Source organism: Acanthochromis polyacanthus, chromosome 18 (assembly GCF_021347895.1).
Source record: "Acanthochromis polyacanthus isolate Apoly-LR-REF ecotype Palm Island chromosome 18, KAUST_Apoly_ChrSc, whole genome shotgun sequence".
In the NCBI taxonomy this organism is placed as follows: Eukaryota; Metazoa; Chordata; class Actinopteri; family Pomacentridae; genus Acanthochromis; species Acanthochromis polyacanthus.
This window is the reverse complement of record NC_067130.1, coordinates 17,477,579-17,621,757: the sequence shown is the minus strand read 5'-3', so window position 1 is coordinate 17,621,757 and position 144,179 is coordinate 17,477,579. Positions and strand designations below refer to the sequence as shown.

Sequence of the window (144,179 nt, the reverse complement as noted above, 5' to 3'; positions counted from 1 at the left end):
GACAGGCTGTTTTAGGGGAATGTAAATGTTGTACTGACTGAAATAGCAAAGTGACACAGTTGATAGTTTTGATTTTGAAGGCAGCTCAAATAAATGTGTTTGCCTGAAAGAAACACTCTCCTTTCTTTACAGTCTGAGTTTGTTCCAAACAGTGTAGTGACTAAATGATCACATAAGTTTTAAATTAAGCCCCACTTAAACTACAGTGCTTTATTGCAACCACAAATTTGGTGGTTAACAGTGCAAATGAAGGCGAGCATAAAAATGATTACCGAAAGTTCCTGGTTGAAATTTAACCTACCGTACTTTTACTAAATTGACTGAATCTCAATTCTCGTATTTCTGCAACGTTTGAAGAAATATGCCACTTTAGGATTTTATGTTTCAGTAAATTGACTGTAAACAGCCTGTGCAGATGTGTCAGTCTAATTCACCAGGAGTAATTATCAGCATGCTCGATTTCCTACCTTAGATGGTGAAACTGATGCTAGCATTTAGCTCAAAGCACTACCGTGCCTATTTACAGCCTCACAGAGCTGCTGTTTAACATTAGCATACTATTAAGGCACGTAAAGCTCATCTTTGTAGTTTAGCTTGGTAGCATGCTAATATTTCAGTTGACTGTCAGCAGGCAGTGTTCACTTGCCATAGTTTTTTTTTTTTTTAATGTTTTTTTTATTTTTTGAAGAACAAAAAACAAAGCTCAGGCAAAACATACACAGGTCCATGTGGGTATACAATAACAATCAAGAATACAGCATTTAGCACATTACAGCAGAAATGAATAAAAATAGAAGTTAAACAAAAGTATACAAGTATTTACTTTTTATGAGTGAGGTAGCATACCTAGTTACTACTAGGGAAGCCAAGTAAAATGGAAGATGAGAGCTGAGGACCAATGTGTTTTAAGTATGGCTCCCAGAGCTGATAGAAACTTCCCAAAGAAGAATGCAACAAACAAGTAATGTATTCATTAGGGATACTGTCCATGATCAGGTTATGCCAGGACTTTTTGGAGGGAGCAGAGTCTTTAATCCAGAAAAGCAAAATGTTCTTTCTGGCAGCAAAAGTCAATAGATTAAAGAGTCTTTTATGATTTACATTCACAATATGATGATCGGGAAAACCAAGGAGAAGGCACATTGGGTCCAGGTCTATTGATACTCCGAAAATAGCACATAGTTCTGTTACAATGCCTGACCAGTAGTTTTGCAGCTTTGCACATGTCCAGAAGCAGTGAATGAAATTACCAACATCAGTGTTCACTTGTCATAGTTGCAGTGACGTTATCTCCCAGTGATAAATAAATCTTTAACAAATCCATGGATCCAGACTATAAGCAGCATCATTGCCAAAATCTAATCACTTGGTCCTTGTGTCATTTCTGATCTTCCCTGAAAATTTCATCCAAATCTTTTGTCTGTTTTTGAGTAATGTTGCACACAGACAGACAGACAAATGTACACTGATGGTCACATAACTCAGCCATTCCTTGGCAGACTAATGACCATTAAATTCCCAACAGTATTTGAGCTTGTCATCTCTGATATGCGCTCCCTTCAGAAAAATTAACCAACTTGACGTTTAAAATTGTGATTTTTCAGCCAAATAAAAACTGAAGATTTGCCAAAAATATATATATACTGCACAAGATTCTGCAATAAAACAAAAACAGATTTTTCCAACTGGTGCAGCTGTGACGCCATTAGTGACATAAACGGGACCAACACAGAGCAAATAGGAGGCAAATATGGACACAAATTTAAAATGTAATTGATAAAATGTCTATAGTATGTAGAAGCAAGATGTGTTTCCAATTTTGGGATCACCCAGGGGCACTTGGAAAAAAGCTCTACGTGATTTTTGGAAAATTACTAATCAAAAAAATTCAACTTTTTACAGTATTTTGGCATAACTTTGTTATACTGAAAGCATTTCTGAGTTCTCTCTACTTTTAGTCAAGGTTGTCTTGTTTGTATAGAATCTAAAGGCTTCTACTGCAGTGAAAAATGAGCCCACAGTGAGTGGAAATGTGACAAAATAAAAATGCACAGACACTTTTTGGAGGGTTAAAGAACACGTGCATGTGAACAGGGTCTTGGATACAAATGATAGCTCCTCTAGGTAATGCTGTTCTATACTGAGTTAAATGCTGACAAGCTCACAATGACAGTGCTAACATGCTCTTTCACCTCTTTTCCTCGTAGTTTAGCATGTTAGCTACCAATATTTGCTAAATAGCTAAATAGCACTACAGGAAGTAATGTTTCAATGTGGACCAAAGTGTTGGAGCAGGCAAATGACTGACACTGTCTCCCCTGAAGTCATGCTGCTAGCATGGCAAAAAGTGGGACTTTCCCTGTAAGTGATTGTCACATCCTTCATTTTTCTCGCTCATCAGTCACAGTTGTCTGGTCTCATGTCAGCATTACTGATCTTTAATGTTAATCTTTGCTTTAAATAAAAGACAAATGACAATTTTCAGCCTCCTCTGCTTTTTGCAGTGTTCCTCTTTTTTTTTTTTTTTTAACTGGGAGGGTATTGAGTAAGTCAGCGGTGAGGGGAGAGAAAAGGAGGTGATGGGTAAACCTCTTCCAGGCAGATCCACCTTAAAAAAAGCCAGAAGGCCCCTCTGACATGCTGACAGCTTGCCATGACTGACGTGTGATCTGTACAAATTTCAGGACTAATAAATCTACCTGTCAGAGGAAGGAGACTTGAAAGGGCCACTGCCCCGCGGCACAGCTTAAATGCAACTGCTGTTGATGAAATTCTGTAGGCTGGAGAATTACAGCTGTCAGGAAAAAACGCCTACATCAGATCTGACGGCTCGCCTGGCTCCTTTTTCGAACCTGTTCTCTGTCTCACGAAGCCCGTGTGCTTTTCTTTCCGCTCGTTTCCTCTAATCCAAAATATGCGAGACATGAACTTTTAAAACTGGCGTGGGAAATATTATCTGTCCAACGTGCAGCAGGACATTTTCTCTACAGTTTTCTGTTTGTTCTTTCTCACAACAAAACACTCTGGAAGGAACAAAACTAAATCATATCACACACAGCTGTTTTGCTTTTCTATTACAGAGCGGCTCTATTTTCTTATTGCTTTGAAGTTGGGCTGGACTACAGCCAGTAGGAGACATATTCACTGCTGGTCCATGACAGCTATAAACATCAGCTCACCCATTCCATCATCTGAAGAGAGAGGCATAAACCAGCTGAGCGTGTTGCTGTATTTATGGGTAAACGAGTGGAAAAGCCATTGCTCTCTCTAATCTGTCATAAAGGGGATTTATGGGTGTGTGATGTGGAGACCTTGTTCAGACTGTGTATTGACTCATCTCATGCAGACAGACTCCATGAGGCTAGCAGCTAGCCAGACTCCACATCACTGGACATCCAGTCCAATACAGACGTACGACAAAAACTTATGTCAACGCCAGCATCTTTGTGAGACAAAGCATAATAAACAACATGCTGATGTGCTAGTGTTTAGCAAGTATTACTGTTTACTGCGTCCTCCATCTTTAGTTAGTCTGCTAGCATCCTACCACTTGCTAAAAAATACACACAAATACAAATTACTGCTGAGATTTGGAAATTAAAATGGTGACCTGCTGACGGTATGAAATTAAGGCACCACATATTTTACAGTTTATCTTGAAGGGAGCCTGAATATTAGTAATATTCATGATGCTTCATCCAGTAGTTGTCCATGTATTTCACTTAGAGCCACATATGTCTTTTAACATCAAAAAGTCTTGGGATTTTCAAAGGCTGTAGAATGAGTCATCTGGGAACCATAAACTTCTGCTCCAAATTCTGTGCCCATTTATGTCATGGATGTTCACTTGTTCAACTGGACAATGTAAAACTTTGACCTCCGAGTGATGCTAAATTAGGAGGGGCTGCACAGTGGAATAGTGGTTAGCACTTTCGCCTTGCAGTGAGAAGATCCCTGGTTTGCAGTCCAGCTTTCCTGGGATCTTCCCGCATGGAGTTTGCATGTTCTCCCTGTGCATGCGTGGGTTTTCTCCGGGTACTCCGGCTTCCTCCCACAGTCCAAAAACATGCTGAGGTTAACTGATTACTCTAAATTGCCAGTAGATGTGAATGCGAGAGTGATTATTTGTCTGTATATGTAGCCCTGCGACAGACTGGCGACCTGTCCAGGGTGTCCCCTGCCTTTGCCCGAGTCAGCTGGGATAGGCTCCAGCACCCCCCCGCGACCCTAGTGAGGATAAAGCGGTGTATAGAGGATGGATGGATGGAGAAGATCTGTGGTTCCCGGCCTTCCCCAGATCTTTCTGCATGGAGGTTGCATATTGTCCCGGTGAATGTGTGGGTTTTCTCCATGTTCTCCGGCTTCTTACCACAGTCCAAAAAACATGCTCAGGTTAATTGGTAACTCTAAATGGGTAACTCTAAGATGCCTCAATGTCTCTATATGCAGCCCTGTGATATACTGGTGACCTGTGCAGTGTTTCCCCTATCTTCGCCCTAGGTCGACTGGGATAGACTCCAGCCCCCCGACAACCCTAATGAGGATTAAGCAGTGTATAGATAATGGATGGATGGATGATCAAAGTCATGAGGATTCATCCTCCATGTACCATGAATGTCTGTCTTACATTTTGTGACAATCTGTTGAGACATGCCCCAAATATTGTACAAACAAAACAAGTTAAGGTTAGGATGGCAGTGCAAGAACCAAAGGAATGTCAAAGTCAGCAGGGTTTTTACCTTGAAGACTATGAATGAAACAAATTACATAACAATCCGTCCAGTAGCTGTTGAGATGTTTCATTTATAACCACTTTCAGTATGTCACTTAACATCATGATGGCATCAGGACAAAGGTCATCTGGAAACCATGAATTTCTGCATAGAATTTTTAACAAGTAGATGTTTAGATGGCCCAATGAGTATCTGAAAACTATGACTAGGGAGAACTCATGAGAGTATGAAAGATTTGAGGATATATCCTTTGTGCACCATGAATATCCATGCCAAATGGCAATCTATGAACACATTTCTGCAAAAAAAGGTTAACCTCATAGTGGCAATGGAAAAATCAGATGGTTATAAAAGCCAGTGGCACTTTCCCCCTGGAGACCATAAATGTCTGAACCCACTTCCATAGCAATCTGTCCACTAGCATTAGATATTTCTGATATGACCACTTATGTCATTTAACATCATAATGGCACTACAAAAAAAAGACCAGGATGCGTCATCCAGAAACCATGACTTTTGTCAACAAATATGCAGTTCAGTGGTGCTTTGACCTCCAAGTGATGGAAAATTAGGAGTCAACGGATCATCAAAATCATGAGGATTCATCCTCTCTGCACCATGAATGTCTGTTCTATATTTCGAGGCAGTCCGTTGAGACATGCCCCAAATATTGTACAAACGAAACAAGTAAAGGTTATGATGGAACTACAAGAACCAAAGCAATGTCAAAGTCAGCAGGGTTTTTACCTTGGAGACTAGAAATGTCTGAACCTAATTCCATACCATTTCATCCAGTAGCTGTTAAGTGGATCAAAGTGTTGGACCAACTGGTTGCCATTCTATTAAAAGACTAACAACTCCTAATGAGTTCTAATGAAAACAACAGTCATGTCACAGTGGAAATAAAAGAGCTGTGCCTCATTATTAGCCCTCTTTAACCCCTCCGTCACCTCACTGTCCTCCTGCTCCCAGTCTCAGCAACCTATAACCTTTGGTTTAACTCCCAGCATGCCTTGAGGCTTGAAGTTCACACTAACAAACCCAGTCAAAGGTCACACTTTCTTCACTCTGCTCTTAAGGTGCGTGTGTGGCGAATCATGTTTTCACCTCTTCAACTCCCCACACATTCTGCTGGGAGAAGAGAGGATGGAAACTCCTGCTTCCAGCTGGATTTCATTTTCTACTGTGTGTGCATGTGTGTTTGTACTCTTCGGTACTGACGGTGCTGCTGTGTGTAAGCATGTATGTTTGTGTTTGCATAGGTGTGTGTTTAACCAGTTTTCCAAATAGTAACATATATTGGAATGTATGTTGTAGCGCACTTTTTTGGCTAAATGAGGAGAGTTATATTAAGCTATTTCATACTTCTACTCCATTACGATTCAGAGGTAAATATTGTACTTTGAAGATCACAGCTTTACATACATGTCATTCCTGTAGACATCGCCTGTCCAAAAAAAAAAAAAAAGTTGCCACTTGGATTTAACTAAGCAAATAGGTACGAGCCTTCCGTTGGAAAATTACTGCAGTGATGAATATACTTCAGCTACAACAACTTGTCTGGTGCCTACAAGCCTGTGGGGGTTAGGGTTATGATCTGGGGTTGCTGTAGTTGATAAGATCCATGTTCAGCAACGTTATGTTCCCAAAGAATGAGGTCAGCTGACTACCTGAATATATTGAATGACCAGGTCTTTCCATCAATGGAGTTTTTCTTCCCTGATGAGATGGGCATGTTCCAAGATGACAATGCCAGGATTCATGGGGCTCATATTGTGAATGACTGGATCAGGAAGCATGAGACATCATTTTCACACATGGATTGACCTCCACAGAATCCAGACCTCAGCCCCATTCAGAGTTTTTGGGATGTGTTGGAAAGAGTTTGCGCAGCGATCCGACTCTCCCATCATCTGTATAAGATCTTGGTAGAAAATTAATGCATCTCTGAACAGAAATAAATGCTGTGACTTTGCAGGAGAACAATGTCATGGCAAATGTGTGCCATTCTCAAAGCTAAAGGTGGTCCAGTGAAATATTAGCTTGTGAGACTTTTTTTTTTTTGGACGGGAAGCGTATATTGTCTCTGTCTCCACCAGCTTTGCTAAAATGCACCTTAAAGATATTATTTGTAACATTTCTGCATATGCATCTTAAAAACAAAACAGTATTACATAATTTGTTGACTTGTGTACTTCAGTTATCCCAAATGTTTTCAACAACAATGAAATGCAGAAAAATTCATAATTTTATTCGGTATAACAGTGTGAATATTTTGTGTGCCTATAGACCCTTTATTTGTTTACAAACATTGTGACGTTTTTTGTGGGCGGGGCTTATGCTGGAGGCAAAAGCGGAGCGAGAAGTCAAGCAGGGCTGGGAGTATTTAGTTTGCGCTGGGAGTTTGCGCTGCAAACTCGAGCATTTTTAACCCGTTAAACTTAAGTGTACCGCCGGCGGTACACTTACTAATTTGCATAGGAATTTAAAGAATGTCCGAAGGTTGCAAACGCGATTATACAAACACTATACGCCGATGGAAAGCTTAGATTCTCATGAATCCGCCGGTATAAACCACTTTCAGATGTGATTACCACAGCGGGTAATATAAACACATTTGTCCGACAAACAACGAATATCCATCCATCCTTTCTCTGTACACGGCTTCAACGTACACAGCGCGACTCACATTTCCGGGTTCATTATTACACACAGATGAAAATATTCCACAAAAACGGCCGTAAGCTAACCTTGGTCATCCAGACAACACAAGCCAGTAAACTATTTTGTCCAAAACATGTCTTGAAGTCGGTATATAATCCACGAATCGGTCGTTTTCAGGGAAATGCACCTCGCGATGCGCGTCCAATATTCCCTGTATTTCTCGTCATATTTAACGGGTTATTGTTTTTGATTGTATTTTTTTCTGTGTCTTGTTGTGTCCTTGTTCTTATGGTGTGTGTATTTGGACCCAGTGTCTGGAATAAAGCTGAATTGAATTGAATTGAATATTTTTATTTACAAATAGAATATTAGCAATTTTTTTGTACTGAAAATGGCTGGAATTGACTGCAGCTGATCGTCTCTGTCCAGTCTTTTCGCCTCAGTGCATTTAACCACAACTGTCTTCATTCCCTCTGAGCACGAGTGTTAGGTGGAATCCTATAAAACTTTAATTTGTGTTCGCCAATGTCATTCCTCCTATTCTGGCATCCAAAAACACAGCAGGACGACATTTTAGAAAAGTTGATAGAGCCTAGTCCCTCAGTCTTTCGCCTTTCGGTCCGGCCGCGGGCTTCCTCTTTTGCCTCCAGCTAAAGCTGTGACATCATTCGTGACGTGGGTCATTAAAGGGTCTATAAATGGGTTTGTTTTTACCACCACTGGGTTTTTTCATACACTTGTTTAGCTCATTTGAGATGGATAACTATGATTGTATTGACCATAAATAAAAGTGCTGGGATGCCTCACGGCCAAATTCACCATCTAGCATTAGCTGACAACTAACAATATGCTAGCTAATGTTTCTTGTGGCTATTTTATTTACAATAAGAAAAGTATTCAGAGAACGCCGTACTCTGCCAAGGCTGCTCAGTCTTTTATCATTTCCAGCGAAGAAGTCCAGATAAGTCCACAGTGGTGGATTTGTAGCACATTCGCTATCATGTTATCGTCAGCAGGCAGCTGACGTAGTGTTCACTTGTTGTCATAGTTGCAGTGACGCTGTGCCGCTATCTCACAATGATACAGAAATCTTGAAAAAATCCATGGATCCAGACTAAGCTGCATCACTGCCAAAATCTAATCACGTGATCCTTGTGTCATTTCTGATGTTCCCTGAAAATTTAATCCAAATCTGTTATTCCGTTTTTGAGCAATGTTGTGCACAGAGAATCACAAACGTACACTGATCGTCACATAGCATTACTTGGCGGAGTAATTAAACTGTCTTCTCTTATTGTTTTGATTGAGATACCACGAACAGCAGAAATAGCATACCTTGCATGTATGTATATAGAATTTTAAATTTAAAGTGTTTTTATTTGTGTGTTTGTTTTTACGCAAGTTAACTTGAAAACTGACATTTTGCTGCTACTTTCACTTGTGTAATAAATCTCAGCGCTTCTTTCAACTAGCTGGGCTACACATAAGTGTTAGACTGTAAATCTCTTTTATGATATGACAACAGTGGTGCTGTAGTGTCCAAGTCGAGTGGTTTGCCAATATTCTCTCATCCAAACACATTCTCATTGGTCGGACAATGGCCAGTGCTACTTTCTTAAATACAAAATCGCCACATACAAAACCTTCAATAATTCATTATTTTTGGCGCAGGGGGAACAGACTTTTAACAGCTTTGAACTGCTTCGACCAAGTGGAGACTGCAATGTCTAACTGACTTCATGTTTCTTCGGAGTCGTCGCCAAACTAATAAATATCGTGACAAAGAAGCCGTCGGCGTGGTTAGATTTTGTTTCAACATATATCACAGCTCATCGACCAACATAGCAGATCATCTAGAAACAGCAGCTAGCTTGTCTTTGTTATATTCCTCAGTAGTTCTTGTGCTGGATCACTAGCTAATATAGTTGTTTTTTCAGAAATCACATGAATATGGCAGCTGGTCTGCTCCCAGTCTGTTATTGTTTCAGTTTAAAATAACAAGGTTCAAATGATATGATGTGCTCCAAACACTAGCTTTTTATCTTTATTTGTAATTCATTTAGGCTAACTGGATTAGCTAGCAGAGCACTCAGTGCACTGTGGAACATTTAAGTAATCTAGAGATAATGTGCAATTTTTTTAACCTCTGTGGTCAATTGATTGGTTGAAGAGTAAAATAGACCAAGATTTTCTTCTATTGACTACAGTGCTGTTTGAGGTTTAGTTAAATTTAGGCACAAAAACAACTTGTTTCTGACTAAAGAAAGATGAATATTAAAGCACCATACATGGTGTTGGTTCCTAGAAGTTGTCCTGATGACCTACAATTTTAATTCAGTTTTAAAACTTTGAAGTTTGAAGTAGAACACAAACAAAACAGAGGCCACAACACATGATGTGAGATCAGAAATACTGACACTGGACTAAAGAGAGTTGCAAAAGGAGCATTTGTACATCTGCTCAACCACTTACCGGACGATGGAGGCAGTGCTGTGTATTTTTTGCAAACTTCCATTAAACCCAAGGAAGACGTCTGTCTCTTCAGCTGTAATCTAATTGCAAAGTGTGAAAGAAAAACTTTTAGGGCGTAAACAGCGAGTTAATCTGTATCTCTGAACTTTACCGCCTGCCTGTCAATTCAAGGGAGGGGCTGCAAAAAAACAACATAGGTATAATTAAGCATGACAGCCTTCTGGTGGCAGCTGGGGTGAAGAGTTCACAGAGACGAACAGACGCTGTGTGTGTGGAAGAGACAAAGACTGAAACGTACAGCGCTAAGTAGATTTACTGTACATGTGGCATATTTATGTATAGTGGTACAACTCTAACTATAGCAAAGGAACCATCTGAGACAATTTGCAAAACACAAGAGCAGTTGTTCGCAGACTTGTGCACAAAAAGGTCAAGCAACTGTAGCACAAGCACATCTATTCAAAGCCTTCAAAAATCAAGTGTGGCTACTCAACAAAACTTCTTTTATTTGGATCCAGAGCCATTACATTGAACCTACTGTCTTCGTCGTCTGTGTACTGACAGTGCTAGAATGTCTTTTGACAAGGGTGAACCGGACTAAAGCTGAGGATGACCCAAGGCTGAGAATAGACAGGGTTCTGGGGGCCCCGGAGGCAAACGCTGTGGCCACATGACAGTAGATGGGGTAAAAGAAAGAGACGAGAGAAGCCGCAAAGAGTACGGGTGTGATAATGGATTCCCACATTAGGTCCATCATGGTCTGATGAGAAATGGGATATGGCAGCAGCTTGGCACGAGAAGTAGAAAATCTGGTTTGAAGCGAGGCGTTGAGCGGGCTGCTGACTCTATGCTTGGTGGCAGGCGCTTGGGGCTTGTGCAGGGGATTTTAGGAGACTCCTCCAGGTCACAGCAGAGAGTGGAAACACATGCTTTCAATACATCTGTCGTCTCCAACGCTCAGGGTGCAGCGCAGGCCACAGTTTCAGATTTGTATCGGTAATTACTTAAGGTCAGTGAGGACAAGGAAACAAAAAAGTTTGTGTGTGTGTTTGAGAAGGAAATCCAAAGACTTCCCTGTTTACTCCGTTTCACGAACAGCTTGCAGGTTGGGACCACATTAATTTAGTATTAGGTCAATGAAGTGGAAATTTTGAAGAAATAGCTCCATATATGCTCCATAGTAACATTTAACCCCTTCCACTTCAAGCAGTTTCTGGGCGTTTGTTTGGTCCTGTCACATTTTTTTGTCACTGTGGGATCATTTTTCTCCACAATATAAAGTCCTGGTCCTCTACAGAAACAACACAAGTATGACTTCAAGACATAGAGAGCATGCAAAAATGTCTTCTGTGATGTCTAAAAATGCTATAATGCTATAAATCATTTTAAAAAGATGAATTTCTTTAGGGCTGCACGGTGATGTGGTGGTTAGCACTTTCACCTTGCAGCTAGAAGATCCCAGGTTTGTGTCCCGGCTTTCCTGGGATCTTTCTGCATGGAGTTTGCATGTTCTCCCTGTGCATGCGTGGGTTTTCTCCGGGTTCTTCGGCTTCCTCCCACAGTCCAAAAATATGCTGAAGTTAATTGATTATTCTAAGTTGCCCATAGGTGTGAATGTGAGTGTGATTGTTTGTCTGTATATGTAGCCCTGCGACAGACCAGCAACCTGTCCAGGGTGTCCCCTGCCTTCGCCTGAGTCAGCTGGGATAGGCTCCAACCTCCCTACAACCTTAATGAGGATCGAGCAGTGTATACAGATGATGGATGGATGAATTTCTTCAGTTATTTATTTTTTTACAATAAATAAAACACCTGGGATTAACACTTGAAAAACTCAGTGGCTCTACATCCTACAGATATTTTACTAATTAGAGTTATAATTGGTTTCTATACTTGTCTCTTACGGCCAAGGAGGCGGAGCCTCAGTGAAGTTATGTGATTATCGGCTTTGGTTTGTCTGTCTGTGTGTAACATTACTCAAAAACAGGCAAATGGATTTGGATGAAATTTTCAGGGAAGGTTGGAAGTGACTCAAGGACCAAGTGATTAAATTTTGACAGAGATGCAGCTTATTGTCTGGATCCACAAATTTGTCAAACATTTCTGTATCATTGTGAGATAGGGGCATGGCGTCACTGTAACTGTGACAACAAGTGAACTCTACGTCAGCTGCCTGCTGACGAGCGCATGATTGTGATTCTACTACAAATCCACCGCTGTGAACTTATTGGGATTAATCCATCGAAAATGATACAGGGAACAATTGAGTAAACTGTGGGGGTGTTTCTGAGTCCCATCAATTCCTACCACCTGCTACATATGTAGGTCACGCAGTTCAGTATCCGTACATAATGTACACATACATAACGGATACCTGTGCTCAGTGCAAGGTCATTTTGTATGTGGGTACATCTGTGTTTAATGACCACATTCTATGGTGCCGTGATTTCTGCCAAAAATTAATGGGGGTGGCATGGCTCAGTGGGTAGAGTGGCCGTCTTGCAACCAGAGGGTTGCCGGTTCAATCCTTGGCCTGTCGCACTCATGTCAAGGCATCCCTGAGCAAGACTCCGAACCCCTAATTGCTCCTGGTCATAGTTAGTGCCTTGAATGGCAGCTTCGGCCATCAGTAGGTGAATGGGATGTATCATGTGCTTTGGGTACCTTTTAAGTATAGTAAAGCGCTATATAAATACAGACCATTTACCACAAATTTCTTCAAGATTTCAGCTGTCGGAAACAAAACAACGACTGAGCAGCCTTGGTGGAGTGCTTTTCTAGTTTGCTCTGTGTTGGTCTCAGCTGTGCCACTAATGGCTTCAAAATTGCACTCAATTACACATTTTTTTTGTTTGTTTTTTGCAGAATCTTATGCAGTTAATGTTTGGCATATATTTAAGTGCTTCTGTCGAAATATCACTAATTTATACTTCCATAGGAGTAATTTTTGGAAGGACCTGCATGTCGTGGATGAGTAGTTCAATGACTGTTGGAAATGTGCAAATCCAACAGTAGTAGTAGTGCAAGTTTGGCGATTTCTTAAAGAAAGCATGTGTCTTAATCAACTTACAGGTTTACTAGACATGTCTTCTGTGCAGAATAGTAAAGAAAAAACAAAGGTTGAATTTCTTTGAATAATTATTTTTTTCAGAAAATTAAAAAAACCTAGAATCAGCGTGTACAGCATTTTTCCAGGTATCCACAGATGAAAGCAGTGCAGGGAAAAAATGGTAACTGCATGGTATGCATATTTTGCTGCTCACATTTTTAACTTGTTGCCTCGCTCTGTCCCCTTTTTACTCTGTGTAAACATAGCCTGCAGTTCAATCCAGTTCAGCTGACAAGTCCCAGCATTTTTTCCATGTGACTGCTTTTCACAGCTAGGTCACTATTGTATTGAAGAGTGTAAAATATATATATATATATTTTAGAGCATGAGGTTAGTGCAAACAGCTTGTTTTCAGAGAAAGAGCATGTGAAATACAGTAATTGGGATGAAATATCATGATTTTAAGCATAGATTTGATAAAGTTTTCTGACAGGAGCAAGTCACAGATGACTAGTTCATGGACTGGGAAGCTGAAAATTCAACTATTTTTTTATGTTTTTATAGTTTTACAGATTCTGATGTATATAAATAGCTTAATTTTGGCAGGTTTTTTTTTCAAAGTAACACGTCTTTTGAAAACATGAGTGGTTTTGGGGTTCAGCGGGTTAAACACCATTCAGCTCCCAGCACCTTCCTCATAAGTGCACTGAATTCCTGTAGAGTTCATGGGCAACGTCGGCTGAGAGTCTGAAGGGTTTGAAACCATAAATTACCTTAGAGGGATGGAAGACACCAGCAGCTACAGAAACTTTACTGCAGCTGAGCAGGGAGCAGCTTTACAGAGGGTCACTGTTCAGCCATGTAGACTAGATGGGTTAACACACACATAAACAAACAAAAAACATTCTTTAAACCATATTTGCTTTAATATTGGATCATCTGATTTTCGGAAAATCTGGTCTTTTTGGAACGAGATACTTTTACACTTGTCCTGCTGGGCAAGTTTCCGTTAAACAGTTAATCTGAGCAGAAGAGAGTCCTGGATCTGTATTAGGATGGACGTAGTGAAAAATAAAGGTCCCACATCTGCTTCTCTAAGGCAACACCTGCCGGCTGGCTGTGAGGTCTGTTGGATTTGGTCCCACCTTTGACCAGCTGAAAGAAGCGTGATAAAGTGTGTTAACCAGCCCTTTGTAAAAGAGTCCCATGCAGTAGTGAGTGATTTACAACCAACGCATAGCTTTTATAAACTGTAATTTATTGCGATCTGCCCTGAAAAGCATAAGCTGATTAAAGTGGAGCAGCACAATAGCGCTTCTGCTCGATCAAGATCAATGCTTCGTTTGATTGTGATGCCAAGGCAGCCCCGAATGAGAAGACCTACTGAATTTTGAAAACCCCCTTATTCTAGAATTATTTAACGTGATACTTCTCAGCCCTTTGAGCGTGTGCTCACTGGCTTCTATCGAGGAGCGGCTTTTGTATTTTCCTGTCAGGATTTGATTTCCAACTGGTGAAAAAAAATGGAGGAGATGTAAAATACGACAAAAGGAGAGGTTTTCAAACCTGCTTTTCCAGCTGAATTGGACCCTGGTTTATTTTCTGTCTTGGTGCAATTCCAGCCCCAAAACAAAACAACTTCAGTGAGACTCTTTGCAAGGAGTGCTCTCTGTCTGGTCACAAACAAATTCTCCACTGTTTTGTTTTTGGTGGGAAGGTGATCTGACCGAGAGCTGACCCAACCACAAGACACACTTTGCATGTTTGAGCTCAATGGCTCCTGTAACCAGGTGTGCTTTGCATACTGGGATGCTAATGAGTGAAATCCAGAGTTGACAGCAGCTAGTCAGAGAGGAAACCATGTCTGACATGAGGCAGATACTCCACAAACAATGAAAACACTGAAGGGTTCAAATGTTTCGCTGATGGAAAGGAGATTTGATTTATCTGCCGAACAGAGCTGTGTTAAAGAGAGAAAAACTGAGGCAACAGTACAGAAGGTTGACACATAAATTGACCCAAAACACTGACCTCCCTCATATGTTTACCTTCCTGTACCCACAGAGGCATCTAATAAATGAGAGGAGCAAATGTGTTGTTTATTTCAGTTCATTTTTTTCAATTTAGCACTAAAACACAAGGTAAGTAAAGGCACTTCCCATAGTAAGATGGGGACCTCACATTATTACGCTGCCTTTTGAAACCAAGTAAATCAAACAATTTCATTTGAACAATCATTTGGCAACACTGGAAAAAAAAGTCTTTCTTTTATCAGGAAAAACCTCTGGCAGAACCAGGTTCAGGGAGGGTGGCTGTCTGCCTAGGGGAGGGTAGAGTAAAACTGGAAACTCCAACATGATTAAAAGCAAAAAGAGAATAGTGGTGCAACCCCAGAAGGAATGCAATTTTTTATTAATCCCCTCATCAAGGTACAAAAGTTCGATCTGTTCATTAAACAAAGTGCAACATTGAAAGAGTGGATATTTTACAAGCACAGAGCAGGTAAAACAACTCCTTTTCTCCTTATTGTGTAATTATACTCTGACTTTGGTCGTAGCTTTGAATTTTAGGCAAACATACCTCAATATACAGCACAACCATCGTCTTTAACTCATGAGTTTGATGAGTATGGTGAGTTTGTCAGATGACATCATGGTCATAAAATCAAGATTTTAGGGGTGCAGAGCAGCAGCTTGCAGTGACATGTCATCTTAATGAGCTGTGTTTCAGACACTATTTCATAATCATTCCATTGTCTAACAAAAGAGACTTTTTTTTTCTGGGAAATCAGCTGTGTTGAAATTCAGTATTTGTGAGCACAGGGAGAAAGAGAGAAGCAAACAGATCTCTTTAGGAGTTCCTGTATTGTCCTGTGGACTGTCATCAAAACTCTGCACAGTTTATAGCAACCTTTTTGTTCTGTTTGATCATTTGAAGTACTTATGTACTTTCAAAACCACTGGTCTTTGGACATTTTTACCCTGAACTGAGTTGGGCTTTGAGGCCACTATTATTGTTTGAGGCCCCACGACAATGGTTTTAGGATGAAATGCAAAGGTTTTGTTGCATTTCAGCCTCCCGTTTAGATGACCTAAAACGGAAACTTTTGAGTGTAATTTTTCTCAAACGCAACAGCCACCACCGTGTTAACGAGTAGTTGGAATTTTCAGTGAGAACGCTGACGTCACGCTCCGCTTTGTGCATGCATATTACACTTTTATTTTAATTGCATGTGCGAACCGGACAACAACAGTAACAATGGTGGACTACCATGTTAGGTTTGCGCTGCTGAGTCTACTGTGGGTAGTAATTCATCTACCTGTAGCATTGACTACATTTTGACAAATGTTCCCGAGCACTGTTCAAAATCGAAATCCTTAACTGTAGGTTGTAGTGACCACAATCTGGTTTCTATTACAAGGCAAATTAAAATTCCCAGGGCTGGAAATAAGGTCAGATTCAGGAGGTCCTTTAAGAGGTTTGATCCAGATTTATGTGTGGCAGATGTTGGTAATGTGCAGTGCTCAGATGTATGTTTAGAAAACGACCCTGAAATTGCCTTAAAAAAATTCATGTTTAAATTAAATACAGTGGTTGACAAGCATGCCCCTTTGAGGAAGCATAGTGTAAAGCATAACAGTGCTCCATGGTTGAATGACGAGCTAAAGGCTTTAATGATGCAGCGTGATAATGCCAAGAAGGCTTTTAATCAGTCAGGATGTTTACATGATAGGGTTCAATATTGTAAATTGAGAAATAAGGCTACTAAATTGAATAAGAACACAAAAAAGTATATTATCAACAGAAAATCAGTAATGCTAAGAATGATAGCAAGAAAATGTGGAAAACATTAAATGAAATTATGGGTAGGAAATTTAAGTTAAGTTCCAATTATGTTGACTGTGATGGTATTTATATTACAAAACCTCCTGAAATTGTTGATTAATTTAATGATTTTTTCACCAACAAAATAGTAAAATTAAAAGAGAACATGCCTTCATCAACTAGTCTTATGTCAGTGAATATAATAAAAAAAAAGAAATTATGAAAGAGAAAGATTGCACTTTTGAGTTTAGGCTGATTGATGTCTTTATGGTTGAGAAAATGTTTCAATTTTCTGATGATACATCTCCAGGTATTGACAATTTGGACAGTAAACTTCTTAAGGTGTCAGCTAAAGATTTAGCTATTCCTATATGTCATATCTTTAACAGATGTCTGGCCAGTTCCTTATGTCCTTCATTGTGGAAAGAAGCAAAACTAATACCACTGCTCAAAGACAAAAAAGCGTCATTTTGTGGGGCTAACAGTAGGCCTATAAGTCTACTACCAGTACTCAGCAAAATATTGGAGAGGATAGTTTTTAATAAAAATTCAGCAGTATTTTTTAAGTAATCAGTTAATTACACAATTTCAACATGCATACAGGGCTGGTCACTCAACTAACTCTGCTATTGTTCATATGACTGACAAATGGCTGGAGGAATTGGACAACAAGAAAATGGTTGGAACAGTCATGCTTGATTTTAGTGCGGCGTTTAATGTCATTGATCATGAACTGCTAAGGTCCAAACTGAAGGCATATGGATTTTTATCCTCGGCTCTCTTTTGGATGGACAGTTATCTTTCTGGGAGGAGGCAAAGAGTGTTTTTAATGGTAGTCTATCCACAAGTAAGAATGTTATATGTGGTGTCCCTCAGGGAAGCTGTTTAGGCCCTCTTTTATTTTCCATTTTTATTAATGATTTGCCTTATGTTCTGGAGAAAGCCAATATGATAATGTATGCTGATGACTCAACCATGTTCTATGCTGCTACTACGTGTAACACACTAAATGAAGTACTATCTAGTGAATTACAATTAGTGTCGAATTGGGTTAAAGAAAATAAATTAATCTTGAATGTGTTCAAGTCAAAGTGCATTGTCTTGGGTACTAGAGATTAGGGATGTGCGCGACTAGTTGTTTAATCGTTTAACCCCCTACTCATTTATTAAACGTTTAGTATTTTACTAGTCGGTTAAATGCTAGTGCCCCCCCCCCAAAAAAAGTGCCTTAGCTAGGTATATCCTCCATGAAAAAACACAGATTGAGACTTTTATGGTTTCATACATAACAAATCTAAGGTACCAATCCTGTCTAGTTGCAGATCAAACATGTATTGCAGAGTTGTTTCAATATTACAACTTGCCATTTTGTAGCACAGAGCAGGTTTATAGTGTTTAAACGGCATCAAAGGTGAGCTGATGTGCTCAAAGCCGGAGGGGATTATAGTCCTGGAAAAAACTTTTCAATATGTAACTTTGAAACAGAGGGATACGTTTTTAGGGGTTTAGTCAACCACCATAGAGGGACTTCAGTAGAAATTCATTCGAGACAAGTTGTCAACACATACCCAAAAAAATTGGTGATTTTAGAGAAAATGTCAGGTCAGGAGACTTCACCATCAAGAAAACATGAATATCTGTGCAGAATTCAAATGCTGTTGAGCTGATAATTGTTGAGATGTTTCCATTGTTTGTCATCTGGAAAGCTACATTACTGCCATAGCTAATAAAGAATAAGGGAAATCAGTCATTTTGATATTTAGATGACTAAGTCGGGTGTTTTATTACAGAAATGCCTTATAGTAATTAATCATAATTCTTCACTGTAAGTGCATTCTTGTCATGGATCATCCCTCTTTGACATTTTCCTCTCCCATCACCATCATGTGAAGCCTTCCTTCAGTTTAGAGACAGGCCACAGTCTTTAAATTGCTGCTTCACCCCCGGGCCGTCTTCATGTGAGGATTCAGTTTAGGGTGTGACAATGAGGATCATCTGGCTCAAATCAGCCGAACAATCACGGTTCAGTGCCTTCAGACAGACAGATAGACGAGCCGGCGCAGACATGTTGCAGAGAGATGCTGACAGCGCCATCCAGGACGGTCCCTGTCTGCGTTATCCGTCTTTATATTCCAGCAGATAAGCAGACTCTGAATTAATTACACAACAGGAATCTCTGAAATGCCGGAAAAGCTTAGTGCCTTTCACGTCATGCTGGTGCTGACAGGGAGATGTTCCTCCTTGTTGTCCTCACCATGGAGCTCCTCTTCAAAGGTTATCAATCGAAATTCCAAGGCAGGAATCAGAGAGACGAGGAGGATGAAATAGATCTGAAGAGCTTTGATGAGAGAGGTTTGGCATGAAAGAAGCTTTCAAAGCACAAAAGGCTTCTCCACTGCTGTTCTTTTGCTTTCTGCCCCCCTTGTCATTCTCAAAGATTAGTCAAACACTCATGCTGCCACTGTCATACTTTAGCTCTGAGCTATGAACCCAAACTGGTGTCGTGGCAGATTTAATGTACAACGCTGCATGCTTGTCTCTTCCTGTTTCACTTGTTTTTCTGGAAACGTCTGCCATTAGTGTTGTGTGCAGACTGTGGACCAGCCTCAGCAACAGATACCCCGCCAACATCTTAATATGTAGTGATGTGGGAAGTGATAAGAGGAGAAAGAAAATAAGTAAGACGTCATCTGCAATGTCAAACACTAAATGTGTGCTTTCATTCTTTTCACGGCCGCCCCTTTCCTGGCTCCTAAGCACTGCTGTAACATTAGCCGTGTTGCTTGGAGCGACACCCTGTCAGGTAGAGTTTAGAGACTCTGACACAGTATCCAGTAACCCCTCGTCAGGGTGAGTGTGAGCCACAGAAAAACAGCAAGAGAGACAGACAGAAACAGTGAGAAAGACAAGTTGAAAGAGGAGAGGAGACTGATCGTGACAATCCGGAGCGGCTGTTGCTGTCTCATGTGACCTGCTGCTGCCATGGAGGCCAGATTTGAAATGTTTGAAAGTTTTCACAACACAATAATCTGGGTTTGTGTTTGATGTTATCCTCTGTAACAGTACGTCACCCTGCTCTTAAATGTCTTGAGGTTGGCCAAGTCTCTTTAATCAATGGTCTGCCTTCAAATTTTCAGAGTGAAAGTCAGGTGAATTTTACTGGCTGTATGTTTAAACACAATTACACAAAATAGCAGCCATAATTCACTGTCTATCCAAAAAGAAGTCTCCACTTGGATTTAACTAAGCAAATAGGTATGAGTCTTCCATTGGATAATTACTGCAGTGATGAATAAGTTTCAGCTGCAACAACTTATTTAATCATAGCTGATGCAGTGAGGAGCTTCTCATTTTTTAAACAAGCATGTTGGAAGGCAAATCCTGTAGAAAGGATGTTAATCTCTTTCAGAAGGATCAAATTACTGGCCAGCTTCAAGCAAAGAAAACAACTAAGGAGATTTCTTAAACTACTGAAGTCAGGTAAAGAACTGTCCAATGCGTTATTAAAATCTGAAGGGTAGTGGTGAACCATCATCTTTGAGGAAGAAATGCGGTCGGAACAAACTCTTAGATGGTCATAGGAAATTAATAGTAGAACTCACAGTTATGTTTAATAGTGAAAGAACATTTCCACATGCACAGTGTGAAGGGAACTCCAAGGATTGGGACTGAACAGCTGTGTAACTCTTAAGAAAACCACTGATCAGTGAGGCTAATCAGAAAATAAAGGCGTCAGTTTGCTAGATAGCAATAAAGATTGGACTCTGGGGAAATGAAAGAAGGTCATGTGGTCTGATGAGTCCAGATTTACCCTGTTCCAAAGTGATGGGGGCATCAGGGTAAGCAGAGGTGGATGAAGTGATGCACTCATGCCTAGTGCCTACAAGTCTGTGGGTTAGGGTTATGATCTGGAGTTGGTCAGAATGAGGTCAGCTGACTACCTGAATGTACTGTGTGCCTTCTACGTGATCGAAAAGTTCCAAGACTGGAGAATACTATAATCAAATTTAAAATTGGCCCTCATCCCTGTTGAAGCAGTCTCCTTGTACAGTGGTACGCTGCTCCCAGTGCTCTTGTAATGCATTTAACACTTCCCTGAAAGTCCTGTTCTGTAAACATGTCTGGCACCACCTGCAGTGAACTCTGAATCTCCTAAACTGTGTCAACATGGCTACTCTTCAACTAGAATTTCATTTATGGGAAAAAGAAGAAGCTGCAGGGAGCCAAATCTAGTGAGTAGAATGATGATTGGGTTGTTGTTGCCAAAAACTCTTCCATAATCACTGTGCTGTGACCGGTACATAGTGTATTAGAACACTCACATGCCACCATGCCACAGTTTCAGTTGTAGGTACTGAATGTTCTCCCTCATATTTTTAGGTATGTTACGGTAGAACCAGTACTGACACTCCAGCTCTGATGGATGAATTAATAGCGCACGATTAAAGACAACAAACGGCATGGTCCAGACAGTCCTTGTATGAAAACAGCTGTTTCTTCTCTTAATGGTAGCTGCAGACCCACCTCATATGGCCAGTGATGATCCTCCACATCAACGTTGGATCATCCGTCCTGAACACTGGATGTGATGCTGTTACTAACCGTTACTGCTGTGACTGCTACCACACACCGGGCTGAGACATGCTCTGCACACACATTCCACACACAAATTTTGTGTTAAGACTTCTGGTGGTTGAAGCCAGTTCAAGTTAAACCACAGTGTTTCAGCTGACATAGCTGCTGAAATAAAAGAAAATCTGGTTTTAGATTTAGAATAACTAACATTGATGGTAGTAAACCCACAAACTCAGACTGACTGACAAGTGCTACCTTGTGCTTTAACAGTATTTCGCGAAGCAGTGGTGCTTCAGTGCACAGTGCTGGTGATCTGTTGGGTTGTGTAACATTTATTTTTCAGCAATGATTTGAATGTCCTAAGTTTGCTTTTTTGGGGGGCAAAAAGAAAAATCTATTTTTTTCTGCTTGTATCGGCCTTTTACAACAAACACTATTTCCCAGAAACTGCTGCAGTCACAGTCCTGGTTCAGCAGAGGACGTGTTTAATGTGGATATGTTTGTAACGAGAGCAGGCCAGAGAGGACTGTTTTTGTGTGTCTGTCAAATCATGACCCCAAAAAAGAGCTTTATTTGATTTGTGGACAAAATGCAGTCAAAATGATAAATAAGAGGCCATGCAGTGGGAATTTTTCATTAGAGCTCTAGTTGTTTGTAAATCCCAAAGTTTTTAATAGCAGCTGCTGTTTATATCTTCAGAAAGATGAAAGAAAGGCTGAATGATAAATGGCACTGAGTTACAGAAGCTGGTGGAACAGAAGACTTTTATTGTTTATTTAAAAAAAAAAGCTATAGTCAGCTTTGGTTGGTTTTTCCATTAATAATTACTGGAACTTAACTTTACCGAAGATGAAAATGGGGCATCTGGATAAAAGTCAACAAGCCTTAAGGAAAAATGTTGGCACAGACTGACCTCCGCCTGACAGATTCCTAAAGAGAAAATACTCTCATCTCTTAATGGTGTTCATCTGTGAATGCTAACCCTCCCTCTGCATATACTGCTGTGTAGTTTTTCCTGTCTCAGTTTAGATATTGCCCGTCTGTGTTCGCCCTCCATTTCTTTGTTTTCTGTTCATTTTGCTGCCTGTGCACAAACATGTCTGCTGTCTGCCTGCCTGGCAGCCAGCAGGTTTGAGGCCTATATTTAATCACCACAAGGCTTAACTCCCTCCGTCAGTGACGGCTCATTTGACGTGGCGGCCCTGGGCTCCCTCTTCCCGATCCTGTGCCAAATACAATAACTCCTCTCTTTCGTTACCCTGCTGTATTTTATAATTTCGCTATTTTTCAATGTCAAGGCCGGGCCTTTTGAAGAGTTTTTATTGAATTTCCTGCTGGACCTTGCTGCTGGGGCCATTTTTTTCTTCCAGCCTTCACCGTCACCACGTTTTCTCTTTGAAACCTTTTGCATTTTCTTTCCTGCTTTTGTTGTTTTTGTCCCTCCTAAAACACAAAAACATTTTCGGCACAGAGTTTCATTGTTACCACCACGTCTGTAATAAACTGCAGCCCGGTGCACAGCTTGCAGAAAATCCCCTGCATATTTACTATTAAAGGTTCTTGTTACCCATCTATCTCCTCCTCTGGGTAATATTATCTAACCCTCCTGAGTTACATGTGTTCACAATTCTTAAGCATTATAAATCTTGTGCCGAGCTGTCATGAGTGTCTTGAAAGCATTAAAATGCCTGTTGTTTGACCAAATGGAAAGAGAGTAGATTCAAACAATACTTCACTCTTCCTGTCTCCGAGTTCACAGGAGTTAATGCGTTTGGCAGTAGCAGATGTCGTTCTCCGCTCTGAGTTGTGTGAAAGAATGTCACCCAAGTCTAATCAAATTACGCCTGTTATAGTGAACGTCAAACCTTCGCTTTGCATTTCAGCCCCTCGCCGCTGACGGTTCGTGCACTTTCTTGCTCCCTTTTTGTTGTGATAAAGCACCGATAAGATCTCAATGAGAGCATGTATGGGAGGCTGCGTTCTTTGATAATGTGGCTATGGATCATATGGTCAAAATCAGTGTGTGGAAAGAGAAGGTTTGCCTTCGTGTGTGTGTGTGTGTGTGTGTGTGTGTGTGTGTGTGTGTGTGTGTGTGTGTGTGTGTGTGTGTGTGTGTGTGTGTGTGTGTGTGTGTGTGTGTGTGTGTGTGCGCGTGCCAGCTCTTGTGACCTCTTAATATCGCATCACATGTCTGATCTTATTCTTGTCTGCCATCTGAACTCCTGTCATGTGCTCCTTTTGCCAATCTGTCACACTTAATCTGAGCGGAAAGAAAAACTTAAGAGGAGAGCCTCCAGTGCCCCAGGAACGCTTGGGGTGGGGAGAAAAAAGCAAGCAGAGAAACAAAGGCGAAGAAGGAGAGGAAAATCACAACGGCATAGCATTTCAGGGGCATGAATGGCATCAATGATTCGCTGAGGGGGATAAATAGGGTGAGAGAAAAGAGGCAGAAAGATGAGAGAACAATGTGTCTGTTGTTCTTTAATCTGAAGTAAATCATCCGTCTCTCTCGCTGTCAGGTGTCGAGATCTGCTCTCGTCACACAATGCTTCAAGGGTTTGTCCGGTACAGTGCTGTCCTGATGATTTAGCCAGGTCTCTTCCTTCATCTCATCTTCCTTTTCAGGCTCTGCTTTGGTTCATTTAATGAGATCTGAAGCTGGATACTTCTCTGTTTGAATTCTTGTTTGTTAATTTTGGCCATTTTCAGTTGGGGAGGGCAAAGCGTTCAGACTTTTTACTGAAGTAGAAGCGGTAAAACTGCATCATAACAATAATACTTTCACTGTTTAATTGTAAGCATGACTCCACTTTATCTTAACCTGTTGTATTTCCCATAAAAATGGATATTGTGGGTGTCATGGAAATGCTAACTTTCCACTTCCTGTTGTGGGAATTTTGGGAAGCAAGGAGCTCAATGTGAAATGTTTGATTTTTACATGCAATTTTTTTTTGGAAAGCTGCAACTACCTCAGTATTTAGCATTTTAGGGGAATCTCAACAATCAAAGTACATGAACAGACCCGCTAATAGTATAGAATTGTTTTTGCTATCATCAAAAAAACAAGTCCTTAAAAGTGGAGTTTTTGACTTGGAGCCCTGTTTTGTTTGCCAGCTTCGCTCCCAACTCGATACCAGAGTTATTTTGGTGCCTTATTTAGATTTAGTTTTTGCCAATTTTTTGAACAATGTTTGTGCTTTTATTTAATATAAACTGAGCATTTTAAACCGTGCCTGTCACCATCCTTGTGTAGGACTACAATGGTCACACGTGTTACTGTGGTCATAGTAAGAATAATGGTAATGTGTCCATGTCCTTCTGCTCTGTAGTGATCCAACAGAAGGACTCTCCTCAGTAAATCCAGTTATCATTTCCAAACTGTTCTCTCTCTTCAGTGAACTTAGAGGAAGATTTAGATGGAGCTCCGTCATTAATCTTGCAAGAATGCGTTCCTTCTGACAGCAACATGAAAAGTATCCGGCTGAAAGTAACATTAGCATTATGTTCACATCATCTGTGTTACATCAGCAGTGTTAAACAAATGTTCGCTTACCTGCTTATTGATGCCAGTTGCTGGTTGCATGTTGACTGTTTCTCCCAGCTGATTTGTTGCTGGTTGTCATCTAATGCTGGTTCTTTGTAGAGGAGTTTGGTTCATTAGTCAGTGAACTTTTGGGCCGAGGGGGAAGCTTTGATCAGGAGCAGCGGAGTGTGATTCCAGGAAGTGTTCGTTTGTCCATTCAGGAACACTGTAGTTTAGAATAAAAAAAAAAAAAGAACTTTGTTAGTCTTCATTGGTGCATATTTGAACAGCATAATTAGTACAATTATTACTTAGCATAATTTCTCAATGCACAGGATGGTCCAACAGGCCTATAATCATTGGGAAATATCAGAAAATAAACACCATGAGACTTTGACTAAGCTGATGTCATCATGAGGCAATGAGAAGTTTGGCTTGTCATGTTTCTTTTAACCTGTGAAAGGATGTGTTTTAAACCCAACTATGATCTCTTTCTAAATTTAACCAAGCAGAGAGTGAACAAAAAGCAAAATTAAACAAAACTAAGTGGGGAAAAAAGGTCCTAAACACGACTTGAACCCCAAGTCTCCTGGGTGAAAGTTCCACCCCTCTAACTTCCTTATGAAGCTCTTTTAAACTCAAAATACTCTTCTCAGCATTCAGTACTGTCAAGAGTGGCACTGACTTCAAAGGCCACCTTATGTGATTTTCACAAACACCAAAGGCATTGACGAAACAGCACCCAGTAAATGAAAGCAGCGTGTCCTACCCGCAGTACCACGCTGTCATTGATCAACAAGATATGGTAATTTTCTAAGAAATGCAGCAACGTGGCATCAAAGGCAGGATAGAAGAGCTAGTAAACATTTCAGGATTCAGACTTTAAAGAGAAAAATGCTTTTTAGGTCTTTTGTAAGAAAGAAAGTTCATTTATCATGTTTGTTGCTCCATCAAGGAACGGCAGAGTTGTGTGACTATCAGCATACGTTTCTCTGCCTGTTTATCTGTCTGTCTGTTAGCACCATTACTCAAAAACGGACTAACGTAAGCTGCCTGCTGACAATCACATGATTGCGGTCCTGCTACTAAAAATGTGGACTTATCAGGACTTATCTGTTGGAAATGATACAAAGAACAATCGATTAAATTGTGGGAGTGCTATCAATTCCTGCTGCTCGCTACATATTTAGGTCACAATTTGGCATGCGTACATAACGTGCACATGCATACCACCCGCCTGTGCTCAGCACAAGGTCATTTTGTTTGTGGGTACATTGTGGGTCTATGTTAAATTGCCACATTCTATGGTGTCGTAATTTCTGCCTACAATGTTTTCAAGATTTCAGCTGTTGGAAATGATGCGACGACTGAGCAGCCTTGGCGGAGTACTGCACTCTCTGAGTGTTTTTATTGTTAAACTTGTTGTAGGTAGCTTCAATGTGATATACTGAGTGGTTTCTTATTTACATTACAAAGCTATGCATGTATATCTTTATCTCTTACCTCTTTGGATATGCACGGTGAGAGTACAGAGATGCTTTTTGAACATAATTTTTTGGTCCAGGTGTCACTTGCTGCTCACGGCATTTGCAACCTAATCCCTCAGCTATCAGGTCAGCTGGTAGAAAGATGCTTCTATAGTTGAGTCAAATTAATTCTGAACAAATCTGAATTATAATTAAACAGATATAAATCTAGTTAATGACTAAAATTTCTGTTGTCATGTGGATAAACTGAACTTGACTTTTTGATGTGTGCATTTTTAGTATGTATTATTTTGCATGTGTTTATCCTATGACACATGCTCTCCATAACATGGAAATAAACCAACCTGGAAGGAAAAGAAAACCTTCACAGAGTTTCTCTGTTAATTGATGCACTGATATCTGATTTCACTACTACTGCAAACCAGGAAGTAAGATGCAAAAGACCAAATATTTGAAAATGAACATCATTAATATTATATTATTTATTTCAAATGTCAGCCAACCCAACTCGCATATGCATAGCTAACATAGTTACTGAATGAGGTAATGCCATCGTGAATGGGCATCTTTAACCCTTAGAGCTTGACTGATGCTCTTCAAGTCCAAATTCACATCCCTTCTTCTCAGTTAACATGCTCTCAGACTATTTATTGCAGCAAGGTGCATATATAATATTAAATGCCACAAATGGACTTTTCCAAAAATAAAGTGCAGAAGTAATCTTAAATTTACATTAAATGTATTTGTAGGTACAGCCTGCATACAGCTTAGCATCCATGTATGTCCAGATCTGTTACTCTCGTTTGAATTACTCATGACCTCATCATCGCATAGATATGTCAACATCTAACTTTTTACAGATATTGCCGTGCCTCTGTATTCTATTAGATGTGAACACATTGGTGAATAAGATAATAACAGTCTCTAGTTACAGACTCATACAGTAGCCCACCATCACAGTTTGGATATTTCCAGATTCCAGGAAATCTCCTCTATTCAGTGATGGAAAGAAAACTCCATTGCCAGTAGTACTGTATGTAACTATACTGTCACATGACTAAAGATATAGACACCCAAGAATGTTGTGTAAAAAAACAAGATGCAGCATGTATAGCATCTATAATTCTCAAGATACAAGAAATAACCTTGAAAATACTCCAGGGTCCACAAAACTATTAACTGTAAATGTTAGTTAAATGTAGAGCTTGGAAATGTAGAAGAGTAGAACTATGAAGCAGCATGACATGGAATTACTCAAGTACGTCTAGTGTGTATTTAAGTACAATACTTTACATCTGAAGTTTAGTCACCCTCAGTGTTTCCCATGAGAACATGGGATGTTCAGTGAAGTTCTTTAACAGTTAGTAGAAACAACGTCTTAACTCACAGATTTCTCGCTGGTTTAAATTTATATTCTTGGAAGCTCATGAGAGCAGCGAAAGTCAAATGTGTTCAGTTTTAAGTCATTTCAGACATCAGTCGCTTAATACAAACCATGAGCTGGCTTTGTGCTCGTCTGCCAGATGGGACAGCTATACAGGGTGCAGCTGAGCTCTTCTCTGGGTGAAAAGTTCATTTCCAAAGTGTCATAAATCCACGTGGGAAAGCAGCGATACCTGAAATTCATTACCCTGCATATCTGAAACATGTAGTGTGTGCAGGTGTTTCACCAGCTTTGATACTGATGCATCATTCTCTTAGTATGATAGGATTATAGCACTTCATCTAAACAAGTGATTCTTCTTCAACACCTGAAACCTATTATGTAGTCAGAGGGCAGATTTCATCAGATCTTTGCAGACAGGTAGTTGGATCTGAAATTATGAGCTCAGAAAGCTTTTTCAGTTTAAGAGTCAAATATACTTTTTAGATTAAATCCACTAGAGTTTGATTGACTGCACAAATAGTTATAAATATGCTCACATGGTTTCAGTTGAACTGTATTGTAAGTGCCAGCTTTTGACAAGACAGACAAATATAAAATTATTAAAATAATCCACTGTCAACGTTGTACAAGTGCAAGGCTGAATTGAGCTTTAAAGATGCTGCTGTTGTTTCATGTTGATGCCGCTGATCACAACTGAACTAGGTGGTTCCTGTAGATATATCCAGGTTGTAGACAGAAATAGGTACTGTTGCCAATACTGTGTTAGCATCTTACTAGTCATGCCATACATGATTGCATGGAATGCTTTACCTAGATTTCTTATTGCAGAGAACAACAAAATTTGTTTTCAAAAGAAATTAAAACTTTTTCTGTTTATACAATAATGGACACAAAAGGAATACTAAAGTGAACTTACAATGAATGTAGTATGACTTGTTATCATTGTAGTAATTAATCAGTTGATTAGAGTTGCCTTTGAAAATTCCACTCACTAAAACAGTGTGTGTAATTTGTTAAGTCAAGTTAACAATAATGAAAATAAAATCTAACTACTTAAACAATAATAATAGATAAATTAAGGTAGAAAATAAGTGTGAGTAACTAAGTAAATTAAAATATCAACTGATCAATTGTTAACATGGTAATATGCAGCTATGTATTTGTATTTTTGTTTCTCTTGTCTTCAGATTTTCTCACTGAGCTCTCGGTAGTTTTTGTTAAATTGTATGATAGGTGTGTAGAAGGATGTAGGGGTGTGTGTGTGTGTGTGTGTGTGTATGTATATATATAATACAAAGTGCATCGTTTGTAATGAATATGAGAAAGACCCCAGGAATAATAGTCTCTGAGCTGTGTCAGAGGCTAATGGGGTTCTTAATAAACAAACAAACAAACTAGTGACCACATCTATAAAACACTGTAATGTACGTACAAGGAGTTCATTGTTTGAGCATTTTTACCAAGAAGTCTGTCTGGTACATCCAAGAAGCAGTTATAATGAACTTAAACTGGTCAGCCACAACATTAAAGGTCCTTACACACCGGGTGCGTTTTTTTCGGACGTCAATATTTTTTTTCGAACCCGTATCCTGTCAATACACGCGTTCACATCGGCAACGTTTTCTCGCTCAGCGATTTTGCGGCATTTATTTTTTCGGATCATGGTCGATTTTTCTAAAGTTTCGCATTCTTTGTGACCACTTCTGACCAATCAGATTGCGTGTTGTTGCGACGTCCCATTCACCGGCATACAACATACTTTTCACTGTCAATTGCGTTGATGTCACGGTCATCAATTAGGTCTCGGTTGTTACCTTACGTTTATGGATTATAGTTTAATGTTTTGCTTACCCGGTACTGGCCCCGACTCACATTACAGTACATGATATCAAGACAGAAAGACATCGCAACGCATCTAATCAGAACTGAAAATAATCCGTCCGGTGTTGTGTTTTCTGCTTTTAGTATCTGTGGCATATGGTAGATATTATTATTATTCATACTTTATAGTTGAAGAAGTGAAGAAGATGTGGAGGAATTTGAGGGACACGTACGTGAGAAAGAAGAGAGAGGAGGGAGAAATGACGAGGAGTGGCCAGGCAGGTGGAAAACAGAAGAAGAGGTGGAAATACATTACGGCAACGTCTTCCTCCCCTTCGGAAAGTCGCAAAAAAGCATCGTGCTTGATATGTATGGACAGGTGCGTCAAAACTCGCATCCGAATATTTCGCAATTTCGCATTGTTTATTCGCATCGCTCCCGGTGTGTAAGGACCTTAAAACCACCTGCCAGATATTGTAGAGCGCATTCTGGATATCAAAACTCTCCGAACTTCTGGGGACATGGGTCACTGACGTGGCACCTCTGGAGGTGTTCTGTGGTGTCTATACCAGGATGTTAGCAGTAGCTCCTTTGAACCCCATCAGTTGTTCCCATTGTGGCCTGCATTGCTGAATATTGACCAGCTTGCATCGATTATGGCCTCTTCCTGTTCATAGTTTAATGATTTAATAGTTCACATTACTTCTCCTGGGGAACTGGATTCTCTGGGACGTTTTATAAATCCTGAGAGCTCATCCAGTTTTTATATGATGATGATATTTCGTTGCCTCTTCCTTTCAGCTTGACAAATCTGACCAACAGATATTTCATCTTCTCCTCAGAGCTTGAGTGATTTCTTGCCAGGGGGTTATAGTCATTTGAGTGTCTTGGTGCTCGTTTTAAGAGAAATAGTGTCGATAGCTTTCTGTCTTTTTCCTGGTGCATGTGCAACCACTATGCTTGCAGTTGCAGAAGTCTGCACAGTCACAAATGTTGGGCCTTGGCGCAATATATTTTACTTGCATTTTCTTGACAAGCAAAAAATAAAGATGGAGTGATCTACCAAGAGATGGTGACCCGCCTTTCCATATCTCCCTAGCTAACCTGGTTCAAAGTTTATTGGTGCAAATTTCACTTCTATACAATCACATGTCTAATGTTTAGTAGATTATTATGGTGCAAGACATGGTTGACGTAGATAAAAGTGTTTTTTTCAACTACTTCGCACTATCAACCTCTTGGAGGGGAAACAGCTGACCACGATTAAGCCAAACCTCTGTGCTGTCACTGTCAATGTTAATGTGTTCAGTTCCAGCCTGCCACAGCAGTAATGACGACAGTGCTGTTTAGTGCAACACAAAAATCTACATTAAGCTCACCTAACTAGCTGCTCGATACTGCTTGTAGCTCCGTAGCATGAAAATGTTATCCCTCCTGTCATCTCGTGTCAAAAAATCCTATAATTCAGAGGCGTCACACCTACACACGAGGAAACATTTATCTAAGAACTGAGCTGACAGCATTTCAAAAGTCACATCAGTGCAGATGTAGTACGCCTCCTCCCGCCGTCTTTCACAACTTTACAAGGAGATGAAAAATACTGGACGGTGCTCTCATTTATAAACAGACTCAGTGTTGCTCCAGTTAAATGTTTTATGAGGGGAGCTGAAGTTATGGACTCTTTCAAAACCGAGAACATATGGCGACATGTGGAGCTGCTCCGCGTTTGACCTGAGCTATTGGCACCAGCAGCCTGCATTAATATGTCAAATTAAACCAACAGTGCTGTTGACAGAACAGTATTGACCTCTGTCGGAAGAAGGATTCCTCTTTGTGCCCTCGACAGCTGCTTCACAAATTGTCCCTTTTCAGCAAACCTTCACTGCAACATAATTTGTCTTTGTGACACTTTTCCTTTAACTTGCCCTTGAAAGCGTCCACAATTTTAAAACCTTCAGACCAGATAATAGGAGGTTTATGAGGAGAAGTCACTCAGCTCAGATGATAATCAGATTCTTGTCTGTAGCACTTGATGTCGTCAGCAGTTTGTCACTGAGCGCTGTTACTGCTCTGCTCTGCATTTATTTTAATGGTGGCTGACAGGTGCCATTCATCATGTGAATTTTAATAGTCTGTCGTAAATGACCTAAATCCTACACAAGCCTACACTCTTTGTTCTTAAATATTACAAAGCTGTTTGTTTGCTTTACCCTGAATTTGTCAACTCTGTCTAATTTTTGAATCGGTCTGAACTTGTGCCCAGTGCTTTGTCACTGGAGATGCAGTGTGAGAGCCACTACAGCTGATCAATAATTTTTGGCAGGTGAGACATTTTGGTGGGTTGTCTGCAGTTTCAGCACCACAGAGATCAGATTGTTGACATGGCTGCTGTCAAAACATCTGCTGCCAAAATTTTGTATTACTGGAGTTATGACTTACAGGCTGTGTCTAGACCCTAGCGCTAGACAATCTTGACTGGACATAACTGATTGGAGGGGATCAGTGTAAGCTACACATCAAGGAGATTGAATGAATCTGTACATTTTCCACATAAAAGTTCTGATCTTGTAGGAGATTTATTTTGGTTCTTAAATAGCAGTTGATGGTGTATTCTGTCTTTTGAATGTTAGTTGGCAATCTGACAGCTAGGAAGGTCAAAGAATCAGAGACACACTTGTAATTCCTAGGTTATTAGCATTGCACCATCCACTTATATTTGGCTCAGTGCTGACAAAGTACGTATCATTTTTAGGCAATTTTTAGTCAGTAATAGATAGTATACCTGTGTATTTTGAATATTTAAACATCCTGCCTCTTGAGTAATTGAAATAAAGAACTAATATGACAAATAGCTAGCTAGTTAGCTCAGATATTGACCAGCAGTAACAATTCCTAACTTATTAATTGTATTGCACCATTTATTCAGCTCTGCTCTACAAAAGTATATATCAGTGTGTAAGGTTCGTGGTCGCCCGAAGCGACCAGAACGATGCCCGGGCGATAAACAGATACAATTTATACATTTCTCATCGCCTGGCCGGGCGACAAGCATTTTATAAATAAATAAATAAATAAATTGAAAGATTTCTAACCTTTCGCTTTGTTCTGCGCAGGCAGTGTTGCCAACTTAGCGACTTTTCAAAGCGTCCTAGCAACTTTTTTTGTCAAAAGCAACTAGCGACAAATCTAGCGACTTTTTCTGCCGTTTTGGAGACTCTGGTAGGAAAACTCTGATCATTTTGCAGTTACTGTTTTGAACAAGCAGCAGGTGCTGCTGTGAGCTTCTCCCCCTCCCAAAGCACAGGCTGTCAGTCCAGTAACCCCACAGCAGTGGTCTGATTAGAGCAGCGGTTCCCAACCTTTCTTGCGCCACAGACCGGTTTAATGTCAGACAATATATTCATGGACCGGCTTTTAAGGTGTGGCGGATAAATACAACAATATAAAATGATACCACCGGCTAGGGTGACCATACGTCCTCTTTTGCCCAGACATGTCCTCTTTTGAGACGCTGTCCGGCCTGTCCGGTCGGCGTTTATAAAGTCCTTCAAATGTCCATATTTTTGATCTTGCCTAGCTTGAGCGCGTCACAGACCAGTGTATTCATCATTCATGTTGAATGGTTCCTTTGGAAACACGCTCCGAGAGGTGGAGTTTGAGCCGAACCCCGGAACGTGTATTCATTCATTCACAAATCAGTACAGAGGTGCTCCACGCTCCACACTCACTCACTCGGACTGACAAGGCAGGTAGGCACACTGCGAGAGAACACTCGAACAGAAAGAAAATGCTGAAACGCAAATGTCATTTCACTGATCTTCTTCTTCTTCGTTTCCTTTCGGCTTTTCCCTTCAGGGGTCGCCACAGCAAATCAATTGCCTCCATCTAACCCTGTCTTCTGCATCCTCTTCTCTCACACCAACCACCTTCATGTCCTCTTTAACCACATCCATAAACCTCCTCTTTAGTTTTCCTCTAGGCCTCCTGCCTGACAGTGGGAAACTCAGCATCCTTCTACCAATATATTTACTCTCTCTCCTCTGGACATGTCTGAACCATCTCAGTCTGGCCTCTCTGACTTTATCTCCAAAGCCCCTAACATGTGCTGTCCCTCTGATGTACTCATTCCTGATTCTATCCATATTTGATTCGCATGTTTGATTTGGCCAAAGTTTTACGTCAGATGCCCTTCCTGACACAACCCTCTGTATTTATCCGGGCTTGGGACCGGCACTATAAGACACTGGCTTGTGTGGCTTGTTTCTTCTGTCATACTAAAATAAACCACAGCATTTAGCCTCTAGTACAAAAACATATTTGGGGTGTTTTATACTCACTTTTTGGTCTCTTCCAGAACGTTATTCCTCTCTCCTACAACGTTGATTACAATTACATGCAAACTGGGAAATATGCAGATTAGGCGATGACGTCATTTAGCGACTTCTAGTGACTTTCTTTACTGAGGAGTTGGCAACACTGTCATTGCTGGGCTCAAGAGACTGGCACAATTTGAAGATGTTGATGAGTCGATGTAGGTGGACATCTAGTTCAACTAAGTTGTGATTGTAAAGATGAATAGAGACTGATTTTTTTTTTTAAATGAGAGGCGGATTAATTTGATTCTAATGGTAAGCAGGTTGTAAGAGAAGAGCTCAATAAAAGAAATTGACTTCCTGAGAAGTTATATTTATTTTTTTATTTTATGTAAACAACGCAAAGTACGATCCACTAGTTTTTTGTACGGGCTACCAGAAATTTAGATTTGGCAGGAGTTGGTGGCCCGTATTTTCCTGTACGGGCCACCAGAGATTTTGACGAAGATTACACACTGATATAGGGTGTCTAAACAAGTTTTAGATATTCACAGTTGGCATAAATACCTCTCTTTGATGTGTTTAAGCTTATTACCCTTTGAGCAACCGACTAAGGAACCTGTTGCCTGACAGCTAGCAAGGTGACCGACTGTGAGTCAGACTAGCACAAGCAATTTGTAGTAGCTGTATTGCACCTTCAGTTTTAATTCAGTTCTGCCCTGCCAAAAAGTATATCCTGTATGGATGTATGTTGATAGTAGTAGGCGGTATGAATTATTTTGAATGTTTAAAATTATAACCTCCTATGCAGTTGGCCTAAGGTGGTTGTTAACAGACAGCAAGCTAGCAAGCAGAGAATGACTAGCATGTTGTAACAATACCAATCTTCCAAGTTTGAGACAAAACCTGCCTACATATATTGATGCTCATACTGAAATTATATCACAGCAAAACCTAAAAACCCAAGAAAAGAAATGGAATTTCAAGGTTTGGTCTATATTCATTAAACAGAAAAGCAGGAAATATTTGACAATATCAGTGCTAGGAAGTGGAGGGTGTGTAAAACAATCTTAAAACTGTGGCAGTTAATCATTGTACCAGATCATTAAGATCAGGTTTTTACACTTTCTCGTCTTTCTACCTTCACATGACACACTTCCACTTGTAGGTTACAGGGCTCCAGACTAACTTTTTTTCCTAGGAGCACAGTGGGCCCCTAACTTAAAATTTTAGGAGCGCAAGCAGAAAATTTAGGGGCACACACCAAAATCAACTTGCAAAGTAAATATTCGCATTTCCTCTCATTTTAACTGTATTACCGATAAATACTTGCACAGTAAATGCAGAAACTATGTTTTCAATTCACATTTTATAGTGCAGCAGTTGACACAACATAACAAGAAAAGCACTCAGAGAGCGCAGTACTCCACCAAAGCTGCTCAGTTGATGTATAATTTCCGACAGATAAAAACTTTAATAAAAACGATCTTGTGCTGAGCACAGGCATGTGCACGTTATGTATTTATGCCAAATCACATGTAAGTTACTCTTATAAAGGTATGCTGATCAATTCATCACTATTTGCAAGCCTTTGTTTTGCTAGTGTTAAAATAACCGTTCTCTCCAGGCTTTTATTTTGAAGGCGTATTTTTAATGCTACGGGCTTTTATTTTGTAACCATTCCAACGGCACGGGAAGTGATTCTCTAAGAAGAGGTTTCTTGACATGACGAAGACGCTGCCGAAAAGTCCGAAAATTCACGTAAAGATGAAAGAAAACGGTTACATGCTGTTGCTGTCTAGCAAAGGATGTATCTAAACTTAGAAGCAGCTGGAATGGGGACAAGAAAGGAGTGAAGGACAGAAAGGTGAATTTTTGTTCAAAATAAGGCTGAATGTAAATAAAGGCTTTGTGAACATCAGGAGCTTCACTGTCATTCGCCCCCTGCTCTCACACACATTGGCCCGCGGGGCCCGCCTGCCGCCTTCTTCTTATTTGGTGTTCGACTCCTGTCTTCTTCTTTTGGAGTTAATGTTGGTTGGCAAACAGCTCATTTGCACATGACTGTCTACTGGGCGGAAGTGTGGAGCAGAAGTTTGTCAGTAACAAAAAATATTCAATAATAATTTAAAAAGAAATTGTCAAATTTACTGGTCGCACATGCGCAAGTAGATGAAAAATTTACTCGCACTCACTCAAATTTTGGTCGCAAAATGCGACCATTTAGTCGCAGTCTGAAGCCCTGGGTTACATTTTTGCTGAGATAACTTGGAGCACTACTGTAGTGCACATTTTTATCACCCACTTCCACTCTTTCTGTAGGTTCAGTTGATTGATCATTTTTAAGTTTTAATGTTGATCTGTAAACTTGCTAACATCTGACCTGTAGTAGCTTTCAGTAACATGAGTTATTATTTCTGGTGTGATGTCGGCCATGTTTGTAAGTTAGCCAAAAAGATAAAGCCAAAATAAACACAGCCCATTGACCCAACTTACACAAAGCATGGCTTTTAAACAAACACTGTCATTCTCTGTGTACTGATACTAATAAAATGTGAAATAGTATTGTGATACTGTGCAACACCATGAATAGGAGGATACTAGTAATTATCATCCAGCACAAGCTTGTTAGCTGCATTGCACCTTCATATTTGTCTAGCTCTGCCCTGCCAAACAGGTCTGTTTTAGGCAGTTTTTAGCCAGTGGCAAAAGGTACAAGAACATCTTTTAAATGTTCAGCCTTATTGGGCCATAGGCATTTCAGCTAAAGAACTAGCTAGCTAACAGATTGTGAGAGAAGCCCCAAGCTGAGTTGTACAGGTGTGTCCTGAAATGTGTGTGGCAGGTTTCAGACTGTACAGCCTGTGTGTGTTCGTCCCTCCTCCTCCTCTGCTGTGTGGGTGTCGATATGTCGGCCTCCTGTCGCTGACAAACACTTCACAGAGCTCCATCAAAGAGAAAACAGAAGAACAGAGAGGGAGAAGCGAGTGGAGGAGGCATCAAAGGCCGATTCTCCCCACTGTTTCCACATGCTGCAACATCCCAGTGGTAACAGCTGACAAGCCCCTCCATAAACAGCCTGCTCAGATCCTGCCAGCAGGATGCACCCATTCAAAAGACTTTTTGCTGCCTGGGCTTTGTTTATTGAAGTGCTGCCTGGACAGCAGGGCAGCAGGGCAGAGTGAAGGGGGAAAGAGGCGAGGAGAGTCAAAATAGAGCGAGAGCAAAGGAATTGGGAAGGTAAAAGCACAAACGGCAGGAAGGATGAGATCGATGCAGTCTTATCATTTGGCATATTTTTGTGATAACAATATTTGATATTGCAAAGCAATGTGTCTTGTAATGACTCTGCACTGTTACTGTTTTAGTTGACACTCTCATAGTGTTGTTTCCAGCTGCATTTGGCAGCTGTTTTCGGGGGAAAAAAATTTGAATAAATTCTAAAAGCTATAAACTAACTACTCAGCGCCAAATGGCAGCTGTCGATGATGGAGCTTCCAGCAGCTGCAGAGCCAGATATTTCCTTGAGGAGTTGGTGGAACCAAAAAAACAGAGCAAAAAGAGACTGAATATTGGACTTAGAGTTGCTAGGTGGCCATAACTATGGCTCGACGGTCAAATGCCTACCTGTGTCATCCTGTAAAAATCAGTAAAATTGATAGGACCTATAAAAAGCAGCAAAATGTATTAGACATTAACACTTTGTTTAGAAAATCAACATGTTCAACTGTGCCACTGTACTAAGAGCAGTCACACTGGAGAGCCTTTGTGAGAGATTTTAATCTGCTTCCACTTATGCAAAAGAACATATTAAATCAAAACAGGAACATACATCAGATGTTTGCATGTTCCACATCTGAGCCACCCATCCATCAGTGTTCTTCCATTTATCTGGGGTCGGGTGATGGAAGCAGCAGACTAATCAGGTTATTCCAGACTTCCCTCTTTCCAGCAACACCCAGTTGTTCCTTGGGGATCACAGTTTTTCCCCTGGCCAGATGAGGTATAGTCTCCCTCCAGCAAGTTATAGGTTCTACCCTGAGGTCTTCTACCATTTGCATGTGCCTGTGGTCGACCCACAACTCGCTGGAGGGTTTACATATCTCATCTGGGTCAGAAGAAGAAGAAGACTACCTTGAAGTGTTACATATGACTGCAATAAAGAGACGAGAAGAATCTGAAAAAATAAGTCAAAAAAGAAGAAACAAATCTGTCAACCATCTACAAGGAACATTTTTTGATAAGTCTTAAGGAATTCTTTTCAATCAGCAAAGTTGTAATTATTGTTTCTAAGGCAAAGGTTCTTGCCATCCAAAGGTGAAGACAATGAAACGAGCACATGAATGAACAGGCGCTGATGACGTTAATGATGTCAGAACTTATTCAGAAAAGCTGTTTTTTCCTCCCATTATGCACAAAAACTACCTCATGCATGTGTTAAGATTTTTTTTTAAAAATTTGTATGTCTTCACCTAATTTTGTAGTTTCCATTAAATTTTCTTTAAATGATGCTTCAAAATACACACAAAAATGCTTTAGGGAAACATGGCTACTGGTGGCAGTGTCATTCTGGCAACTTGTTTCTGCTGCCCCAAGTGGTAGAAAAGTTATTCAAAATTTAAATAGTCATTTCAGTTTATGATTTGCACAGTTTCTTTGTGTGCTTCCTCCTTCCTCCTGATTAATTTCCTCTGCAATCTAAACCCGTCAGTCCTTCTGTCGACACCTCCCCTCATCATGCTCCTTGATGCTGAAAGACCTGAGCGAGTTTTGAGTAAATATTTGCTGTCAGCCGACCAAATGATCTCCAGTGAAACAGAAAATGTTTTGCTGTCAGAAAGACCAAAGAGAGTGGAGACGTCTTTTCCAGATGTCTTGTCGATGAGTGTAAACAGAACCAAAAAGTGTGCGCTTGGTTTCACGGCGGTGAGTGAAAGGTGTGACTTAACACACACGTCTTACTCTCATCCACATCAAAGGCAAAGATGGGCTTTCCAGTTTTGAGAAATACCTCCACTCGGTGTGTCAGCAGGTTCCTCTCTCAGCTTTATTTTCATTTCCTTTATAACCTCTTCCTCTTGCCGCCTTCTGCCCGGACTTGCCCTGTGGCTTTCTGTTGCCTCGGGATGGATGGTTGAGTCAGAGAGAAGACACAGTAAGAAACAGAACAACAAACAAATGGGTGTGCTCCTACAAATTCCACTTCTTATTCCACTTAATCTCAAAAGATCCAAAATCAAGGCTTTAACCAGTCCGGTGCTGCTGCTGCTGCCATGCGTATGTGTGTGTTTGTGTGTGTGTGTGTGTGTGGCTGCCACACTTCAAAGATCAAAACAGCAGACATGACAGAATGAGTTGCATTCCTCTCAGGTGATGACAGTGATAATCCACAGGCAGTCTGGATTCAGCCGTGCATAGATGACAAGGTTGGAGTGACACACTGACACACTCTGGCACACATTACCTGGAACCCTCCCATTCGCCTCGGGCCTCGCATTGAAGGAAATGTCGGTCATGGGCGATGACTACAAAGTCTATCTCGCCGCCGCTGCACACACTCGCACAGAAATGTGCACAAATCTGTACGTCTGCGGCTCTAATCCTCGCTGTCAGACTCGGTGACAACGTGATGGACAGACGAGGGAGGGGGAAGCAGCGTTCAATGTTAAGTGGCAGGGTGACAGCAAAATGACAGTCCTGAGGCAACACAAACAATAATCACACAATCCCTCTAACACCCTTTGCTGGGAGCATCTCATCTCAGTGCTCTGACTCAGAATTAAAAAAATCTTGACATACTCAAGATAAATTTGTAGTTTGTTCCTGTGTACATCCAATAAGATCTAAATGTTACCCTGAGAAAGTTGAATGTTCTCATACAGGAAGAAGTATACAGAACCATTATAAGTAAAAGTAAAAGGGCTGCATGAAAAACCCAAACAAGGACTTTTTGGAACAACAAATTTATAATGCCAAATTTAAAAAAAAAAAAGCAACAGTTGAATTTCTTTAATAATATGTTTTTAGGACTTTAATGCATTAATTTCGATTAATTAGAGAAAAAATAATGTGTTAAAAAAAGAACGCATTTAATCATATCTTTCTCAGTTCCCTAATTTCTGGCACACCGGTAACACTGATGAACACTCCAGCCCAGTAGGAGGCAGTAATGAACCTGAAGTCTGTTTACCAGCTATGAAGAAGATACACAGGACACATTGAGTGATGTCAGCCCACAAGAAAGAAAGTTTGGTGAACAATAAAAGAAGACGAGACCACACTGAGGTTGTTGGGTGGAAAGTTTTCTTTTAAAATTCATCCCGATGGCAGCTTGGATAAAAGTGTGGTTGTGTGCAAATTTTGCAACAAAGAGTTTTGTGATCACCGCAGCACTTCAATGCGACGGTATCACCTTAATGGAAAACATGTTGCTGTTAGCACCAGAGCTAACATTAGCAACAACAGTCCTTTTACAGGCAAACAGTGTAGCCATCCCATAACAGATCACTTTTCAAGACACTGAAAGTGCTTCAGTTTACAAAATGAGTTTAAAATGTTGAATGCAGTCACTATAGTTGCACACTGAGTTTGCAGTAATTTGTGAATGTAGTAGACGATGAAAAATACAGATAGATAAAAATGAAACAAACATTCTTGTTGTTTAAGTTCACACATATGTCTATTCATCGATTCAGTCGTCAACAAAAATTTGTTTGAATTGAAAACTTTGCTTATTGTGTCAAATATTGCTATTTGACAAACAATCTGATTAATCGTGATTAATTCATGACAAAGCCTCTGATTAATTCTAAAAATCTTTTAAGTCGCATCCCACAATTATCTTTTTTTTTTTTTAACGAAAATTTTAAAAAAAAACAACTTGGAACCCACATGTCCATAGCAATCACCTATACTGGAAAAAACTGTGTCTCTACAAGTTAGAGATATTTTCTGTTTTTATTTAGTCTCCATACTTTTCTCCTTTCTGCTCTGCTTCAACACAACATGCAGTTCAACAGAGTTCATCTGAAAACTCTTTGGATTTGTCTGACTTCTTAGTTGCTCTAAGGAGTGCATGACTATTATTTTCAATAGAATCTAGTTAGTGGAAGCTGTTTATTTTCTTTCTTTTATTTAATCAGATGTGTTGGATAAAGTAATTTCTGTCAATATTATTTTCAGCTCCAATGGTTCATTTTTCTAATGGAAAGGTGTGTCACAGACGATAGACTTTTGATAGACTTTTGGAAACTTGACAATCTGGGGATTCTTCCTGTGTGTACAGTTATTTATTTGATAAAATGTGTCAGTTTGCCACTTTTTGTAAAGATATCATACTTTTCAAACCCTCAGTGACTTTTAAGGTTGATAAGTGTAAAAATGAAAGGTACATAGCAGCTAAATGTAGGTAAATCTTTATTAGTTGAAGTCTTGGTTTGGTCCCTCTGACTGATATGATTTTATCTGCCATGATTAGATTAGCATTAGTGAAGCATCAGTATGTCAGCAGCATGTTAGTGTTGTAGCTGCTGCAGGTTTGAACTGGTTTATATCCAGCTTTTTATCCAGGGACAGGGACTGAAGGCTCCAAAGAGGATTAATGAAGAAAATGCAAAGGTCTGATACACTAATCTGTTTTTTAGTTTTTCTCTGATCTTTGACTGTAGCTGAGATATTGGATCATGTGTGTATTTACTGAATTGAAACCATGTGAGAGTTATAGAGAAAAAAACTAAATCACTGTTTTGTGGAGCTGTTAACCACACAGATATCCTAAATGTGAGTCCAACCATGCTCTGTGTTTTGTAAACCTGCCGAACTTGTTAATATTTTACAATATGCTCTATTTTACAAGTTTGTTATGGTGACCACTGTGCAAAATCCCTATCTTAGAAGAAACTAAAGCTTCCAAATAGTAGAGTAGAAAGTACAATATTTTCCTTTGAAATGTAGTGGAGTGGAAGTCAAAAGTAGCAGAAAATGAAAAAATAGTACAGTACAAGTACCTCGAAACTGTACTTAAATACAGTACTGGGGTAGATGTGCTTAGCTACTTTCCAACACTGTGAGGGAGTTAGTCAGTGTTTTCACTTTAAATGAAAGTTATGAGATATTGTAAGTCAAAATGTTGGCATTGTGACTCATAATTCTAAGATACAAATGAGGATGCAGTGAGCCAACGTTGACCCATTAGGTCTAAATTATGAGAAAAAGTCAAAATTATGACTCAGTATCTCATATTTCCTACTTAGTAAGTCAAAGTTCTGATTTAGTGTCTTTCGGTTGAGTCTTAGTGAGTAATACTTTTTATTTAGTATCTCATAATCATGACTTAGCATCCTGTAAATCTTAACTTTAGAAGACAGAAACCGTTTTGCCTGCTCTCTTCTCGTCACGCTTGGATTTCTGCAGCAGCCTTTTCCCTGACTTGAACCAAACATCTATTGATCAACTCCAGACTGTGCGGAATTTAGCTATCAGGCTTTTATCCAGAACAAACAAATGTGATCACATCACTCCTGTTTTAGCCGCTTCACTCTGGCTCCCAGTCTGTTTTAGGATAGATCTGAACATCTGATCTCTCACAATCATGTCTCTGACTTCACACTGGTACAGACTTTGAGATGCTCGACCACAGGGCTCTTGTCAGTGTCAGGGGGCATCTGAAATCCAAAAGGGACAAAACGTGTACAGTCAAGGCCTTGAGTTTCTGGAACAACATGCTGGAGGAAATCATGTTGGCTGAGTCAGTGACCTTTGCACGTCTTCTTATGAATCACATTTTTCACTCAATATATTGTACTTTTGTATAATTACCTCATGGTTATGATTTAGTATATCAGAATTTTGACTTCGTATCACAGTTTTGACTCGATATCCCATAATTTTATAGTAGTACTTTGTAATTGTGATTTTAGTTTCCCATAAATTAAACATGTGATGTTTTGAATTAATTACAAACCATCTTGGACTTGTACAAAAAAATACCTAATAATTTTGACGTAACATCATCACGTTGGTTCAGTATTTTGCATTTTCGATTAAATTTGTGGAAGTGACTTGGTGTCTCCGAATGTTTGCATCGCATCTCATGATTGCAATCTAGCAAGTAAAATAAAATAAATCTAGTGTTGTAGTATTGGGATTTTGTAATTAACAACAACTTTGCAAATTATAACTCTGATGCCATATCATGATATTGACTTTGTAAGTCAATTACTGCATATTGCAGACTGAGTTAACCAATATTTGGGCCTTTGGTTTCATAATTGTGACAAACTAGGGGAAATGATTGATTTAATATCTCTAACTACTGTATGTCACTAAATCTTTACCCAGTGCCATGGTTGTGATTTAAGATGTCAAAATTCTGACTTGGTATCATCATTGTTCAGTAATGATGATACTGATACTGACTTATGTTACTAAATACCGACTTACTGATAATTGTCTCACAATTGTGACTTAGCAAGTCCAACATTTGACTTATCGCTTGAGTTTGACTTTTTTTTTTTTTTTAATTCAGTAAAACATAATTTTGGCGTAGTATCTCAAAATACTGACTTAGTATCTTGTACTGACAGACTTAGTATCTATTGTGTAATCACCTCATAATTGTGATTTAAGATCTCATAGTTTTTACTTAGTACCTCATCTTTGCAATTTAGTAAGTCAAGAATTTAGATTACGTTGCTCAAAATTTTGAATTAGTGTCTCATGGCTTTGGGTAATATCTCATTATTGTGACTTTGTGCTTCATGGCTGCAATTTAGGAAGTGAAAACATAGGTATATTTACCATCTTAAAATTGTGCTTTTGTATCTCACAATTACTTTGTAAATCAATGACTGACTTCATGTAATAGTTTGACTTTGTAACTTCATCAGGTTTGTTTTTTTATAATTCCAGTTAATACTTCCACATGTTTGAGACTTAATACATCAATATTTTGGTGTTTTCTCTCATAATTGTGACCTAGGAAGTAAAAATAAGTCATAATTGTGACTAAATACCTCCTAAACTTAATATATAATATCATGATTTGGTGAGTCAAAATCCTGATTTCAGCTTTATTTTGGCTTTGATTCAATATTGTGACTTATTTCCTAATAATTGTGACTTAGTATGTCAAAAATTGTACTTATCTCATGCATTTGATTGCATAAGACAGGATATTTACATAAAAATGTGTCAAATTTCACTGCGCATTAACACATTTAATTTTCCCTCGTGGCAGAAACAGGATTCCATATCCGACTCAAAATTCCTCCATCAACTTATTTTTAGGATTGCTGTTGTCCTTACCCGACTGCAAGCCATTTCCTGGAATCAGCGGCCAACTGGGAATGATAAAACCTATAACGATTCCAGTAAAGCACCAGTGCTGGGAGTCACAGCTCTCTGATACCTTGTGTACTCTCCACATGGGCTGCTGTGCCAGAGGCAACACCCTCATTTGTCACTCTGTCAGAAAGATGGCTGCAGAGCTGGTTCTGGTGGGGATATAAAAGGAAGCTGAGAGCAGTCTGGAACAAATGGTACCTCTGTCTGAGGGATGAGCACAGAAATGGCTTTGATTTATCCATAGCTCATAAGTTTAGCAGAATTGAAATTCATGAGTGCAGAGGTCAAAATCTGGTTGGTAGCAACAGTTTATGGAGAGAAATGCAAGTTTCCTTCTCACCTACAAAAGGCCTTTTGATGCTTTTTTATTTTTCTCTATTATGTAGATGGAATAAAAGTGGAAGCGGCATCCTGTAGTGCTGCTTTATGCTGACTGCTTAATGTTTCTGTGAATGTAATTTTTCAATAATGAGATTATTGTCAGGACAGAAAAATATTCAGGAACGGAATAATTTGAATAGTCAAACACACACACACACACACACACACACACACACACACACACACACACACACACACACACACACACACACACACACACACACACACACACACAGGCAGCACGACCCTCTCCTGTTGTATCTCGCCTCCCCCCTCCCATCATCGCCTCTCTTCCTGCCAAATCATTTCCACCAAATCCGTTTTGATACGACATCACAGCGCCCCGCAAAGTGAAGATAATCCTTGACATTTTTATCATTCACCCCCCTTTTATTTAGTCTGCGCTCTGCTTGCCTGTCTTGTTTGCTGATAAAATCTGCCAGATGCAAGCCTTGGCGGATCGCACATCAAAAAGGTCCATTTCCCCCCAGAGGGTGACGAAGTGTCAAAATAATATTTCTGTGTGTGCTCTGGGTGGCAGCCTAATTTAAAAACTTCATTTGATGATTGTAGCCATTTACATTTTGTTCTAGGCTGACGGTAATGTCTGGATCCCCTCCTATTGTGATTTGATACATGACAGCAACAACAACAACAAAAAAAGCTTAAAATAAAAAATAATAAAAGGTTGTCTGACAGTGAAAAAGAGCAAGTTGAAAACAAGTAGAAGGTCGTCATGGAACAGCGTTGAAGAATATGAAAAATTAGAAAAAAGAAAATAATAAAAGATACATAGAAAAAATGGACTTACGAGAAACTAGTTGTAGCAGATTGATACGGACAACCAATGATGCCATGTTTATATTTACTATAAATATTTAAAAAATAAAACAAACTAGAAAAGCGCTAAGAGAGCGCAGTACTCTGCGGAGGCTGTTTATTCCCCCATATGGCATTGCCAGAAATGCAGCATTTTTTTCATAGAATTTCTGCATTTGTTTATTAGTTATTGATGATCAGAAATCATGACAACATTGAATGTGGCCATTTAATATAGATATACCGAATCGCGTGACCTAAATAAGTGATGGGACTCGGAAACACTCCCACAGTTTAATCAGTTGTTCTTTGTATCATTTCCGACAGATTTGTAGTAAGATCACAATCGTGTGATAATCAGAAGGCAGCTGACGTAGTATTCACTTGTTGTCATAGTTACAGTGACGCTGTGCTGCTATCTCGCAATGATACAGAAATCTTTAACAAATCCGTGTATCCAGACTATAAGCCGCATCATTGCCAAAATCTAATCACTTGGTCCTTGTGTCATTTCTGACCTTCCCTGAAAATTTCATCCAAATCTGTTAATCCGTTTTTGAGTAATGTTGCTAAAAGACAGACAAACAGAAAAACCAATGCTCATCATCACAACTCCAAATTATAAAGATAAACAATGCAAGATAAAGGTGTGTTTGACAGACATATAGACAAATATAAGAGGAAGCTGAAGTAGATATTCTGCACAGGTTTGACATCAATGGAAGCCCATTTCTACCAAAAGTAAATGAAAATTAAACTTTTGATGAGATGAAAGATTTTTCTTACTGCTTCATAACTATTACATGGTCATACTAGTGTTTTGATGCAAGGCCATGTCTCACTAATATTAATTATGCTGAACTAAAATATAAATAAATAGGAAAAGTGGTGAGCAATCGTAGAAGTTTGCTAAAATAATCCCATGAAGTAAGGTTTTATATATATTATTTTTACATTTGCTTTTCCTCTTACCATTTATGTGACCTGCTATTTTAGACCCGGAGAAACAATATAAATTTGCTTTGGGATGGAAAATTGGCTCTTTGTTGGCCATAAAAGTCAAAATTTCACTCACTATCTCAAATTATTTTCATCTTGCATACCTTTTTGACAACTTTTTTCTCTGTTCCTGACAGATTTGGGCTTCCATAAGGAACAGATGAGAGATATTATAAAGTGCAGTTGGACTCTTTGATGAAACATTCCTCTCTTTCCTCCACACTGTGCAGATAAAGTTACTAAGCACATGTCAGCGCGTGAAGAGCTGTGAACTGTCGGACTTTTTACCCAACAGTATTTCTCCTTGGCTCAATAAAATATAAGTAAGTGTCCAGACAGTCAGTGACAAATCTTACAGTGCAGTGAAAGGCAACATAAAGAGGAAGAAGAAGGAGCTGGGGGGTAAAAAGCCAAAGAAATGTGGCCAAAAATCCACCCCAAGCCTCAGTTATGAGATCCTGACTTGAGGATTAATCTCATCTGTCCGTGTTATACAGAAAAGACCTTTTCTCCAGGAAAGTGTTATAGCTTTTGCATGTTGGGCCACTGTTTTAAGACATCCAGGGCTTTCCTGTAATAATGCACACATTTTCCCCAACTGGTTCAGCGGAATGAAAAAGCCTGGCCAGGCCATGGTTTTGATTTTAACAGCAGCAAGCACAAACACTATAAATTTACAGTCACAAGAGAGTTTTTTTAATAGGCACTCAACTTTGCAAAGGCAATAACTCTCTCAGTCTTACTTTCCCTCTGAAATGCTCCCACTGTTTGCTGAGGCAGCTGGCAGGGCTCAGTACTCAGCCTGACAAGGTGCTTTGAAATACCAATCACTGAGTTTATACAACAGGGAGGGCTCGTAAATATGTCGAACGGGGAAATATACAATGCCATACTTCAGTTTTTTTCTGCTAGAGAAGGAGAATTATGGTCTCAGCAGTGTGTACACCTTACAGGTGATATAATATACGCTCAGTCTTGTTCTGAAGCCCATTTATCACGGGTGACAGTAGAGGAAAGTGCGAGTTCTGTTATCCTCGTGACAATCCCCTGTAACCCCTCACCAGCACCACCCACATGTATACACAAATGTATATGGATACATGAGACGCTGCAAACCCATGCAGGCTGCCTGAAGCCACGCTGAGTAATTTACAGCTGCAGGGTGTAAGGAGAAGACTTCACTCACAAAATAACACCTGAAATTTCAAGTCTTTTTCACCAGATGTGTCACACAAGTCAGCAAATGTTGATTTTTTTTTTCCTTTACTACTGTTGCTGGTTGTTGTTCTTGCTGTTCCTGTCAATCTAATGGATTTGATAGATAACGCTGTCTGTGGTTGATTCTTTTCAGAACAGATATGCCTTGAAATGATGAATGTCTGACGTGAGATAGATCAGTGAGACAAATCCCTGTTTTCCATTTCCAGCCAGTGACTGTATATTAAAGCTGCAACTAACAATTATTTGCTATGTCGAATAAATCTGCGGATAATTTTCTTGAATAATTGATTTTTGGTTTGGTCTGTAAAATGTCAGAATAAGGTCAAAAAACAGTGATCAGTGTTTCTCAAAGTCCACAACGTCGACCTCAAATTTCATGTTTTACTGTCACAGAGGAGTAAAGAAATCGGAATGTGTCCAAATTTAACAAGCTGGAATCAGAGATTATAGAGCCACAAAGATGAAAGGAAAGCTATGTTTGTTTAACTTTCATATCCAAATGTGCAGATCTGACTAGTTGTACCATGAAAACAAAAAAACTGCAAGATATTACAAATTAGCATTTCACATTTCCAAGATAACTCCTCCTGTTGCGAGTCTTTCGAGTCACACAGTGTAAATCACCAATGTCAAACATATTTGCATAATTATTTATTTTAACAAGTGAAACCAGTCATCATAAGATTACAGTGTTAATATAGTGTAATTCATCCAAAACTGCAGTTTCAGTTTTTATACTAGTAGTGTAATAATACACCACTAATATTGCATTCCTTTTTGGATATCACGATGTACAAAAATGTTATTGACACTAACTTTTTGTTAAACATCTTTAACTACAAACTGTTCTACCTGTTATGAGATTCAGAATGGAAATTTAGGTGGAAGACGGTAAAACAAGTTCTTCAATTCCTTTGAATGTCCACTTGAGGTTGACTCAGTGTCACTGACACTGATAATTAGGGTGGGGATGCTTTGGGTTGAGACATTTCTATGGCTCACCTCAGCTTCACTCATGTTCCACCTTTTTGCTGATTTTTCGATGAGTTAGGAGGAATCTGGCCAAGTTGGAGACAGCCAGAGCTAGTCTGAACTGAAACCGCTGGTTACTGTTATTCATGTACTAATGCTGCATGGAACAAAAGGGCAAAAGATACTTGTATACACCACCAGCCTAATGATGTCTAGATCGCTGTAGTGCTACTAAATCAGCTCTGAATCATCGAATCACTGTATCGCTATGGCCTTGTTTTGACATGTCCCATGGGTGATCTATCGAACTGGGATAGGAGGACAACACCTCGGACTCTTGGTCGTGTTCCTTGAGTCATTCTTAAGCAGTTTTTGTATTGTGATAGCATCATTCTCCTGCTGGAGAAGGCGACTGGCGTTGGAGGGTGTGCTTGGTTTACAACAGTGTTTAGGTTTGCAGTACATCTCACAGTAACAGAACCCAAGGCTTAACAGTAGAACATGCCGCTGTAACGATGATCAGCAGCACTGACTTCACCTGTCAGTGGTTTTAATGTTGTGGTCTGATGAGTGTGTAGTTCTTGTAATAGATTTCCGGTATTAACTATGGGGTAAATTTGTTTATTTGTGTGCAAGCTGTATGGTAGACACTTGTTCAAGCTACAAATGTTACTCGCTTGTTTGTTTCAACACATGATGAAAAATTTGGAGGCCAAGTTTCACAGTTGGACCAGTAGTGCAACTTCTCAAGATGCAATGTAGTCAAAAACAAACTTACCTTTTTACTTTGATATCTGTAAATGTCCTTTTTTCCATTTTAGGAAGATAAAAGACATATAATTATTACAGGTCAAGTATATAGAACTGTACATGTTCATTTTGGGTTCATTTTGAACAGACAAAAACGTGCAAACAAGCCCTTTTTAAGTAAGTGCAACCCATTATTTGCACTGATGTTTGATTTTCTTCAGCTTGTGCTGCTGAATTTTTTTTACCCACTAAACAACACTTGTGTAAAGTGTAATCTTTTCACCAGATGTGTCTCTGAGCAGAAGTTATCAATGCCTCTGCCAACGATCAGAGTGACACAGAGGAGCAAAATAACTGAGTCAACATCCTGCATGAATATGAGTAACAGAAAGCAAGTGGGAGTGAAATAGCAGGAGGTGAACGAGAGAGAAGAAGAGCGAGCCATACTTCAAAGATATCAGGAGTAAATCTGTATTTATGATTCGGTGGAAAATCACGACATTATCTCACCCTCTAAAAGTTCGCTGTACGTTCGGAGCTGGAAGGGAAAGTGTCCTACTTCAGCAGAAATCTGAGGTCAGCGCAGAAAATATTTCACGACGTGTCAGAGTGCTGTGCACACGGTGAATAATGCTCAACATGACACCGTAATGCTTGTTCAGGTGAAAAACGGTTCCCTCCTCAACTTTCTGGGGCAGCGGTAATAATATTCCATCCAACGGTGGGGCTGTGTGTGAAATATGGCACTACTTCACATTCATGTATTCATCCCGGAGAGATAAATTAGACCCCAGACGTTTCAATCTAACTTCCTAAATAGAGCACTTTGTCATCACTAACTAAAGGAGAGGGGGGTTGTTGGGTGATCAGCAGAATAATTCATGATTCTTTACGTTTTGAGCATCAGGAACAGCCATGAAATATACTGTAAGTAATCACCATACACAACAGGAAGACAAAATGCCTCTCTAATTTGAAATAATTCCTCATCTCTGCAGCTTTGCAGCTGAGCGGTAACACGAGCTGCATCCTATATCTTGATCTGTGCAGCAGAAAACAAATTAGAGCGGTGAGGATCATTTGTTTGGAGTGAAGTGGCTGATAGGCGTTGATTTACTTACACAATAATGGCCTTTTAATTGAGCTCTTCCGTCCTTTGTACCATCAAAGCTTGACAAGTGGTTTGACAACAGCGCTTTCTCTCCCCCCCTTTCTGACTGACAGACACAATATGGTCGCCCTCTTCCCACTCAGCTTCCTCCGACTGTCACGAAGCCTGAAACTGGACACCTTTGCCTCAGGGGCGAACTGTGTGTCCAACAGAATTTAAAATTAAGGTGGTTATCCCTTTAGAAAACGCAGAGTAACTGCAGGGCAGTTTGATTTTCTGCGGCTCTACATCAAACTGCGTAATGTGCACGCTCTCGGTTTGATTTATTCGCAGGGACATAAATACAAATAAAGAAAGCAATCTCATTTACCACCTTCTAGTGTTGCCATAGTCTGTTAAACCACAAGTCAAGTGTTATGACAGACTTTGTCTACGTTGCTGGCATGTCTTGAGGGAGAGCAGAGGAGGCGTGTGGTGTGTGCTGAGCGATGACAGATGTGGGACGAACGCTGAAATGCATCTCTCCTTCTGTAATGCTGTGTTTTCATCTGCTGCTGACCGGTGATTATGCGGCTGTATGCACGCAGGAACACGGCCTATGTTTGGTGTAGCTCACATTTGGGTTTTCTAAATGGTGCGTGGATTCGTTCCTGACATTTATGAATGAGGGCTGTGCTGAGGGTTAAGTAAATAAAGCCATCAAAGTGTGGAGGGGCACAGAGTCGCCTCCACTGCTTCCTCTCATTCTGCCATTTTTTTCCCAACACTGCTGCTCTGTTCAAACAAGCCGCGGGGTTTTCTATCACTGGGACTTATCGAACAGAGGAATCAGTGCATGACATGGATCCTGGATCCTCCATGACATGGAGTGCTCTGCTACAGCTAACTGCTTTTTCTTTGATTTTATAGACAGGTGGAGGATTAATGGGGATCCAGTATGAGAGCAATTGACTCCTGTGTTGCCCTCTTTCTCATTATTAGCACAGGGAATCATTACTAATTACAAAGTGGCTGTAAGAAGACACATTTATCACTCAACAGACTCGAATTTCACAAACTATATGGAAAGACAGTTATTCTTTTATTACTCCGCCAAAGAATGGCAGAGTTATGTGACGATCAGCGTCTGTTTGTTTGTCTGTCTGTGTGTAACATTACTCAAAAATAGATTAACAGATTTAGATGAACATTTCAGGGAAGTTCAGAAATGACACAAGGACCAAGTGATAAGATTTTGGCAGTGATACAGCCTATAGTCTGGATCCACAGATTTGTTAAAGATTTCTGTATCATTGCTAGATAGCTGTATGGTATCACTGAAACAACTGAACACTATGTCAGCTTCCTGCTGACGATCACATGATTGCGATCCTACGACAAATCGACCACTGTGATTTATCAGGACTTATCAGTTGGAAATGATACAAGGAACAATTGATTAAATTGTGGGGGTGTTAACGAGTCCCATCAATTCCCTCTGCTACATATTTAGGTCATGCGATTCAGTATCCGTACGTAATGTACACATGCATAACACACGCCTGTGCTCAGCGCAAGGTCATTTTATTTGTGGGTACATCTACATTAAATGGCCACATTCTATTTTGCCGTGATTTCTGCCATGAAATTTTTCAAGATTTCATCCGTCAGGTATGATACAACGACTGAGCAGCCTTGGCAGAGTATTGCGCTCTGAGTGCTTTTCTTGTTTGTATTGTGTTAAAAAGTAAAGTTAATCTTGTGTGCTTTTTTGTTCTAATGTTATGTAGAACTTTCACAAGTCACAGATTAACCCTGTGAGCTCTACTGGCTGCTTTGAGGGTTAGTTCACTACTTTTACACAAATAGCTTTGTGTTTACACCGAGGAGGGCGGATCTTTGTTTTTTAATTTTTTATACAAGCCATTTTTATGGGAGATGTTGAATAAGAGACATATTGAACAAAATAATTTCAATGAGTATCCCGATTTCAACAGCTCTTCACAGGTGAGTAGTTCAAGGACCATCAAAAAGTTAAAAATCAGACAATTGTTTCCGTTTTTATAAAGGTTTTGCAGTTCGGTTAAGGCATGCATGCTATATCTTGTTTTTTGTTCCTTTATTTAATATAATATTTGCAAATTTCTTTTTTAAATTAGCCTTTATATCAAGAGAAAAAATATTTCTTATTATGTTTTACATGTGTTTCATCAGAAAAGGCTGGCAGTACAGACATCTTTTCATCGTTGTGAAGAGGAGACTGTCTGGAATCTGTCAGAGCCATAATGAAGGAAAACTGTACGACTTCGAAACTGGGAAAATGTACACTACCGTTCAAATGTTTGGGGTCACTTAGAAATCTGCCGTTTTTTCAATGAAGATGGTATTAATGAGAAATACAATATAGACATTGTTAATGTGGTACATGACTATTCTAGCTGGAAAGGTCAGATTTTTCTTTGGAGGCAAAGTGCTTCAGTTGGGTTCTAAGGGTTGAAGGGTTCTTCGTTTCCCCATTGTTGCCTCTTTCACTGGCTTGTAAAAATACTCAACATTATATCACAGTATATCTTGCCATCGCCTTGGATTTGTGCTTTTAGGGGCTTCTTGTTTTCCTCCCAGCATGTCAGATTTAACCTAAAACTTAATAAATTCATCAATTATACATTTTATTCTATGTGCATCATATGCTGGAATGTCAGCTATGATTTACAGCCTGCTTTTAACATTTACTCCTTCTGTTCAGCAACACAAAGATAATTAAAAGCTCTCTTCCCTTAATGGAACTGCAGAAGTAAACAGCAAAAAACACTGCAGGATCGGTAACCATTTTCCACCATATAAAATGATCTTTTCCTTAAATGCAATCGGTACCATGATTAGCATATAAGGGAGACACAATATACAATGAATAAACCAGACTGCCTCGCCTGTTTACATTGACTTTCAGACTCAAATCCTCCCGTCTCATCTCTGAGTTTACTCTAAATTTTACTTTGAGCTTGACCATTTTCCAAAAAAGAAAGCTGTTATCATATAATCCTTTTTATAAATCCGTTCAGTGTGACTCTCCCTCAAGATAAATCTGTGGCATAAGCCCTGACAAATGTGATAAACCTGACCTCCACTTTGCATCTGTTTCGAACAGAAGGGAGATCAATGGTAAATGATTACTTGGTGAAGGCTACAGGGAGCAATGGAAAGGTTTGTTTAGCGCATCCAGGGCTGTGCAGTCACAATCAATTTCCCTGCAGACGTCAAGAAAAGGTCTGCTAAATGGCTGAAAAACCCAGAAGAGGGAAAGTCAAAGAGCCATTTTTGCAAGAGTGAATGCCAAATCTGTGTAAATTAAGTGCAGTGGTCAGCTCTGTTAAAGATATTGTTTTAGGGATTTCATTAAAAAAAAATAAAAAACAGCTTCATTTAAGATTGAATTAAATCTGATTCCACTTCCCTTCAAGCTTCCTCACATGACAGTTTACAATTAACCTTGCCAGCAAGTTGATTTCTCGCGATATTTGTGAGTTCACAAATCTCTCAAGAAACCATCTTGCACCGCTCCCACATTCACTGTTCGTACAGAGCCAAGTTGGCACGGGCCAATCACGCAGCAGTATTCGTGTGTGGGGCGGGATATTCGGGTGTGAAGATGACACCAAGCACCAGTAGATCAAAACAAACATGGCAACGGAGGACAACGATCATGTAGATGCTGCTATTAAGTCAGTTTTAGCTGAATCTCCTATCGCTTCTTTGAAGGAAGAACAACGAGAGGCTCTTTGCGCATTTCTGGACGGTAAAGATGTTTGTGCTTTTTTACCTACGGGTTTTGGTAAGAGTTTAATCTACCAATTGGCTCCGCTCGTTGTGAAGATCCCGCGATTGGCTAAAAACAAACCTGTCAGAGGCGGGACATACTGTTGCATTGTCCAATCCGTGCCTCTTTCCTCCGAACGGATTTACATGGAGCGGTCCCAGATTGATATTGTGGAGTACTATCAAGTACTACACAATTATTAATCTGGCTATTGCCAGGTTAGTTTACAATGATAACAAGGGCAGAATTCTTAGTGGATGTCAGTGTAGTCAAAAGGAGTCAGACTCGGTGTTATTTCAAAAATCCCCTTTGCTATGGAAAACAACAGCCTCCCAAACAGCAACCTACATGCTGAAAACACCACATTTTGACAAAGATGGTTGTAAAGGATTGGTTGTAAAGACCAACAAAGAATATTTAAAGAACATTTAAGCATGTTGGCCTAAAAATAGAAAATGTCTTATTTTTCAAACACGAAACAAGTTCCCCTCCCACGGTATTTTGCAGGAGCACTGTCACTGCATCTTGGGTAAGCATCGCTCAACTGTAGTCAGACAGCCCGATCTCACGGGGATTCGTGAAACTGTCACGTAAGTTTTAGTTTCGGTTTCGTGTGCACCAACACGATTTCGTCATGTTTTTCGTGCCGCTCACCACGAAATGCGCACCAGTGTATTTTAAACGGCGGACTTTTCGTGCCACTCAGAACGTATTTCAAAAGAATGTGTATATTATATTTTTAATGTCAAACCGTGGCGAATCCAACGCTATATTTTGCATGACATCGTCCCTAAACATAACCCTAACCCAACCCTAACCATAACCTAACCATAACCTAACCATAAGCCGGTGGTACACTTACCAATTTGCATAGGAATTTCAAGAATGTCCGGCGGCCGGCGGCCGCAAACGCGATCACACAAGCAGCTTAGATCGTCATGAATCCGCCGGTATAAACCACTTTCAGATGTGATTACCACAGCGAAAAACATTTCGTGGTGAGCGGCACGAAAAACATGACGAAATCGTGTTGGTGCGCACGAAACCGAAACTAAAACTTACGTGACAGTTTCACGAATCCCCGTGAGACCGGGTTGAGTCAGACCATTCTGCAGCACTGAGACAAAGCGTGAGACTAAGTCAAAAGTAGGAGTCAAAAACTTACCTCTCATTTCTGAATTGGATTATTTAATATATTGTATAAGGCCTGCACAGTGCCTTGGTGGTGAGCACCTTGCAGCTAGAAGATCCTTGTCCCCGCCTTCCTGGGATCTTTCTGCATGGAGTTTGCATGCTTTCCCTGTGCATGCGTGGGTTTTCTCCAGGTACTGCAGCTTCCTCCCACAGCTCAAAACATGTTCAGGTTAACTTGTAACTCTAAATTGTCTGTAGGTTTGAATGTGAGTGTGATTCTTTGTCATTATGTGACCTGTCCTGGGTGTCCCCTGACTTCACCCTGAGTCAGCTCAGTCCAGTCCCCCACACGACCCTACTGAGAATTAAGTGGTGCATAGATAATGGATGGAATATATTGTGTAATTATGAATAATTTCTTCAGCTGAAATAATTAATGTATCTGACAGTACTTTATCGGATGTAGCTAGCTAGGCAACATTAGCTTTGTGCTTAATCTATACAGCTGTTGAGAACTGCATTAAAGAGTCCTATGTACTGTACATTTAAAATGCCTGTTTTCTTTTTGCCGTGTGTGTCAGACTACTCATTCGACTTCCACTGGAACTCAGTGCGGGTGCAAAGTTGCACAACAATAGCCTTATGTATTTTAAGCCTTTCTGTTTCCATTGTGGTGTATGATCATCCATATTCCACCATGATGTAAACTGATGTGCACCAAAAACAGCGAAGTTACTATACTTAACACTACTTTTCTGAGTATGTAGGAAGTAAAACACTGGTGAGATACCATGAATGTTTGCCTATATGATGAATTAGATGCATAAGATGATTGCTGTTAGAGCGGAGAGGACAGCTACTCCGTGAGAACATTAAAATGGCAGAAAATGTACCCTTTTGTCCCTGAATTTAACCAATCAGCATTTGGCTTCTCTGAATTCATCCAGTAATTTTCAAACCCTGCATAGCAGTGTTTCAGAGCCACTCACTGGTACCTACACTGGTGTCAGTGCTTTTTCCATCCACAAAACAGCTCTGAAAGAGGTTCTACAGGAGTGGTTACTGCAGTAGGAGCATGTACAAATGTTCAGGTCGCCCTAAAGTGACCCGAAGGTTTCTACAGTGGAAATATTTATAGCCAGTTATTTGTCTTACTCTGGTGTCACAAGCAACTGTAACCACCTAGCCATATATAAAAATATATATACCTTATACACACGTGGACAAAATTGTTGGTACCCCTCAGTTAAAGAAGGAAAAACCCACAATTCTCACTGAAATCACTTGAAACTCACAAAAGTAACAATAAATAAAAATTTACTGAAAATTAAATAATCAAAAACAGCCATTACTTTTGAATTGTTGATTAACATAATTATTTAAAAAAAACAAACTAATGAAACAGGCCTGGACAAAAATGATGGTACCTCTATAAAAGATTGAAAACTATTTGACCAGAGTGACATGATTAACTCAGGTGTGTCATTTAATTGACATCACAGGTGTTTCCAAACTCATAATCAGTCAGTCTGCCTATTTAAAGGGAGACAAGTAGTCATCCTGCTGTTTGGTGAAAAGGTGTGTACCACACTGAACATGGACAACAGAAAGCGAAGGAGAGAATTGTCCCAGGACATCCGAAAAAAAATTATAGACAAACATCTTAAAGGTAAAGGCTATAAGACCATCTCTAAACAGCTTGAAGTTCCTGTGACAACAGTGGCTCATATTATTCAGAAGTTCAAGACCCACGGGACAGTAGCCAACCTCCCTGGACGTGGCCGCAAGAGGAAAATTGATGACAAATTGAAGAGACGGATCGTTCGAATTGTATCCAAAGAGCCCAGAGCAACCTCCAAAGAAATTAAAGGTGAACTCCAAGGCCAAGGTACATCAGTGTCAGATCGCACCATTCGTCGTTGTTTGAGCCAAAGTGGACTTCATGGGAGACGACCGAGGAGGACACCACTGCTGAAAAAAACTCATAAAAAAGCCAGACTGGAATTTGCAAAAATGCATGTTGACAAGCCACAAAGCTTCTGGGAGAATGTCCTTTGGACAGATGAGACCAAACTGGAGCTTTTTGGTAAGGCACATCAACTCTATGTTCATAGACTCAAAAACCAAGCATACGAAGAAAAGAACACTGTCCCTACGGTGAAACATGGAGGAGGCTCAGTAATATTTTGGGGCTGCTTTGCTGCATCTGGCACAGGGTGTCTTGAAAGTGTGCAAGGTACGACGAAATCTGAAGACTATCAAGGCATTCTGGAGAGAAATGTGCTGCCTAGTGTCAGAAAGCTTGGTCTCAGTCGCAGGTCATGGGTCTTCCAACAGGACAACGATCCAAAACACACAGCCAAAAACACCCAAGAATGGCTGAGAGAAAAGCGTTGGACTATTCTAAAGTGGCCTTCTATGAGCCCAGATCTGAATCCCATTGAACATATGTGGAAGGAGCTGAAACATGCCATTTGGAGAAGACACCCATCAAACCTGAGACAACTGGAGCTGTTTGCTCATGAGGAGTGGGCCAAAATACCTGTTGACAGCTGCAGAACGCTCATTGACAAATACAGAAATCGTTTAATTGCAGTGATTGCCTCAAAAGGTTGTGCAACAAAATATTAAGTCAAATAGTTTTCAATCTTTTATAGAGGTACCATCATTTTTGTCCAGGCCTGTTTCATTAGTTTGTTTTTTTTAAATAATTATGTTAATCAACAATTCAAAAGTAATGGCTGTTTTTGATTATTTAATTTTCAATAAATTTTTATTTATTGTTACTTTTGAGAGTTTCAAGTGATTTCAGTGAGAATTGTGGGTTTTTCCTTCTTTAACTGAGGGGTACCAACAATTTTGTCCACGTGTGTATATAGTTTTATATGGAGGACTCTTAAATATGCACTTTCTGCCTACATGTCTACCAAAAATATCCTCACACAAGCAACTCAGAGGTCACACACATTCTTTAGTGTTTATAATGAAAATAGTTAGTGGTTTTGAGGATGAGGGCTAATCAGTTCACAAAATGTAAGTTTTAGTTACTCAGTGTAGACTTCCCTAAATCCAATATGAAGCACTCAGATGCAAAACATTTCTCCAAACTCTGATATGTTAATGTCTTAGTGCCACAGATACCGTCCACAAGAGCTTCTTCTAAACTCTGAGGTCTCTCAGTACTGGTATTTCAGATGTGTTGTCCAGGCACATTCAATGAGGTGGGAGAGGGCAAATCATTTAAAAACAGGGATAGCTGTACACATTCTCAGATAATCTGTACTTGGGTTGTGGTGAATTTAGTTGTTCACAAAAAAGCAACAAAAATAGTTGATTACCTTTCACCTTCCAAAATGTACAGATAATGGGCGACACAGACACTTGTTATCAGAAGGGTGTGAAGAAATAAGGTCTCTATAGGACTTCCTGATGTGCAGTTTGAACAAGCCACAAATCCAGCTATAGCCCACAAAGCGTTACATAAATCTAGCTGCTTGGTGTTGATAGTAACACTCGGTGCAAATGGTCCTAAATCCTGTCCTGGCAATCACACAGCAGCCTCGTAACACAACCTTTATTTTCACAATATTAGGTGGGTAGACATGTAATTTCAATAGATCAAACTGCATGAAAACAATATATCCATATTGCCCTGAAATCAGCTAAAACATGAATCCTTCTTTGGTGCACCAACCTTTTTATTTAAAGTACAGTAGCCAGCAGGCAGCTCAGAGTTTTTGGAATAAAATCCTCTACAAAAAAGCCAAATCTAGAGGGGTGTGAAAAAACATCTTTGATGTCAGATGAAATTTCACTAAACAGCACAGTGCAATCTGATTGCAGGCTGGCGTCCTCTGGCAGCCTGATCTATGAGGATCGTTCCACCCACAGGACATGCAAAATGCATCTGTGCTGCTGAGAAACTGTGTGCCCATGTGTGTGCTTATCTCTGTGTACACAAAAGAGCTGCTTTGATTTCAGTGTTTGAGGGAAAACCGATCGGACAGGTGAACAGACTTGACCATTAAACAAATTCTAATCGTTACCCAGACGAGTGTGGTATTCAAATGAGTAGGATAATGCATTACTTCTGTATGCTCTACTGTGGAAGTATGTGCAGTATATTTGGATATTTTAAGGTTAAGGTTGTGTTTCTCACTGTTGTGAAGAAACTCTGAGAATCTGTGCAGACCACTCTGCAGACATCCATTTGCACGCCAAAATTTGTGACCATGTGGACCTCATGCATTGCAAGCGCCAACTGCACGTGTGCCAGGAAAACAAGTGGTGCTTGTATAAGGAGATTCTCCGTCATCCACATCTTTATAAGTCATCACTGAAAAAGCTGTAATTGAAGTACTTTGCTGCCATACCTAGGCGGTGCTTTCATATGTAGCTCCATGCTTTTCATCGACGGAGCCCAAACACAGTGAGAAATCCTAAACTTACTCTACATCCACTGTATTAGTCCTGACCGGGTTCTTCCAAAACATGCTGCTTGCCATCTGAGCATCTGATCAAAGAATGTGCGCTAGTACTCATTTTCATGCATCTTCAGCTTTGTGCCTAAGAAAGATCAAGCTTTTTTTTTCTTTTTTCTTGGACACTGTCCACAGAGATTGATATTATGAATTGTCCTTGATAACCTCTGATAACCACGTCTGAAGCTCCTGCCCACCATTTGCAAGTAGCAAACTGTCTGTAGCCTCATCTTACAAGAACGACCACTGCAGCTCTGATTAGTGGCACTATAGGTCATTATATACCTCCTGTGTTTTAGCAAATTTTTAATTGGTCAGTGATCACCCTTTATCTTTTTGTCTTCTTTGTCTATTTTTTCAATTTCTCTGACATTTATTTCCATGGGGAGCCATGATGTACGCAGTTTATTCTCATGTTCATGCATTTGGGTTGACAGAAAATCACAGCTGTACTCAAATCTGCTGCACTCAGTTTTTACTTTGGGACCTTTATTTTCCATATCGTCCGCACAGGGCTGTACTCACTGTTGTATACTATACAGAAGTAGCCATCGAGAACATATTTAGGATACTTTAATACGTTTGAAGCTCTTATCTTGTAACAAATCGGCACAAAACTTTCAAAACCAAGCTGGAAGCAGTATTTTCAATCAGCTCCCACAGTTAGCATTGCTAGTTAGCCACAACTTATAAAATCTGCTGGCAACAGTCATTTTTTGATTCAGTTATTGTCAGCTAAATATGAGAAGCCTGCTTTTGTTTATTTCTTCCTAAATGCAAAATTCCATTGATTATTAAATTTGCTCTAAATTTTGCCACAAGTCAGCTTAATTTTAAAGTTGTGTTTTGGCAGCAGTTTTGAAAAGCTTCACACATTTAGACAATTTTTTAAATAGTGAACCACAACAGTGCTGACATATCCGTTATTTGCAGCTCTATAAATGTCCGTCTTTGTTTGGGCAGATTTATTTCGAACCACATCAAAGACAAACATGAATATGCCATCAATCACTCTTCATCTTATAGCTCCTCAGTACAAACAGCATGTGTGACACGCTGCTGCTGGGGGGGTCTTTAGGACCGGTTTTAGTGCTTTGCTCAGATTTGGTTCCATTGTTTCTTCACGTCTTTGATTATGTTTTAAGATAAAGGAACCAGAGGAAACCTGTCTGAAATTAAACAACAACAGGAAGTAGTGATCACTCACAGTCAGTGTGCCGCTGCTTGTTAATGACCAACTTCAAGGAGAGTCATGAGAATTTAAAAAGAAGAGGCCTTTTGTTTACTGTGGCCTGTGTCTTAGTGTTTGGCCTTCTTTCCCCTGCTAACGCTGCAGACATCCACAGCTGTGCTCTGAAACCTCGGACAGTTTTTAACAAACCAAAGCAACTGTGTTTGCATTAAGTGTAAATGCAACTTAACTGTTCAACACTAGTCAATATAGAAACATATGAAAGGATGGATGTGTTTCAATAGGCCTTCAGTATGTGATCACAAATCACCTTTTCTGCCAAAAAGGCGGAGCCTCGGTGGAGTTATATGACGATCGACGTTGGTTCGTCTGTCTGTCTGTCTGTCTGTCTGCAACATTACTCAAAAACAGTATAACGGATTTGGATGAACTTTTCAGGGAAGGTCAGAAATGACACAAGGACCAAGTGATTAGATTTGGATAGTCTGGATCCACAGATTTGTTAAAGACTATGAAAATAAGTGAACACTACATCGGCTGTATGCTGATGATCACACGCTTTCGATCCTATTACAAATCGACCACTGCGGATTTATCAGGACTTATCTGTCGGAAATCATACAAGGAGCAATCACTTAAATTGTGGGGGTGTTTCCGAGTCCCATCAATTCCTGCCGCCTGTTAAATATTTAGGTCACATGATTTGGTAACTGTACATAACATACACATGCACAACACACGCCTGTGCTCAGCACAAGGTCATTTTGTATGTGGGTACATCTATATTCAATGCCACATTCTATGTTGCCATGATTTCCAACACAATTTTTTTTCAAGATTTCAACTATCGGAAATGATACAAGGATCAAGCAGCCTTGGCGGAGTACTGCACTCTTTGAATGCTTTTCTTGTTTCAGCCTGTTGTATTTCTCATTTATGTGGCTGTTGTGGTTCTTTGGGTCATGCTAACTTTCTCATTGCTCAAATAACTGCACTTTTTTGAAGTTACAGTTTCTGCTCATTGTTTTGATTTTCCGGCGAATATATCACTCCCAGGAACTTAAATGCAGTTTGTAAGGTTAATAATAATAGGTAGATTTATGGTGCTTGCTGTGGTAAAAAAAAAAAAAATCTGTCCTCACAAGGCGCCATGCCGTTGTGGCATTGTGACCTTAATCCAGTTTCAGCCTCTGCTATTCCTCATGCGATAGTTTTTTCAGCGTGGCGCTCATGATGGAGAATATTTCATTTCTGAATGTTTAATTCAGTTTAAAGTTTGTTTTCAGACTGCATTTGAAGATGACCTTTCATTTTGTAAGTGAGGCCTAGCAGAGCAACAACAGTTATGTATACTTGTATACTATTCTGTCAGACAGCCACCAATTTGTGCCACAGCATAAATTATTAACTATTAGATTATTATTATTTCATTAGAGCTTACAAGATCATATTTCTTAGGATTTACCCCAGCCTAGTGTGCGTGTGTACGCTATGCTAACATGGTGCAAACTTTCAATGTGAGGTGCCTCTAACATCGTACTCCCACTCTAAGACCTTTTCTCATAGATCTGCAGGGACAGAGAACTTGCTTTGACCTCAGCAATACTTGATGTGCTGGTTTTCTTGTTGTTTCTATCCAGGCCTTTATAGGAGCCTTACACTGTTTTCTCCTGTCAAACCTCTGCTCCTGCTGTTTCTGTCCCCCTGCTGTCTCCTCTGCACACTGTGACCTTGTTTCCTGATGAGAGGGTGCTCCCACTCTCTGCTTCTTATCACAGATGCGACATTGATGGATGGCTTTGAGTAGCTGTTCTGCTGTTTGGGGCATGAGGTCAAGGCACCAGTTACTTTAACCAAATATTTTCTTTCAAACGGTGGCCTAATGCTGATTTCAGATCATTAACAAGGGCTGTAAAAAAGGAATTTCTAAAATAAACAGCATGTTTTGCAGGAATGCTGCTTTTACATAAGTATTAATTTATCGCCCTCTCTTTATATTTACATGGGAATCATTGCTTTTGAAGATTAAGCAGGACCTGCAAGACACGTACAAATATCTGTCAGCTAATTCACATTATGCAGCCTTTTGCCCACAGGTTATGAAGGATTAGGAATGATTTCACATTCAATTGAGGCTGCAGAGGATTCAGAGAATCAAAGCCCCTCAGACTCGGACTATTTTGGGCTGCTGCTAATAGTTCTTGTCAGCCGTAATTTTTAAGTACTTTAACCAATTCATTGTATAATTAGGTTAACAAAATTAGCTCATTGCAAAGTCAGTCAGCAGGCGGTAATGCAATAAAGTTATTAACATTCCAGATTTATGGAACCATTAATATAGAGGTGATCTGTCTTTATCACATTTTTCTTTCCTGGTAAAAATGGCATAAATTAATTAAAGAAATTAGACTCCGCTGTGACACGTTCTGTATACTTTATTGATTTCCTTTTTGTGCTTAACTTCGCTCTTAGCAAAAGCCGTAAGACAAATGATGTTTCACTCCACATGTCAAAAACAAAAATCCCAAAAGTTTAAGTGAAAGGATCAAAGAAAATGCAAATTAAAGAGAACAAATTAACAATAATAAATGTGGGACAGGTGAGTAAACCTGAAGATTTAGCTTTTACCTTCTGGGAAATATGTCACCTGTGTGTGCATATGTTACCTGTCTTTGTGTGTGTGTGCGTGTGCTCAGGTGCTGGCTATACTTGTGGGGACCAAATATCCCCACAACTGTAGGAAAACCGAAAACAATGTCGGTCCCCACAAGTTTAAACAGTGTTTTCTTGGCCATGTTGTTGTTACTGAAAAAAGTAAAAGTGCAAAAACGTTTCTTTAGGGTTAGGCATTGTTTTGGACTGGGTTAAGGTTAAGGTTAGGGTTAGGGGTTAGATATGAATGGGAGTCAATGGTAGATCCCCACAATGATAGAAAAACATAGTGTGTGTGTGTGTGTGTGTGTGTGTGTGTGTGTGTGTGTGTGTGTGTGTGTGTGTGTGTGTGTGTGTGTGTGTGTGTGTGTGGTGTGACTTACACAATGAAAAAGAACAGTCTGTACTGTATATGGTTTGCATGTTTGTGATAATAGTGAAAAAAGTAGCTCACACCATTAGACATACAGCATATAATCATAATGTGTGATGTAATGTTACTGTCATGTAAGGGCACATCAATAACATAACTATTTAAAGGATGAACTGACACAAACCAGTACTTCAACCAAGATGAAAAAATACAGGGACAGAAATATTAAATAATGATGTTTAATAGCCTATAATGTGGCATATAGTGCCACTTCTGTTTACTGAATTCTAAAGCTGAGTTAATTTTGTAACATTGTTTTTAGCTCCAGCTTAATTAACACAAAAACGTTCTCGCACCAGATTTTGGTATTGTTTAGCCATGTTAGTGGCTAATGCTGCACGATCTGCCACTTTGGTGCTAACTGAAATATCCTAGCAATGCTTTGATGGATTGCCATTTAATTTGTTCCAGACATTCGTCATCCACAGAGGATGTACCTCAGTGACTTTGTAGTAACACCAGCATGTAAAATGTTTAATTATCCAGTAAAAAAAAAAAATCGATTCAAAGGATCAAAATAAAAATTTGTCAACACTTCTGTTCCCCTGAAGATACATTATAATGACTTTGATGATCCCCTGATTTGTCCTGTAGCATCACCAGCAGGTTCATTTGTAATTATCTAGTGGTGTATGTCAAGATTTATTCAAAGGACTGAAACTAAATTTTGTACTGTTATTCAGTGACCCCAGAGTATCTACCCCATTTCCATGTTTCACCACCAGCAGATTCAAGTTTTTTGTTGTCCAGTGATTTTGCTCAGAATCCATTCAAAGGATTGTCACAAAATTTCCTACGTATAATAATCGTTTTCAGAATGTGAATCACAATTTTTTAGGTTATTCTCTGAATTTCCATGTGGGATGTTTATTATTCTGTGAAATAATTCAACAGCTATTGAGAGGAACTGCACAACACTTTGTCAAAAGCATTTATGGTACCAAAGGGTGTACACCGCTGACTTTGGTAAAGCTTTCATGTAGCTCTAATAGCAGGTTAAAATGTTTCATTATCGATTGCAGTATCTCAATATCTATTTTAAGGATTCACACGAAATTTTGTACTGACATTTATGATCGACAGAGGAGTTACCCCACTGGTTTTGGGTGTTAAACTTTGTACAGATGCCTAATAGAGGAGCTTCTAGCTCCACTTGAGATTTCAAGTAAAATGTCTTGACATTGGGGCGCCTGTATCGCTCAATGGGTTAAGCAGGTGAACCATGTACAGGGACTGGTCTCCGACGCAGCGGCCTGGGTTCGATTCCCGCTCGCGGCCCTTTGCTGCATGTCTTCCCCCAACTCTTCTCCCCATTTCCTGTCTATCTCTAGCTCTCCTGTCGAATAAAGCCTTGAAAAGGCCAAAAAAATAATTTAAAAAAAATGTCTTGACGTCTCTTTGATGAATTGCCGTGATATTTGGGTCACATGTTCCTGTTCCCCTCAGGATAGACTCTAATAACTTTAGTGAGTCATTTTTTCACCTAATGTCATCATCATATCAAAATGTGTTTAATATGTTAGAGTATAACCAAAGCCTGCAGAGCTACTCACATGTTCGTCAGATTCAGCTAATTAGAAAGCATTAGCTTGCTGATAGAATATTGATGGTTTGCCTTCATTTTTGGGATAATTATTTGTTTTGGAACTACAGTTCCAACGGTTGAACACTTCTGGGTATATTAATGCTATAATGTCACTGTGGGTTATGTTGGATTTTTTTTTTTTTAGTATTTTTAGTTTATTTGTCTACATTTTGGAAAACTGTCGTCATTAAAAATACGCCAAATTAGCCCTCTGCAGTCTCTGTTTGCAGCTTTCCTGTGCATGTGCAGGCAGCTACCACTGGGTTACTTTGATGCAGAGAAAAACTTAGAAATGTGAATATTATCACATCAGATCTGCATGCACAAAGAATTGCTTCTCTCTGTGGTTTCTAAATTTATGATTGGCTCCAGTATTAAACTGAAGATATCATCAGGAAGTGTGAATCAAACTTAATCAAGCCTGCGTGTTCGGATTTGACAGGACAAGAAGGATTTTGACGCACATTGTGGCTTATGCCTCAGAGCGCCTTCTGCCAGAACGCCACCCTAAGCCATAACGGACCTTTTGCAATCAGAAACACACATCTGGACTTGTGAAACCCCTTGTGGTGCTTGCCCTTCATGCACTCATCGGCTTGTTGACAACAGAGGGAAAGATGACTCATGTGACTTATTCCCAGAGCTCACTTTGTTCTCTGCACCATTTCACACACAAAAGAGCATTTTTAGTTTTAATAAGCGGGTTATGTATCGCATAACAGCGCATAAACTCTGTGAAGTTGTCAGCAGACTCTTCTTGGTGGACGTTCCTCCTCTCTCCTTTGATCTGTGTTTCACGAGCTGGAAATTATAAGATTCTAAATGACGTTTGAGCAAAGTTTAGTTTTCCAAATTCGTTCATGATTGTGTGGTTTTATTTAAAGACTGCCCGGTCGTATGTGAAATATTTGATACACACAACGTCACGATGCGTTGCTCATGATTTCGTGGTCCACAGATTGTTTGCTTTGTTGCTCAGAAGAAGTTGTTTTTCTGGAAACCACAACGTCATGTGAAGTCAGATCTATTTTTCTTAATCATAGTTGATATCCATCTGGACAAATGGCCATAAAATGCTATGATTTTTTTAATCTGTGCAAATTGTAATTTAGAAAACTGTGTATGATACAGTGTTGGCTTGAAGATGAGGATAACATCTGTCCACAATTTTAGAGCATATAATTTTCCAGTTTATGAATACAGAAGACATTCATACTTATTAATTTGTCCACCAAAATAAATGCATTATTTCTCTGGAAATCCTTTTGGCGTTTGTATAAACAGAAAGTGATACATTTTGAAGTTGTTCTGACCAAAATGTCCACAAATGTAACACAAAGTCAAATAAATCACATTGTTTATGCCATAATGTGGCACAGAGTTATGCCCAAACCGATTTCATGTAAGCTTGCATTTCAAATCCCTTAGTTTCAGAGGGAAACGTTAAACTTTTTGCTCAGTGCAACGTATTTTACAGCTTGCTTTTCATTATCTTACATTAAGAAACACTTGAAAAGCCCATAAGATGAAATATATACAATTGAACTAGTAGTTTTAAGTCTTTAGTTTGTGTATAAAGAAGTTGTAAACAATTTCACGAAAGAGACATTATGTCTTTGCAAATCGCAAATGGTTTCGTCTTCAACAATGTGATATCTTAAAACTAATTAAAGCTGTCAAATATATGTGAAAAGCAAAATATCTGCTGACTAAATGTAGCTGAATCAAGGTGTAAAGTAGCAGTAAACAGAACTACTATAGATAAAGTTCCTAAAAAATTGTGCTTATGTCAGTACTTGAGCGCAAACCTTCCAGTTCTGCCCTCTGGAATGTCCATCCATCCGTCCATCCATCCACCCATCATGGGAGAGCTGGTGTCTATCCCAGCTGACCTAGGCTGAAGGCAGGAACACCCTGGACATGTCACCAGTCTCCTCTATAATGTAAAAGGGTTAAAGGCATTATGGAGGATGTTTTTTTTGTTTAATTTGTCTGATTCACATAAAATGAATATACTGACCTTTAGTGGACTTGTATGTATGGTCTCTAAAAGAATAAAAAATTTTAAAAAATAACTGTGGACATGGCCGGACCTGAAAAACATCAGCCAATCAAAGCGCTCGGACCTAGGCGTTTGGTTTGCTCCCTTTCCTGTCAATCAAAAATCTTCCGGCTCAGGCCTAGTTACGTAGATTACGTACACCTTGGACTTACGTGTTTTGTGTATGTGTTGCTTTGGTATAGCTTCGTAGTTAGCTGGCGACTTGTTTTGCTCATCCTTTTTTACATAATGGCAGCTAAAGATCCAGGGGGACCCAGCCGTAAAACACAACTTCACGAGTCCTACGCAAGTTTCTGGAGGGGGGCGTTTCTTCGTAAATGTTTAGAGGGGGGTGAGGGAGAGGTTGTATGTGCGCATTCTACGTTCAAAGTCGTAAGAAATTAAATCTCCTCTAATGCCTTTAAATAAATAAATGAATAAATAAAATGCATACATAAATACACACACACTTTGGTAGACCATATAAATACATGTCTAAAAGTAGAAATTCAGTGCGTCAAGAGTGAATAGACCATAAATCATTAACCTGCAAGTTACAAAACTTGTAATCAGGGTTTGCCCAGAGCTGGACTTCTGGAGTGAATGCATAGTCCTGACAGTGAAGCACAAAAGTAGGAGTGTGATGACATGAGGCTGCATGAATGCCAAAGCTGTTGGGTAAAAAGCATTTCTAGATGACACAATGAATGTTTGGGGACAAACCAAATACTGGCTGAGGAGTTGACTCCCAGTCTGCAGAGGCTTGGCAAAAGAGGAATATTCCAGCATGAAAACTATTATCTGACCAAGTATCTCACAATCCAATAAAACGTCTTCGAGGTATTTTAAAGAATGGTAGAGCAACACAACCCGTCCAGCAAATGAAAAATACAATAGCATCTGAAAACAAGGCTGCTCAGTTGTATGATTTCCGACGGATGAAATCTTTAACAATTCATGGTCCGCAGTGGTCAGTTTGTAGTAGGGTTGCAATCATGTGACGGCAGCAGGTAGCTGACATAGTGTTCACTTGTTGTCATAGTTATGGTGACACCATGCTGCTATCTCGCAATCATGCGGAAATCTTGAACAAATCCATGGATCCAGACTATAAGCTGCATCACTGCCAAAATCTAATCACTTGGTCCTCGTGTCATTTCTGACCTTCCCTGAAAATTTCATTTAAATCCGTTATTCTGCTTTTGAGTAATGTTGCTAACAGACAGACAAACCAACGCTGATGGTCACGTGTTGATTGGCAGAGTTATAAGAATCAGTTCTTAACTAACTTACCTGGTTAAATAAAGGCTAAATTTAAAAAAAAAAACAAAAACTCCTCACAGTATAACTATATTCACTAAAGCTTAAACATCCTTATTTAATAGATTGTTTTTTATTTTTTAAACATTTCAGGATTCCACTGGGTTTAAACATACCTTTTCTGGTACCCTTGCTGTCAGATTTTCACCATTTTTTACTGATTCATTTGTACATTGTGACCGAAAATGGCAATATTCCAGTAAAGTGCTGCCAACTTTATACTATACTTAAGCGCAATAATTGTGCAAATGTACTTAGTTACATCCCTCCCACTGATGATCACGGTACATAAATCAAGGGTTGTCAGTGGCAGGCTGACGTGGCTCCGCCTTTACGCACGTCCTCCCCGCCCCGCTCATTACGGATGCGGCCACCCAGCGGACACACAGCGGCTGCTGCACTTTGAAGTCCTCACTGTTGTGATCAGTGAGCTGCTGAAGTCCGGAGCGAAGGCACGCAGTGGGACATTTCCTCTGAACACTCGGAGTCTACGAAGCGATCTCTGGTCTTTTACGCATCGACAGAAAGAAAGGACGCCGTTGTGCCATTTTGTGGACTTTTTTTTTTAATTTGTGGATTTGAAATTGGAGTACAGGAGCCGTGTGGGAGCTGAAAATGCTTCAAACCAAGTAACGCACGGGTACTGAGAGGTTTCTCCGTCCTTCGGGACATTTAAGGACGCCCAGCTGTGTTTTTGTGTCTGCTTGGATTACATTTACGCATCTCAGAGTAACGCACATCTCAGAGCGCGGCGCCCTCTCTCCAATGAAATATCTCCCTCCAGGATCAGCTGCGGATCGAGTCAGTCAGCGGATCGAGCTCAGTGAGACCACCGACTCCAAAAACTCTCGTCCCGGTGCCGTGGTCTCTTTGTTGACCCCTCTGGACCCACTTCGGCAGGCAAAGCGGCTCCCTATCCGAGTCATCAAGATGTTGACGGCGCACACCGGACACTTGCTACACCCGGAATATTTACAGCCTCTAACGTCCGCACCAGTCAGCATCGAGGTATTTATTGCCTATTATACTTTTATTTTACAGAGAGGGCTGTTGTTCTGCTGCAGTGTTCCGGATTTCACAGCAGGGAATGGAAAATAAAAAGACATGCTAGAGACAAATCCTTGGTAGAAGCAAAAAATAATAATTGTTTGTTTCACTTGAAACTCTTTGTCTAGGCTTGATCTTAATGGTTACTAGCTCAGAATTTAAGGATTAAATGAACAAACCAGTCAGTCCATTGACTGACTTTTTTGATAATCAAATCACTGTTTTGATTTTTTTTAACCTTTATAATGTGATTTTCTATTGTTCTTTAGCTTTTTTTTAAAGTAGGGCAGCAAGAAATGGTTATTTTCCTCAAGGGTTATACTTAAACTGCAAGAAATGCCAAAAAATATCCATCACAACTTTTCAGAACCTAAGGTGAAGTCTTCATGTTTGCTTTTGCTCAAAAAAAGCCTAAACGATACAGATATTCAGTAAAGTGGTGGATGATGGGGGAAAGTAAAGAATATTTTTTTGTTTGATTCTTTACAGTTTTTGCTTGAAATGCTGATTATTTTTCTGTCATGCAAAGCATAAACGTTTTCGACTTCACCTTAGCTTCTGGGACGCCATACAGAGCATTTCCACCTTATTTTATGGCATTTTAAAAACAGAACAATAAACCATTAGATGCGTGGAAGCAGTTTACTGGTCTACAGATTGACACAAAGGTTTACGAGGGTAAGTTAAGCTCATTTGTTTTGTTTTTTTGAAAGCGACTAAGCGAAACATTTTTGTTTTTGCATGAAAACCAAAAAAGTACCAAAATGACAAGAATGTGTGTTTTTCTTGCAGCTGGACGCCAAGAAGAGTCCCCTGGCCCTGCTGGCCCAGACCTGCTCTCAGATCGGTAAACCAGACCCTCCGTCCTCCTCCAAGCTGGGCTCCTCCTGCAGCCAGGGGGACAAGGAGCCCAGCAGCCGCTCGTCCGTCTCCGGCCTGAAGCTGGGGGAGCACCGCCCGTCCCTGGAGGACAAATCCAGCTTCAAGCCCTACAACAAGGGCAGCGGAGACTGTCGCAGAGACACGGTCACCAGCAGCAGCAGCAGCAGCTCCAGCAGCGATAAAGCCGGGTTCAGGGTTCCCAGCAGCAGTAGCAGCGTTACCACGAATGGACGTCTGAGCAGCAGCAGTGGGCAGCAGAGCTACCCGCCTCACGCTGCTTCGCCCAGCTCCAGAGGCAGCAGCAGCACCCCACCTGGACAGCAGCAGCATCACAAACAGAGCCAGTCTCCTGGTGGACAGCACGCCTCGCACTCCCACACTGCCAACGGTGACGCTGCCCATGAGCAGGGCAGTCCTACAAGCACGAGCAATAATAGTAATAATAATAATAACCCCAAAAACGACATTGATGTAAACAAGGCCGGCTCGGACAGTCCGCACCACGCCAACTCCAGCCACGTCCGAGCCAGCACAAACTGCAGCAACGGTAGCTCTGACGGCGGTTCCAACCATGATGGAGGTAAAGCAGAGCCCTCCCAGCCGAACCTGGGCCCTGGACATATTACACCCATTTCTCCTTATAAGTCGAGCCAGCCGCTCTTCCCCCTGCCCTCCTCCAACATGGGCTACCACGGATCTGTAGTGGGGGGATACGCAGGCTACCCGTCCCAGTTTGTTCCTGGGCTGGACCCGACCAAGTCGAGCCTCAGCGTGGGAAGCATGGGAGTACCAGGGAAGCACCCGAGCTCCAGCCCTCTAACGGGTGCCTCCCCCCCTTCCTTCATGCAGGGTTTATGCAGGGACCCCTACTGCCTGAGCTACCCCAGTGTCTCCCATCTTGGCGGGAGCAACTGCAACTCCTGCATCCACGACCCGTCCTCCAGCCTCAAATCCAGCTTCCCTCTGGTGTATCCCTCCCACCCGCTCCACTCCCTCCACCAAAGCTCCCTGTCATCCAGCGTGTCCTCCTCCCTGTCTCATCCCCTCTACACGTATGGCTTCATGCTCCCCAATGACCCCCTGCCTCATGCCTGTAACTGGGTGTCAGCCGGAGGGCCGTGCGACAAGCGTTTCGCCACGTCAGATGAACTCCTGGCTCACCTCCGCACGCACACAGCTCTGCCTGTGGGGATGGACAGCAAGCTGCTCTCAGTTTCCTCGTCTGGACCCGCCTCCTGCCACCTTCACCTCCCTCACCAGAGCAGTCCAGGCTCCATGCCCAGCTCCCTCTCTCTCAGGGCTCCCCCCAGCCTGGGCTTAGCTCGCTATCACCCCTACAGCAAGGTCCATCTGCCCCCTGGACCGTCCTCCATCTCACTGCACTCTCTGCCCACCACAGGCCCGTACTACCCCCATTACGCCCTCTACAGTCAAAGACTTGGATCTGCGTCTGCGCTTGGATATCAGTAACACACCACACACTTAAATGTTTATCAGAATGGTGCAACATCTTTTTTGGAAATACGCCTATTTGCTTTCTGGATGAGAAGACCGAGGGCGCTTTCATATCTGTCTACAGCCAGCAGCCAGTTAGCTTAGCTTAGCATAGAAAGGGGACAAACTGGGAAACAGCAAAATCCACCCGTCAGCACCCTTAAAGCTCAAGACATTTATAAAATGAGCAAGAATCGCATCATGAAAACATCATGACTCAAGACTCCAGGCGAGAAACAGTCAAACACACGGCTTCTCATAAAACGTGAAATTGTTGGTTTTACGCCTCAGTTTTCAGACTTTTTGATCCTTTGAATTCTAAACACTCACATCTTTTCACTGCAACACAAAACCCCGCTGCTCTATGGAAATAGCAAAATGGCTTGAAGTAGAGAGAATCTAAAAATGTCTTTAGTGCAGAATAACAAATTTGCAATGCTGTATATCCCAAAGAAGTACAAAAAAGAGTTTATTTTATTATTATTTTAAAAATAGAAAAATACTTGGAAATACAGTACTAATGCCAGACAAAAATAGGAGCTCCACTTACCAGAGAAAGTTTACAACTTAAATTTTCAAGTTTTTTCTTCATTGTCTTCCATCTATTCTATTTAAACACAGCCTGCAGTTCAGCTGAGAAGCCCCTGAATGTTAGTCAGGTGACTGTTAGTCACAACTGTGTTGTTGTTGTTGTTTGTTGCACAAAGGTGCTCAGAATTATTTCTGTTTTTACAGAATCTAATTAGTGCAAATGTTTTATATTTGACAATTGTTAAAAGAACCTTGTAAAATAAAGCAGTTCTGATGAAATATTGTAATTTTAAGCCAAGATTCGGGCTTTTCTGATGGAATTACAGATTACATGATTACTTCACAGACCATTCAATGGTTGAAAATGTTTCTGCTTCGATAAGAAGTGCAAGTTTGGCCATAAAAAACCAACAACACGCCTTTTAACCCCACCGGTGGGTTTTGGGGTTCAGAAGTTTAAACAAACAGTATGTAATGTGTTAAAGGTGCAGGTCTGTCACCTTTGGACTGAGCCAGGCTGACTGTTTCCTCCCGTTTCCATAGTTTATGCTAAGCTAAGCTAACTAGCTGCTGGCCATAGTGTTGTATTTAACATTCAGACACCACAGTAGTGTCAGTCCTCTCGGACAGAAAGCCAGTAGGCACATTCATAAACCTGTTGTGCTGTTTCGTCAAATTAGTACTTCCTCTGACTTCACACTGAATTTGTGGAAGGAGGAGGGGCGCGCCAGTGCTGGATTTTGACTTGAGCCTCTTCACACTCTGTTTATACTTTATATATGAGACGTGGCGTTTCTAATCAGGCCCCACTCCTAAAGATCAGAGGACACATGGCTCTTTAACGTCTGCACATTGCTTGGATGCTTCTGCAACAGACGTGACGGCCCTGAGGTGACTTTTGCCGCCCTGTGGGCTTCAGCAAATTGATGGTTGGACGCTGCGTAAAAAGCTCTTGGATGTTGAGGGTTCTTGCTGCAAATGATGATGATTTAGTGCAGAAAAATGTGGCGTGTCCGGGATGGCAGTCAGCGGCAGCCTTGGGCTGATGTAAGCCTGCTCCCTGCAAGAAATGCATGTAAGCTCTACACAGTGAACACACTTAACAGCCCAATGGTTTGTGATGATTTGTTTTGGTTCCTTATGTTTGGTTTATTCCTATTGAGAAGCTGTATTTATTTTATACGGGGAATCTGATTTAATGTTTACCATATAAATCTGTTCTCATTTTACGGTCCTCTGAGCAGACATGTGGGAAGCCAGATGACAGGTGTTGAATATGTCGTGTCTTAACACTTCTTCTAGAATGAATGTTGAAAATCACATCTCACTCTGAACTCCTCAGCTTTTTGATTGTTTTATTTTCACAGCAAATCAATAAAACTGAGATGTGATATTTTTTGTAAAATTGGAGCACCCTGTGGGGGGATCCAGTGGAAGGAGGAGGTCATATTTTGGTAAATAAATCCCATTGAAGATGTACATATATTCTATTGTCTTCATTTCCAACACACTGCCAGTGAAAACACCAGGAGACTTATTATCTGTATTTGTTTCTGCTTTATGAGAGAAATAGACAACAAATGTAAGATTTTAATCTAATAACAATCAGATTTTGATGATTATTTTAGGTAAGCAGTTTTTGACATTTTTGACTGCTGTCACATGTTTTACTCACTCTGGGATCACAATAATTAAAAAAAGAAGAAATTAACAATACAACATTTTTCCAAGTGCCTACAGGTGTTACCAGTGCTGGAAAAAAATGATGACTCTACATTTACACTTTAGATATTTTTTCACTAATTGCATTTTTAGTTTGCTTCTACAGTTGCCTCTTAATTTCTTTGTGGAAACACAGATTCCAGTTCAGTCAACGAGTTCCTGAATTTCTGTCATGTGACTTTTGGTTGCAGCTTGGTCACTAATGACTTTATGGTTGTGCTGATTAGTACAAAATTTGAGAAGTGTGGATTACAGTGATTTTGATTAAATATCACTATTTTATTTGGTTAATTTTCCGAAGGAAATGGCACATCACAGGCGAGGGGTTCAAGGACCATTAGAAGGTAGAAAATCTGATTTTCAATCTGATGAAAGGTGTCATTTTTATGATTTTTTAAAAAACAATTACGCGCCTTTCATATCCACCAGCAGGTTTTAAGGTTTAGAAGGTTAACTAAGGTCAGCCTTTTTATAGACAGTGTGTCATTTCTGTTGAACAGAATCCACACCCAAACACAATCTGATGTACTGACAAGTGATATTCTTTTATTTCCAACAAAGACATGGCCCAGACAACCCTCGTCATGTCAGCAGACTACCTCTTTAAAAAAAATCAAGAACATCAAGAAATTTGTCCTAATTACTGACCAGTTCTACCGGTTCACAGCTCTCTGGCTGGGAACGGCAGCAGAGCTGGAAAACAGGTGAGGTGGCAGAAGGAAGATGTAAACTTCAGCATACATGTCAGTGAGGCTTTGATGGTGATCTGGATGTGTACAAGTGACTATTTTTAGCTAGAAAGAATCACATGATTGATGACTTTGGGTGTGCTTTACTGTCGACAGCGAGCTGACCACAGAGCTGCAGCTACATGGTTTCACCTTAAAGCAGAAGCCTGCTGATTTCACAGACTGAATGTGCTTTATGCTTAACAACAGCGACATCCGTGGAAGTTGGAGCTATCAGGGTGTAATGTATACATACTGTAAGATCCTGATAAGCATCAGAGCCGCTTCCCGACGAAGCCCTGACTGTCGCTCAAGTTACCGAGTCTGCCACATGATTGGCAGCAGTAATATGCCATTTCCTAGCAACATGACACTGTGACACCCTTGGCGAAGTATAGATGACCCACGCTGGTCACTCACAACTCTGACAAGAGACCCACAGGGGTCAAAGCAGCCAGTCCCCACTGAAACAAGAGACAGCAGTCCTGTTTCAGTGGTCCGAGATGCTGTTTGAGTGTTCGGCAGGAGGGCAGGAGACCTCCCAGGCCCACTCTGAAGGCTTCACGTTGCCAGTTAAATGTCCCAGAAAATAGACGCACTTAGTTTATTAACTGAGTAAAGAGCTGACTGTGGATACCACAGAGCTTGTCTCCTCTCTGTCACTGCCAGACTTGTAGTTGAGGACATCTGAGGTGGTTTTGTTGGGTTTCAGTGCAGTTGGCTTTCCAGGTATTTCAGTCAGCAGTGTTTAACTTTAACAAAGGTGTGAAGTGTAGAGCTGGACTGGGATGCCACCTATTGGTGACCAACAATATGTTTTTTTAATCAAATGTCATGATAAGGAGCATCATCTGCATGTGGTGCTGTGTTTCTTTTAAGGTTCGACAACAACCTTCAGAATATCGGACACATTTGATGGTAATAATTTCCTGGAATAATTACTGAAGAACATGAAAGTGATACAAAGAGAAGATTATGTATGTCAGAGGTTTCATTTTTTTAATCAATTAGTTGCCAACTACTAAATTAAATGCTATTTGTGTTGATAATCAGTTTTCTAATATTATACAGATCAGACAACTAGCCAATTAATAGGGAGAACAACTGACAACAAAACTGATTATATTATTCTACAGTTGATTATCCCAGATTTACATTCAATTTAATCCTTCCCGTGTGAAATTTGGTGCATAAACTAAAGACTAGTTCCAAATTTCATCTGATCCTGATATCCTTACTTGTAACTACAAAAAATGACCAAAACTCCACCATTTATTAAAGCGAGAAAACATAAAAAATAACAAGACTTGTCTCATTTTCATTTTTGCAATGCTTCCTGATGATGATTCCTTAATCATGCACGAAAAACTGTTCTGTAGGTAAAATGAAATCTTAGCTTAAAATCAAACTCATGTTATTTGGCATCACATTTAAATTTGACCAAAAACCTGTTTCTCTAAAAAAAAAAATAAACAAAAAAATCTGCACATCTGTGCTTCGTAACATTAATTTCATAACAAGAGGCTATTAGTGACTCAACAGCAGCCAAATGTCAGATGACAAAAGTTATTTTGGCTGAACTGCAGGCTGTGTTAACACAAATATGGAAACCCCTGAAAATCAAAGTATTAAAATATCCATAGTCATCCATTTTTTTCCAGGAATGGCAACACTTTTGGGAAAATATCATACCTGTTGATTCCAGATTTTCACATTTTTGCAAAATAAATAATGAAATTTCACCTTTTTTTCTTATTTCTAATTCATGGCATTATAGCTGACATTATTTAGTTCTCTCTGCTTCTAGTCATGGTTGTGCTGCCTCCATAGGGGTGCACGACTTAAGACTGAGGTGAAATACGAGCCCACAGTGAGTAAAAATTTGACAAGAGCAAAATTACTGCTTAGCTTTCTGACAGTGAAATGCCTTTTTAGTTATTGTTATGTTGCAACAAACTGCACTAACTCAAAATTCTATTATTTTGAGATACTGTGGGGAGGTTGGGAAATTTTTTTGTGCAACTTTTGGTGCGCGCTTCAGGGTGGCAAAGTCGACATGAATTAATGTGGACTGGCAAAAATGTTCTTCAGATGTTTGTGCTTTCCTCAGGATGTAACTTTAGGACTTTGGTGATTTGCTGACTTTTCTTCAAGAGCCCCTATGAGGTTAATATTTTTGGCTGGCGATGAGATGAATTGTCATGAAATTGTTACATGCGTTTGTATTGTAATAAGTTAAATATGGTCTCTCTGTGGTGCAACAAAAACAAGAAACAACTGAAAACAGAGCAGCATTAGACAAAACACATCAACATTCAGGCAATGCTGTAATTTATTAAGCTTTATTGTGTTCTTCAGTTTTTATGTTGTTGTTCATGTCTTTCTTTTTTTTTTTTGCACCTCTGGGCCTCCGTACACAATTGTTTATGGTATGATGTAATGCTAAACATTACAAAATCCTTTCCTGCCTTCTAACCAAACCCTGTGGCATAATGGTTGTACAACTGTAAAGTGAAGAGAAGGTTGGATCATTTCTGCACAGTCCTTAAACCTTTTAATTGAATAAATACAGAAGGTTTAGTTGACAGTTTAGTTGTTGATGAAGGAATGTCCAGCTCAAAGGCGACTCAGCGATTGCTAAGGAAGGAGGTTACTCATTTACTATTTCCAGCCATACTTCCAACCAACTGTGCTTCTCTATTCTTTTGATTGCTGCAGCAATATTATAAATTTGACAACTCTAAATCAAACTCAGTGTGAAGGCATGGTTGCTGTAATGTATAAAGAGTGTGTTGTTCTGCTTGCTTGGTTGGTGTGAGTGAGTCCTGGGTGCAGCCTGACAGCCCTGATGATAATGAGACAGACTGAGGAGCTGCTCCTCCGTTACATGACAAGCCTTCACCTCTCTATTGGCCTGAGCAGTGCAAAAGAAAAGAGGTTATATTTAAAAGATGTCCATGGATATATTAATGACTAATTGCAATCCGAAGAAGTATTTCTGGGCGTCTTTCCCTCTGCTCCTCGAGATAGTAAATATTTCCCCCATTAAAAATCATTTGGGACACCAAATTACAAACCATCTGTGCTTTATACTTTCTCCCGACTCGTCTCTGAGTTACAGATCACTCTCCTGCTTGCCAGAAATGGACTCCTCTGCTTCATTTTGTCTTCTCATCCAACCTTTATCACTTCATCCATCATCCTACTATGAGGGCCTTTTGCAGTGGTCCCAAAATAAAGCGGACACAGATGTCAAGCCGATGGCTATACTGATGTTTCCTAAAAAGCCCCATAACCCATTCCACTTACTATCCACCCACAGGCTGGGGGAAACGTTGAAAATACCACTTTTCTCCTTACCAGAAAACACTCCACAAAGCCACTGTGGAACCGAGCTCATCCGCTACAGCTGCCTCATATTACCTCCAACAATAATTAGCCGCAACTGTCAAGCAGTTATTTTTATTTCTAAAAAGGGAACTACTAAGAGCTCTCTTTCCTCGTGTCTTTTGTTGTAAAAAAAGAGAAAAAAAGTCAACAGAGAGACTTTAGTGGCGCTCAAGAGGGCAACGCAATTATGGTTTCTTGCTAATGTGAGGTTGGCCCCAGCCGGTTTTGATCTGGCCGTTTGCTCTGAGGGCTCATAGCTCAGTTGTCAGCTCTCATGCATCACAAACCTGGTGCTTAACGGAGAAACGTGCTTTGGCAGTGACCAGCGGAGGCCTGGAGGCCAGTGGCGGCTGCCGGTGGGTTAGCCGCATGCAGGGAGTGTAGGGAGGGGGGGACTCACCATCCTCTGCCTTCTGCATCTGGATCCTCACAGCCACATTCCCTCACTCCCTCTGGTTTTTCACCCTCTCCACCAGCGTAGCCCACCGTAATTGGCCGGCGTGACCCAGAGCAGACGCCATGCCGCAGACTTGGGAGGTCAGAGTAAAGACTCCAAAACACACAAACATGGATGGCAAGAGAAAGAAAGACAGAGTGAGCGCAAAGCAGAATGAGGAAGAGAAGCTCGCATGGAAATAAGCAGACATGATTACTCAAATACAGTCATTAAGGAGGAAATGTTGTTTTTCAAACTGTCAGGATGATTAATGAGGGAGAGCAAATCCACTCCAATGCTGTTGTTTAGTCGAACCAGCAGACCTGATCTCTGCCACTAACTTACAACAGGCAGGATGTGTGTGCGCGCTCAGCAGTGTGGCGTGCTGAAGCAATAAAAACTGCTAAATGCTTAAAAAAAAAGGTGCAGAGAAACAAGCCAGTGTGTTCTCAAAAGGTAATGTAGAATGATAAAATCGTCCTGCTTATTGTGTGATTCCAATAATAAATCGTAAAAATAGTATTTTAGCAGAGGGTGACAAAAGCATGTTACATAATCTGCAAATAAACAAATAATTGCATGATTTGTTGGTTATGCTCACAAATGTGTTCAAGCCATAACAAATACAAAACAATGTTATTAATAAATACATAGCACCTTGAAGAAGTATTTTACATAACAGATATATAAAAAGAAACAAAATTGGCATTACAAATTTATCTTGCAACACTACAGTTTAAATATCGAGGTCAAGACTGCACAATATTAAATAAAATGCTAATTTGTCTGACTAATTTAGATTATTTAAATAATTTACAGGTTGTTAAATGGGTGTACAATCATTACTGGGTTTTTTTGTTTCTCAAAATCAAAAACTAACGCAAAAGTATCAGTAATGCTTTAACCGATGTGTTAATCTTTGCTAATGCAAGCTAAAAATATTAGCATGTGTCGCTGTTACAGGGAAAATGCAATTACTGATCACTGTTGCTTTTCATGCTACGTTACAAGACAACTAAATAAAACTAAAAATGTATTGCATTTCCGCACTTTAGTCCGCATGCTATATGGGAGTTTAAGCTAACAGTAGCACCTCCGTTCTGCTCTATATTGGATGGTTGAACTTTTTACTCATAAAGCTAATGGTAAGCTAGCTAGTTGGTTTATTTAGTTAGCTGGAGCCACAGATGCTATTTTAACCGAGCAAATTAACTTTCTTCTCTATCTTCAGCTACAATCATGGACCGATTGTTTTGAATATTATTAAGATACTTGAAGGGAAATGTGCCAGTATTTCCACAAACTGCATGCCATGTGAGGAGAAAACGGGACATGTGTATGGCTTAGCAAATCAGTCATAACATTGATTTATTTGTGCAATTTCAGTTAATGATGAAAAATGTTTCCTGTAATTTTAAATATGTCATCGCCTGATGCAAAGCAATCTAGACATCCCCTTGATGTGCACCGCCTTTTATTTAAAGTGCACGTTATGCAGCAATAGATCACCTTCCTACAGTTTAAGTGTCAACACATTCTAGAAAATTAGCCTTCTTTGTGAGTTTTCCAGCCCACACTGTGCCAAAGTTCTCAGAATCTCCAGATGTTCCCCAAATCATGCTGGAAGGCTGATAAGGAATCAGCTTTCAACAGATGTCTTGTGACTGGACTCGGTGATTTAGTAGCTGTGAATGATGAAAAGTGTTCAGTGTCTCGCAGCATGACTGGCTTTTGTCATTATGCAAGCAGCTGTTGGGTCTGGGCGAAGTCATGTCAGCAGATGAGATGGCACATTAGTTTTTCACATTTTTGTGCGTGTGAATATTTGATGTGTTTGACGTGAAGGACACAGTCTCTGCTGGCTGAAGCATGACATACAACCCTGGGAATGTAGAACTGAAGCACTAGAAAAGTAGTGTTGCAACTATTTTGAGCATGAACATTCATTGTTGACCATGGAAACAGCAGTTCGACAAGGTCATTTTAACAGGGTCTGTTTACTAGCTGTTTCTGGAGCTTTCATGTCACCAAGCAGCTAAAAGTAGTGCTTAATTTAAGAGTATTTGTCCTACTTTTGTACTGTTTGTACTACATCTCACTGCGAATAGTCTGACTTCTTAGGAAAAAGAAATTTGTTCCAAATAATACTTCTGGTGTCCTAGTAAGTCATGGCAATGAGAAAGCGTGCCAGTATCACCATCAGACCGTGAAACTGAAGCAGTACAAGGATTTCAGCCACAGTGTTGTTTTCGATTAATCACATCTGTTCTTTCCCTGCTATGGACAGATTAATGATCTGTAAAAAACATGAAGTATTTAGATATTTACAAAAAAATTTAGGTTTCCAGAAAGCAATTGTGGTTAACCTTTGCAATGTTGCCGCAAATTTGCAGAAAAGGTCATATTTTCATGTGTAAATTAGCATTTTGGAAAACTTGCAGTGGAATTCTGACTAACTTTGTGGAAAAGGTTTGACAAACAGTCAATCTCATTAGCTATGTCCACTTTGTCCGTCATGGTCTATGAGAGGTTGGAGCCTATCCCAGCTAACACTGGCCTCAACCATTCATGCTAACACTCACAAATATGGCCAACTTAAAATCACCAGTTAACCTAACACAAATGTCAAATGTCTCTGGATGTCCAAAAGTCCTCTGAGCAACGGACTGAGGGAAATCAGTATGGAGATACTATAAAAATGACATAAAATGTGAATTTTTGTCAAAACTGCAGCAGATATGCTATCAACAGAGTTACCCAGAGAAACAAATTTGCCGCAACATGGCCAAATGTCACCAACAACTGTCATTACTGCCAGAAGATGATATCTATTACAATGTAAACTGAAATGTTTGCCACCAATGGCAAACTTGTTCCCCGAAGATTACAGGAAGTTTAGCACTGCAAGCAAGTAGCAAAGTTGTTTGCTAGAATGATACTCGAAGTTGTCACTCACGGTCAGCATTGGCAAACTTCTGGTAACATTTTCTGGAAAACTAACTTCCTTGCTGCAAATCAGAAGCAAGTTCCATCAAATCTGCAGCAAACGTTTTGGTTTTGCAAGGACTTACGCTGTCCACAATCTTAGACTAACATGTTAACATGCTAATAATTGATATTTAGTACTAAACATTAGGAGTTAAATGTAGTCCCATTTTGTTCACAGTTCTTAGTTTCTCTAAAACTTACCACTAATCTCAGTAAACTAGTATTGTTGTTTATCGTCAGTAGTAGGCAAAATCCCACCAAAAGACCAAAACCATCAATAAGAGTTTTTTAACTGATTCCTCAACACTACAGAGCTCCATTATTGTCCAAAAACAATGAAATGATCACTGTTAATAGTCTGTGGAGCTCTTTCTAAATAAGCTATAGTGAGCAAGTATTTTGGTGCTAAAGAAACATCTGTGGGTCAGTAATATACTTTTAATAGTTTTTGGATGCTCTGTGGTACAGAGGAATACAAATAGCCAGGGGAATGCTAACTTTCTTTTGATATTGAAAAAGAACCACAGGAAATGCTTTTAATAGTTTAGAAGTTTTTTTTTCGTCCAGATGGTTAGAATAGTCTGTGAGAATTGTGTAGATACCTTCAGAACTATACTGCATTTTCAAGTAAATTTAAAACAAACTTTGAAATGTTGCAAAAAACATGCCAGTTTGCCGACCGCTAAAAATCACTGAAGAAGATGAAACAAACAAAAATAAACAGAGATTAACCCATTTATTATCTCAAGGGAAGTGGTAAAGTGCGTTTTCTTATCATTATTTTTAGTTTTTAGAATGCTGCTTTTCCATGACCTTTTCTGCTGCAATATTTACAAATGTGCAGAAAAATACGTTACAGAAACACGACTATTTTGGACAAAAGTGGTACTCTGACTACCGTTCTTCCAGCTATGCTACAAGCAAAGCTAAAAATGCTCCAGAGATCAGACTTGTTGTGTTCACAGTCTAATCTGGGGGAAACAAAAACATCACGAGGAGTGTTGGTGAGGAGGAGGTGGCGTCCGACAGCACGGATGACTGACACAAGTGGTGAGGGAGTTGGACAGATGAGAGCCATAGGCGCTGGGAGAAGGGGCGTACGAGGGTCAACACATCGCCTGTGCAGTGAGTGTGGCCCAGCAGCTGTATGCATAGGGGAGCCTTGGCCTCCTGCTCTGCATGTCAGGGGCCGTGATTAATGGCCTGCAGGCCCTGCCTCTTAACCCCCCCGCTGCCCCACAGAAGTCACTGCAGCCACTGCTCGTTTAGCTAATGGACACAGGGAGGGACAGACAGGCACAGGAGATGAGGGCTTACGTACGAGTGCAAATACATGAATGCAGTCAGACACGAAATGAGAGCAATTTCCCTCTTACAAAACACCACATACCACTTTTGCAGGCTCTCTGTAATTTCAGGGCGAGAGCGATGATTTCTTAGATTACTGTGTGCCTGTGCAGTGTCGAGGCTGAGAGGTTGCCCGTGCCTGTGTACTGGTTCCCAGCTTGTCAGGCAGCTGTCAAGGAGTGATTTATGACCACTAGACTCCAACCTGTCTTCACTGCCAGTTCAGTATTGTTACAACTGACAGCTAATGAGGCCAGACATGCTTTCAAGCAGAGCACTTAACAGGACTTCAATCTTCCCCCGTCACAAGTACAATTTTTGCTCGCTCTCCCTCTCTCTCACAGCAGCCTCCTTTCTCTATGCCTTCCTTGTTCTCTGTTTTTCTCGGGTGGAATATATGACAGGCTCTGAAAAGGCTTCTGCCTACAGAAGGAGATGTTTCTCTGAAGGCAGCAGAAAGAGTCTTTCCCAATCACGCATGCTGGCTAATGCTGGATTTAATCTAATTAACAACCCTTTTCCCTGGGCTTTACAAGAACAGCTACAGAATTGCACTTTCTTGCTAAGAGTGAGATGAAAAGGTTAACACCACTGTTATGTCTGTTAAATGGAAAATATTAAACTAGAGCCAGGAGAGGGTTAGCTTAGCTTAGCATAATGACTGGAACCACAAGGAACAGCCCGGCTCTGGCCAACAGTAAAATAACCCTCACCATAACCCAGCAATTTATAACTTAACCTAATGCTGCTTTTGTCTCTTAAATTTACAGAATACGACAGGAGTAATAACAGCCCTGGGCACTATCGCCTAAATGTGAAATGATTCTATGACCATACAGTAACTGCATTACTTCTAAGCTTAATAGTAGCGTATTTGCTCTTATGCAAAAGCTTACAGTTTAGATTTACTGTGTTATGAATACAGGCACCACAGTGCAAACTCAATGCACCAAAAGCCAGTCGAGCCTTTCATGACTGAGATTCAAATATTTTAGTTTTTCAGTACTTTTTAAGTCCACCTTTTTTTTTTGATGACAGACTTAATCCTCCACAAGATGAAGGATACCAGATTGTGTTGCCCTGTATTTGTCTTTAAAATACCCCAAAGGTGTTCTGTTGGAATAAAGTCAAGCAACATACTGGGCCATCATTTCTTTACTTTTTCCTTCTTTAGAAACTCTTGTATGATTTCGTCAGTGTGCTTTGGATGGTTGTCGTGCTCGTCTACCAAGCTTCTGCAGACTGGGAGTCGTCTTGTCATCCAGTATTTTTGGTATATCCACAGACATTCATGGTGCATCTATAAATGTCATCTCCCCAACACCTTTTGCTCACACGCAGCTCCATACAATCACACTCTCACCTCTCCTCTCTGCTTCACTGTCAGGACTATGCATTCACTGTGCTGGTCCTGACCAGGTTTATAGCAATCATGCCGGACCCTGTCTGAACCAAACAAATGTATCTTGATCTCATCTGACCAAAAACTGCGCTCCCAGTATTCATCATCCCTTCACACTGTCCTAGCACTGTCTCAGAAACTCTGATTTCCATTGATTAACCCTGTGCCACCGAGCCATCTGTTTTTCAGAGTAAAAGTGAGTGAAAGTGCTGCACTGTGGCTCTGGTTAGTGGTCCTACGGCTCGCTCAATACCTCCTGATTACTGCTTCAACTATGTTTTTACTGACTTTTAGTTGATCAAAGATCGTCTTCTATCTTTTTCCATTGTTTGGAAGCCTCACAATCAGATTTTTCCGTTCCTCTGGCAATTCTTTTACAAATGAAGCCATGATGCAGATATGCAGATAGAAACAGTCCATAAGTCCAAAACTGAGAAAGTTGTGGTGTTCACAGGTCAGTTTGTAACCATGTTCACAGTGATCACAGGTTTTGTGACGTGTCAGTGATCCCCACCGTATTTGATTTGTTATGTCCTGTTTCTGTTTTGGTGCTGATATTGTCAGCGTGACCTTTCAAAAGTATTTTGTGATTGATTGTTCTTAAGAGGAAATACTGAACTGAAAACTGAAAGGTGCTACAATTTTGAATCATTTGACATTTAAGTGATAGTGCACAAGGGTGTACTCACTTCTGTTGCATACTGTGTATGCTCTGGTGGAAATTGCACATGCACTTATTAATATAACCTCAAGAAGTCACCTATCCAGCCTAGGTTCATTTCTGTTTATCCATGGTCAGAGTGCATGGCACTGTCCTTCTGACTTTCAAGTAGGTGCAGTTTGCTCAGTCTGAGGCATCATTATAGGAGCGATGACAACTAATAATGGCCATTTAATCGGCTGATAACATTCAAAGTGGGGGGTTTGACTGTAATTATAGTTGATGAATGGCAGTAATTATGAAAAAGATGTTTTCACCGTATCTGTAAATCAGCCCGGATCACATAAACCAGCAGATGCGTGATCTCCGTGTCTCCCAGCTCTCCTGCAGTGCAAAATCACTCACAGAGTGTCTGGCAGCTTTCCCACCTTTAACCCTGACTTCTTTGTCAGCCATGATTAATGACAGGCTAAGTAGCTGCTAGCATGCATTGCATTGTCTCCTGGATACTTAATGAACTCTGACAAGTCTTCTGCTCCTGAAATGATGTGTTCACTTCATGATGCAACAGCGACTCCTGGAGTCATGAGAATGAAGATGAGACAGTAACAAACTGCTTGGCCTCAACATGCAGTTCCTTGACATTTTCAGGGTTTTAAGTATACTTATCAATCTACTGCTAACATATTCTTGGATATGTAAATATATGTATATTTAATGCCTCATAAATAGTGTGAAAAGATATGTTTGTCCTAATGTTGTGTTTTGTCCAAAGCAGCGAAAACATTCAGTTTGCTGTATGTGTCTATCCTTTAAAATTTTGTGTTTTATGTTCAATCAAACTTGTCTTCGTTTGCCTGTAAAAGCTACTCACGTCCATACTCAACATCTGATATGGAAGTTCTGCTATATTTAATGCGGAAATACCTAAAAATAAAGTAACCTTTAATACGAGCACATGACTGTGCAGCCAAACATTCAAAAGTCTATCTACAACTGTTGTGATCTGAGTATAAATACGTATAATAATGAATATGTGGAATAATGCAAATACCAAATTAGTCTGCACATGTTCAATTCAGCCTAAAATAAGGCAATAGATATTGCTTTAAATGTGCCATATAAACAACTGTGTAATATTGACTTTTTACTTTTAGCAAGATTCATTTTTTACATTTTTTATTTATTTATTTGCATTTTATAATACCCATTGTAGTGAAACTCGTCTACAGCAGCAAATATCGTATTTTGTAATTTAACAAAATACACTGTCAGGCCATGCTTTCATTGTGTTTAGCCTGACCAGATCCACACCCATGACGTATGACAATTACATGCATTGAATAGTTTAAATACAAATTAATGCGTAGTTTCTAAAATTAATTAGCCTTTTAATATTTAAAGCAGCTTATAAAGTACTTCAAATACGCTTATAAATACACTTGCCTTGCTTATCCTTTCTTAAATCTAATATTGGAATACGTTTTATGAGCTTATCACATTTTACATATAAAATTTTAATGTGAAAACTAACCAATTACTATATCTGTGAGATTAAAGGCACAATATGCCCTCTAAAATGTAAATTATACGTAGCTCAAAACTGTATAGTTTCCACCACTGAATTTTGCTTTAAAGTACTTATGTAGTTTGACAGAATTAAGACTTGGATTTCATCTTTAAGTGATGTTCGTGCTTGTTTGACACCTGATAAAACACACTCACAAGCACAGAAGTCACATCATTGAAACTCTGCTGCCCTCTGCTGAAAATCTTTGTTGAGTACACTGTTGTGACATTTAGTGTTCATGGCAAAAGCCTAATGTGTAATAATCTAGTATAATAACTACATTTTGATTGAAAATTACAGTTGGTCTTATTGTATAGTAAACATCTAGTGCTTGTCGTGCTCCACCTTTCCTCTTTATTTCGTTTAAATAGTCTAAAGGTGTTTTTTTCAACTCCTGTGCGATTTTAGCAGTGTGCTTTGGTTGTTATCATCTGGTGTATTCCTTTTTTTTTTGCCATGCTCTGCAGACTGGGAGTCATCTTGTCAACCAGTATTTTGGTACAATACCCACAGTCATCTTCCCAACACGTTTTTCATTCATCCACCCACTGTTCATCACACTCTCACCTCCGTGCTTCACTGTCAGGACTGTGCACTCAGTGTGTTTGTCCTGAAAAGGTTCACAACAGACCAGCCGGACCCTGTTTGAAGTCTGAAAGTTGTCTAGGGAACCAGATGTGTCTTAGTGGAAGCTGAAAAGAGCAGAGTTAATAAAAGGGGTTTAATTTCCTACCTCCTATAGCCAAGGGAGAGTCCTCCCCTTCTGGGGAATCCAAGAACTATTTATGTTTTGTTGACACATATTTCTAAACAAAACTCTTTACTGTCAATACATAGATTGTTCCAGTTAGCCTAATATGTACAAGCTGTCAATTCAGGACTTTTTCCCCACTGATTATTGCTTTCAAAGAAATCTTTCAAAAATGAAACTTCGGAAATATTTCAACAATTCTAGATTTGTACGCTCACCGGCCAATGTATTAGATACAACTTGTTAGTACCAGCTTGGACCTACTTTTGCATCCAGAACTGCCTGAAAGTCCATCTTTGGTTGTTTAATCTCTGTGCACCAAAACTGAAACGAACATCGTCCCATCTGAAAATGGCCTAGATGCAACTCTATCCCATTGTCTCCTCTAGAATGTATAGATTTATGTAGTTCAAAACTTAAGCCAAAGTGCTTCCCAGCACAGAAATCAGATGGTGTTACAAATTTACCTCACAAGTTTAAATTCAGCTTGCTTAGTCAAATATTGTTAAGTCACAATGGGAGACAGATAACAGTTGTTGAGATCCAGGGACACACAAAAGAGCCCAGAGGCGGGGAAAAGTATAACAAAGCTGATAAACCATAAAAGAATTCAAAAAGCAGCTGGAAATGGCTCATCATGATGAAATGTGATGGACGGAATTCAACAAACTAAAACCTGAGATAAGTGAAGGTTGAAAAGACCAATGCTGCCAACAGGTTGATTATAGCAGACAAAACGGAGACAAAAAAAATTAAAGCTGCAAGCAGCGTTGAACGGGTCTTCACCTCCTTGCTGGTCAGCAAATCTAAGCATATCCACCAGGTGGCGCTGCGACTGAGAGTGTATTTCGTCCTATGGATGAGGGCCAGACTCTGATCACATGTGTAAAGTTTCAGGCAGATTGGAGCATGTACAGGCTAGTTATACTTCACTTCCTGTCCATCCACTGGGTGGCGCTATGACTGTGACTGTATATTTAGGGTCCGAGCACCAAAGGTGCGTAGGACCCTATTGGAATGTAAGGAATTATTATTATACTTTCTATGTCGGATGGGAGAAACACATTTTTAATGCCCAAGACCAGGGGTCGGCAACCCGCGGCTCCGGAGCCGCATGCGGCTCTTTCAGCCCTCTGTCGTGGCTCCCTGTAACTTTGGAAAATACGTTATTCTGCCTTTCAGGTGCGTTTCAATGCATTTTAATATAGAGAATTTTATTGTGAAATTACCGCTCTTACTTTGACGTGTCACTCCACCGGATGTGCTGTGCCTGTGCATGAGAGCGCAAAGCTGATGCAAAAAGAGAACACGGAGCTTCCGATTCACACACGTTTCATGTCTTTTTTAAAATTTTACTCCTGGAGAAGCAACGCCTGTAGTTTCACATCGTTTTGTACTCAAGAATGGCAAGCCTGTATATTAAAGCTCCACTCCAAGAAAGACACGTCTTTGAGTCAAAAGTACTCATGATAGGGTAATACACGTTACTCGCAAGAACACGGCTCGATGTCACATCCAGGCAGCAGGTCAGAGTCAGAGGAGTGTCGTCTTGGAAAAATAGGTCAGCGACTTACCGGAGAAAAGTTATTAGCTTAAGATAAATAGATTTTACAAGTTAAATAGACATTCGCAAAATATTGATTTCCAGCTAACATTACGTAACATATGAGGTCCAGGAGCAAAAATGACATTAACCAAGTAAGATACATATTAGTGGAAGGACACAATTAAAAATGGATCTATCTAATTAGAGGCTTTGTAATTAAGTAATCGCGACTGATTAACAAGGGCATAGAGGTAAAAAAAAAAAAAAAAAAAGCGTTGTCTTCATTTTAAATGTCAAAAGGATTTTGCGGCTCCCGGTGTTTTCTTTTCTGTGGGAAACGGGTCGAAATGGCTCTTTGAGTGTTAAAGGTTGCCGACCCCTGCCCTAGACATACTCAATGACACGTTGATATATATATATTATTATTTTTTATTATAATACTCATCAACTCGAGTAAAGATCTGTGTCTTGTTGGAAATCTTCTTTGGAATTTACTTTTGAAGACATCAAGTTACATGAATCTTCTGTATATTTCAGTGTCTAATGGAAAGTAATATTTAAAACCTGTAATTTTCAATGCCCATGAAGTTTTAGGTGAAAATAAAATCACACAAACAGACTAACAGAAGTTAAAATGCATGCGTAAATGTAGAATTTCACAAATATTTTCATATTTTTTAAAAAGTGAAACTGATCTATTTAAATTTGATTCTGGAAATGTATTTGTAAAATGAGATCCAATGAGTCAAAAGTAACAGAAAATTAGGTATTGGCTCTGTAATTTTACACGAATTTGTTTTTGAAATAAGATCTTGTATAATTCCAGAATATAGATTTCAGCTGAGGTTGAGATCACACTGGGAAAAATGCCCCTCCTAAAACAAGAAAAAAGTTATTTTAAGGACCTTTTATCTTCAAGTAAGTGAACAAAATCTGTCAATAGAACAAGTGAAAAATCGCTTGGTAAGATTTCTTGAAATAAGATATGATATTTAGAATATTGAGATCAAATTAGCTGGGGAAACTTATTTTTTCAGCTGTATTTTACCAGGATTGTCAAGCTTAGGTATCTTAAAATAAGCCACATTCACACCTACGGGCAATTTAGAGTAATCAATTAACCTCAGCATGTTTTTGGACTGTGGGAGGAAGCCGGGGTACCCGTAGAAAACCCACGCATACAAAGGGAGAACATGCAAACTCCATGCAGAAAGATCCCAGGCCCACCCTGGGATTTGAACTGGGGCTGAAGTTGTGTGTGGATCATAAATCAGATTGTTTAGTCGTTGGAACGTAGAAATTTTAGAAGAACGAATAATCAATCAAACTTTATTTATATGCTGTTTTATTTAGAAATGAAATGGATTGGCAGTAAACCTGTCCTCGCAGAGACAGCAAAACAAGTCCACATACATTTTCCATGATTTAACGTTTCTCTGTTTCCTCCTCTGACAGGATGTTGGCAGCTGAGGTCTATTTGGACTCCTCTAATTGGACTTGATGTATAGTTCAACCTAAAAAAGAGCATTTCTCCACCTGCAGACCCTGTAGTTACACCAGCCGTCCGTGGAAAGGGGATCTCACTTTGAATTGCCTTTCCCGAAGTTTCTTCCCATTTTCCTGCCTGGCTTCAGGATTTTGTTTTTTCTCGTCTTCCTAGAGAGTTTGGGCTGGTCAGGAGCTGCTGCAGACGTGGACCATTGGACTTTATTTAACACAACTTTAAACTGAATTTGTTAATGAACAATAAAAAAAACAAAAAAAAGATTAAATTAAAGCTCAGTGAACTAATATTTTCTTTATGTTGCAGATTGTCATACTCTGAATTCTATAAAGGTTTTACTTTTTAACAGTGAAAGACATTAAATAACTGCTGACTACGGTATTTTTTAAAATCAATTGTTTCATGCTGTGATTATTACTTTTCTGCGTCATTTAAACAGTTTGTTCTCATTCAAAATAATGTTAATAATAATATAAAATTAAGGCTACAAGCAGTCTTGAGCAGGTCCCGCACACCCACGCAAGTAAGGAAGTGGCGCACGTTGAGGCGTGTCGTATATCAGAGTGTAACACAAAACTGAAGGTGTTGAGATGTAGCTGACCAATTTCAGAGATTTTTTTCACAAAGTTTGTAGAAACGGTTTGCGCACAAATAGAGCATTTGTCAGAGTTATATTGTGCTTTATAAGGAGGTAATGTGACACAGACAAGAGTTTGAGAAATAGTAACTGTCAAACACAGCACTCTCTTTCATGGTGAACCATCAAAGTTCAGTCTGCCGCCATGGCCACGCCCTTTGACTGATGCAGATGATTTTGAGAAGTTGTCATCATTATGACCTGTTATATGTACTGGTCAAATTTGAGGTCTCTTGGAGTTATCCCCTTTGAGTAGTTCACCACTGAAAATGTGACTAGTCAGAATTTTCATTCTCCATATCTATTACATCATTCATACATGTCTAAACCACAGTTAGAGATGTCTATAATTGAGTGTTGGTTAGTCATAATGATCGTTGAAAATATCTCAGACATCATTATGACGCGTCTGAATTGCTGTGCATGACTTGAGGCTTCCCACTGGATGTTGGTCCAGCAGAATATCTGTACAGTGTTAGTAATGGAGGTTGAAAATGCCATGAAACAGGAAGAGCTCATCAGTATGGAGCTTGTGGAGAATGAGAGCTTCTTTCAACAGAGACTTGTAGTTGAAATTTACTCAACCTTAAGCCTCAGGCTGTTATGACACGGTGGTAAAACGGCTTTTCACATGTGGTTACAATTGTAAACCCATAGTATGTTGGGAAGGCAAGGACCTGTCTCTTACCTGCTTTGTTTTCTGACATACATACAGATATCGAAGATCATTTCTCCTGGTCAAAACTGTAATTCAAGACATCTGTAATTACATTTTTAATGGTAATAATTCCAGTTAAACGCAAACAACACCACACTGACTCGTTAACACTTTATTTAAGATATCTTACAGTGCACAATATTCTCAACGTTGCACGCTTTATATCTTCAGTATCATATCTTTAAATTGAAGATAGCTTGAACTAAAATATATTTGAAACTGGAAACAACTAGTCAAATGCACATATCTGCAAGTCACATTGTGGATATCTGCAGCTGAATTGTTAGATATTACAGTGAAGTTTCTCAGTTATCTAGGTCATGGTAATATTAGGAGCTTCAATAAAAATCAACAGGACTTCTCATGTAGGTTCTTAGAGATGTTTCACCTCTCATCCAAGAGGCTTCTTCAGTTCTGAAGAAGAACTGAGGAAGTGAAACGTCTTCAGGAACCTGCAAGAGAAGTCCAGTTGATTTTTACTAAAGCTCCTACGATAATTGTAGATATCTGTAATGAGAAACCTCTTACATTTGAATGGTAAAAAATTTAAAAGAAAAGAAGAGTTTGAAAGAAAGTCTGAAATCTGCAGAACAAATGCAGCGTTGCTCTTAAATATTATAAACATTTGCCATTTGGTCTCAGCCTGGCCACCTCTATAAACAACAAGTCCTCAAACTCATACGACCACACAGGTCGTATGTAACGTGCCCCGGAATACAACCCATGAGAGCGTATTTACGTTAGCGCCCCTACGGGAGACAGGAACGCATTACAGGATTTAATTCGCGAAACGGCTTTTTCCTCACTTTCGCAACACGGGGTTAGGGTTAGGGTTAGGGGTAGTGTTAGATTAAAGTTTGTTCATGGTGACGTTTCAGCTGAGACACCGGAGTGTCGATATTTACTCAACCGCTAGAGGTCGCTTAACGTCAAAACGTAACACTCGGTAGTAATACGGGCGTGTACAGATGACCTATGTGGTCATTTTTTCTATGAGGACAGGCTCCTATAAAAGCTGCCTGGATCCACCACTAGTTCCAGCAGGGTGTCATTCAGCCTGGAGTCTTTTTGTTAATGTGCATGAACAAAATTTTGGTTGGCCAAAACCGGCCCGCCAGAGGGTCCAATCCAGCCCACAAGATGACTTTGCAAAGTGTAAAAATTACAGAGATGACATATACTGAAAATTGTGCATCTGAAAAAATTTTTTTTTTTAGATAATTTCTCGAACTTGGCAAGTTGTTTTGATTATAAAGTAAAATACTATATTGTTCTGTTCCAGATACCTGTGACTAACTGTTTTGTGCTTTTGTAGACACACTATCTATAAGTTGTAATGTGTAAATGATAAACTGAGGCAGAATATTGTTGAAACTGAACTTTTTAAAAAAATTATATTTGTCTTAGGAAAGCAAATGTGAACATTTTCAGAATTCACTTTTTTGTGCTAAAACAACAGGAGAAAAACTGAAGTTGTAGTTATTTATAGGTTATTATGCTGTTACTTTACTGGTCCGGCCCTCTTGAGATCAAATTGGGCTTTATGTGTCCCCTGAACTAAAACCTAAAGATGCATCTAAACTTTGAACACGCATTTTGCAGCACTGTGTAACACTGCTGCTGCTGAATGTAACCCTGTGCTGACGTAGAACAACGATGCTTTGTGAAGTTTTAGTTGTGCCCAAAGAGTTTTATACTGTAGAAAGTTCAGTAACAACAGCTCTGGATGAAAATGTGTCCTGGGAACCTTTTACGCAAAGATTTTACGCACCGTTCCCCGGAACAGTGCGCGCCTGTGTTTTGTTATAAGTGGATAATAAGTGAGTCTTTCGGCTTGGTTTGCCACAGTATTCAAACTTGGTGATCCGGAGCAGCAGTAAGCTCCTTCCCCGTAGCTCCTGACGTGGTTCCCTGCTGCTCCCTCCCCTTTCCCGGCTCCACCTCTGTCGGGACTTCTCGGTCGATCGTCCCTAAACTTTCAAGGCTTCCTGAAGCTTCGCTGTTCTATGTGGCGAAAGCATCGACAGCGGGAACCGATGGCGGAGGCGAGCGAGCTGTGAAATGTGAACGATGGTGCTGATGACCGAGCAGACGGACAGACCTCTGACCCCGTTATCCGCACCGGAGCAACTTTCCTGCAGGGACTCCCGCGGGAGCCGCTCGACGTGAGTGTGGATGAGATGGAGGAAAAGGGCCCGGTTCGCTTCTCGTTACGGGGGTGATGCTTTGTCGCTTATTTGCATGCACATCCTGCTTCAAATAGTGTATTTGAATTAAAGGGCTGCGCTGGCTTTAAATGCATGAATGTGGCCCGTACGTGGCACGGAGTAAAGTTAATTTGCATTCAGAAATTCCAGATGGCAAAACTTGTGATGCCATGTTCTGCTTATGGAGGAGATATGATGGTCTGCCCTGGCTATTTTATGCATTACCTGAAGAGATATCTGTAAGTATGTGTTTTAGTAGGGCCCACTGGAGCCCAATCCTTCAAAATGTAGTTGTTTTGTTCATGCACATCAACAGAAAGACTCCACACTGAATGTTTAATTAGCCGTTAAAACGGTATGTAAAATCATTACAGGAGCAGGCAAGTAAATACCTGCAGCAGCCGGTGTATGGAGGCAGGTCTGGCTGCTTTTTAACCGGCTTCAAAGTTTGCATGCAAAGTGTAAATTGACTCACCTGGCAGATAGGAGTGAAGAGCGTCTTTCGTGTTGTTTCCAGGCCTGAAGTGGACCATGGAGGTGAGAGGAGACAGAGGAGGCGTGGACGCTCACCTGCAGACCTCCGGCTCTGTCTGGATGCAGAGTCAGACCCCTCAGAGAGCAGAAAGAAACCAGCCACCAGCATGAGGTAGACAGCATTGTTCTCTGTCTTCTTCATTTTCACACCCATATTTAGTGTTTATTAGCACCGTGTAAGGTTATGGTGGTCAATAATGCGCCATTATTATGTACCTTTTATGTGTTTATCAGTGGTGCTATTCTTGCTCGTGAGAAGATTGCAGCGACATTATAATGTTTTAGAATTCATTTATTACATGTATATATCCTACTTACAAAGTCTAGAGTTACCTATCCACCTTATAAAACCACTACAGATTGACAAAATTTGGCATATTTTGATATCTAAGTTTTTCCAAGCCAAAAACTCAGAATTTCTCTCGTTTTAGCTTCCCAATTGCTGCTTTTCTCTGTTTTGTACTACTGTAAACTGCCTATCTTTAAGTTTTTGATAACACAAGCCATGACACTGGACTCGCAGAGAACTTTCTGACATTTTACGGAGCCAATGATTAACTGATTAACTGAGAAGATAATCACATTCTTGTTGAATTTTAACTTTAGTCTTTGGATCATACTTTGGATTGGGTCAGACAAATGGGCAAAATTGTGGCAAACATTCATTTTTGTAGCAAATCAGCTTAAATACTGTTTAATACTGGCTCACTAACTCAATGATTTCATGAAAATTAAATTATGTAATTCCCAAAAACTGGCAGAAATCAAGGGTCTTTTTCACTTTCCAACTACCATACAATAGCAGCACCTCTCCTGCTGTATATCTGCAAAACCAAAGTGCTGTTTATGGAGTTTGTTGTTGCTGTGTAAGCAGCCTTTACATAACCACAGGTGACTCCATGCAAAGCCAAATGAAGGACGCTTGGCTTTGCCTCATAATATCGTGGCTGAGTTATAGCACTGCAAGAGGAGATATCCTACTGCAGCTAATTTCTCTTACTCGTCCTCAGGTGTTACCATGATACTTAACCATAACCATAAACACTGACCTTTATTTACAGACTGAAACCTGTGGAACAGCTTTCACCAGTGCTCAATCTAAGTGACTTTGAAACAAAGATTGAAAGGAAGAAATCACAGCCTGCCCAGGTAGGGACACACTCTGATCTAACACACCTATCAAAATTTTTCACAGATTTTTCTTATCAGAAATTATTTTCTTTTTAGTTATCGAAGACGAACGCTCAGTATCATAAGTTATTCAAGGAAGTCAGCAAAGATGAATTACTCAAACAAAGTAAGTTTCAGATTCAATTTTCAGATCAGAAGCAAACAAATGCTAGATTTTTAATATGAATCTATACTTGCCAACAGGTTACACCTGTGCCCTGCAGAGGGATATTTTATACCAGGGCAAAATGTTTGTCTCTGATAACTGGATCTGCTTCCACTCCAAAGTCTTTGGCAGAGATACAAAGGTACAGTATAATATCTGTAAGAAGTAAACACTGTAATATGGGAATTCTCTGCTGGTGATCAGCTGACAGTAAAATACTATTTTCTTGCCACCAGATTTCAATCCCAGTGTTGTCAGTCACATTCATCAAAAAAACTAAAACTGCATTGTTAGTGCCAAATGCCCTTGTGATTGAAAGTACTCATGACCAGGTAAGAAAACTGTTGAGACAGTTGAGACAGTCAGTTTTTTGCTATTGACTTAAGCATAAATATGACTCCAATGACCCTTTTTCAGCATGTGTTTGTGTCGTTCCTCTCTCGAAACACCACCTACAAACTTCTGAGATCCATCTGCCTTCATTTGGAGGTAAATCACATCTTCTGTGTGACTTACACAATTTAGTAATTTCTACTTTTCTTTTCAGTATTGTATAAATATTTCCAAAATGAAAATAAGTCTGAAACAACTACTCGAATAATCAATTAGTCAGCAGACAACTATTTCTTAGGTACATATATTAAACGTTTGCAGGTTTGAGCTTTGAATGCTGCTGTGTGTATCACTGTGAACTGAATAATTTTGTATATGGTACTTCCAGCTGGACAGCAATGCAATTTAAAGTTCCAGCAGTTTATGAAAACTAAAGAGAATGACTTTTAGTTCAGTGAGCTAGAGGGAGAGACTTAAATTCACCATGTGCCTAGAATATTGTCAAACAAATGCTTTAATAGCTCTGTGTCTGTGGAACATTCAAACAGGGAACTACTTGCTAACACATTAGCCTTAAAGATATGTAAACTGAAACAGTGCTCTACTACTGCCAGCAGCTGGTAAGTATAACATGGCTGTCTACAAAGGCCCATATACCCCGTTTCTGACATATCTCTAAAAATACACTGTATACCAGTCCCAGGACCAAATGATAGACACAGGAAGTAGCAACTAGCTTGAAAACACTGTGCATCACTTAGCTTCTAAGCCCAGCATTTCCCTCAGGAATTGGTGAAAACCAAAACCAAAAGCATGACTTTCAGTTTAGTGAGCTAAAGAGAGAAACTAAAAATGGAAAAGTGACTAGACACAACACGAATGCTAATGTAGCTTTGTGTCTGGTCGATGTTTCAATTGATATCTCCAATAAACAGTAATACACGTTTCTATATTACATATGAAGCAACTGCCAGCAGGAGTTTAACTTAGTAAAAGACTGACTCTGTCCTAAGCACATACCTATGCTGTGTTGAAGAAGTAGCTCTAAAAAATTTGCCGTACATGACCTGCCTGTCACCAAATAGCAAAGCAGCAACTAGCTAATCAACACTATGTAGCATTTACTTGCTAGGGCCGGATATTTACCTCAAGAGTTGATGGAAACATTTCTTTGCCAAACGTTGAAAGTGATACAGAACTTTTTGTATGCTTAATTTTAAACTGCTACTAGCAGCTGGTAAGCTTAGCAGAAAGACTGACTGTGCTCAAAGGTACGTATACCCCTTTTGAGAGAAGATGCTAAATGCTTATGACCTGCCCAGCACCAAATGGCAACTAGCTAATGAACGCTGTGTAGCATTTAGCTGCTTAAGGGCCGCATATGTTCATCTTGATGTTAGTGGAAACCACAAGAAGAAGTATGGCTTTTATTTTAATACACTAAAATGAGAGCTTTACATTCTACAGCACAATTTGCTAGAATGCAACTAAATAAATGGTAGCATATTTGTGTCTGAGGATGTTTCAACAGGCACTAATTGCCCTAAAAACAAAGTGTCGAGAAACAAACCAGATACAAGCTAATGTATGTTCGTGTCTGTGAGATGTTTATATAGACATTTGTTTGCTAAGCAAAAACATTTGTATAACGCTCTTGTTTCTGTCCTAAATGAGGGTTAGCTAGAAAAATCTTTTAAAATCCACTGCATGTGACCGGTTAAGCACTAAATGGCAGGCAAAGTAGCACCTAGCTAACAAACACTGTGTAGTATTTAGTTTCTTAAGGGTTAGATATTTTGCTCATGAGTTGGTGAAAACCAAAACAAGTGTGCTATTCGAGAATTACATTCACCAAATGCCTAGAAATGGGATGTTTAAATGGGGAGGTGTCTGCTAACACATTAGCCGTTACAATGTAATGTGGTGATATGCCAGTGTAGTGTTCACAGCATGTTCATTTGCCCATAAGTGACTGAAAAATGTCAACACAGCTTTAAGAGGGAAAAAACATTTCTATATACAAAAACGTGTATGTTGTCCTTGCAGGTGGATAAGACTTGTAGCAGCCCCGTTACTTCCTCCTGTGAAAACAGCTTCAGAGTCAACTGCCCGTCCTCACTTCCTCTGGTCAGTCAGGGGTCTGTCCGTCCATTTTCTGGGATGTTTGTCTACAGAATGTGTTCATTGTACAGTTTCCAGTGTGATAAGGGAGGACAGTATAGGATCTGTAGAAGTGCCTTGTTCCCATGATATACAGCACCTGCTCTGTATGAGGTATCCATTGTGTATTTTCCTGCATGTGCCTGCAGGACTTTTCTGGAGACTTCTCTGACCTGGATGGAGTGGTGCAGCAGAGACGGCAGGACATGATGGAGAGCAGCAGCTCTGGCTCTCAGACTCCAGATATGACCAAAATAACTGGTGTGTGCTCTGTCCTCTTTCCTCTGTGTATGCATAGCTACTGTGTACTTACTCTAATCTACTGTACACTTTTCCTACTTGTTTATCTCTCTGTTCAGGGTGTCAGGTGTCTGTAGCTCAGACAGCCTTTAGTTTGTAGATAGTTGGAGTGAATCCAGGCGACATTTGAGCCACTGAGGCCTTCCTTTTTGTTATAGTGAAGACAGTTGGCATGAAACACTGAGGATCCTAAATAATGGAATCTCTACCTTATTGTTTATGGCAGTGATAATATCAGTGTGGGTTTTTTTTAACCGTACAAGCTAAGGGCAGTTTGTGATTCTATTAATATTTACTCAAGCTCAGTGGCAGCTGGTCTCACAGCTCTTCTGTGTTTATGTGAGCAGACTTCACCGGCCTACCAAACACAATTCTGAGTGCAGTGAAGAGTGGAGAGGTTTCAGTCCACGCAACAATTCACCTTTCAGACTCCGAGCCAAAAACACGGAGCTGCTCTCAAGAACGGTACTTTAACACTGGATCTGTCTCAGTGAAAAGAGGATTTGTCAGTGCTTCTGTAGTTTTGGGTTTCAGTGTTTATCAGAAGGAAGCGATTATCAGTAGATCTATCAGTTATAAATGAGTCAGTGTGTCACCACTGACTTGTATCCCTATTTTGCCAAATACTTTTATGCACTTTTCTGCTGATAGTAAGATTAAGAGGGAAACTATCTGTACCAGAGGTTATTTCTGTAAAAGCCAAGCTCCTGCCAGCACTGTTTTGGCAAAGCTTTGCATAAAGACTGGAAACTATTTACTGTGTTGTGTTTATTTGTTCCTGAGACGGGTACATTGCTTGCTGTAATTATGACATAGAAAGTTGTGAACACCAAGCACTCGCCATGAGGTACTGGGAATAAGCAGGCATTTTCCGAAAGCTTAGTAAAGTTAGGAAGAAAAACTATACATCTAAAATTACATATATATTATTGTACCATCCACGAAAATGAAGGAGCAACTGTTCCACAGTTAACAGAATATCCTACCAGACTCTTTAAGGGCTTTACTAATCAGCAGGTTATGGTTGTTTCTTTACTGACCCGTGGTGTAATGGTCAATTTATGGTCTCCACGTCAATAACCAGTTTAGTCGCAACAGTGTACTTAATGCGCTTCTATGTACACTAAGATCAGGGATATGTAAACTCGGACACGTTTGGAAAACATCATGGCAACCTGCTTACAGCAGAAGAAAATATGCTTTGTTTGTTGTGTTCAGTTGGACACCCTGAAAAAGTCAAAAGGACACTGACTTGTATCCAATGTGTGGGTCTGCTTCTCAGCAAGAAGGTGAAATTTAATGAAAGAATTTAACATTACACCTGCCTGTCAAACCACAGTGGGACTTTTTTCATTTTTTTCTGTCAAGATAAATAAGATATACTTTTTAGTCTGTGAGCTTTAGAGGTGCTTGTTGCCATTTGAGCAAAACTAAGCTAACAATCTGCCAACATGAAATTGGTATTAAGTCTTCTCATTTAACTTTGGTCAAAAAATAAATATACATACGGTTGTTTAATTTACCAGAGTTTTTGCATTTCATTTACTTTTTTTTTTGTTGTTTGAAATTGTGATACAAATGCCCTAGCTGTTTTTCTTCCTTCCTATAGGCTCAACCCAGCCAACCCGAGGAGTCACGCTGAAAGGCAATCCTCACAGCCCGTGTCCTTACATGTCATCCTCCTCATCTACCTGTTTCTGTGAGTAACCTTTCATTATGTGGAATACGAGAGCCAGAGAGCTCTGACAAGAGAATTGCTAGTCATCATTTGCATTCATTTGGGCGTGTTAGCTATTGTTTGTGTGGCGAGTATGTGAATTTTCACGGTCGCTGTGTTTGTTGTGGTCACGACAGAGTTAGTGTTCTTGTCTTGTCCTCCTGCTACATGGCATTCAAAATTGTGGCTCTTGAGCATCGCTTTGAACTCCTTGGTTTCGATGGGGGAACACATTCGTAATGAGTAAGAGCTAGACACGTTTGTTGAGAGTGTTCAATGTACGAAATTACTCAGTTTACTCATTATTTTGATTAATAATCATGTTTAAATCTTGTTGCAGAAATATTGGGAGCCAAAGGACACAGGATGAAGTTAATGCTGAGATATATGGGGAGCTATCTACCACACTGTTCAAGCTAAGAGAAGGTTTGTCTGTTACTATACATTACTCAGCTAACATGGTCACTAAAATACCTCTTAAAATGTAAAATGTTCTAAGAGGAAACATTTATTTAGCCAAATAAAGCATGGTCTCTGACTACAGGCAATCTAAGCCTGTTGGTCAAGAATACTTTTTGGATTTAGCAGCGGCTGGCAAACATCATGCAGATCCTTTGTGCAGTTGGCAAATAGCTGTTCCAGATGGCTAAATGGCTACACTTAAAAACATATGTTATAAGTTACGTTTTGTGACACACCATTTAAAGTTTGGGGTCACTCAGGCAATTTCATGTTTTCCATGAAAACTCACACTTTATTTCTGTGCTAACATAATTGCACAAGGGATTTCTAATCATCAATGAGCCTTTCAACACCATTAGCTAACACGATGTAGCATTAGAAGACAAGAGTGATGGTTGCTTTAAATGTTTCTCTGTACCTCTATGGAGATATTTCATTAAAAATCTGCCATTTCCAGCTACAATAGTCATTTACCACATTAACAGTGTCTAGACTGTATTTCTGAGTTATTTAATGTTATCTTCATTGAAAAAAAACTGCTTTTCTTTCAAAAATAAGACCAATTTCTAAGTGACCCCAAACAATAGTGTACATATATAATGTTTAGTTTTTAGTATTTTTAGTACAAATTAAACAAGATGTGTCAGTAGGTGAATTGGGCGGGGCCACACTAGCTGTTTCCTGTCTAAGCTAAGCCAAGCTAACTGACTATAGTGTCATGTTTAAAACAGTTTTGAAACTGGTATCAATCTTCTCATCCAACTCTTAATAAGACAGTAAAAAAGACAAAGTATTCCTTCTCACTTTTGTATGAGTATGTAGAGTAGCTGAATGCAATTTTCCCATGTTTATAGTTCTATTTTTTTTTTTACTAGATTCAAAGAAACCTCCGGAAGCTCCTTGAGGAGACTTGAAAGAAGACTCCTGTCTGTTCTGTGTTCTGTGGACAGAGGCTTTACTGTTTATTTGAAATACTGTTTGAGCTCTGCAGTTTAGCAGAGATCAGATTAGTTGCCAAAGCATCGACAGCTCATACAGACAGCTTTCTTATTACTGTGTGAACTTAAAACTGTGCAATATTAGCTTCCTTCACCTTTCCACTCAGGACTATTTTATCATTCTTTTAAACAAAAAGCTGTGCTGTTAGACTGCCTGTGGTAGCGAATATGTCATATTTATCTAAAAGCTTTTATTCTGCATTTCATAATAGAGGTATTTTATAAAGGTGTCAGATCCAAAGGTCCTATTTCAGTGTTTTCAACCATTTCTAAAAGGTCAATTAATGCTTTTTCAGATGTTTTTCTTAGCGCTAAAATGTCAATTCATTTTATTTATATCATATGTATAAATCACTCATCTATACGTGAAAATTCAGAATACTTTTGTAAATGCTGTCAGGCTGCTTCAGCGCACATGAGTAGAATTTGTTTAGTGAAAATATGTTAGAATCATTTGCAAATAGGAGCAAGTCATTGGAGTTTAAATGGTAGTGTTTATTGTAAATGTGGACTTTTTACTAAAAGCATTAACATCATTTGTTAAATCTGTAGTCACTGTTAGGATTAAAATGCTAACTTAATTTTTTTTTTCTGTCATGTGTTTATTACAAGACTAGTGAATAATTTCAGGAGCAGTAGAAGCTTTGAACTCGTTGGTTTACATTTCATTCACAGTGCCTTTAACTCTTGTAGCGACTGTATGACTGTCCAGAAATAAACGGCTCCTACAAAGTGTCTCTTTGCTTCGGCAGGTTTCATATTTATTGAGCGACAGCAGGTTACGTAAGATTGATCACGCAGGCAGCCGACACACTTGCAGACCACAGACAAATGCATGCAAACACTTCTGATGTAACCCAATCGCATGATTCTATGCAGTGCAGGAATTCAGTTTTACTAATAGTAAAAGTCATACATTTAAAATGCTGCTGAAGTATGATTGTATGTTGTAGGAAAAGAGCATTTGAAGTTTAAAAAGTTAAAGCATTTATTATGTATTTATTATACTGTATATGCTTGTTGCTGATACTGTACATACAACTATGAGTAGTTTAACCCATAGTCCATTGGTAACAACCCTTCACATGAAGACAAAGCACAACTTTACTCAAGTATTACACGTAAGTTATATTGCTTATTCAAGACACTTCACTGAAGTCATTTCATGTCATTTTTTTACTTTACTCTTAATGTTAGGGGGAGATATTATGTATTTTTCCTCAGTAGTGCTTTTTATGAAGAGAAAAGACCTATTTACATTATTTGAAGTGCTGATACCTCACTTATAAAACCATTTATCAAATAAATATCCAACACTTGAAAGCACAGTTTTAGATGTTGAACTTTTACTTGTAACAGCATTATTATTTGAGTAGGTGTCCAATATTTCCGTCTGAAATGTAGAAAATGGAAGTACAAAACAACTTCAGTAAAGTACCATACTTTTGTACTTAAGTACAGTACTTGAGAGTTTATACTACACTGTAAAATAATCAAGTAAAATTTGATCGCTAAAAATGTATGGTCAGGGAAATGTTCAAATGTTTCATACTTTAAAGTATTGAAAGTAAAAGTACTCAATGCAGAAAAATGGCCCTTTCTTGTAATAGTGTAGTTTAACAGTGTGATATTAGTACTTTTGCTTTAGTACATTTACTCAAGTACAAATCTGAGAAACTTTTCATGCTATTTTCTGTCTTCTATAATTGCTGTTTACAAAAAGTATGTAAATTTAAAATCAGTATAGTACTTGAGTAAAAGTGCTATTACTACACTGTAAAAACAATCTTAACAACTAAAAGTCCTACAGTTAAAAGTAACATTTTTCATTCATTCATTCATTAATAACATGCAGATATGATGTTGTGGAGTAGAAGCTGCGTGAGTCTTTCCATGTACAAAAGTACAGTGGCCTCAGGGAGTTCCTCAAAAATGTAATAAAGTAGAAAGTGATATTACAAGTAAAAGAGTAAAGGAAGTACAGTACTTCAAACTTGTTTTTGAGTCATTGTACTTGAGCAAAAGTGCCAGGAACACACTGTTAAAAGTAATGCCCATTTCCTTGTACTGAGTAATTAGTTACTTCTACTACTTGACAGTGTACAGTACTTTTTCTTTAATTTTCTATGCAGGACAGTAGTTTTACTGTGTGGCGTATTCAAGTGCTGCTGTTAAGTACAAATTTGAGGTGCTTGGATTTTTTCATGTTGCAAAAAGTGCAGATGCACAAATTGACACTAAAAAGTGTAATTACCTCAAATGTGTATGTACGTACAGTAAACAGTGAAAATACTGTTAAGAGTAAAAGGTATACACTCCTAAGACCTGAGCTTTGGTTGGGCTTGCATTTTAGATTTCTTCTAGTTACTGGGATAAGGAGTAACCAATAAACATAATAATCGGATAATATCAAATATCTGTTTGTTGTATTTACTGTATTTATTGTTATTAAGAACAATACGTTATTTTGAAAAACATGATGTCCACATATGTGGATACCAGGTCTTAGGAGGATACATTTGAACTTTTAAAGGACTCTCATTTAAAATGTAAGTATTTTTACAGTGTGGTATTAGTACTTTTATTCAAATAGTGAACTTAACCCTCAAGCGACCGAGTGGGGTCATTTATGACCCCAGCCATATAATTATATTTGCCGTTTTTATATCTTTTATCCGAAAAATGTTTCCTACCATGAATTTGTCAATCTACTTGTCCTACAGCTGCTCATAGTTTTTTGTAGAGATCAGCCAACTAGTGTGACAAGGATAATGGAAACTTGTCTGGGGTCACTTATGACCCCAGAAAGATGTATAGGTTTTTCACTATTGTAGGCCTTAGTTTTATTTATTTATTTCTACCTCTAATCGCTATATTTCAGTGTTTTGCAGTGTACTATAGCTGGCAGACCTACATTTTTTAGCCACAGCTGCCCTGGGGCAGACTGACTGGCTGCCAATCCACTCCTACAACCCCTCTGACCACCACCAACATTACACAGCATACACATTCATACACCAGTGTAAGTGGCAGCACTGGAGGTAAGGTGGGTAAAGTGTCTTGCATTGGACGAACGGCTCTGCCACCTGAGCCACAGCCGCCCCTAATCTCAACACTTCTCTGCATGTTACATTGCACACATACAGACAAGATGTTTCTGTAGATTTTGTTTTTATGTACTTTTGATTTACTATTGAGGAAACAAAAGGAATAAAGTTTTAAAAGAAGTGGCAGACAAAGGGTGCCTAAATAAATGTTATTGCGTTCTTACAATGCATCATATTGTTCATATAGTTTTACTTTAGCTCAGAGTCAAAAATGATTAAAATCCATGAATAATTACAGAAGGTTATTTTAGAATATCCGTCTTAAAATGCAGTGGAGTGGAATAGGTAAGAAAGCACAAAAAGAGGCACTAAAGTAGACATATTCCTGTGTAAAATATAGTGGGGTCATAAATGACCCCAGTCGGTCATTTTAGTGGCTAAAATAGCTTGGTCGCTTGAGGGTTAAGTACAAATTTAACGTGCTTTACTTTTCATAAAAAAAATGCTATGGAGCAAAAAAGTACAATATTTCCCTGTGAAATGTGGTAAAGTCAAATTTGTACTTTAGTACAGCACCTAAGTAAATGTGCTTAATAAGAAGTAGTAATTAACCTGGCAATAGCCAGATTAATAATTGTGTCGTACTTGATAGTACTCCATAATATCAATCTGGGACCGCTCCATGTAAATCCGTTCGGAGGAAAGAGGCACGGATTGGACAATGCAACAGTATGTCCCGCCTCTGACAGGTTTGTTTTTAGCCAATCGTGGGATCTTCACAACGAGCGGAGCCAATTGGTAGATTAAACTCTTACCAAAACCCGTAGGTAAAAAAGCACAAACATCTTTACCATCCAGAAATGCGCAAAGAGCCTCTCATTGTTCTTCCTTCAAAGAAGCGATAGGAGATTCAGCTAAAACTGACTTAATAGCAGCATCTACACGATCGTTGTCCTCCGTTGTTATGTTTGTTTTGATCTACTGGAGCTTGGTGTCGTCTTCACACCCGGATATCCCGCCCCACACACGAATACTGCTGCGTGATTGGCCCGTGCCAACTTGGCTCTGTCCGAACAGTGAATGCGGGAGTGGAGCAAGATGGTTTCTTGAGAGATTTGTGAACTCACAAATATCGCGAGAAATCAACTTGCTGGCAAGGTTAAGTAGTAATACCTCATTGTAAAAACACTATCTCAAGTAAAAAGTACACATGATTTTTATTTTTTAGAGGACTTTTACTTGCAATGGAGATTTTTTTAATGGTTTTAAGTCCCGTCAAGTACTTAACTGCATATTGTATTTTCATGTTTTCAGAACTGGATAAATACAAAGTAGCATGAATAAAAGACTCAAGTAGCAAAGTTTGTTTTTAGTCAAGAACATGAAAAATTACTTAAGCGAAAGCACTTAGACCACAATGTAAAAATACTCTGTTAGGAGATAAAAACTCTATTGATTTTTTTGTTTTTACTATTGTACCACTTGTAGTATATGATCTGAGATATATGTTGCTTATTTGAATAAAATGTGGTCTTCTGCTAGAGGAAGTCATTGCTGTGATTAGATTGGTAGTCATTATGTCCAGGTAATGATAATTGTTCTTTGGGGCCCTAATGGCTCTTTTGGGTGTCTTAATGATAGGTGGTTGATCTGTAGGGTCTTGTTCCATGACCAGATGTCTTCTAATTAGGAAACATAAATTGTGACCTCATACTTGTCCAAAACATATAAATATGATCTCTGATTGCTGTTCAGAGAGGTTCATTTGGCCGGATCCTCCCAGGCAGTCTTTCTGTCTGTTCGATGCTGTTCTTCCTTATAATAAAATTATATTATATTTAAGCAACAGTGTCACCAGACATTTATTCAACATTTGCACATCTTCGAATATCTAAGAGAAACTACACACATTAACTTGAAACAGAGTATTTCATGGTTTTATTTAACGCTTGTACTTATTTGAATACTAGAGGTTTTTATTTCTTGTTTTACAGTGTAATGAAAATGTACAGATGCATATAGTGGCATGAAAAACTATTTAAACTTTAGCACAGCTTCAGTAACCTAAGTAATTAAGCATTATTACTAATACCACACTATAACAATATCAGACTTTAACTTGTAATTGAGTACTTTTAGAGTAGTTTGTTTTTCAGTGTTGGTTTGTAAATCTGAAATAGAGAAGACTAAAGTCAAATATCTAAAAAAAAAATATTTTTATATATTTTTAATCAGAATATTTAAATATTTGTACTTAGTCCTATTCCACTACTTTGTATTAGTAGTTTTACATCAATCTAACTAGACGTGTGAATATTTGAGGAGTTCATTTGCAAAAACAGGTAACTCCGTTTTCAGAAAACTCATTTTTTATTGTTTACTTGAGATAATAATAATAACACTAATAATTTATTTTTTCTCTATTTTGTCATGTATTTTTCTACCGAGTCAAATCCACTCAACTTCAGTTTCACTGATATTATCTCAAGTAAACAATAATAAACAATAATAAAAAAAAAGTTTTCAGAAAATTTCTCAAAATAGAGTTAACTGTTTTTCGTTAGCCTAATAGCATAGTTGCCTAAGTCATGAAGGCCAAAAAATGACTTAGGCAATTATGCTATTAGGCTAACGTTTTGTAAACTCTTCATTTCATCCACCACTGTTCATAACATTTATATTTCCTTCATGCCCCCATGTAGGATGACAACAAAACTGTTCTATAAAAGTACATAACTAAATACATATTGCAGTGGATTCATGTAGTTGAATAAGGAGCATGAAGACACATGCACACATTAAACCCAGATCAGTGTGTGATGTACAGTACATGTGTGGAGGAGCTCTGGTTGTTTACTCTCCTCCTCCGGATCGGACCCGCCTCCTCCGGACCATGGACCAATCACCGCGCGGCCTCCACGTCCCGTCTGCCTGTCAACCCGCGCTCAGCCCACCGCATGACGTAACACCCAGTCTGAAAGTGCAATGGCGATATTGGACAATAACAGCCGTCGCGTTTGGGGACCACATCTGTACTATGTGGTTAACGTTAAAGAAGACACCTCCAGCCGGCCGCAGAACCACGTTTAATCTCGGAGCGCAGCGCGACCAGGAGCGGTGATCAGACGGCCGCTGCCCGCGATGACAGCTTAGTGCGGTGAGTGCAAACTCCGGCGGCTGCAACAGCATTTGCACAAGGCTTTTCCACTAAATGGTCTCTTGCAGGCTTCACATTTGAAAGGGGCGTGGCGGCGCTGGGTACCACTTCTCTGAAGGATGCTGATAGCTTAGCAACAAGGAAGGAGAAGGAGGCAGAGCGGAGACAATGGATGTGTGGTTTGTCAGCGCCGTTACCGGGCAGGCTGAGAGCAGACACGGAGAGAGGCCACCGTCTCCCGTTGGAGCTGAGAGGAGCAGAATGTAAACAAAGGGTGTGGGCCTTTCAGCTGGCCTCAGGCTCTGCCAGACAACCAGCACTGCTGGAGGAGGATTTTACACATATCATGTACTCATGTCTGAACACTGATCAGTTCTGATTTAGCAGGGGCCCCAAACGAACCCAGGGGCCTCATCTACTATATTAACCCACTGCACTGCTCACTAGCTCCTCAACTGCAGCCTTTATTTATTTACCTTCTGTGATCATATGTCTTCAGTTGAGCTGCGACCAATAATGGATTAGTTGTCAACTGTTAAATTAATCAGTCTGAGAATATTTTTAAGAAAAAAAAGCAGGAACTTTCTGATTCCGCCTTCTTCTACTGGAATATTTCCTGCTTATATGGCGGCACCTATAATCCTTAACTATGACAGCAGAAAGAGGGTAAACGCTCAATCATACCTTTCATATTTTCCAAATTCCTTTCCTATTTTTCTAAAGTCCAACACGATGGTATCTAATTTTTTGTTTTCAGATCAACAGCGAAAAACTAAGAGATGAGTGCTGAAAGTAGAGATTATTTTCATTGTTGACTAATCTGTCTGTTCAATCGGTCAGTTGTTTAGCCCATAAAATGTCAGGAAATGGGAAAAAATGTTGATTAGTATTGAAATTTTGCACACACTGCTAATATCTGAAGAATGATTAATTCTGCATCACCAGGGGCCCCATATTAACACACTATACTGCTCACCAGCTCCTAAACTGCTGCCTTTATTTGCCTTTTGTTATCATGTCTTCAGAAGAACTGGAATGATTGATTGATTAGTTGTCAGCTATTAGAATCATCGCCAGCCCTTTTAGAAAATCGCTTACAACTAACATCTGTCTGACTTCAGCTTCTTAAATTTGACTATTTTCTGTTTTCTTTATTCCTCTATAGGCCTTCAATTGCATCCATAACTTTAGAAAGACGTTCATCAAGTAATTGTTTGGTCTATACTGTCTAAAATACTGAAACATGCTTTTTTTTGTTGCTTTAAAGCCCAGTATGATGGCATCCAGTCTCTTGTTGTCAGATCAGTAGTGAAAAACTAACAGATTAAGGCTGCAAGTAACAAATACTTTAATTGTGGATGCGTCTGTCAATTCTTTTCTTGATGAATTAGTTACTATTTTGGTCTTTGGAATGTCAGGAAATGGTGAAAAATGTGGATCATTGGTCTTACACTCATCTATTCATGTCAGAAGGCTGGTCAGTTCCATACCAAAAGGGGCCCCAGACATATTAACCCACCACACTGTTGACTAGTTTGTAAACTGCTGCCTTTATTTACCTGATGTGATGCATTTGTTTAGTTAAGCTGCAGCGATTAATGGAGTCGTTGTCAGCTATTAAATGAATTGCCAACCGTTTTGAAAATGATTAATTAATTTAAAAAATGTAAAAATTTTCTGACTTCAGCTTCTTAAATTTAGACTTTTTCAGTTTTATTTACTCCTCTATAGGGCTGCAGCAACAACCCATATCCCTGACTGCAGAAAGAGGTTAATCGATTAATCATTTGGTTTATACACTCTAAAACTGTGAAAAATGCGTTTTCTATTGTTCTAAAGACCGATGTAACGGTATGTAATTTCTTGTAATCAGATCAACAGTGAGAGATTAGAGCTGCAACAAACGATTATTGTCATCCTTTGTTAATCTGGGGATTATTTTCTCAATTCATTGATTAGACTATAAAACGTCCAAACATTGTTTAAAAAAAAAGTCTGTCAGTGTTTCCAAGACTCAAGATAACAAAATGTCAACACAAAGATTTTTAGTTTTCTCTCATAGAGGAGCAAAGAAAATACAAGAACATGTTCACATTGACGAAGCTACAATCTGAGTATCTGACTTACAAACAAGCAACAACAACAAATACTCAGACCAATTAATTGTTTATTGAAATAGTTGACAGTTAATGTAATAGTTGACAACTAATTCATTACCTGACTAATGACTCCAGCTGTATTACTCTATGACAGTAAACTAAATATATTTGAACTGTACACAAAACAAGGCATTTGTCGTCTTGGGCTTTAAAGACACATTTTTCACCATTTTCTGATCGAAAATGATCAATAATTGATTGATCTAAAAATATTGTACAAATTAATTGACGATCAAAATAATTGTTAGTTGCAGCCCTAATTTCACGTTTATTACTGCGCAAAGGAACATGCCGGAGTTATGTGACGATCGGCGTATGTTTGTCTGTCGTCTGTTATTCCATCTGTGCACAACATTACTCAAAAAACGGACTAACGGATTTGGATGAAATTTACAGGGAAGGTCAGAAATGACACAAAGACCAAGTGATCAGATTTTGGCAGTGATACGGCACATAGTCTGGATCCACGGATTTGTTAAAGATTTCTGTATCATTGCAAGATAGCGGGACAGCGTCACTGTAACCATGACTACAAGTGAGCGCTACATCAGCGGCCTGATTGCTACCCTACTACAAATTGACCACGGACTTATCAGAACTTGTCTGTCAGAAATGATACAAGGAACAATTGATTAAATTGTGGTCCCATCAATTCCGGCCGCCCGCTACATATTTAGGTGACGCGATTTGGTATGTACACAAGCATAACACACACCTGTTTTCAGCGTAGGGTCATTTTGTTTGTGGATACATCCACAGCGTCCTTATTTATTGGCACCCCTGGTTAAGATGTGTTGAAAGCCTTAAAATAAATTCAATTTTTATTGCAGAAGCATACTCTCACACTGAAAATTGTACAAAAATGTATTATAGGAGAAGATTAGGTGCTGTTTTGTTGGCAAAAGGGGGTTGTACAAAGTATTAACATCAGAGTTGCTAATAAAGGTGACACACATGATTTGATGTAAAATAATTATTTTTTAATGTGTGATTCCCCCCCCCCCCCCCCCCCCCCCCCCACTGAATAAATGTACTTTATTTAAAGGTTGGATTTTGGGTTTTTTTTCATTGTGGTCCTATATTGTTTAGAAAAAAATGAATTTATTAGAAGCTAAAGAACACATCTTAACCAGGGGTGCCAATAATTATGGAGGGCACTCCATAATGATAAATGAATGGCCATATTCTATAGTGTCGTGATTTCTGATCACCAATAACTAATAAACAAATGCTGCATTTATAAAAAAAAATATAATAAAATGTTGCATTTCTGACAATGCCATATTGGGGGAATGAACAGCCTTGGCAGAGTGCTGTGCTCTCTGAGTGCTTTTCTCGTTTACTGTTGATCTGATAACAACAAATTAGATGCCATCACATCAGGCTTTAAAGCAATACAAAAAGCATTAATCATTATTTCAGACTAAATACGATTAATCAATTAACCTCTTTTTGCAGTCATTGTTTTGAACCTGTTTCCACCGGCTTTGACATCTCTGCTTAACAACTTCTCATGTAAACATTAGAGAGCCATGGCAAATGACTTAAGCTGAATTGGACGAGTTTAGGATCCTATTTAGAAGCAGAATTTACTTAATTTATCTATGTGAGAAAAAATACAGTTTCTCCGATTTTTTTCTTTAATAGCTCTTTGTTTAGTCTAAAAAATATTGGAGAATCTCAATTATTGCATATTCATATTGCTTTTGTTTTTTAATGAGCTGTGAAAAAAGATGTTGAATTTGCTATCATAGAAAAGTGGAAAAAATGAAAAATATTCCCATTTGAGGAGCTGAATTTAGTGGGTTTTCTGTATTTTTGCTCATAATGTCATGATTTCAACTCTAGATCTCTGCTTGGTTTCAATTTAAGTTTGGAAATAATGAAGTTGCCACGCAGACGTCGGATCACATTTTGGCCCATTAGCATTTAGTGAAGGTATGAAGAAGCTCAGCTCCTAAGGTTGCATCTCCAGGACTTGACACTTTGCTTCTTTCCCAGGTGTGACGTGTGAACAGACACCATGGCCACACAGGAACCGTCCCCTCCTTCGTCCATGGAGAGCAATAAACCCGGCTTCCCTAAGAAGATCCTGGGCAACAAGCTGGAGGACAAACACCTGTGCAACTGCTGCCACAACATACTCAGACGGCCGTTTCAAGCCCAGTGTGGACATCGCTTCTGTTCCTACTGCTTCAACAGGACTGTGAGGTGAGGAGCTGTAGCGTTTATTCTGGTCATGTCTTTAGTGGACGTAGAAGCACTCAGATCTTTTATTTGAGCAAAGCAACCCATACCAGTGTAGAGCTATATCCAATATTATTTATATCGCAATGTATTAATCCCTTTAATATGTAGCTATGCTAACCTTACAGAGCTTTATAGCAACTCATTAGCTCATTCAGCTTTCAGCTCATTATTTTGCTGTTTGTTCCATAAAGTTACTGTGTAGATTCACTCTCAGCTTAACAAGGCAACAAAAAAGCTCTAAAAAAAATCCTCTGAACATTAACTGCTCATAACCAAACAGCAGACACAGTGACTAGCTGACCAAGAGCCAACAAGAAAAGCACTCAGAGAGCACAGTACTCCGCCAAGGCTGTTCAGTCTTCGTATGTATTCTGATGGATGAAATCTGTAAACAATTCATGGTCTGCAGTGGTCGATTTGTAGTAGAATCGCAATCATGTGATCATCAGCAGGCAGCGGACGTAGTGTTCACTTGTTGTCATAGTTGCAGTGACATCGTGCCGCTATCTCGCAACGATGTGGAAATCTTTAACAAATCCATGGATCCAGACTATGAGCCGCATCACTGCCAAAATCTAATCACTTGGTCCTTGTGTCATTTCTGACCTTCCCTGAAAACTTCACCTCAATCCCTTTGTCTGTTTCTGAGTAATGTTGCAAACAGACAGACAGACAGACATACAGAGGGACAGACCAATGCCGATCATCACATAACTCTGCTGCATTCCTTGTCAAACTAAACATTGCCTCAGGAGGTGGTGGAACCAAAATCAGTGTTAAAATAAAGGGGGGGAAAAAGAAAATTAAAAATGCAAAATGAGATAAAAACAATTTTGTTTCTTTTTTTATTTATCATAAACTAAATAAAACAGCTTGTCTTTTGTTCTTTTGAATTCATGTTGAAGTCAGTTTTGTTCAAAAAACTTTATGCAGTTTTGAATGTGTGTTAGGTTCATAAATGAGGAATGAAATAAGTCATAGTTGTTCTTTCTTCATGGATTTTGGATTCTCACAAATGATACACAGATTGAACAACTTCTGACAATATGTCAATGTTATGCTCACCAAATTACCAAAATTCGCAAGAAACAAAAACTGATGTGTTTTCTGGGGGATTTTGTTCTTTGTTTTTGGTTCAGATGTTTTTAAAATTATTTTTTTAAAGCATGTGTTTTCTGTTTTTGTTTTTTTGAAAAAAAAAGGAAACAAAATATGAAAAAAAACCTGATGATATCCAGACTGTTACATTACAGAATAATATTTACTGACACATTCCAGTGTGTGTAAGCAGCATTTTAATATAGTAGTTGGTCAAAGTTTAACACAGTGCAGCACAACTTACAGGCCTTTTATTGGTTTTTCAGAATAAAATATTACAACTACTAATTACTAACTGTAGCTGTAAAATGTAAAGTGTAGCTATTAGTGAATGCATAAGAATGACTTTATCAGTGCTGGTGGGCTATTTATAACTACTTAGTATACTACTGAGTGGCTTTATGTACACCAATGCATCATAATGCATTTGTTTACTAAATCTTGCATTAATTATCTGAATCTGTTAAAGAACAAATCTAAAAATCTTCTGAATTCTGGTGTAAAATAGCAGAGAACGGAAATACTAAAGTAAATACAAGTACTATTGAGCGAATGTACTTTTCACCACTGGCTGTCTGATGTTTGCTTGTTTTCGTCACCAGTTGATGTTGTCGTCTCATTGCAGTAATGGACCTCAGAAATGCAACGCCTGCATTAAAGAGGATATTTTTGAGGATCCTACATCGATTTTGAAACAAGGATGTGTGAGTATGCAAGTATTTTATCAACTACAGAATCAAGTTTTCCTTTAATTGAATCTCCGAGAGAATTATGGACATAGACTGTATTATAAACAGATGGCATGGTAGAGATGAAGGCAAAATATCTCAAAATGGTGACCAGAGTCTGTATAGTAGTGAGTGGAGGTGGAGTTGTGATACTGAGATCAAAAGTTGATTGTGATTTGTCAGACAATCACCTACAATTTTAACAAGAAAAGCACTCCGCCAAGGCTGCTCATTCCCCCATATGGCATTGTCAGAAATGCAGTATTTGTTTATGAGTTATTGATGTGTACGTTATGTACGGATACCAAATCGTGTGACCCAGATACGTAGTAAGCGGTAGGAATTGATGGGACTCGGAAACATCCCACAATTTAATCAATTGTTCCTAGTATCATTTTCAATGCATAAGTCCTGATGAGTCGATTTATAGTAGGATCCATAGACTGTAGTCACTGGCTCCAAAAATCCAAGATGTCAACCAGGAAGATGCTTCATTTTCTCAGTGCAGAAATGAATGGGTGATGTCACGGGTGCTACGTCCATCTTTATATACAGTCTATGGTAGGATCGCAAGCATGTGATCATCAGCAGGCACTTGATGCAGTGTTCACTTGTTGTCATAGTCACAGTGATGCTATCTCGCAATGATACAGAAATCTTTAACAAATCTGTGTATCCAGACTATAAGCCGCATCACTGCCAAAATCTAAGCACTCGGTCCTTGTGTCATTTCTGATCTTCCCTGAAAATTTCATCCAAATCTGTTAGTCTGTTTTTGAGTAATGTTGCACACAGACAGACAGACGGACAGAAAGACAAACGGACGCCGATCATCACATCACATAACTGTAATAACTGAATTACCATCATTTCTGAGCAAAAATGCCAAACATGTACCAGCTACAGCAACTAAAATGCTGCTTTTTCCATTCTGTGATAGTACACACAACATTAAATCGTAAATATCATCAATCGTCAGTTAAGCTTACAGTAGGTTGTGTGACATGTTGAATGTACAGCTAAATGATCTCTGTAATGGGCCAGCTGGAGAGATGCGGTGTGACAGCATATGCTTTGCTGTCTCTTGTTTTTTCAGGCTTTTCCAGACAATGCAGTTCGAAGGGAAGTTGAAAGTCTGTCAGCTGTTTGTGTCAATGAAAGTTGTACTTGGAAAGGCAGCATCAAAGACTACGAGGTGAGGTGACCTGTCCCCTACTTTAGTGATTTGTTTTCCTTCACATTTTTTGTGTGTAATCGTTTTTGTTTTTAGTTTTTAAATGTCCCCAAAATATGTCATTAATCTGTATTGTGCTTTTTGGGCTCAACTTGCTGGGTCACTGAAGTTTTGATTCCTCAAATCAGCTGCTCTTCATTCTGTCGACTCAGCGTCATGAGTTCATTAAAACCTGCTTTGTCCTGCTGAAAAACTGAAGATGACATTGTAGCAGACTCCCCAAAATAAAAATATATACCTGGAAATGTGCAATATGTGGGCTCTTCAACATGTTTACAATAGAGGGTTGTGGCCGCTCCACTGATGAACGACAAATAAGTAGCATAACTCAGCAGCTGTATAGTCAAAGTTTGTAAAGCAAGAGGAGTTGAAACAATGTTATGTGTTAAAGTGGCAGGCCACAAAGCACAATCACTGAAAGATACAGCTGAAAGAAAATACAATAATAAGAACTAGAAAAGCAGTCAGAGAACGCAGTACTCCGCCAAGATGCTCAGTTGTTAAGTCGTTTCCGACTGCTGAAATCGGAAAAAATTCATGGCAGAAATCACAGAACCATAGAAAGCATCCATTTACTATAGATGTACCCATAAACAAAATGACCTTGCGCTGAGCACAGGCGTATGTTATGCATGTCTACGAATCGCTTGACCTAAATATGTAGTGGGCAGTGAAAATTGATGGGACTCAGAAACACCCCCACAATTTAATCAGTTGTTCATTGCATGATTTCAGATGGAGGAGTACTGATAAATCCACAACGGTCGATTTGTAGTAGAATCAAAACCATGTGATCGTCAGCAGGTAGCTGGCGTAGAGTTCACTTGTTGTCATAGTTACAGTGACGCCGTGCTTCTACCTCGCAATGGTACAGAAATCTTGGACAAATCTGTGGATCTAGACTATAAGCTGCATCACTGCCAAAATCTAATCACTTGGTCCTTGTGTCATTTCTGAATTTCCCTGAAAATTTCATCCAAATCTGTTTGTCCATTTTTGAGTAATGTTGCTCACAGATAGACAAACAGACAGACAAGCATACGCGGATCGTCACATAACTCCACCCTTCCTTGGCGGAATAATAAAAGAAACAACACAATAAGCGATGAACCTCTACCACTGACTGATGACACATGTCTGTAAACTGTCGCTGCAGTAAAAAGTAATTTATCTTTATCAAACACATGAACAAAAAGAAAGTGAGGTTCATCACTCAGTTACTTGAAATTAAAATTGCTGCGTAGATTTCAAAAATACTATCACAATACAACAACAGCACCTAAACAAGCATCATCTGTCATCTTATATTTCACATCCCTTTCATCATTTCACCATAAGAACACTGCATGAGGTGCATACATTCTCCACACACCTTCTGTGCTTATAAATACCAGTTTATTTGTGGGAAATGATGTATGCTTGGTTTTTATTTATGCATTTGGCCCCTGGGCTCTGTGGGGCCCAGACCATCTGCTGCAGGACTCCTCGTTCTTCTTGTGGCTGAAGAGAGTTCTTCATGACTCTGTGTGGATGTTTGGACTCGTCGTCCTGCTGCACAGTGAATTTGGGACGTCTCCCTGATGGATAACAATCTAAAGTGCTTAAAGCTTCTGCACGGAACTGTTCCATATGTCGGCAGCTCAGACTCCCAGCACGACACAGAGGTTAGCGTTCTGCCACAGCGGCTCAACTTAAACTCCTCTCTCCACAGATGAACCACGAGGGGAAGTGTGAGTTCATGATCATCCCCTGCCCTTCCTGCAAAGAACGAATCCGCTTCAATGAGCAGGAGCGCCATAACGAGCGAGAGTGCCCAGAGAGGACGCTCAACTGCAAGTACTGCAAGGAGCCGTTTCACTTCAAAAATATCAAGGTTAGAAATTATTTATTTAGACTGAAGATGCTCGGCTGCTCTGGGCCCGTGCCGCAGATCACAGCAGCTGTTTGTGCGCCATTAAAAGAAACGGTGTCGCTCTTTTTTTCAGGCACATGATGAGATCTGTCCCAAGTACCCGATGATCTGTGAGGGCTGTGCCAAGAAGAAAATACCCAGAGAAAAGGTAAGCCTGGAAACAACACACACACCAGGTGGAAGCTTCGTGGTGCAAACAGCTACAACAGTTTGTGGTACTGGCATTAGATGAGTGCTTACACCCGGGCATCTTTAAAAGAATGAGATAGTCGGTTGAATTATTTTGTTTGAAAAACACTGCTCACCCTAATACTTGAAAGAAAATGGTCATTCTACATATTGTAGATATTTTACAACTGAGATTTTTTTTGTTTCCATTTTGCCCTCTCTGCTCTGTCTAAACACTGCCTGCAGTTCAGCCAAAAAGAAATTATTTTTGAATTTTTGTCACATGAGTGTTGATTGTAGCTGAAGTCACTAATGGGCTTTTTGGTTGCATTTTATTTTATCTTTTTTAGAATCTCATGTGAATGTTTTTTTTATGGATTTCTTATTTAAAAAATGCAGAAGGAGGGATTTTTGACAAAAACAGAGCAGAACAGCACCTCTAAGACGATCAGCTCAAGTTCAAAGACCACTGCAAACAGTTATTTTTCTAGCTACTGTCTATGTGTGGATTAGGACAGCTAATTTTAATTTTTACACTCAAGTGGTTAAAAGAGTCATTCAGGATTCCAGAAATATTGTCTGAAAAGCAGTTGATGTCAGCAAGCCTGGCTAAGTTTGTGCATTGATTAATGGCTTTTTACTGGTTTTATTATTCTTTGTTTTTCTTAGTATGTGGACCATATTAAATTCTGCAGCAAATTCAGAACTCCGTGTCGATTTCACGTCGTGGGATGTGACATGTCTGTAAGTAGCTGTTTGTCTTTGTCTGTAATGTCTTTATATTATGTATATGTATTACTCTTTACCATCCTAGATTTATTGTTCCAGTTGAATATATGCATTTATTTACACCACATTACTGATATTTAACACTTTGTTCTTTGCCACTTTGTCCTTGTGACCAGTGTGTTAGTGATTAGGTGGCCTGACATCTGCTCTCATATCAGACTAAAGCACTATCTCATCAAACTACTATAAATTCCAGCTGATACAAAATTTAAAATAGATAAATAAATGTGAAAAAATGCGCATTTGTCAAGCGAGGATGGTACTGGAGATCCTGAAAGTTCCTGTAAGTGAATATACAGTATATGGATGTACCTATATTTCTTTGGCTTGCTGTACTGTACACCCATCAGATTCTACTGATCTTAGAGGCCTTACAAGTTGATGAAATGTCAACCAAAAACTGTATATTTAGTAGGAAATATGAACTTTTTTGGGCTTTAATACCGTACTTGTTGGGAAATGATTCACTTTTTAAATTTTCCAGGAATAGTAATTCATAATTTGGCCTCTGGTAGAGACATTTAATCATTTGGATCTGCTAGAGACAGTTTAGTCTGTGTTCTAGACACATTTCATGGCTGTGGGAGTTTCTTGAGATATTGAACCTTTAAAAACGGTTTCCCAGATATGACATTTTTAAGGGCGACATTACAAAAACCTCCCAGATCTGAAAACATGCTGCCAAAACATTTTGCAGACCCTTTTGAGTCCCTAAATAACAAATGAGTAAACTGAGAACAAAACCCAAGATGGCACACTAACATGTTTCCTGAATTTTGTCTGAGTTGATACAGACCGACACTATTGGTCCAGGGACACTATTAATGCTGCTGAGGAGAGCCTTGTGTAAGATTCAACTCTCCTCCTAACCCCAAAACTATATTCTTTCAGTCACTTACACAGCTGAGCAGTTTCTACTTATTTTTCCAGTCAATTCAATTTTGTTGTTGTATTTCACAAAGCAAAATATGCCATCTTTTAGCACTTTACATAGTAAGGTGACGACCGTCCTCCCATTTTGCAGGTGGAGAAGGAAAAGATTCATGACCACGAGCGCGCCTACGCCTACGAGCACCTCAACCTGCTGCTGCACTACATTATGGGCATGAAAGTGAGCATGGAGGGCCTGCAGCCCCAGGGACTGGAACTAGCCGGACACAAACTGGTGGAACTCCAACAATCCCTCAGGGAACTCGAGGCCAGAGTCTCCCAGCTCAGCACCACCTCCTCTGGGCCTCCCGTGCAGGGAGCCGCCGCCTCCTCCTCATCCTCCAGCTCCGGCCCTCCTGGTCCACCCACCTCGGCCCCTCTCCCTCCACCTCCCACTCTGGCTCCCACTCTCTCCGTGTCTACCTCCTTCACTCCTCTGCCCAGCTCGGTGGGAGCAGCGCTGGAGCTCCAGCTCCACAGCGAGAAGACCAAGGTGGCCGAACTGGGCCGCAGGTGCACCGAACTGGAGGTGAAATCTGGAACGTTTGAAAATGTGGTGTGTGTCCTGAACAGAGAGGTGGAGAGGTTCGCCACCACCATGGAAGCCAGCAACCGTCAGCATAAACTGGACCAGGACAAGATCGAGGCCCTGAGTAATAAGGTATGAGATCACACAAGGACTGCTGTGGCTCTCCTCTGTCTCCCAGTCGTATCTCAGTCCAATCTAAACACAAACATGATACACACATTTTTAGGTTCGCCATAACCTATACTTACTGAAACAGCCAGTTCAAATAAAGTTCAATAATTTTGCGAAAATGTTTTTGGTTTTTTTAAAGTTTTCTGTTAGTATCAAAGTAATATTCTGAGAGGAAATTCACAATTTCTGAGATTAAAGTCATACATGTAAGAGAAATAAACTCACAAAATTACAGGAAAAAACACAGAATTGCAAGAAAAAATCCAATATTCTCTGAGATTGTAAAGTCAGAAATTTGCAAGAAAAATGAGGAATTTTCTGAGATCAAATGCACAAATTACAACAAAATAGGGGTATAGGGAAGTAATGGCAGTCCACTTTGCACAGGTGGATCAACCTGATCACAGCTCATGCGTTGTTTGCTGTGTATTATCCCTGCAGTCAAAGGCCTCATCAAAATATACTTTACAATGAGATATAACGATTAGGAAATGCTTGGGATTTTAAAATTGTAACTTTAATGTCAGAGAATATAACTGCAAGGTTTATTTTCACAAATTTGCAACTTGAATCTCAGAGGATATCAGAGTTTTATTCTTAAATGTATAGCTTCAGTTTTCCATCATAACCAACAACAGCGCTATTACACCATCGTAGATGATTGCAAGTCAGTTATTATTTGCAAATATTAAATAGACCAAGTATGTGTTTATTTTCCAGGTCCGACAGCTGGAGAGGACGGTGGGGCTGAAGGACCTGACAGTGGCGGAGATGGAGGGCCGGCTGAGGGAAATGTCCGCCACCACCTTTGATGGCGTGTTTGTCTGGAGGATCTCAGATTTTGCCAAAAAGAGGCAAGACGCCATCGCAGGTCGAGCCCCTGCCATGTTCTCACCAGGTAATGCCGTCCAGTTATGAAACAGTAGATGTTTTTGCAGTTAGTGAAATTTTGGACTCAGACGTACATAAAAGGCAATTGATGATTATCTATGATGACATGGTCGACCACAAGACTTGTGTGCTGTTTAATGTGCTCCAGTGTTTTATAAGACCTTGTGAACCAGGACAGCATTTCTGTGGCTGTATGGCTGACAAAGTTAAGCTGGTGTGTGGTTAAAATTAGTCATCTGTGGGTTGTTTATGTTAAGAAATAATCAAATATCGATTGTTTATGCGGCAAACTATTTTTGCTAACTAGTTTGCGCCTATTTTCCTTTTCTTTTTCTTTCCAGCCTTCTATACCAGCAAGTACGGCTATAAGATGTGTCTACGGATCTATCTGAATGGAGATGGGACGGGGCGTGGCAGCCACTTGTCCTTGTTCTTTGTGGTGATGAGGGGACTGAGTGACGCTCTGCTCAAATGGCCCTTCAACCAGAAGGTAAAAGATATAGATAAAGGATATTCACTACGGATTTTCAACCTCTTTTTATGTACTGAACACTTAACTTGTGCCTGTTATTTTTTTTACTCAAGTACCACCATGCTGTACTTATAAAAATATGCATGATCAAATTATTTACCTGTAGCTCTACATGAAGTACAACACAATTCAAAGGAGCAGAGGAAAGCCAAAACAGCACTTATTTCTCACAACACTATTTGTTACACAGTAAACAGTAAGCTGCTGTTATGTACATGTCATGTACTTTTTGTCTTTATTGTTAAAAATTTTCAACATATTTCTGTAAGAAACTTTTTTTATTTTTAAAAAATGTAAGCAGGAAAGGCTCATTGAGAGTAAGGATCTCTATAACAAGATTGTCCTGGCCCAGACAGACATATAAACATGAAACTATTTAAATAAGACGAGTCCATTGCAGTATCTTAAAATCTAGTGCAGTGATCATGCAGGGCCAATGTGAGTTAGTCATAACATGTACATCTGAATGTATCTGCCTCCAAGTTTTGTGAAGTTGCTATGGATTCATTTGAGGAGATCTCTTTTAAATTCAAGCAGTTTTGCAGCTCACTACACACAAAGGTGGCAGCGTACTTTCGTCCCACTTTTCCCAGTTCAGTTCAGACTCAGGGTAGATATACCAGTAATAAATCCTGGGACCAAGTACAACAATTTCCCAAGCTTTTATTTTAAAGATATAGAGCCGTAGATATAAATAAAGCAGATCAAGCATAGCTTTGTAAATAAGAACTTTCTGGTGACTTTGCCTATGACTGGACAAGGCCAGTTTGAGTGAACAGCAGCAGACAATGGTGAATAAGAGATTTAACATTTGTAATAAACTTCAGTGCTCTGTGGAAGATTAGATCTAATAGATCTAGGCATTAAAGTGTCGGCAGTAAGTCTCATTTAACATGTCTTCAAATATTTCCATCTTTTTGTGGAGTGGAACCATCCTCATACTACCAAATATGTCTTAATGAAATACTTCTATACATATTAATTATCAGTTTCTGCGAGGAATGTCAAGTTCTTTAAGCTCCTGATCCAATCCAAGTCATTTAATGTTTACTATGTGTTGATATCTGTTGCCATTAACCCTTTAAGCTGCAGTCAATTCCAGCCGTTTTCAGTACAAAAAATCGCTAATATTCTATTTTTAAATAAAAAAATTATGAAAAATACGGGGAATATTGGACGCACATCGCGAGGTGCATTTCCTTGAAAATGACCGATTCAGGGATTTTATAGCGACTTCAGGACATGTTTTGGACAAAATAGTTTAGTGGCTTGTGTTGTCTGGATGTAAAAGGTTGGATTATGGCCGTTTTTTGTGGAATCTTTTTTTCTGTGTGTAATAATGAACCCGGAAATGTGAGTCGCGCTGTGTGCGTTGAAGCCGTGTATAGAGAACGGATGGATGAATATTCGTTTTTGTCGGACAAATGTGTTTTTCTCACCCGCTGTGGTAATCGCATCTGAAAGTGGTTTATACCAGCGGATTCATGAGAATCTAAGCTTTCCATCGGCGTATAGTGTTTGTATAATCGCGTTTGCAGCCGTCGGACATTCTTGAAATTCCTATGCAAATTAGTAAGTGTACCGCCGGCGGTACACCTACGACGCACTGAAGCGCAAAGGGTTAATCTATAGAATGCACACTTCAAATATTGTAGATCGGCTGTAGTACCTGGTTGCGCCACCCGGTGCCTCTTACTGTTTAATACTGTAGTGACCAAAGGAGGCAAGCAAAAGGGCACCATGACCAAGTCTTCTGAGAGGAGTAATGACCTTCCATTTACCAGATGAGGTTGTATTGCAGTAAAATGTGAGAGAGGTTACACATTTTTCTGGGAGACACACTGTATTTTTACAGACATTGTTCCATGCGTACAAACACAATCTCTGGTTCCTTCCAGGTGACTCTGATGCTGCTGGACCAGAGCAACAGGGAGCACATCATCGATGCCTTTCGACCTGACGTCACTTCCTCCTCCTTCCAGAGGCCTGTCAGTGAGATGAACATTGCCAGCGGGTGTCCTCTCTTCTGCCCGCTCTCCAAGCTCGACGCCAAGAACTCTTACATCCGTGATGACACCATCTTCATCAAAGCGATTGTGGACCTCACTGGCCTCTAGGCGACTCCGCAGGGTGGTACAGTTTGACAACCAGGCAGCTCTTTGACCATTAAGGCTTCATTTTGGCTCAATTGTGGTCCCTTTAGGGCTCTGTTCGGGCATCTCGCTGTCCCCTGCAGCTTTGGGGTGACAAACATGCTTGCGACTGTGTGCTGCATGTGGCCGCTCAGTCCAGACGGCGCCGGCATCGTCATACCTGGTGGTGTGTGTGTGTGAGAACCGCCGTCATCGCTGTACATTTTGGGTGCAAAACTTCTCTTTCTTTTGACATCACATCATCGCCGCTATGGTGATGGAATCAGTTCTGCACATACGTTTTCAGTTAAAGGACGCTGAAGTGAGCAGCAGTGCCGTGTGGTCAGTGCAGTGTTCAGCAGAAGCAGAGATGTTGCGATGAAGATTGAACAGTGTCTTTTTTATCTCCCGCCTTCGAAGGGTTGGGAGGCTGCAGAACATGCAGACTGTGTTAGAGCAGGATTGTAGATTCCTGATAGTTCATGTGATCATTCTGATAAAGCTGGCAGTAGACTTGTAATAGAGTTAGAGCGTGGCTTGATGCTTCTTGAAGATTATGGATGTTGTGAGCTTCCAGTGTCGAGTGAATTTGCATAGACAAACGTGGAGTTATGTTATGAATAAGATTACAGGCATTCTTTCTTTTGGGTTTTTGAGCAAAATGCATGCCGCTGGCGTTTTAAGTATAAAATTGCTCCTTATTTCGACTGAGCTTCACGAAGGTTCCTCGTTCGTTGTTAAACTTGTTAGTGAATTAGCCATCCGTGATGGTGGACATTGCCTGCATGTCTTTGGAACCAGGCTATTTACATGTAAAGTTAGTGTTGCGTATTTGTTCCTATTAGGGGTCGGTGGTTCTGGTTGGTGGTTTGGTACATCTGTGGAAGATACAGTGGAGTTACCAAGGAGTCAGGGCAGCTTGCCAAGTCAAGCCTGAGGCATAAAACTTACATGCGTTTTTGTCTCTGACAAACATACATCGCTGGAGTTTTCCCCAGGATATGCTCACTAGCTCACATCTCAACACATAGTGCTGTGCCCCACCACAGATTGAGGTCAACTCAGATTCCACGAAATGAAGGAATTGTTCGTTCCTTGTTTTCTGTCCATACAGTTTACAGTGCGTATGTGTTTCTGCTGCTATAAGATAGAATACTGATGTGAATCTAATATATATGTTGGTGCAAATATACAAATGTGTGTGGAGGTAGACGGGCTGGAAACAAGAGATTGTAATACGCTGTTGTAGGGCCATTGTTGACATTATTTATTGCAGATGGATGTTGAGTGCAGCCCCAGATTAGTGTTTTAGTGTGCTCTCACAGATTTCCAATAAGGCACCACAAATCGAATCATGATATCCAATTAAAGTGAGATGTAATTTTTCTACCAGAGATTGCTGTTACTTAGCATGCATGCTGAGGTTTTAAGGTTCACGCTGGCCTGTTTGGAAACCAGTCTCGACCTGTATTGAAACCTCTCTGTGCATGGGAGGCTTCAATTCATATTCACTATGGAGCTCCGCGTCGGTTTACCCCGTGAGCCGCGCGCGAACGCATTTATTTGTATTTGTTTGGATGAAACTAATCGCAGAATAGTTATTATGTTATATCTGGCGCCACGTCTGCTCGACAGAAGAGGCCGCCTATATTCATAGCAATTTATAAATATGTATCTTTCATATCATAATGTTGAAATAATCTATATATCAATGTTAATATACACAAGATATTATAATAAACATAGTATTACTGAATACCTTATTAATTCTATATCTATATACCAGCTTTTTGTTTGATGGTTTGAACAGGCCAGGACAACCCCTTAGGATTCTTTCTAGAGTGCAATATGTGATCAGACATCTCGGCTTTAAGGGTTCACAGAGATCACACTCGACTCATTTGTTGCCATTCGTTTACATTACTCATTATGGCGCCGAAGAACTGCAACCAATTTTGAACTCTCCAAGGAAATCCGGTGCTTTCCTTGTCATTAAACATACGCTGCATGGGAATCTCTAGTCAGTGGCTATTCATAACTGGCTGAGCGGGCTTTTAGAAGGACCATTTTAATGTCGAGGAGTTCTTGCTATATACAGTAAGTGGGTTTCTATTCTTAGCTTAAAACCTTTCAATGAAGACTGAGCATGTAATGAGTAGGATTACATGGATTTTTTTAAACCTTGAGTGTTTCTGTAACGTGCCAGAAGCAAATATTACCTCCATATACTAATGTTGTGCAAGTTGTATTTTATGTTCTATGCTAAAATATGGTGCCAAATAAGTTTGTGTGTGTGTGTGTGTGTGTGTGTGTGTGTGTGTGTGTGTGTGTGTGTGTGTGTGTGTGTGTGTGTGTGTGTGTGTGTGTGTGTGTGTGTGTGTGTGTGTGCGCGCCATTTTGAAATGATGCATGGGGTCATTACTTGTTTGAGCACCAGAGGAGATCATTACGACTGTCCCCAGATGACAGAAGACCCTCCGGAGGTTTCTGAATGTAAGCTTTAATTCAGTTGTTTTTTTTTCTTATCTAAAAACACAACAGCAGTTCTGTCATGTGATGCAGTTGACCTGAACCAACTTTATTTGTGCACTTTGTATTATTTGTTTGTCCGAACAGGGTATTTTGTTGAGTGATTTATGTACCTTGAAATCAGAGCCATATATATTCTGATGTTGATAATTGATGTATTATGCTAAAAAAAAGAAAAGAAAAGGAAATGCAGTATGTAATAAAGTTTGTTCATTTCAGTCTGTGTGAATTTTTAGTAGAAATACACTCACTAGCAGCTGTGGGAGTCATTTTTTTTTCAATATAAATACCAATACTACAAAGTCCTGAATTCAAATTCAGATAAATTATATATGAAGAGCTCATTTGCAAAAACAGATTTTTTTATTTTATTGTTTACTTGAGATAATATCAATCAAACTGAAGTTGAGTGGATTTGACTCAGTAGAAAAATACATGACAAAATAGAGAAAACATAAATTATTATTATCTCAAGTAAACAATAAAAAAAGTGAGTTTTCTGAAAATTTATAAAATGGAGTTACCTGTTTTTGCAAATGAACTCTTCATATGTGATAATATTAATACATCAGAACTGTGGCTGGAGTTGAAAAACAGACACACTACTCTCCTAACTATCAATGTGTTGGATTTACCCAGTTTTAATCTTAGTTTTATTGCTCCTGCTGTATTATTTGCTGAAACTAAAATATAGTTATTTGAACAAGCTCAAGCTTTACCTTAAAATCTTAAAGTTATTGTAAGCTGTTTAAATTATGATCATGTGTACTTGACATTTAAAACTGCAATGGATGCATGGTTATTAAAAATCAATAATAGTCATTTAAATGTTTCAGATCACCTAACTATTTTATGTAAGACTAAGATAACCCAAGAAAACACAAAATGCAGGTCCCAAATTATGATTTCATTTACTGAAGAAAACCATCTTGCCCTATGTGTCAAAGTCAGGTGTTGACTGAAAACTACTGGTTTAATATTTAATCACTTGTGTCTATTAGGCTGTGCGGTGGCTCGGTTGTTAGCATCGCCGCCAGACCCCAGCCTGGGCTTGTTATCTTTCTGAGTGGAGTTTGCATGTTCTGCTAGTGCCAGAGTGGGTTCTCACCGGGTTCTTCGGCTTCCTCTCACGGTCCAAAAACATGCTGAGATTAATTGGGGATCCTAAATTGTCCGTAGGTGTGAATGTGAGCGTGCTTGTTTGTCTCTTTATCTATCCTTGTGATAGACTGGTGACCTTCAACCTAAGTGGGATAGACTCCAGCCCCTCCATGACCCTAATGAGGAATAAGTGGTGTATAGATATTGGATAGATAGAGAGCACACTGACCAAACTATGGGCCTGGACTCTGCAACCCTTGTAAACTCTTCAGTCTCTAAAAGTTTGTATTGAAACAGGCCCACATGCTCTGGCTTGTTATCGTTTGCTTTTAAATGCAAAATCTTAATTTATTGATCTAATAAGTAGTTATATCTGTTAAATGCCTGTAGTTAAGTATAACACTCCCTGGAGCATCATGACACAGAAACACTCACAGTACAAGTACCCCCAAAATGTACTAAAATACTTGACTAAATGCACCTAGAGTTGCTTTGCACCTTCCCCCACTAGAGGGCACTGTGGCTCTTTAATAAATTCCTCTTCATGTAGTTATTCACTGAACTAAAGTAAGGCCCTGACCTAACATTGTGCTATTAAAAGAAGGGTAAATTAGATGAAATCTGGCTTTTCAGATAAATTAAATACCGGCCTTTCATTCCTGGAAGTGAACCACTGGGGCATCTTAATGAAAGTGGCCACACAGAAGAGTCTGACCCTCCAAACAACATGGTACATTGTGCTCCGCTGAGTGCGGTCTGGATGCTGCATTTAGAAAGAAATACTCATTTGTTTCCTTCAGCTTCTGCGATGCACAAAGACAGAGCTGTTGTGCTTCTTAGGACTTGTTGTACTGAACTTTTTGGGTAAAATAGGACACATTTCTTGCTCCTGCAGTAGGTGGTTTAATGTATATTACAAATGCCATCGAGATATCAAAGTTCGATCAGCTCTATGAGTCCCTGAGTGCAGAGGAAGTGAACTGCCGTAACCATGGTTACCTCTGCAGGATGTGGTTGAGGACGGTCTCTCACTTTTTTTGTCTTTCTGCAGCCTTGTGCAGATCAAAGCTTTTTCTGAGAAACACATTTATTTCTTTTAACACAGGTTAACCCACATCTATACACACATACAAATAAATGCTGTAGAAATCTATCTAATCCATCTATGTTTCTCATGAATGCATCAGTATTTATGATTAATACTCACAGGGGGCTTTTTCTACACATGATCTGAGCTACTTTAAGGATTTTGCAGATATTTCTCTGTTTTCAAGTTTGTTTTTTTGCAGTGGTGGAAAGTAACTACATTTAGTCAAACATTGGACTTAAGTGCCATTTTGAGATACTTTCCATGAGTGTCTCCATTTTAGCCTAAATCATATCTCTACTTGGTTCCATTTCAGAGACAAATATCCTGCTTTTGACTAAGCTACATGTATTTGACAGTTAATCCAACAATAAAATGTATAAAGTTAATTATTACAGATAAAATGAATGAAGTAGTTGCAGTATTACTTGCACATTACCACATAATTTAAATATCCTGTAGTATAATATAACATTTAAAAGAGGCATTCTGCTTAAGTGTATAGTGCTTTTACTTTTGATCCTGTACATTACTTTAATACTTTAACTTAGGTAATGTTGTTGATGAAGGACTTTCATTTGTAATGGAGTATTTTGTTCTAGAGTTTGACATTTTTGTGCTATTTGTGGTTCTAAGTACACCTTAAAGAACTAAAAAACACAATTCAAATACACTGCCGGTCCAAAGAAAAAGTTGCACACACTAATACTAATACTTCGTTGAACTACCTTTAGCTTTGACTATTGCACATGTTCACTGTGGCATCGCTTCGATAAGCATGTCACAGTGTTTATCTCTGTCCAGAGTTTGATTAGTTTTCTGCCAAGATCTTATATTGATGATGGGAGAGTTGGACTGCTGCTCAAAGTCTTCTCCAGCACATCCCAAAGATTCTCAGTGTGGCTGAGGTCTGGACTCTGTGGAGGTCAACAAACATATGAAAATTAAGTCTCATGCTCCATGATCCACTCATTCACAACGTGTGCCCCCATGAATCCTCGTCATCTTGTACCATACCCATGTCATCAGGGAATAGAAACTCCAATGATGGAAAGACCTAGTCATTCGGTATATCCAGGTCATCCGCTGATTCTTTGGGAACATACGTTGCTGAAATTGACCAAGCCCAGATCATAACCCTAACCCTTACAGGCCTGTAGGTACTCGTCACGATGAGTTCATCACTTCATCCACCTCTCTTCTTACCCTGATGCCCCCATCACTTTGGAACAGGGTAAGTCTGGACTCATCAGACCACATGACCGACTGCATTTGTTCCGCTAAGACGATGGTTCTCCACTATCCGTCCAGGTTTTAATGATGCATTGGATGGTTCTTAACTTGATTTCAATAGTTTTAGAAATCTCCTTAGTTGTTTTCTTTGGTTGAAGCAGGCCAAAAAAGTTGATCCTTCTGAGACAGATCAACATCCTTTCCATGACCACAGGATATGTCTTCCAACATGGTTGTTTCAGAAATGAGAAGCTCCTCACTGCATCAGCTAGGATTAAATAAGTTGTTGCAGCTGAAACTTATTCATCACTGCAGTAATTCTCCAATGGAAGGCTCTTACCTATTTGTTTAGTTAAATCCAGGTGGTGATTTGTTCTTTGTTTGTTTGTTTGTTTGTTTGTTTGTTTGGGACAGGCAGTGTATTTTCTGAATGTACTGTCCTCATTGAACTATGTGGACATTTCTCAGTTTAGTACTATGGTGACACCTGCACTGCTGCAAAGACAGTGGAACAACTTTGTTCCTTTGCACCTGTAGATCTGGGATGACTGACAAGAACACAGAATGGAAATTCATCTTCGGTGCTCTCGTGAAGCTGTGATGCAGGTTGTCCTTGTGTGCTTCTCAGGGGGTGACTACTGACAGGAAAACAGATGGGAAATGAATGAACTTCTGACACAGAAGAATCCACTTGTCCTTCTGCTTTCCATCTTTAAGGTGAAATTATGGAAATAGACAGTACAAACAGGTGTAATAGCACTCTGTGTCCTCGCAAAACACGTGTGGAGTTTGAAAGCTTTCCAGAGTTTGAGAGCAACTCACTGAAGTCAGACAAGTCAGATCAGAAATACAGGAATTACTTAAAACCTGTTTCTTTTGGGGAAATATCCAGCTACGTAAGTGGAACTCACCAGTATGCGTGGCTCCGGTAACGTGGATAACGTACATGAAAGTTTAATAGAGAGAAGTCAAAGTTTAAATATACTCATGTTATCAAGGAACATTTTCTTCATTTCTACAGTTTCTGTACTGTGAAACATCCCAACTAATAGTAAAACCTACTTTCAATATACACACCAATCAGCCACAATATTATGACTACTGACAGGTGAAGTTAATCACATTGATTATCTTATTTTAATGCAATGTTCTGCTGGGAAACCTTGAGTCCTGACATTCATGTGGATGTTTGACAAACATTGCAGGTCAATCGACCCCCTAGCCCCCCATGGCTACAGCCGTCCTGGATGCCAGTAGCCACCCTCAGCAGGACAATGCAGTCGACACACCTCAAAAACTGGTCAGGAGTGGCCCAGGGAACACGATAGAGCGAAGGGGTTCCACACTCCCCAGATCCAAATCTTATTGAGCATCTGTGGGATGTACCAGGATAAGCCTGATCTGGGTAGGTCCCACCCTGCAACCCACCCTCCTGTGTCCATGCCCCACTGGGTCAGAGGAGTTTTAGCAGCGTAAATGGGCAGCTGGATAGCTCAGTGACTAACAGCCCTACCTTTGGCACAGGAGACTAGTGGTTCAAGTCCTGGTCAGGGTGCAGCTGTCCAGTGAGAGTCCTTAGTGCTACCTGTCTGCTAACCTTGTGTTGTATCTACTCTTTGATGTACATCATTTTGGTTAAAAGCATCTACTAAATTAAACTGTAAATAAAGGAGACCAACCCAGCATTAGGCAAGTGGCCATAACAGCATGCCTGATGGGTGTATGTACTGTATATATTTCTTGTTCTTTGAAACAAAACCAAAAAAAAAGATGTTTGGCTGAATGTGGCTTTTTAAACTGTTATGATGGTACTGGCCTAAAAAAGGAGCATAGTGTACAATAATGAAATTTTGCAGACTTTAGAAATGGCAATGTTTCCCAACCCATTTTGTGCAATTGCAGAGATATGCACATATGTTTTCCATTTAACTGCAGTGGACATTAGGTTCCTCCTTGGGTTGGCTCTTATTGTGATGGCACACTGGCAGTTGCAGACCAAATGCAGTGGTTTTCAAATGTACACATTTCTCTTCAACTACTTCAGCTTACATGTATGCCATGCCATATTCATTTTTCTGCAACATTTTCAAACAAAACTATGAGCATGTATCCTCATCGGAATATCTTCTTGTCGGTGTTAATCATGGGCCATTGCCAATATTTCATTTTTAAGCCTTCACCCGACAATGCAGGTGGTGACGCTGATATCAATTTGCATCCTCAGTCAGGAGTCATGACACATTGTTTAAAACTGTATTGGGCCAAAGAAAAGCTGGAAGAAGGACCATATATCCCCTGTTTGAATCAGTGCCTTAAATAATTTAAATCACCCTTATCAGTAGATGAGTACAGTGAGAATAGCATGTTTTGGGTTCACAGCGTGGCCACTGTTGATGTGTGTGTACATCTGGATGATGTGGAGGTTTATGAAGGGGAGTCAGTGAAAGCTGCCATAAAAACATGACTCAACATGTAAATACACTGTTTCACCTGTAATTGAGAAAGTTTTCACCTCATGAACAGGTGCTTTTTCAGGTACAGAAACAGCTGTTTTGTGCGGAACAGTGCAGGAGGTTTGGTGTTTATACTCACAAATGAAGGAAAGAATGTGTATGGAGTCTTGATCTCCATTTTCCATACAACTTAAGCATCAAACATAATATCATAGTTGATAATATAATATTTCTACAGGATTTTGACTTGGATTCTAACTTGCTCACCATAAAATGATACATTCGTTGACAACACTTGGCTGCTTTTCTCTGTACATATTCAAATGTCTTGAATACAGATACTGTTTATGGCCACTATCTGGTTCAGTTAAACTATTGGTTTTCTTGGCAACAGTTTCTCTATTTTCTGGGCCAAAGAAAGTTTATGTAATTCCCAGTGAATGTATTTTTCATTTAAATGCTGTGTTTGCAATATTCATAGCCTGGTTTGGGATAAGAAATAAATTGTTCTACAGTATTTTCTGTACTTTAACTTTGAGGTTGTTTATAAACATTACATTTAAATTGCTATGTTTTGCTGCCATCACATATTAAGAATTTATGTGAATTTCACTCTCATGTTTGCTTAAGAATGATCATAATTTTTATTTCACTTAGAGACTTAATGAGCACATTTTAAACTCATTCTGGTCTCAAAAACAGTGTTTGAAGAAACATTAGTACTTATACATCCTTTAAGTACACCAATCCTAATATGAAGTTTCACCTGTGGAAGTAGACATTTTTGTGTCCTCCCTTAAGAGATCCCTTTATAAAGGGTGATCACAAAGTTCTGAAACTATGCCAATGAAAAATAAAAACCAGGCCTGATTTAAATTTGACCTCCATTTTGCACATCAATACAGTGCTTCCATTGTGGCTAAATATGACATTAGTACACTTTATGTTAGTCTTTTCAAAATAATTTTTGGCCTCACACCGTAAGAGATGCTGTACTGCAGAAACTTAGTGGAGACTAGAGGCTTTTCTGTGCACAGCTTAGCTAGGGTCTAAACTGTAGTGTCTATCACTAAGTAGATGTTCAGCACATGAGGGACATTTTCATTGAAATTTTGCTTCTAGTAAATGCACTAAACTCAGATGAAGAGGAACTTCATTTTAATCCTTATTTTGTGCAAAGATTTGTACATTAGGAGGACAGTAATAGAACATAGAAGTGAACACAGCGCTGTCCTTATTAAAATATGAAAATGCACCAAAATATTATGCTCTTAGACATAAATTAATATTTGCAATTGTAATTTTGATCAAAATAATCATGATTACCACTTTGGCTGTAACTGTGCAGCTCTAGGAGCAATGACTGAAAATGTGTGTGTTATTAATACACACTGAAGCACCCACATGCCATTGCACAATTCAGGTCATTGGCCCCAAATGTTTTCCTTCAGATATCTCAGGACTTTACAGCAGAACACTGCCTTGATAGTACGTGCAGATAAATCCACAGTGCACAACCACACGAATGATGACAGCCTGCTCTTGGTGACCTGACACGCCCTCTTTGGTCTTATGTTGGACACTGCAGCTCTTCCACTGTGTGAGCTCTTGTTGGGTCTGTAGGTTGGAGCTCCAGACTCACCTCTGGTCACCAGTGATGATTCTCCACATTCTGTGTCTTGTTGACCAACATGTTGTTTGCTCTCTGCTCCAGTTTGAGCTCAGTGCTGGAGTTGCAAATGTGCACCTTCCAGTGGTCACAAAAACCTCTGAGGATCTTGCTGTTGGTAATGCAGTGTCATGCTGCATGATGACAGGCTTGTACTCTTTCCTTGATAGTATTGATGCTTATTTAACCCCCTTTGTACTTATTTCATCTTAATTCCTACAAGTAGGTGATCAGACTCCATTTCTTCAACCAAACAACGCTGTCCTAACTTACAACTGAAGCTTGTTAGCTGTCACTAAGATAAGATAGGAGATGAACACAGAAAAAAAAGTACAATTGAATCCTTGGTTGTTGTTTTTTTTTTACACAGAACAGCTGAGATTTATGGCACCATGCTGTGTTTTGGATTCGGCTTGAACAAAACAAACAATATGACAACACACTAATCCATACATAAGCCAGACACTGTGAAAATAAAAGCAGATTTGAAACACTGAACACCTCACCACTTTGGATCGCACTGCTTAAGTCAGACATAAAGCACTGATGCCAGCAGCATCCTTCAGACTAAACAACCAGAATGACAAATGTAGTATTTGGTTTTGTAGAATGCATTGATCTCACACAGGCCGTTTGAACATGACTCAGCACAAAGGTATTTATTAGGCTTTGTGTACTGATAGATATATGTAACCCAGGCAAAATGGGTCACTCTACAATAGTTTTTGTTGGCCAACCATCAAAAAGCCTGCTGTGTTTTATTGGACAGTTTAGCTGTCAGTCCAAGTCAATAAACCAATAGTAGCATACGTTTGCCCCGCCCTATGCCTGTGCAGGTGAATGAATGCATCAGGTAAAGCTTTCAAAGACCATACAGCCAAGCTGAAACTCTCAGCAAACAACAATGTTACTTTTAACAACCTGGAAAAGCTTGGAACCTGGACTGACTACAGACCCACCCAGGATGTGCTGTTTGGAACAACTTCTGCTTTCAAGCTGCGGAATGGATGGTGAGCTGTGCAACATAAAACACTGCTGTTGGAAGTGAGGATGCCACATTTGCCATTTAAAACCCTGATGCAGTTACCAAGTTTTCTTTGCATGTTCACTCGAACACATCAGGTTTTTTGTTGGATTGAACTCATCAGATGAGCTAGAAAACCCTGTAAATCCTGGTTTGGTGCAGGCCTCAGGCCTGGTTGTATTACTGCTGTGGTGATAGGAATATGCTGTGACAATAATTTTTTTCCCCTTGAGATTTAGACAATCTTGAAGGGACTTTGCATTTTGAACTGTAGGATTATGTTTGTGAATTTATGTGGTTGAAATTTATTGAACTGTAAGATTTCCTAAGGCTTTGTCTTATTTTGAAATCTTTTGGGTCAATCGATTCTACACTCAACAAAATATAAATGCAACACTTGTTTTTGCTCCCATTTTTTATGAGATGAACTCAAAGATCTAAAACTTTTTCCTCATACACAATATCACCATTTCTCTCAAATATTGTTCATAAATCTGTCTAAATCTGTGATAGTGAGCTCTTCTCCTTTGCTGAGATAATCCATCCCACCTCACAGGTGTGTCATATCAAGATGCTGATTAGACACCATGATTAGTGCACAGGTGTGCCTTAGACTGCCCACAATAAAGACTGCCGTTTTGCTTGATTTACATCAAGTGTTTTGTTTTAATACAATTGGTAAAACGATTTTCCTCCAGCTCCATAAGTTGTACTTAACTAGCCCTGTTCTTTAATTAATGATTTACTTTGCTATAATATAGCTGCGTATATGCAATCGTAAGTAATCTGCATTAAATATTACATCACATGTGTTACATATAGATTTACTTCAGATTTACAATGTGCATCTTTACTTTCTGCTAAGATGAAAAATCAGCTGTTACACAAATATATTAGAATTTTAGTAATTTAATCGAAAAATCCCTTGTTTTATAAAATCGCAAATTTATGATAATTTGAGATGAGGCTAAGCAGTAAATCCTCATTCGTGAAAAGCTGGAAGTGGGTAATGTTTGGCTTTTTCATTTGAAAAATTATTGAAATCAGTTAATTCATATTATTAATAGTTTGCAGCTTATAGTAGCCAAATTTTCAGTTTTTTAATATTTCTAATCTGAAATAAATTGAGAATTCATATTATTCACAATGACTAGAATCATATTGTATTTTACATGCATTTAATTGGAGCAGAAATGATTAATCAAATTGGAGGATCTTATGGAAAATTACAGCCAATAAATCTGACTAATGTTACAGGAAAATCATAAAATGCTGTCACTCCTGCCTCTTAAATGCAAGTTAAAATGGTAGTAAGCTGAAAATATTTTGAGTTTGAATAGTGTTTTGGGTAAAACAACTTCAGTTTTGGAAAATTTGATGAGAATTGTCATTATAATTGGATTTTTTTTTTGTCGCCCAAATAATTAACTGAACATAAAAAAACCTGCATAATAATAATGATTTGATTGGACCTGTTACAGATTTTTAAAAATTGCACTCAGTTTATAAAAAGACAGTGATAGTTTTAGTTAGGAATTGTTTTAAAGATAGAAGTATTTGATATTTTTTTACATTTTAAATCTAACACATTGGACAACATTCATGCACATAACTTCATTTGTTGGATTTTGTTGAAACGGGAGGTATTATGTCAAGTTTGACAAAGTTTGACCTGAAAAGAGTTGGTCAAGGGCCACGACTCCAGCAACAGTTGGTATTCTTTTATTTGTGTTTGGCAGCAGGAGCGAGATTTGTGTCTCTGTTTTTTTTCCTGTAATTTATTTCTTGTGTTTGTCTTCCTGGCGATTCAGGTCATCACTATGTAAAACAGAAGTTGGATTACTCAGTCGTATTTACAGTGACAACGGATGTCTGCATTTTAAACAGTCTGTGTAATGCAGCTTTAACCAGACAACAAGCTGAAACTTTCATCTCGTTTCCCTGATGTGTGACCATTTGAAAGACTGCAGCTGCAGAACGCTGCTCAAGTTAATGAAGTGCATTTATTCAAAATGAACGGTCTGTTGGGAAGAACGACGTCTGGATTTTTAGGTCAGGAATGTCGATGATGTGTTGGGTGCCCGGAAACGGTCCCGCAAGTTTTTTTTTTTTTTTTTCCTTTTTAACCAGTCCAGACTGAATTAACTCAACAGTTACCGGATGAATAGTTGTACAGGCGTTTCCTGTATCATCACAGCACTGATATTGTTGGCATTTAGTGAAATCACTTAACAATATTTCCTGTTCAGGTGGTTTTGGCACACAGAAGGTGAATTCTAATGCAGTAAATTTGATTCCCTTCCTTTTCTTTTACCTGCACTGAAACATCTCAACATCTACTTCAAAAATCTGCACCTCACCATAAAGCCACAGTGGTCACGTTAGTGGGAATGCACGGAGTTTAAATAAACTTGGATTATCCTTTAATAATTCTGAGTTTTAGTCGCACACTGTCAGCACTTTAGCATCATTGATTTTTCATAAAATATCTCAAAAGTTATTGCATAAATCCTTCAGGTTGAATTTTAATAAATCTAATGATTCCATGACTTCTTCAAGTCATGATTAGGATTTGTGTACAGCTTACTTTGTGGTTACATTTTATCAGTTACACACAGACCCTTTCTTTTATTTTGTTTAGCAAATGTGATTGCAGTATTAGCCATTAGAAGTAAGTTAGCCTCCATCTCAAAGCACCACTGTGTCTACTGTGAAAACCAGTTCATGGTTTCCATGACTTCGGACTTTGAGCGCTGACAGTGGATGTGAATATGGTTTCATTCATACCACAAACTGATGCATCACTCAGCTATGTAGACGGCCACATTACCCAGCACGTAGAGAAACACACAAAGCTCCCATTGATGCTTCAAAAAGGCTGGCTGCAACTTTGACCATTTTAAACAATGTGGGAACTAATTTTAGATTAGGCTAGAGCTGCAACAGTTAGTTGAATAATTTAGTATTTGACAAACTAATTGATTAACTAGTTATCAAAAAGTTTACTATTAATTGGTTTGAGTATTTTTTTTTTTTTTTTTTTTTTTTTTTTTTTACAGATTCTAACTTCAGTGACAAAGTGGCTACATTTGGGTTGTGGACAAAAGACTTTTGAGGATGTTAGACTTTGGGAGACAGTGACTTGACATTTGCCATCATTTTCTGGCATTTCATAAACCAAACAACTAAATGACCAATCCAGAAAACAACTGACAAATCAATCGATAATAAAAAAACAATGATTTGTCATAGCTCAATAAAGCACCATGTAATTATTCCTGCAGTGTACAGAGCACAGTGGGAGGACATGACAGGATTTCTGGAGAATTTAAAAATTCAAAAACAACAAGAAAAGCACTCAGACAGCGCACTACTCCGCCAAAGCTGCTCAGTCGTTGCATGATTTCCGACGGATGAAATCTTTAAAAAGAAATTCATGGCCTGCAGCGGTCGATTTGCAGTAGAATCGTGATCGTAGTGTTCACTTGTAATCACAGTTGCAGTGACGCCATGCTGCTATCTCGCAATGATACAGAAATCTTTAACAAATCCTATAAGCTGCATCACTGCCAAAATCTCATCACTTGGTTCTTGTGACATTTCTGACCATCTCTGAAAATTTCATCCAAATCCATTTTTGAGTAAAGCTGCTAACAGACAAACAGATGAAAAGACAAACCAATACTGACCATCACATAACTCCACGGCGTTTCTTTGGAGGAGTAGTAATAGATGGCACGTACAAATCCAGTACCTCTGAAGTCTTTAATGCTTCAACTACAGTTCTTTTAATGAATTGTAATGGCAAATCTCATACGATCTCTTCTGACAACGAGCATTTATTGTGTTTTTCTGGCAAATGCACAGCTGACACAGTTACGTACAGTTTGTGTGGCACATTTTGCCTTTATTAGACAGTTTCAAGTTAAGAGGTCAACAAAAGATGGTTGAAAGAATTGCTTGACATGCAACACATGTCCCTGACCTGAATCGAACCAGGGATGTTGTAGTTGTGGGTGTGTGGGTGTGTCGTAACTATTTAGCTATTGGGGCACAACATGGCGTCAGATTTTGGGCTGCATGCAGACATCATCTACAAAGCCATGTGGACCCTCACAGACTTGGGCAGAAGATCACATTTATGACACACTGTCACACTGACTCGTGCAGAATCACACAAATGGAAACCATAAATTGCCTATGAATGCATTTGAAACTCATTTTCTCGAACTACTGGTGACAAACGCTTGTAAACTTTTAAAAAAGAATCCATTCCTGTTGACAGAACTGTGTGTTTATCGTGATCTAAACATTTACTTGTGCTTTCCTGGCTGATGTAAGCTGCCTCTGTCTCACTGAGATGAAGACATATTTTCATTTTGACAACTAGTTAAGCAGTTAGACGAAGGGGGATTAGAAGGAACACCTGCAATTTCTCTGTTTATTTAATATTCGTACTTTGAAAGTCATATTCTTAAACTTCAAAATATGCTTTGTAGCTGCCAGGAAACACAAGAGTCAAAAGAAAACACTTTGGAATTGGTTCATAGTCTGAATATCGTGTCGCCCCTGGATGATAATATGTTCAGACAACTACAGCAGGAGAGTTAAATAGACACAACCAAGTAGAATGATGATATGTTGGGAGGTCAATCTGCAAACAATTCCAAGTCTGATCACCAGCATCCCATGGATTTTACTGGAGCCACAGTTTCCATTCCAGCATCCAGGGTGCTGTTTTATTGTTTGAGATTGCGTTAAATGAGCTGCGGCTCGACTTCAGTCACATGATCAAGACTATGAAAAAGCAGCAAGCTAAAAAAAAAATCATGTTAACTGAAGTGTTCAATTGTACCAAATCATATCCTCATGATCTGTCCAGAAATCATTTGCATAGTAAATGTAGAAAATGGAGCAGAAACAATTAGTTTACAAATTAATCTAATGAAAATGAGATCAAATTATAGTTCTTTCAAGATACTTTTCTCAGTTTTATTTCATTGTACTGAATGAGTTTTACAGAATGATCTGATGCCACCTTAGTCATTCTGTCATTTTACTAGCTTCATTTATTTGAGTCAAAAAATTTAAAGGCTAATTAAAATGATTAGTTGCCACCCTGTTGTAAACGGAGTTTTATTGGTTATAGTAATAAAACGTTTTATAAACCTTCCACATGACATATTTTTCATGAGGTTGCAAAAATTAAGTATACATATAGTATGAATCATTATGGAGTACTCCTGCTATGTGTTGACCATGAAACTCCTCAAACAGAACCAAACTACTGATGAGAACTTGAACATTGTAGAAATATTTTCATGGTAGTTGGTACCAGATCTTAATTACTCAGCCTTTAAAGCCTGAATCTGTTCACTACTACCAAGAGCTGTCTTTACATAAGTGTTTTCTTCAGAACAGTTCACAAACCACCTGCTATTTATTGCCAGGCTATTTATAACACTCTGCACATCTCAGGAAGTTTGCACAATCTATTGCACAAGAGATCATTTTTATTCTCAGTAATGTTTCCAGTATGTGATTCTGAGTATCTTGTTGTTGGTCAGGACTTACCACAGAGGTTGTTTTACTACTAGTCTAATTCAGCGGCTGCAGGTAGAAGGCTGCTATTGTCTTCTCATTCATGCAGCTTTCTCCTCCCCTTCTGCGTGTTACCAAATCACTTCACTACAGGAAACAACAACCCCTGGGAAGCAACCTACAACAATAAAAATAGCACGTTGCAGAGAACTTAGATCATGCAGTGACGCAGCCGTGATAGTTTTTCTGTCATTTTAATGACGGTGTTCACCTCCTCGCATGTAAATGTTCCATTGAAACAATTCCCCCAGCACTGTATTGAGCAGACACCTCAACTGTAATTACTTTAAAGGAATACAAATGAGCCAGAGCATGTGAGGCCGTTTCAATCCAAACTTTTATAGACTGAAGAGTTTACAAGGGTTGTGGACTCCAGGTCCTTGGCTAGGTCAGGATGCTCTCCATCCATTCATCCATTATCTATACACCACTTAATCCTCATTAGGGTTGCGGGGGCCTGCAGTCTATCCCAGCTGACTGCAGGTCTTAGGGTTAAGCCAGAGGACACCCTGGACAGGTCGCCGGTCTATCACAGGGCATGGTGGTTAGCAGTATCGCCATGCAACTGAAAGATCCCCAGTTCACGTCCTGGCCTGGGATCTTTCTGCATGGAGTTTGCATGTTCTCTCTGTGCAGTTGTGGATTTTCATTGGGTTCTCTGTCTTCCTCCCACAGTCCAAAAACATGCTGAGGTTCACTCTAAATTGTCCGTAGGTGTGAACATGAGTGTGATTGTTTGTCACTATACGTAGCCCTGTGACAGACTGGTGACCTGTTCAGGTTGTCCTGAGTTTGGTGACTCACCCAACTTAATGGAGACTGCTTGGTCTAACTTATTTAATGTTTATGCTGCATTTAGTGAACATTTACTCAGAGGTGGCTTCAAATAAATTGACACCATGTTGTCTGTGTAGCTGCAATAAACTTTAAAAATTGTGTTTTCTATATCTCAGCTAGATAAACAACATGTCAGATCATCTAAGAGCAGCAGCTATTAATTTATCTATGTTAAATACCTCAGTAGTTCTACATCATCAGTTAATGTAGTTCTATTGTCAGAAATCATATGAATATGTGCAGGTGGTTTGTTCCTAGTTTGCTCTCATGATTTCATGAAATAAGTTTCCGATGATTACAAAACTGCAAAAACTAACTTTCAATGTTTATTTGTAATTCACTCAGACAAATGAGGCTAGCAGGTACGGTGCATTGTGATTAATTTAATCTGAACCATAAAGTGTAGAATTTTTGTTCTCTTAACTAATGTCGAAGAGTTGGTACGATTTCAGTCAGCCTTGATTTTATGTTATTTGCTCATCTAGAACCCTAGAATTGACTGAATTAAACCTGTGACTCCACATCATGAGCGTCGTCACTTCCTGCTGTCAATGTCACCTCTAACTGTAGGATGTAATGATTGTGTGCTCTGTAAATCCCACATCGATGAAGCTGATCCCAGCTTCTCTTTGCTTTATGTTGGTCATTAAACAAGATGACAGTTGTTTGAAGAGTTGGCAGCTAAAAACACAAACACAGAAGATCCAGCTGCTCCGATGTGTGAAAGGTTTATGTGCAGCATTGTATCACACTCCTGTCTGTCACCATGTCCCACATTAGCTGACTAAATACTTGTTGGGATTGAAATTAGGTCACTCCCCGAGGTCGTGTCAATACATAATTAAAAAGACAGGATACAGATGTATTTCTTTTACACTCTGAGCAGTGAAGCACTGTGGTGTGTCAGGAACTGCTGTTCAACAGTTTTGGGTTAATGACCATGTATTTGGACAGAACTGTTGGTTCCTTTGGGGATTTTGTAATAGACGTATTTCACAGAAGTGCACACATCTCCTCCACAGTGTGTAGGACATGCAGCGTTAAACAACTGCATTCTTAATTAAATGCTCATTAATTTACTAGTTTAAATCACCCCGTTAATGCTGAATGATAAAGAGCTCAGACAGTCTGATGTCAGAGGCTCCACTGTGCGACTGTTGCTCATCTGCAGCTGAATTATTGTCCAGCTGGGCAGCAGTGAGCTTTCAGTCTGTGTGTTTCAACCCTGCTGCTTATAAAATCAACTTTGACTTGTTAATCTCCACTTACAATATTTAATATTGTATTTTAGAATACTGTCTCCAGGACTTGGGTGTATTTGAGCCTCATTTGATCGCTTTAGTACAGCGTTACTTCTTTCAACATGGGATATTTCCTTATTTGTACAATACATCCATGCTTGAAGACATTGCTCTGATTGTGTAAACATTCATGGGCTGTTTTTGTTTTTCTACATACTCACTTGTGCACCTAATGTTAAGACTACGAATGAGTCATTCAGTTTTAATTAATCTGCGGTTTATTTAATTGATTAATTGACTAAAACAGCCATCACAACTTGAAGTCTGCCTTTAAACAACAGTCTGATGTCCATATAAGCAATGAAATCATTGTTTTCTCTATGTAATCATTCCTCCTGTCTATACTCACCAATTTAACATCTGCTGTAACGGGCAACAATGATTATTTATAATTAATTTAAAGATGACGCATATTTATCAAATCTATTTAGTGATGACATTTTTTTTACGTGACTTTTTAGCTATAAGAAAATATCTTTAAATGGCCATTATGGACTGAAGGAATGATTACAAGCAACAAAAAAACCCCAAACATTCAGACATGCACTTGACTGTTACATTATCTGAAAGGTTTTGACCATTTTGACATCTTTATCGGATTTTTGTGCTTTCTGCTCATTAGACATCTTACACAGCTGCATAAATCTCACTCGCTATTAAGGACTACAATGTCTTAATTCAATCTGCACATTTTTATTTGCTGACTGTTTCTCCAATAATCAGTGGGAAAGCTGTCTGTGACCCGACCACCATAGAAACATGAATCACTAAACACTGGAACAAGTGGAAATGGTGGCAGTGATTCTGAGTCTTGCAACCAGATTCGCAGTATGTTTGTTTCATTTATTGTTTATTGTCCCAGAGAAGGTATCATTAATGTTAACTTTACCTGAATCTGTTGGCATAAAGGTTGTTTTCTCTTTCTTGTCTTTTTCCTTTGGAAGCTTTTATCTGTGGCCTGCTGAGGTAACCTCTACATCACATCAGATGAGGGTCTGATTGATGGCACTGAATGCTCTGGCTAAAATATCACTGGCTTTTAAAAGATCTGACTACAGAATATTATACAAACGAAATCCCTACAAGCACTCCTGTCATTGTGAAGCTTAAAGTTACTTCACTGGATCTCATTCGTG

General features: G+C 39.5%; 3 protein-coding genes across 3 annotated transcripts; all 3 read left to right on the top strand.

Moving 5' to 3' along the window:
• The first annotated feature begins 69,464 nt into the window (after positions 1-69,464).
• On the top strand, positions 69,465-74,513 carry LOC110953306 (zinc finger protein 703-like). Its single transcript, XM_022197252.2, has 2 exons — positions 69,465-70,088; positions 70,920-74,513. Exons 1-2 carry the CDS (start codon positions 69,846-69,848, stop codon positions 72,477-72,479), a joined length of 1,803 nt encoding a protein of 600 aa, XP_022052944.1. The 5' UTR covers positions 69,465-69,845; the 3' UTR covers positions 72,480-74,513.
• Positions 74,514-94,093: 19,580 nt separating this feature from the next.
• On the top strand, positions 94,094-101,524 carry LOC110953305 (GRAM domain-containing protein 2B). Its single transcript, XM_022197248.2, is given in 16 exon segments — positions 94,094-94,599; positions 95,159-95,287; positions 96,237-96,324; positions 96,403-96,472; positions 96,550-96,653; positions 96,748-96,843; positions 96,929-97,000; positions 98,891-98,971; positions 99,154-99,265; positions 99,652-99,728; positions 99,730-99,769; positions 100,914-100,946; positions 100,949-101,003; positions 101,159-101,222; positions 101,224-101,264; positions 101,362-101,524. Coding segments are annotated over 16 exon segments (1,305 nt in total). The 5' UTR covers positions 94,094-94,504; the 3' UTR covers positions 101,510-101,524.
• Positions 101,525-108,463: 6,939 nt separating this feature from the next.
• Positions 108,464-126,955, top strand: LOC110953304 (TNF receptor-associated factor 2-like). Its single transcript, XM_022197247.2, has 11 exons — positions 108,464-108,685; positions 112,846-113,055; positions 114,818-114,896; positions 116,017-116,115; positions 117,866-118,027; positions 118,140-118,214; positions 118,904-118,978; positions 120,048-120,614; positions 121,374-121,551; positions 121,886-122,034; positions 123,975-126,955. Exons 2-11 carry the CDS (start codon positions 112,868-112,870, stop codon positions 124,191-124,193), a joined length of 1,791 nt encoding a protein of 596 aa, XP_022052939.1. The 5' UTR covers positions 108,464-108,685; positions 112,846-112,867; the 3' UTR covers positions 124,194-126,955.
• The last annotated feature ends 17,224 nt before the right edge of the window (positions 126,956-144,179 follow it).

Excerpts from the sequence above, each read along its gene's own strand:
- LOC110953306 (XM_022197252.2), top strand. The coding sequence starts at position 69,846 with ATGAAATATCTCCCTCCAGGATCAGCTGCGGATCGAGTCAGTCAGCGG. Across the intron at positions 70,089-70,919 it reads CCGCACCAGTCAGCATCGAG|CTGGACGCCAAGAAGAGTCC; the intron begins GTATTTATTGCC and ends TTTTTCTTGCAG.
- LOC110953304 (XM_022197247.2), top strand. The coding sequence starts at position 112,868 with ATGGCCACACAGGAACCGTCCCCTCCTTCGTCCATGGAGAGCAATAAA. Across the intron at positions 113,056-114,817 it reads TGCTTCAACAGGACTGTGAG|TAATGGACCTCAGAAATGCA; the intron begins GTGAGGAGCTGT and ends GTCTCATTGCAG. Across the intron at positions 121,552-121,885 it reads CCCTGCCATGTTCTCACCAG|CCTTCTATACCAGCAAGTAC; the intron begins GTAATGCCGTCC and ends TTTTCTTTCCAG.